This window comes from Eriocheir sinensis, chromosome 27 (assembly GCF_024679095.1).
Source record: "Eriocheir sinensis breed Jianghai 21 chromosome 27, ASM2467909v1, whole genome shotgun sequence".
In the NCBI taxonomy this organism is placed as follows: Eukaryota; Metazoa; Arthropoda; class Malacostraca; order Decapoda; family Varunidae; genus Eriocheir; species Eriocheir sinensis.
Window position 1 is genome coordinate 9,676,048 of NC_066535.1, and position 121,896 is coordinate 9,797,943.

The 121,896-nt window shown below is 38.9% G+C and overlaps 6 protein-coding genes across 12 annotated transcripts; 3 read left to right on the forward strand and 3 right to left on the reverse strand.

Moving 5' to 3' along the window:
* Positions 1–1,228: 1,228 nt before the first annotated feature.
* On the forward strand, positions 1,229–7,043 carry LOC127004098 (uncharacterized). Its single transcript, XM_050871450.1, has 5 exons — positions 1,229–1,546; positions 3,536–3,826; positions 4,582–4,769; positions 5,317–5,367; positions 5,657–7,043. The coding sequence occupies exons 2-5, from the start codon at positions 3,646–3,648 to the stop codon at positions 5,735–5,737; spliced, it is 501 nt and encodes a 166-aa protein (XP_050727407.1). The 5' UTR covers positions 1,229–1,546; positions 3,536–3,645; the 3' UTR covers positions 5,738–7,043.
* Positions 7,044–12,072: 5,029 nt separating this feature from the next.
* Positions 12,073–23,139, reverse strand: LOC127004097 (alpha-taxilin-like). Of its 3 annotated transcripts, none has more exons than XM_050871449.1 (9): positions 22,974–23,139; positions 20,157–20,212; positions 19,636–19,785; positions 19,122–19,268; positions 18,821–19,015; positions 17,392–17,520; positions 16,895–17,053; positions 15,426–15,642; positions 12,073–12,694 (listed from the first exon to the last, which is right to left on the reverse strand). In XM_050871449.1, exons 2-9 carry the CDS (start codon positions 20,178–20,180, stop codon positions 12,192–12,194), a joined length of 1,524 nt encoding a protein of 507 aa, XP_050727406.1. In that variant the 5' UTR covers positions 20,181–20,212; positions 22,974–23,139; the 3' UTR covers positions 12,073–12,191. The 3 variants fall into 3 exon arrangements, with proteins under 3 accessions (XP_050727406.1, XP_050727404.1, XP_050727405.1); XM_050871447.1 differs by having other exon boundaries at positions 20,154–20,212; positions 22,974–23,138; XM_050871448.1 differs by lacking the exon at positions 22,974–23,139 and adding an exon at positions 22,865–22,885 and having other exon boundaries at positions 20,154–20,212.
* Positions 23,140–47,265: 24,126 nt separating this feature from the next.
* On the forward strand, positions 47,266–49,228 carry LOC127004099 (techylectin-5A-like). The gene has a single exon (XM_050871451.1). The coding sequence runs from the start codon at positions 47,528–47,530 to the stop codon at positions 48,731–48,733; it is 1,206 nt and encodes a 401-aa protein (XP_050727408.1). The 5' UTR covers positions 47,266–47,527; the 3' UTR covers positions 48,734–49,228.
* Positions 49,229–55,830: 6,602 nt separating this feature from the next.
* Positions 55,831–71,812, reverse strand: LOC127004100 (histone-lysine N-methyltransferase set-18-like). Its single transcript, XM_050871452.1, has 9 exons — positions 71,544–71,812; positions 67,212–67,386; positions 66,482–66,554; positions 66,011–66,138; positions 63,184–63,360; positions 60,058–60,196; positions 59,006–59,359; positions 58,125–58,284; positions 55,831–56,461 (listed from the first exon to the last, which is right to left on the reverse strand). The coding sequence occupies exons 1-9, from the start codon at positions 71,705–71,707 to the stop codon at positions 56,083–56,085; spliced, it is 1,749 nt and encodes a 582-aa protein (XP_050727409.1). The 5' UTR covers positions 71,708–71,812; the 3' UTR covers positions 55,831–56,082.
* A 3,597-nt stretch (positions 71,813–75,409) lies between these two features.
* Positions 75,410–87,416, reverse strand: LOC127004101 (ADP-ribose glycohydrolase OARD1-like). 3 transcript variants are annotated; one of them, XM_050871453.1, is made up of 6 exons: positions 87,327–87,416; positions 85,069–85,204; positions 82,997–83,076; positions 82,287–82,454; positions 80,414–80,518; positions 75,410–78,649 (listed from the first exon to the last, which is right to left on the reverse strand). In XM_050871453.1, the coding sequence occupies exons 3-6, from the start codon at positions 83,054–83,056 to the stop codon at positions 78,443–78,445; spliced, it is 540 nt and encodes a 179-aa protein (XP_050727410.1). In that variant the 5' UTR covers positions 83,057–83,076; positions 85,069–85,204; positions 87,327–87,416; the 3' UTR covers positions 75,410–78,442. The 3 variants fall into 3 exon arrangements, with proteins under 3 accessions (XP_050727410.1, XP_050727413.1, XP_050727412.1); XM_050871456.1 differs by having other exon boundaries at positions 87,323–87,341; XM_050871455.1 differs by lacking the exon at positions 85,069–85,204 and having other exon boundaries at positions 87,327–87,409.
* A 1,336-nt stretch (positions 87,417–88,752) lies between these two features.
* Positions 88,753–120,286, forward strand: LOC127004102 (BCAS3 microtubule associated cell migration factor-like). 3 transcript variants are annotated; one of them, XM_050871457.1, is made up of 17 exons: positions 88,753–88,913; positions 90,950–91,062; positions 91,219–91,392; positions 91,579–91,794; positions 92,893–93,047; positions 94,352–94,499; positions 96,936–97,061; positions 97,886–98,131; positions 98,852–98,991; positions 100,597–100,811; positions 101,035–101,120; positions 101,646–101,843; positions 102,106–102,279; positions 103,192–103,426; positions 104,985–105,134; positions 109,945–110,028; positions 114,090–120,286. In XM_050871457.1, exons 2-17 carry the CDS (start codon positions 90,952–90,954, stop codon positions 115,895–115,897), a joined length of 4,266 nt encoding a protein of 1,421 aa, XP_050727414.1. In that variant the 5' UTR covers positions 88,753–88,913; positions 90,950–90,951; the 3' UTR covers positions 115,898–120,286. The 3 variants fall into 3 exon arrangements, with proteins under 3 accessions (XP_050727414.1, XP_050727416.1, XP_050727415.1); XM_050871458.1 differs by lacking the exon at positions 88,753–88,913 and adding an exon at positions 89,017–89,059; XM_050871459.1 differs by lacking the exon at positions 109,945–110,028.
* The last annotated feature ends 1,610 nt before the right edge of the window (positions 120,287–121,896 follow it).

Sequence of the window (121,896 nt, forward strand, 5' to 3'; positions counted from 1 at the left end):
CTCTCTCTGAAATATTTAAAATCTTGCGGCATGGAATATTCGCTTTGCGTCTGATCTGATAAATACCTCAAAATAATACAGATCATTCGTTTCCATCTTCTTTCCTCAGCATCTTCCTCTGTCACGCCATCCACCTGCTTGTTCCCCCCGCCCCACCCTCCTCGATCTCCATATCAACAAGCCTCCTTTTTGCCCTTCCTTTATTTTCCTCTCGCCTGAAATCTTCATCTCCAGCATCCTTCTTCTGATAAACCCGACGTCTCTCCTTGGCACATATCGAAACCATCTCAATCTCCATTCCTGCACATAACTATCCCCGGACCGTCTAGCCTGGACAGTCCTTTTAATATAGTCATTCTTTATCCTGCCTGTAGTCATCTAGAATCACATCCAACTCCCCCATTAGTTGACAGTACAGCGTTCTCAAGACTTAGACGCGTTAACGTCACTGATAATCGTTTCGTTGGATTCTAGCTGCTATAGATAGTTTTCCGGTAGATTCACGTGGGGTTGGTTGTTAGTTTAGATATTGGGTGTAGTTCTAGACATTTACCATCCTGTTAGCATCGTCACTCTCAACACAGATCAGTAAGCTATAGAAAAGGGCTTCATATGCAAGATATGAACGAGATAGTTGGTGCTAAAATAAGTCTATGCGAAAATAGAAAACAGACTTTAAGTGTAACACAGGTAAATATTTTTTTTATCAATCATGGCACTATAATTACATAAACTATCATAAACACATGTGTGTTTGACACACCTTAACATGTATTTTGACTATAGCCTACTGTGCGATTTTGTCATGCACTTACCCCATAGCTATTGTTTACTTTACCTTCCATTAAAGCCAACAAAAAAATATTAATCTGTCTATAACTACATATCATAACCTTTCAAATCCACTACCTCACACTCCTCTATCCTCTATCCTTCTTATATTTTCTCCCCTTTCACATCCACTTCACCTCACATTATTATCTGTTCCACTCTCATCCACCCCACCAGTCATACATTTTCTTACTTCTCTCCAAAATATCCCTAGTAGTGAGTGACTTTATCTGACAATCATAATCCGGACGGGGAAAAACTGTAGCCTCCCCTTACCTAACCCAAGCTACGGCACGGAGCAAGGGAAAGTAAAAACAAACTTCCTTCCTTAACTCAAAGGGTGGACGCTGGCGCCACCTACCTGTAGTTATTGAGTTCCACAGGTAAATACAGGTGCACACGAGGAAACACAGACTGGCAACACAACACACGGCTAGGCGACGGGACCCTCAATACTAGTGCTATTTAACCCCTCTTGTACAACTCAAACAACCGTGTGACCAGATCCGAAGACTCAACCACTAATTAAGACAACTCCAAGAAGGAAGAAGCGAGTTTAGCGAGTAGTGTTTTACCGGCAAGTTCACGAGTAAAATATTGAATACCTGGCCACCGGGGTCATCATCAGCGTGGACTGGAGGGAGGTGAGGCGGTACAAACACAACGCCACAACGTTTACAAGCCTTTTCGTCCACATTCCCATCGTTATGTCGAGGTAAGAGGAAGAAGTTAAGTACCAAATGCATAGTCATGAGCTGGAGGAAACACTGTAGTTGGAGATGAGGGAAGAGAAGGAAAGGGAAGGCAGGAAGATATATGAGTCAGGTGGGAGTCAACCTTAGGCGGGGCAGGTAGCTGGGTGGGGTCCTGTCTTGGGTCCCGCAAACACGTCTCAATAAAAACGAACTTGTCCACTTGTCACCTCACTCCTGTACCTTGATAATAAGCTGTAGAAGAGTGAATGTGATCGGCAACCCTCCACACCGAAACTCGTGCTGCTCAAATGTCTCCGTTTTACCTACGTCAACAAAATTAATGGTGATCTCTGCACATTTTAAGCAGCCGAAGACACCCAAGGAAGCAGGGACAATTTACAGTTTCACCCAACCAACGATTTTCTTACGTGGTTCATGTTTTTCTGGTGATAGATATAGAGAATTGCACGATTTTGTACCTCATTTACGTCGCAAATGTCTACTTTTCGAGTTATACCTCTTTTCAAGTTATGCCTATCCCTTGCCCTAAACGATCTTGGGGGACCTGTGGGAACACGGGGTTTTTGGGTGGTGCATGAATGGGAGAAGGTTAGGAATATGTATGGGTAAGATTGTGGGGTGGATGAGAGTGGAAGAGATGAAAATGAGAGGTGGAGTGGATGCGAAAGGGGAGAAATTATAAGGTGGACGAAAGCGAGAGAGGTTGTGATAAATTATGTATAGTATAGATTAAGCTTGGCTAATTAGAAAATATAGTAAATGTGTAGAATTGTACGTACGAGCAGTCTTCTTGTTCATGGTAATGCCTTTAACAACAACGACATCATCATCATAACAGTTACATAATTATCTCTCATTGACAGTGTTTGCCGTCACATGTAAAACTTTCCTTGCCCGTTGAAGTCATTTATTGGGGGGGGAGACTTTGACGACTGGCTGATCACTTTATCTTTCTTTATTTCACTTATGCATTCGAGTGAATGACTGGTAACGTTTTCTTTTCCTTATTTCACAGCTAATTACTAGGGTATCATTCCTTATATCTCTTCACATTTAACTTAACCTATGACCAACACTATAATGACGGTCTTTGCTGCCTATTGAGCTAGGATATCCGTGTACCATGGTGTATTGAAGCAGGCGAAGGACTATGGCGACTTTACACTCGTTATATATTCGCCCCTCGTGGACTCGTTGTCGTGGCCTGACTACCTGAGTGGCTGTGTTGCAGGTGATTTGCTTCCTAATCATGAGAGTAAGGACTAAGGAACCTTGCCAAACACCGCTACGTAACCTTTTGTACCATTTGTCGACGAAGAGACCTAAAAATTACGATACCAGCTAATGATGGTGATAGATTTGCCTTAATATATATGTTATACCCATGAATGCTCTACTCAAGGATACATAAAAATATTAGAAGACTACAATAGATCAGACGGGGGCGAAATGAATGTTATTTTGATCTCTACACTCTTTCCTATTTATTTCCAGATGTGAAGGTTAGTAGAACTAGAATACATATATGACAGCAGAATAGCAGCAGGTGATCAAATAGAAGACGAAATATCAGCGCGTTAATAATAAAACCAATCCTAACCGAACGAATAACTGCAACTTAATTAAATGGGTTGTCTTTCCAGGTGAAGGAGGACGCTCACACCTGTTCCCACGCCCTTTATTACCTGTAGAAGGCGCCCCCCCCCCTCTCCCCCATTAACATTATGAAGGAATAATTCTGCAACTTAATGAAACGGGTTGTCTTTCCAGGCGAAGGAGGACGCTCACACCTGTTACCACGCCCTTTATTACCTGTAGAAGGCGCCCCCCCCCCCCCCTTAACATGATGAAGGAATAATTCTGCAACTTAATGAAACTGGTTGTCTTTCCAGGCGAAGGAAGACGCTCACACCTGTTCCCACGCCTTTTATTACCTGTGATGATGAAGGAATAATTGTGCAACTTAATGAAATGGGTTGTCTTTCCAGGTAAAGGCGCCGATGAGTGAGTTAAGAACACACCAACAGGAGGATTCGCACACTTGTTTCCACGCCCCTCATTACCTGTAGAAGGCGCCGCCCCACGCACCGCCGCCACCATGATGAAGACGTGCTGGTCCCCGTGGTACTATTACGACAACACGGAGGGCGGGAGCAAGGCCTGCGCCGCCACCACGATATTCTTCAGCACCTTCTCAATCATCTACATCTGCCACTGTCTGAGCGGCGGGGACTCCTCGCAGTTCTTCCTCCCGCTCTTCGAGACAGACGTGGACAGCAGTAAGGCGGCTCAAGGGTTATGTTTTATTATCGTTATTTATCTATTTATTTGTTTGTTTATTCACTTATTTTTGTCATATGGTTGAGTCAGGCTCTTGATGTTTCACTTTTTTCCATTTTTCATTGATGTCCTTTCATGGATATAATAATAATAATAATAATGATAATAATAATAATAATAATAATAATAATAATGTTACAATTCTTTAAAATATATGTGCGTTTTTATTTGATTTTATATGGCATATGTTCCTTTTATTGAGTCCTTATTTTGAAAATCTAACTTCCTAATGTATTAGGTGTTGCACTGTTTGAAGTTTTTACAACTAGTAATATAAAGTGTTAGGTTTAGGTCTATTTACTTTCCTTTTATCTAGTTTTATAATAATTTTGAAAAGCTAATTTCCTAATGTATCAGCTGTTCCACATTGTTTTCAATAGAGTTCTTGTAACTAAAAATACCAAAAATCAGGTTTACATCTATTTGCTCCTTTATCAAGCTTTCAAATTCGTTCATTAATATCCCCCTCAGTGTTTTGCTGTCATGGATTCTGATTATTTGTATCATCTTACAATCTTGCACTTTCTCCTACTTTATCTTCTGTTTAACATCCTTATTTTTCCATATGGTGTTGGACAAGGTCGATATATGTATTTTTTTAATTCCTTGCACACTGTAGTACTATTCATTTACACAGGCACATCCTTGACCACCACCATGTCATAGTGTATAATCTCACGCCACTTCCCCACAGCAATGAAAGGCGCCGGGGGGTTCATGATTGTGTTCTACATGTGCTACATCGTATTCTCTGTGCTGATGGTGGAGGGCATCCGGAGGGAGCACCGCGGCCTTATCCTGCCCTGGCTTTCACAGAACTTCCTCTACATCCTCATGATCATTGCCTTCGCCCTATGGTTGCAGGCGTCCTACTACCATTATGTGAGTCTTGCTAATTGATATATTTGATATTTAACTAATGGACAGAGGGGCCATGGTAGGGTCATATTAAGGGAAGCATTTTACCCGTGTAATTACCTCTCGTAAGGATAAGTTCCCTCATATAATTAGGATATAATTTATGGGGTTAAGGTAATGTCAGGCTCAGGGATGCACTTTACCTGTGTATTTACCTGCCGTTAGGAGGAGTTCCCCAGTTTGTATGCACTTTTCTAACCTGTACTAACATCAAGGAGGTAGAAAGGGGGGATTATGGTACTTTTCTCAAACAATTTAGCTTAATTTACCTAATTTTTAAGTTGTATTTATTCAATCTCTTTCTTACACATTTAAAAATATATACATTTTTAACACTTTTGAAGGTAAAGTTTAGGGGATGACTTTTACATGAATACTGTATACTATTGAGGGGGCTTCACCATGTTCCTAAATGAAAAATATATTACATCATTCAGGTGTTGACTTCTACATAAATACATAAAATTATGGTACTTGAATTTCATTTTTCTAAATGCTAATGAACTTTCAGCTACTGTCAGTGTTGTGGACCTGCATCTACCTGCTCTTCGCTGCTGCCCACGTGAGTACTGAAGCTTGGCACAAAACTCAGTGATTAAGAATGCATATATAACACTTTTCATGCAATACAGGCAATATTTAATTAAAATTCTGCTCATTTATTGTCTACAGAAGTAAATTTTCATTCAGTGCCCACAATTTGTATACATATATGCTCAATGTGTCCTTATAATATGTTGAGGAGGTGGAGGCCAAATAATTCCTGTTGGTTTGCTGTATATCCTCTGCAATGCTTTAAAATTAAATACAAGCAAAGAAGCACTTACCTTCATCATATTATTTACCAACAGGTATACATGTACCGGTGTGTCAAGAGTCAGTATGAAGTAATCAAAATAAGCCAAGCTCCAAATATTGTCCAGCTCTACTGAACAGCTCCCCAGCATTACTGCTGCTGTCTCCTTCTCCATGCAGTGCTGGCCCTCACAGCAGCAACAGTTAATCAGGAATCTCACAACAGAATCTCTCAGTTTGAGTAATTTGATGACAACTTCTATTCCTTGAAGGGCATGAAACACATACTGTACAAAGGTGGTTCAGTCACTGGACATCTGATTGTCTTGAACTGACATTATCACCTGCTATAAATTCTTAAGGGCTGAATTTTGTTGCTCATGTATTATATATACAAATTAAGTTGTGAGCAAGTGCATTCAGTTGTCCTTAGGAAGCAAAATCAAGTAGGCATTATTTATATAAGAACGGCAGTGAATATGTCGTGTATGTTGCAACAGAAAGCTTTTTTGATTGTAGCATTTGTCATTGAACCATTTTACATTTTTTGTTAGTTTGTTCAAAACTAATTTTAATAGAAATTTATATGCATTTAATTTAAAATCTGGTGAATTAGTCATTTTACTTTCCCATAACTTGTGGATGTTCAGTGTATTTTAAGTAGATGCTCAGAATCACAAACTACCACTCACTGAGCTGATTTCACATTCCGAACACATTGCAGGATGCATAGAGAAAACATAAAATACCTCTTTGTGCCAACCAAAAATAAGTGGCCATTCTTTGGGGCTGATATTGGCTAGAAAAAGAGTGTTGCCCAACAAAACATTACATGTGCAATAGATTCAAAAGGTTGCAGCATTTCATGTTCAGCAATCCTCAAATGCTTTCTCCACTGCCATAAGTCAGGATTTTATAGTTAATTTTATCCCCAAGAAGTTTGATTGTCTTGAGGGCTGCTTTAAAATATTGGTTCGTGTATGTATATTACAGGCACACAATTGTTGGGTGGAAAGCTTGGAGGCCAAAATTAGGGTAGTATTAGGCGGCTATGCAGTTTCAGATTGTATTATCACATTTGCATCCAGTGTGAGTAATACATTAAGTTGTGTTTGAGATTGTTTTAGATGGTCACAATAATCACTGATCATGCTGTGAAATTTTACTTATTTAAAGTTTTTATTTATTTTACTTATTATTTTTATTTTCATAATCATACCCCAATCTGCATTTTTAGGCAGAGGGATAGATGTAAATGATGTTATTACTATAATGTTCTTGTTATGATTATAATGATTATTCAGTATGAAATGTCAAGGTGTATATTTTTATATCAACAGTGTGATGGGGATATATCAGTGCAAAACATTATTCAATCCGTCCAAACAGATCTGTTTAAGCATGTGCTTAATATTTTCCTTAACAATAAAGATGTAAATGAAATGCAATTTTTAATTTCTATGAGACAAATGCAAAATATTACTGCAGTAACCCAAATGTCACTATGCCCTGTGTTTTGGGGTAATGGGCAGTGGTGGGCACGGTTCCGCTAACCGCTAATCAGCGAAGCTAACTTTTTTGTTAGCTGATTAGCGTTTTCGCTAACTTTAGAAACAGCTAGTGGGCCCATTAGCTTTCATTAAATGTAGTTCCTCCTCCGCTAACTTTTAGTCCACTAAAAAATTCATACAGGTTTGTTTTTGTCCGTTGTGGACAGAGTGCCAGTTAAGCCACATGACTCAATAATTCCAGGGCTTCCACTTTTGGGTAAATCATACCTCAAAGTAGGGTAATTGGACAATTAGTAAGGAAAATCTATGTCTAAGCACAACATATTGAAATTTCAGGTCACTATGTCTGTTTTAAGTTTTAGAGCCAAAATACTAAACAGAAGCTAAATCCATATAAAAAGTTAGCGGTTAGCTTTAGCTTCCACTAATTTATTTAGCAGTTTAGCGTAAGCAAAGCTAATTTTGTAGTTAGTGGATTACCAGTTAGTGAAGCTAACTTTTCGGTTAGCGGTGCCCACCACTGGTAATGGGTTCCTACCCATCACAGGCTCAAATAACAGCAATATTAAAGGTTAAGTGTTCTGCAGCATCCAGCCTGGAGTTGCATGATTCCTGTTGAGAGGGTCGTTTATTGAAAACGTGAAATTAGTTTATTGAAAACGTGAAATTACGCAGACTAGAGTCATCAGCATAGGAATGGATAGAAGCTTGTTTTAGAAAGATCATTGATAATACAATAGTGGTAGACAGAGCAGAGACCTGCAGAACATCACTCTTTATAGGTTTAGGGGTAGACCATCTACCAATCAGATATAGATCAGCCTGAAAGGAAACTGGCGATGAAAGTGCAAAGAAGGATAGACTTTAATCCAACTGAATACCTCTTTTTCCAGACCTCCACACGACAACAGTGTGTCACAAAACACCCAGAAAGGGTTTACGAACCAGCGACCACCTAGATGTGAAAGTCACTCTTTAACTATAGTTGAACAAGAGGTACTCCACTGGCAGAGTGAGTTTGGGAGGCTTTTCATATTAGGCAGGTCAGTCACTACAAGACTTCACAGAAGGGCAGTTATGAGAAAAAAGGTTTGTGCCAGACAGTCAAAAGCTTTTGAGATGTATAAGGAATCGGTAAAAGTTTCATTGAAACGGCTAAGAAAAAATTAATGGTCTTTCCTACCTTTACACACTAAGCACAATACATCCTCTACTTCTTATCATGATTATTTCCTTGGTCTCTTCATTCTTGAAAATAGACAAGTTTCTTTACTCTTTTGAAGGGTTGCTTCAAACAGCTTTCCCAATTTTTTAATTTTTGGTGATGAAGAAAGACTAAAGTAGTGTCTATTTACAATATCAACAGATCAACCAGAAACTTGAAAATACAGTACAAAGATAAAATAAAAAAAGGCAATTTGAAAGTAAACATTTATACCACTTCACAACATGTATTTCAATTCCTTTGCTATTCCACACTCTTGATGAAGTCTTTCCTGTCTACATGTTCCCTACATGTGTAAACAAAATCATTCTCTTTGACTCAGATTAAGCTAATTAACTTCTATTTCCTTCCAATTTGTGCCAATAAACTTAGGCCTTATATTTCTGCCTTAACAGTAATTGTAATTCATAATTGCATGACCACTGCATGTATGCAAATCAGTCCTCCAAATAGATAAAAAAAAGAAGTTTTCCTGTCTTGTTTAGCAACAAATATCCTCAAGGAATCATACTACAATTGTATATAGTCAGATCACTGGTGCTGGGATGTGCTGTGACTGATTAAACTAATAATTTTTTTACAGTACTGGGTCCTGCATCTAGCATAATGCTACAAACAGTTTTCTTATACTAACTGCACAAGACCAACAAGAAATTTTTCAACTACTGCAAGTCATGTACGTATTATGCAGCTGAGCACATGTGGCAAATGATTTGTATGTGTTTGACCAACACGAAGTTTTGATGTTTTCAAGGTATGTTTGCAGATACAATTTTGAAGGCTTTTAAACATAACCTTAAAAATTTCTACATATGTATTACCTAGTAAAAAATTTAAATTCAAACCATCACTTCTACATTCAAGGTCTGATGGTCAGTATCAAAAATAATCATACAGTTACAAAAAATACTTCAGGATCCAGTTTACACTCAAAATTTGACCTAAACAAAGTGCTGGTAGTTTCACATAGGCTAAATGTTTAATCATCATTTCTAGGCATAAAACAGTTGAGGAGGGGCCCAGTCCTTACCCTCAACCTCCTGTATCGTGAGAGCTGCGTCCCTTTTAGTCGCCTCATACGACATGCAGTGGAATACAGAGACACGTATTCTTGACCCCCATGTCTCAGGGAGGATTACTAATGAGATTAAAGGTTAATAACTACACTCTGAGTAGAGGTTCTATTAGTTTTCCTCTAGTGACTAGGAAAGTATATGAGGTTACAAAACGTATGAACCAATTTCTGTTCAATAAACTGCAACAGACTTCAGATATACGGTATGGAATATATCCAAAGTCATGAATCCCATCCATTAGGCACTCATGAAGTGTGTGTGTGTGTGTGTGTGTGTGTGTGTGTGTGTGTGTGTTTACTCAGAGTATACAGGATCTGAGTGACAATCACGATGAACTGTCTCCAATCAGGTTTTGATTCAACTGAGCTTGAAGCTCATGGATGTACTTTATCTTTACAGCTCTGCCTCAAAAACATTCCATATGTCAATAATTCTAATAGATGCTAAATTTCTCTCAGTATCTGGACTGCTCTTATGACCTTTTCTTCCAACATTCCTCACCAGGTCTTTTCTGACACCACACTGCAGTCTTAAAACATTCTCTCTCCTCTCCTGAAAAGGAAAACAACTCTTGTTTTCCTTGTTTTCATTTCTTCATATATTAATTTCATTACTTTAGTATAACATTTCTATCACTCCAAACATTTGCTGACATATATATTACATGTTGTAAGCTAGTGGCATGGTTACCACATTGGAGTGGTGAATGTTGGGTCCTCAGTTAAAGGTGTCCAAAAAGCCAAGTAACAAGTTCTCAACATGGTGTCTGCCACCCATATCTGCAATAGTTAGTTGGCTCACGTGGATCACTGGCAGTAGCATGAACCAAGCAACAAGGAAATCAACATCACAATAAAAAAAATCCACCCATGCCACCACTGATCAGGAACTGAACACCAATGCCCTTCAGGAGCCCATGGTTGCACTGGGCCTGCATACCGTAAAACCTCTTTAAGTAAGTATTCCTTGCCAAAATCACAGAAAAATCAGTAAAAGTATTATATAAATAATAATTTTAAATTTTGAGGAACTACCAGAAAAGTCAGAAAACTACTCGAGCAACAATGTACACACTCATAAAGACACACACACACACACACACACACACACCACTTAACAGTGCAGTAGATAAAGTGCTTGAATGACACCCGTCAGAATGAGATTCGTACCTTGGTCAGGCTAAGAAAAATTTTACCAACAGTATTGGTTACTCTGAGCAATGGGGTTGGGGTGGGGGGGAGGTGAGTGAGATCCCAACTGTAACCACTGATCAGTCCAACGAACTCAAGACAGCTCTTTCTGGGAGCAACATAATGGAGATACAAACGCATAATGAAATACATAAATTAATCGATTACTAAATAAACAACACAATCATGGAAAAATTATTAATTCCCCATGTTCCTCTTCCTTCTCTTTCTCCTCACCTCTCCCTCCTTTCAAAGGAGACCATCCTTCTTTGTTAATGAAGGGACATTCCCTCTTTCTCAATACACATACAGACTTGCATTTTTCATATATACATACCACAGCATGCATGCACACACACACACAAAACAAAAAAACATGCAATATAATGGATGAATGAAGGTATAAATCAATATCATAATTCAAATTGATAAATAAACAATACTAACTTATGGAAAATCATTTCCCTTATCCCTTCTTTCAAATGAGGACAATCTCTCTACCTGCACTATGGGATGTGGCCTCTCTTTTTCTTCTTTTCTCCATACACACTAGGTTTATAATAATCAGCTGACCCACTTCTTGCAGCTGCTTTTGGTTCTAATTACCCATTTGAAATTTTCATATCCAGATTTTTAAAGAAAAATATGCACTGGTATGTCATTCACAGCAGTATGATATATTTGAATGTCCACAGAGTTAACAACAAATGAGTCGGACACTGTTCATGCTCCATATCCTTTGTTTACATGTACCAGCTGACCAACTGCTTTTAGTTATGTTCGTCAACTGTCTTGTATTTTCATCACCAAATTTTTATAGTGGGATGATACACTTAAGCCCCAATTGGATTAAAAACAATACTGAAGGACACTGCTCACTGCCACCCACACTCAGTTATGCTTAGAAGTGATCAAGAGCTCCCTTGGTGCATCTATACTCATCCAACAAACCTTCCCAAGGCTTGGATCATGCCTTGTTCCTGTGCAAACATGGTAATATTTTTTTTAAAGTGAGGCCACTCCCAAAAGTCAGTATCCACTCCAAACACACTGATTTTTTTTTCTTAAAGAGGTTTTACTGTATATATAAAATTAATAATTAAAATATGGCTACATTTACATTACTGATCATGTGAAGGGCACAATAAATTTCTGGTGCATTCTCATTCATGTAGTCCATTGGTAATGTGTGTGAATGTGTGTGTGTGCATGTGTATGTGTGTGTTTGTGCATATTAGTTCCTATGTACATAAATACAAAATCTCAGGGTTAAAAACTTTTAAAATGTTTCAAGGATCTGCAAAATGTACCAAAGAAACCATTAGTGACCTCTTCTTATGCCAGATTTTCACTATCGTCATCATCATCATGCACCCATAATGTCTCTGATGCCCTTTGTAGGTAGAAAGGAGTCAAGAGGAGCTTCAAATAAGAGCAAACATTGAAAGTCATAGGAAGTAAGTCACCCAGTGGAATTGGTCACTATATATTCATCACAATCACACAATATTCAAATACTGTTATGTCAGACACCAACACAAACATACTTGATGTGCTATTCTACTTACAAAACAATTCACAAAACACCTTTAATCTACATCTTCCATGTTACAGACACTACTTTCAACTTTTCTACTCTCACTCTCTTCCTCATGTACCTTCTCCTTAGCAGTTTCCTCTGATGCCTCAACATGATTTTCTGCTACAGCAACAGAACTTGAATTATCAGGCTGTGATTCACTATTAATTTCCTTGACACTGCTTTCTTCCTTAACATGATTCTCCCCCACAGCAGCAGAACTTTCATTCTCTGGCTGTGATTCAGTATTAATTTCCTTGACACTGCTTTCTTCCTTAACATGATTCTCCCCCACAGCAGCAGAACTTTCATTCTCTGGCTGTGATTCATTATTAATTTCCTTGATACTGCTTTCTTCAGACACAGGCATGACCTCTTCCAGATCAGGCAAACTTGCATCGTCCTCTACACCGTTTTCACTCAGCACAGAACCGTTCTCTTTGCTGGGCGTATTCTCTTCTACCAATGCACATTCCTGCTGCTCTGATATTTGGGGATCCTTGGACTCAGATTCTATAAATAAAAAAAGAAAATATTAAAATAGGCTATGCTACATATGAAAGTCAAGACCTGGCACTGAAAGAAATATCAAACTGCTTTAATTATATCATGTAATTAGAAAGATACCTGTTTTTGTTCAGCATGTCAAAATAAGCAAGTACAGTACAGCACTGGACAGTTATATAAAGTATTAGTAGTAGTAGCAGTAGTCATAGACTTCACAACTAGTTGACGGGAAATCTCTTCAGTCTTATTGTTATGGCACTCAAACTCCTAATTTAAGTGGAAACAGGACGAAATCTTCAAGTTTTAGTGCATACAAGCAGGCAGGAGTGTCTCTAGAGTGATTTGGTCGAGGATTCAAGGTAACTTATATAAAATAGCACCATGCGTGCACTTTGAAAACGTTGTGTAAAAAATGGCAAATTTCCGTAACTTTAGGTTGAAATCTTAAATGAATGATAACTGTAGGATAGTGAAGTCCACAGTTTACGAAACAAGAAATGCAACTCAGCTCAGTTCTGGGCACTTCCCTCTGTAAAGGATTATCGCTGTCCTGCCTCTGTTTACTCTCCAAGTAAAGGACCTACAGTTATTCATCGTCTCTGTACCCTTCCCCACAACTGCAAGGATCCAGAGGACGATACAAGAAGACACAGAAGGCAGTGGATCGAGTGGAAGTGACGGAGGAGACACAAGATATACCTGGCCAGGAAGGTCCAGGCCAACTCCTCTGTGGCCGAGTGCTGCAAGCAGGAGCTTGCCCAGCAGGAGGAGATGAAGATTACCGTGGAGCTCAAGAGGCTCTGTGATGTTAGCGGCGTCGCCTGCTGGTCGACAGGGGAGAGCTGGAGCACGGGAGGCGGTCCTGGGCGGCCATCTCTCCCAATGGCCCACATGGCGTCCTTGGGATGTCGCTGTGGGACTCCCTGATGTGCAGGGAGGACAAGAAGGGCGCAGGTTGAGGTTCCTCTCCTTGCCATGCGCCACAGGGACGGGTTCAGGCACCTCCTGGAGTTCCCTCAGACCCGACCTTGCAGGGGTACAGGTGCCAGGAGGCACAACCTGGCCAACACCATCTTGCCGCACATCAGCAGGTCCCTCTTCAACTGTTTAATTTCTCCAAGGACGTGACCTCAGAAGCGAGGAAGAACAAGGCCTTGAAGCAGCTGACCGGCAGGAAGAGGAGCAGTGTCGAGGAGGGCAGGAAGGTCCAGGAAACTGGTCATAGGCCAAAAGGCTAAAGTGATTGTTCAATAGTGACATCGAATTCAACCAAAATAAGTTGTGATTGTATAGAAAAATGAATATTTTGCTTTTGTTGAGTAAAATTAAGATGTTTCTGCATGCTTTCCTCAAGTATTAAGTTTCTAATGTGAAAATTAAGTGATTTATTAGATGTTAAAACTTAAAATTGCACTAAATAAAAAAATAAGTAGCTATTTGGGCAAAAACTTATAAGATAAGCTAAAAATTGCTATTGATTCTGAAAATAAAAGTGATTATCTATGACTATGGTGATGATTGTGCATCTAGCGTAAAATCTGAGGAAATAATAGCCTTTTTAAGTTTAGTTATACTTATATAAAAACAATTAATCGGATTTTATTAGCTTTGAATTTTTGATACCGCTGATCAAGTAGACTCATATATTCCTAAGGGAGTTGACGGTTTTAGTTTAAGGTCGCTAGCTTACTTTCTTTTGAAAATATATAAATTTTAAATTTTGAAAATCGTCAAGAGATTGTGAAGTCTATGCAGTGGTAGTATAAAGTAATGCATTCAGGCTAAAAATCGGGCAAACAGAGTACTAGGTTTCATCTCAAGGAGCGTGAGCAATAGAAGCACTGAAGTCATCCTCAAACTTTACTTAGCACTAGTTAGACTTCATCTCGATTATGCAGTTCAGTTCTGGTCCCCCTACTATAGAATGGATATCAAGATGTTAGAATCTGTACAGAGGAGGATGACAAAAGATGATTCAGGGGGTGAGAAACTTGCCTTATGAAGACAGGCTGAAGCAGTTAAATCTACATTCTCTAAAAAGGCGAAGGTTGCGAGGAGACTTGATCGAAGTCTATAAATGGATGAAGGGATTTAATAAAGGGGATGTCAATAAAATTTTGAGAGTGAGAGCCAGGTAGGACACGTGGCAATGGTTTTAAGTTAGACAAATTCAGATTCAACAAAGACAGGCAAGAATTGGTTCACCAATAGAGTGGTGGACGAATGGAACAGGCTTGGGAGCCATGTTGTGGGTGCCAATACCATAGATACATTCAAGAAGAGGTTAGATAAAGCCATGGATGGTGAGGTAAGGTGGGGTTGAGTGTACAGGAGCTGCCTTGTATAAGCCAACCGGCCTCTTGCAGACCCCTTACGTTCTTATGTTCTTATATATATATATATATATATATATATATATATATATATATATATATATATATATATATAGATATATATATATATATATATATATATATATATATATATATATATATATATATATATTTCTATATATATATATATATATATATATATAGAGATATATATATATATATATCTATATATATATATATATATAGATAGCTAGATAGATACATAGATAGATAGATAGATAGATAGATAGATAGATAGATAGATATAGATATATATATATATATATATATATATATATATATATATATATATATATATATATATATATATATATATATATATATAAAATTATTCAAAAACTTACCAGGTTTGTTTTTATCTTTGTTCCTAATTTCAGTCAGCTGCTGCTGGAGTGCTCTGCAGAGGTTCTGCAGCTGCTTGTTTTGCTTGACCTGAAGATCCAGTTGCTTTTCCAGCAGTGATCGTTCTGTGACCATCTCCAGGAGTGCCTTGTTGGCCCCCTCCCACCGCTCCTTCCAACTCTTAGTATCTTTCTCTGTCTTCTTTATTTTCTTTGCCATCTACGGGAAAGATACAATGCAATCAGCACCATCAAAGCTCAGTCAGTTACATGTAAAACAAAGAAAAGTTAATACAACAAAATTCTTAAAAGAAAAAATATATAAAAACTTCAACCGTAAATATGAACCAAAATCAGAGGTACCGTATTTTGCGGCATATAATGCGCACCTTTTTCACTTAAGAATGCCAGAAAGTTACCCCTTCACGGTATACGCTGAAGGTACAAATGTTTTTTTTTTTTTTTTTTTTCCAGTCTGCCTTTTTCCACTATCATTTTGAAGTTTGCGTTGGGTGTTGGGTCAGCGTGACTCCTAGGCTACCACACAACTTCTCCGTGCCATTCTCAGTGTTTCTGTGACTGTAACAATGGCAGGAGAGTTTTTTGTATCTTCTGCGTCTGATTCCGCGCCCGAGTGTCCACACCCAGTGACCTCGACTCCTCATAAGCCTCCTCTTGCTCCCAAAAGAGTTCTCAGTCTGAGCGCAATTGGGAGAGAGCTGAAACTGACTTTTTCAAACTTCAAAAGTAGTGTTAGTGGTGAAGACATTGACATCAACAACATTGAACTCTAACCCCTCGTCTTATCACAAAAGCTGAGCCCTGTTATTGTGCAACCTCAGTTTGGTGGCCATCCTGTTGATCAATCTCATTACAGTGATGGTGGAAGTGATAATCAGGGCCCTGAGGATGCATCCCACCACCCTTCAGGGTTATTAGGTTACGAACACGAGGGTAATGAAGGGGCTTTGTAACGGGGTCGAGTGTGTGGAGGGGGAGGGTATCTGCCAACCACAACCTACGCATCACTGCGAACACAGGCTTGCTCTGACCTAAAAGTTACTGCGCTTCATCACGTCACCACAGAAACACCACGTGATGTAGAGACTTCGGATTTGAGGCAGACTGAAGATGATGGATGGATTAAGCGAATGCTCATAAATCTAAAGCTACTGGCTTAGGTGGAGCTGTAAAGTTGATAATGGAAAGCGACCAATTTTGGGGAGAGTGTCAGAACATTGTCATGCAGGGAGAACCAATTTCACGGTACACCCCCGCCCTTTAAGGGATAACAGAAATTTCGGGAAATTGTATATCATCAGTCTTGCTTAACCATACGTATTTCTGAACATTTTAAGCACTGAATATTTTTTTCAAAAATTGTTGTCTTCAAGTTTAGGGTGCGCGTTATACGCCGGAGCGGGTTATACACTGCAAAATACGGTAATTCAATATTAATAAATGCCACTTACTTCCTCCATTTCCTTTTTAAAGGTGTGGAATATCTGATTAGATTTTTCTAGGGTGTTCTGGAAGTCTTCATACTTCTCCATATAGGAGTTAAGCTGAGTACGCAAACTTATTTCATTGAGGGACATCTGTTGTGTTTTCTTCTGATATGAAGCCACTTCCTGTAAAATGGTGTACATAATAAACAATAAACTTAAAAAATAAGAAATATATAACAGAACTGATGTGATTGTAAACTTTTTCAATCAAACTTATCTAAGCACCTAAGGAAATGTGCAATGACAATTTATTTATTTTTATTTTTTTTTATTTTTTTTATTTTTAGAGGAATGACCACAGAACTTTTTGATCCCTCTTCATATGCAGAGCAGAGGAACAAAGAGGGATATGCACTGAGGTGGTGCAGGCATGAAAGAAGAGTGAAAAATGATTAATTTGTAAAGATACTAAAAGTGCAAATATAAAACATTCTTAGAACTGGGTTATAAAAATGTTTTACCTCCAACAATGTTTTTTTCTCTAAAAGCATCTTCTCTTTATCTTCTGTCATCTCAATCTGCTGCTTGGCCATTTTTGCTTCACTTAACTGGCACTGCAGCTCCTTCTGCTTGAGCATTTTCTCCACATGCTGCAAGATATGAACAGTTTTTAGTAAATTCAAATCAGCACACAAGATATCATATGTTTATTTCCTTATTTTACACCTGTAACTTTATTTCCCTCAAGAACCACTCCCTCCCACCTCAACTCTTCCCCTACTACTACTGAATCACTAGTTTTACCTACAGTCAACCATCATTTTTATCTTCCATTTTTGTTTTGACATTCATACAGATAATCATTGCTAACAAAACCTTAAGAGTGTGAAGAATGTAATGTCATCATATGGTAGTAAAAACCTAGGCTGTAATAGGAGGAGAATGCTCAATCACGTGTATACAGAGATGAGTGGTTTGATAACTGTGTGGCGCATTTCTGAATGACTGGCATGGAGGAGTCTGAATCTTTAATGAGGATCTAAACAGTAACATAGATTTACATAGAAAATCAGACCACACAGACCCCATGGTCCAGACTTGGTGGTCTGTCCGTCTCAAGTGATTTTTACATTATCAGAAGACCCAAAACGTTTGCATTTTCTTCCTAGTTGATATTAAGATGAAAGTGAACGGTTATGAGCTTTTGAAGGGTCAATGAGCTAATCACTGGACCACACTTGACGGAAGCTTATTCCATTCTCGCACTTCTAACAACGGTGAAGAAAAAAGGTGCAGTCTGAATTTACTACTTGTTCTACATCTGAGTTTACATTGTGTGTTCCCGGTGCAAAGTGTCATCGATCATAAACAATGTTGATCTGTCTACATTCGTGAATGAAGTAATGTTGTGATGATTAGATTAAGGTGCTTTGAGTATGTGGAGAGGATGGATGAGGGGTGTAAGGGAAGGAGGGTAAGTGAGGTTGGTGACAGTTAAGGGTACAGTTGGAAAAGGTAGACTAAAAAGACTCATGAACAGATAGACTGCAAAAGCTTAAGAAGACTGAATAGACTGAGCTGCTTAAGGTATATGGAGAAGATGGATGAGAGCAGTAGTAAGGAAAGAAGGGTAAGAAAGGTAGATAATAGTTAAAGGTGACTCAGTTATAAAACATGTCAGTTTCACATCACTGGACCTCGAGGCTGTGTGAATAACTGGTGTGACATTCTTGAACACCAGGGTCAAGTTTTACAGTCAACATAAGAAAAAATCCAGATTCTTTACCCCAAACTCAACTATTGGTACACAAGATTTCGCTCACATTCTATTCAATTGACGCATTTGTGTCTGATACTTTTTTGGCTGACTATACATAAGAGTAATGACCAATATGAATAGTCTAGAACACTGAACATGCCAGCTAAAGCAAGGTCTTGGGTGACACTTACCGTTTCCCTTGCTTCATACTGCTTGATGAGGTCCTGGAGGCGAGTTGCCATGTCTTGGTTTTCATCCCTCAGCTTTGAGTTCTTGTCAGAATTCTCCTTCATCAAATTAGATATTTCAGACAGGGTAACATTGAATTTTGTCGACACTTCTTTTCTTCTCTCCTCCTCCTCTCTTAGTCTTGCTAGATTTTCTTCCTGCAATACAGTACCCTCAGTAAACAACAAATACTCATGATGAAAATAGCAAGGGAGAAGTCTTGGGAGTATCCAATTCATAAAATCTACTGGTATATTTAGATACCTTAATGAGTTTATTCTGTTTCTGGAGTTCTCGACAGAGTGACTCAAGCTTGGATTTGGCGAGGATGACCTTTGTGTGCTCCGTCTCCATCTGGTCTTTGTCTCTCTGAAGGACCTGAACCTGGCGCTCCACAGTCTTCATGCTCGTCTGGAAGGGAGGAATGAGATCACTTTGGTGCTAGAAATGGCTTAAAATGCAGTGGGTACTTATCAAAGAAACTATGAATAAATGATTGAATGAATGTGGGAACAAAAGGTATCTAGAGTGTAATGGCATGTTGTTGGTTGCTTGGGGATATGATTAGAGAGCAAAAGGACAGATTCAAAAAAGAGGATGAATGCTTAACAAATGAGGAATTGAAAGGAGAGGTGGAAGAGGAAGATCTACTGAGAAGGAATGCAAGGAGGGATCAATGAACTAGGAAAACAGGAGCCTCCTGCTGGTCATCCTTTTAAAGGCTATTTTGAGGAGATGATTTGACAAATGAATGAAAATGACAGCTAAACAATTGTACCTGCAGTTTCTTGTTCTCTTCTGCCATTTCAGCATACTTAGCAAGTAGTGTTGGCATCTGCTCTTCAGCTGGGAGTGCCTTCAAGGCTGTGGTAATGGCTTTCACGCCAGAATCACGTTCCTTCATCTTTTTGTCCTTCTTTTGGGTTTGCTATAAAAAATAGTACAAAATTTAAACCGCTATAAATGCTCCTTGCCACTATACGTGTATACAACTTATACTTCCACTTCAATGCCATTACTTCTGTTGCACTTACGCTGTTGGTCCTAATATCTAGAAGCAACTTTTCCTCAGATGTCATATTTGCCTGACAAAATCCACTGTTCCAGAGGAAAAGTGAAGATACTAAAATGTATGTTTTCAGTTACTATAAAAAAATCAAAACATTTTGGCAAGACAAAAAGTGGTCCACATCTACATTTAAGATATACTTCAAGCTCTGCATTTCATGGACCAAATGGCAACCTTAAAAAGATCCTGTAACTAACGGGTAACAAAAACTATGAAGGGCATCTTACCACCTTGTTAGGTTTTGTTTCTGCCATAACTAGTATTCAGGCCCAGGTACACTTGCTCCCTGTCAAAAGAAGAAAACAGCTGTTATTGATACTAAGGGAGCTCGTACTAAAATGTACGATAATTTCTGAGATTTGACAAAAATTAGTTATGTGTTTCTAAAATATGATTGTGATGATGGCAACAGTCTCTCAAAGTTTCGTGGTAAAACCTGGTTTCTAAAGTGTTTTTTACAAGCAAGATAGATAAAAATAGTACAACCGTAGGCAACACCAATACTTGATTTTAAATGGCGCGCTCAGCTACGCCTCAAACTCAAACACGCCCTATATCTCAAAAATGTTTTTTTGCCAATTAGAAGTACATAACTGTTATGCCTCAACCAATTTGAGTATTTTTTATGTGGAGTGAAATAAATATATTTAGTTTCACTCATTTTTCATTGTTCCTTCCCCCTCAAATTCACAGTTATTTTAGAATACTTGCAAGTAAAATATTACACTTAGAGATGCAGACTGATAAGTAAAAAGGAATCCACAATAAATGTTCTACAATAGTTACTCCTTCAAGAGACAAAGAGCAAACCCTTCTCAAAGGACAGCTCAGTGGTATCCTAAAGTAAAGTGATGTTTTAAGTTTTGGGTACTTTTGCATTATTATTAAAGGGATTTACATGTTTTACTCAGGCAGTACAGGAATGATACTTCATTACAAAAGGATTGTTGCATAAATAAACCAAAGTATGGGTTGAACTTTGATATTCTCAAAACAAGATTAAAGTAGGTGATGCTCCCTTAAAGCTCCAATGATCTATTACACTGTATCAATTGTTCATCTTTTTTTCATTATGGCTCACTAGTACCTTGTCTTTCTACACTGTAAAGTGCATGCGGTAGTTGACAGTGATGGCAAAGACGATATATTATCTACTACTATCTCTAATTTAGTTATGTTTCCTTGTTAAATCAGAGACTGTTTTACATTCAAATAAATGGCAAAAAGTATGAGTGTGACTACATAAAGAGTAGTTCCACAGAATTTCATTGAGCCAATTATTGTTCATCATTTATGCCAACGCAGGGTACTCCTTAATCAAAAGAAAGGACATCTCTAATTTTAGGAAAGTTAATATTAATTAATATGCTATATTCATTACATATATATAGTCTGATCTATAGTTTATATTAAACAATTTTACTTAGTCACATACCCATTCTATCTTTGCAATCATAGCCTGTAAAATACCCCACAGTCCTCAAGTCTATTAGCAATTGAGGAGAAGTTAAGAAGCGGTAGCTGACCAGTTAGTGCGTGGCTGTGGTGATCATGAAGACCCAGGTTCAAGTCCTGCTGAAACCAGCTGACAATTTTCATTCATCGCTGAGTGCTAAAATATCACCCACATGATGTCCAAATCATCAGTCTGACCTAACCTCAGCAACTTCAATCAAGAAAAGCATGGGGGGCAGCATTTGCCAACCAGGGTCATATTTTACACCGGATCATTAAGCATTTTGGTCATACGATGTTTAGGCCATACAGTACGACACTTGGGCCCGAAGAACCCTTCAGCCAGGAGATGTTTCAGATAAAGGGTGATAATCATTATTTAAAAATGAGCCTACAGTACCTATAAGAACCTTCTGCTATTCAACAGGGTTGCATTCCCTAGAAGGTGGTATGGTCAAATAACAAAACTGTTAAATAATATACCAATTTTTCCCACAGGATCATACTGGGAGGTTCCTGGCAGTTATTTTGTCAGGGCTGGGCACTCACCTGAGGGGCATTTGCTGACATCGTTCATCAATCACATTGGCTAACACCGCTAACTTGGCATTACTTTAGTGCAAAATGGCAAAATGAGCCTCATGGGCTCATGCTATTACATTACATGCCATTACATGGACATATCCCCATATATCAACTACTGACTTTACATATGAGAATCTGGCATCTGCACCACTGTTTAGGTTCACTACCATACCTCTGTGCAGGCCACTTGCGCAAGCTATGCAACCCCCCCTTTTTCCTTTCTTTTTACAAAGGAGACAGCTCAAGGGCACAAAAAAAGGAAACAATAATAAAAAAGCCTGCAACTTCAACTTGTGAGGCTAAGTTACTAATTTAGTGGGGCTGTGTTAATGATTTGTTGGGGCTATGTTACAGATTCAGCGATGCTAGGATGAAAATTACATTGAGTTAGGTTACTAACCAGTTCCGGTTACATTATTGACTGGGGCATGGTTATTCAAAAAAACTTCAGTTTATAAACAAATAATTTTCTAAGAAAATTAAGGTAATATTCATTAAAAACACACAAAGCCTAGATATATATCTATCAGTTCACCCATCTCACAATGGCAGATGAATCTTTTCATATCTAGTAAGTTTTTATGCAATTTTTTAATCTACTAAATATTCCCTGCAGAAATCCCATTCCCTGACTTAGCCTACTCACTCCCCCCAACTAAAAACTATTGAATGCCACAAAATGAAGTCAATAGTTCTTGTCAGCAGTCCAACCATCAGACCAAACACTCGAGGGGAACACCGATGAGCAGCATGAAGGGCTTAAGTGAAAGAGTTCAACACCTGCTGTCCCTCGACATCACTAGTCCTGTGATAAGATAAAAAGTCCTAATGTCAACAGTGTAAGAAGTAGACCGAACACTCGAGAGGAACACCAATATGAGCAGCATGGTGGGCTTACGGGAAATCTTGAGACCTGCAGACCGATGGTATTTGCCGTCACGAAGGTTAAGGGAGGCAGGAAACTCATTAACTAGCAGAGCGGAACACTTGAAATAAAAGTTACTTACCAGAGTATTGTGGGGAGACGGCGGACACGTGGGGCAGAGGGTCCAAACTTGGCACACCTTAATTAGCAGACGCCAGCGTGACACACATTCCAGGTAAATATAAGTTTGGGGTGCCACAGAAACCCGTTGGTCTTGGTCTTGGTTGAGGTCAGTTCGGTTCGGCAGTTCACGGTGGGGAGTTTTGTCTTCGCTACGGCACATTAAAAAGCCATTGGAAAGCAGTGTGTGAAAAGTGTAATAGTGAAAACCTAACAAAAGGGCATAGAAAAGCAAAGCCAGGGGAAGAAGAGAGAAGAAAAAAGCAGAAAAACACATCAGCTTAGGGTGAAGTGTATAAGTGTGCACTGTGAATTATAAGTGCATGGTGTGAACTTGAAGTATCAGAAGTATTGAGAAGGAGGACCTAAGAAGCGAAAGCGTTACAGGTCAAAAGAAGAAGAAGAAGAAGAAGAAGAAGAAGCAGAAGAGAGGACCAAGAGGAGGATGACCTACGAAGCGATACAAAGCGATACAGGTCAAAAGAAGACGAAGAAGAAGACTGCCTGATCTAGTTCTTCAATCACTATCTGTGTCTATTATTTTCCTTTTTTCTTTCCTTTCCTTTTTCTCTTTTTACTCAGATATCCGAATTGTTCTTTTTGGTCTTCGTCGTTGGTGACTATGGAATGGCCTTCAACTCGGCACTCTCCCACAACCCTTAAAGAAAAATAAAAGACAAACTTCCCTTGCAATCGAAATTAATTAACTATATTACTACAATAAATATATCTTTCTATACACACCATAAGAGTAAGAAAGAAATTACAGCCAATCTAAACCTGAGGGGCACACAAGTCTCTACGTTCTGATTGGTGCTTCGAGGGTCTGCCTGAGGGGATCCGAGGGAGGTTGACAACTTCCATTTCGCGCCATCTTTGAAAATGTAACCCCGAATACCCTAGCTCCTATAACGATGATCTGTTTATAAAGTTACCATTATCTGACTAGAACTCACTAACACGTACGTGCACCTTCAGATAAAAGTGAGATAAAGGATATTCTCCCAGGCCGAGGAATGACAGCGAGCACAAACACCTGAGAGCATCCAATGGCGCTTAATATTTGGATGACCTGTCAAATTGCAACTTAAATATTTCCCCTGCGTTTGGATCACTCTACTCCTTGGAGAAAGAATGGTCCAAGCTCTACCCCATAACCTTACTCCACGTTCTCCTACACGACACAAGGAGCGAGGCCTGGTGGAAGGTTGGCCGCCCCGTGAATCTGAATATGTTAATGTCCTACTCTTTTTTTGCCGTCCCCCGCCCCACCAAAGGCAGCGTTGATATTTTTTCTGCTCGCCATGATTCAGAGAAGGGCGGGACGGTTGTCTGCATACGTAATGGGCATTTAAATTAACCGCTACCAGTACGGGCCAGCCTATACACGTGCCCACCTCGCCTCCCTCGGCCTGCGGGAAGGAAGGAAGTAACGGCTGCCTGAAGAAGAGGTGAAGCTGGCACGTGCTTTACATGTATTCATTTTTCGTGTGTGTGTGTGTGTGTGTGTGTGTGTGTGTTACTTTAGGCATATTTCTGCAATGCCAATATATTTTATAATAATGCAGTCTAGATCACAATGAAACACCATTAATTAGGGGCATACGCTTTTAATACTTTTCAAAGCAGTCAGGGTAAGTGTGAGATCCGGGTTACCACAGTTTACTTCCTTCAGATTTCACAATTAAGGTATACCCATTTACCGACCAACCTTACAAGGATTCGAATCCAGGCCCGCGGTTCGTAGCTAGGCACCCTAACCACTGCATCACGAAGGTAGCTATAAGGCGATGGAGATGAACACTGAAGCAATGTTCAGCTTTAGCTTATGCCCCCAATTTTACTCTCCAGACCAGAAGATAAAATAAAAATAAAATAGTGGCTTCATGCTAGTTACCGGCGCTGTGTACGTAAGTTTCATGTCTGATGGAGAAAAGGATTCTAGCTAGACTCCTTGGATAGAGGCCTAGCAGCTGTGCACAGGAAGGTGCAAGGAAAAATACAGGTGCAAAACACCTGTATAAAAACAAGCAAATAAACAAACAAACTGGTGCTAATAATGATAATAGTAGTAGTAATAATAATAATAATAATAATAATAATAATAATAATAATAATAATAATAATAATAATAATAATAATAATAATAATAATAATAATAATAATAATAATAATAATAATAATAATAATAATAATAATAATAATAATAATAATAATAATAATAATAATAATAATAATAATAATAATAATAATAATAATAATAATAATAATAATAATAATAATAATAATAATAATAATAATAATAATAATAATAATAATAATAATAATAATAATAATAATAATAATAATAATAATAATAATAATAATAATAATAATAATAATAATAATAATAATAATAATAGTAGCAGTAGTAATGATAATGACAATAATAATAATAATAATAACAATAAAGATAATGATGATAATGAATATATAGCAATAACTCAAATAATGATAGTTATAATAATAGTAATTATAATAATAATAATCATTAATAATGATACTTTAAGCAAATATGTATACATGCAGAGGCCAAATATAATATAATATAAATAATAATGAACATATATATGAATAATTAACAATAGTGTGATAGTACATATTGATATCATTATTCAGCAAGAATTTTCTAAGGTGCTTAAAGGTTACAATGTTGCAATTGTGAGGGACGTGTTCTCATACATAGTTCCATATAATATAACACTTCTCCTTTCTCCCTGTCATGTCTTCCTGTCTTCCCCTTACTCTTGTTGTCTTCTCTTCATCTCTTCACGTCTCTTCCTCCTCCTCCTCCTCCTCCTCTCCTTCTCATCTCATCGATCTCATCTTCATTTCGCTCTCATCCGTTCCTCTTCCTCTTAACCCTTCTCCCCTCACTCACTCTCCTTTCCCTCCTCCTCTCATTTCCCTCACTCCCCATCAACTGTTTTTCTCCCTCTTACTTCCTATTCGCGGGCCGTTGCTTGCTAGACATTCAAGACAAAAGTTCAGCGCTGTAGAACCACAAGCGACAAAGGTTCACAAGCTCCCCGAAGAAACAAATATTTTTAGGTTCATATTCTTAATTAAACATTTCGGCTCCCAAGCTCACATATTTGGTGAGGCTTTCATAGAAGTTTTGGGCATTTCCATGAGTAGTTTTATGACCCTGGTGGTAGTTTGACTCTTCTTCTGTACAATAAATCTAAAAAAACGCTTATTAGAACTCGACTAATCTCCTTAAATCTTTGGCCTTTGAAAGTAGTTGGTGTGAGAGGCGGAAGCGTCTTAGAATACCGCTCTTTGACAGTACTTTAATCTGAGGGCAAATTGAAGGAAAAACGCAAATCTGAAGTGCTGCAAATAAATTCCTGAGAAAATTTGGGACCAGACAAAAAAATCCACGATAATACCCCCACCGTGGCCCATGTCCTTACCCCCTTCTATCCCCTTCCTCCTCTTTCTCTGCCCATGTCCTTACCCTCCTCTTCCATCTTCATCTTCTCTCTCTCCCCCATTTGTAGCCATGTTTGGGATCTGCATGCAACCAAGGGGAGAGATGAACTTATAAGTGTTTTCTGGGGCGAGATGAAATATACAAAAAAAATCAAATACAAGTGAAAAACGTGGGAAAAGCTGATACAGATACATATGTAGATAGATAGATAAATACATGGATAGTTAGATAGATAAACAGATAGATAGATGGATGGATAGATAGATACATACATACATACATACATACATACATACACGCAGACAGATAAACATATATTAGCACGAGGGCCTCAGAGGCATGGTGAAAAGGCAAGATTGAGCTTTATGACATGAATGAAAGAAGATAAGCCTCAAAACATTCGTCTGAACACGCACATCGCAGCAGTAACGTAAACACACACACACACACACACACACACACACACACACTGATTAAATTATATGTAAAAAAGCCGCGTGATGCTATAAAAAAAAGTACGGGAACTCATGCATAATATAGCTACCGAAGTCATTACATTCTAACAGTTACTGACTTCAAATATACGTTAAGTTGTCCCATATATGTAATCCAAGCAATGAACCAAAACGAGGAGGAGGTAGAGGAGGCTGAAATAGAAGATAGAGCCATATATAAGACTTGAACGATGTCTTCTCAGCCTCGGGGAAGGTTTGGCAAAGACTCCCCCCTCCTCCTCTTCCTCCTCCTCCTCCCTCGGTGTATCCTCTTCATAAAAAAAAAAGGAAAAGGAGAGGGGAAAAAATGGAGTGATGAGCGTGCGATACATGTAAATTCACCATGGATTTTAACTGTTGGGATGATTGCCAGACTACTTCACATGTACAAATCAAGGTAGCTATATATAAGTTCATAGAGGTCTACATTACGTACATTAGGTAGACTACAGTAAGGACAAAATATATATAACAAGCTTCACCTTCATATTACCTCTGACGTACGCGTTCTGTCGCATAATTCGTAGGTCTTTCTCTTTAATCTTCGTTCCTTGTATCCTTTACTTATTTATCTGTATGTGTCTCCAGCCTGATTCAACCAATAAAGTTTGCATGTGATGATAATAGGCTTGTACATAAATTCCGCCTCACTAATTTTAAGGTGCCGCGTCCGCCCATGTTGTCAGGTATTTCTAGAGTCTCGAAAGGTTATGCAGAAAAAAAAAAAGTACAGAAAAAAAGGAAAGGAAAAAGGGAAAAAAAGTGGATTGAAAAGCGTGCGATACTTGTAAATTTGTCATTGACTACTGTATAGGCATGATTCGGAAAGGACCTCACAGCCTATAGGTGCCCGATCCTTTACTTCCATGATTTTAGTTTCTTCATACAGAACTGACAGATTTCTTGGTATGTATGTAACAGGTTTATTTTTACCCTAGTCAGCTAAAATATACCGTTTAATAAGAAGGATATACCTATAGTTATATATTCTTCACACCATATGCATACCTACACCCTCTTGAAGAAACATTGCTACAGATTATGATATACAGAAATTGTCTTGAATCTCGAAATATATTAGTGGGGAAACTGCAGATATTAAAGGAGCGGAAGAAGGTGAAAACTATATAATGCTAGATCGAGTGTATTATAGTGAGGAAATACTAAATAGTGTAATGCCATTGATTGAAAAGGAAAGTGTGTGAATAAAGAGAAGAGAGGATCAAAAGAAGGAAGAGGACCAAAAGAAGAAAAAAAAGAAAAAGAAGAAGAAAAAGAACCATAAGGAGAAGAAGAAGAAGAAGAAGAAGAAGAAGCAACAGAAGAACATAAGAACAAGACCAAAAAACAAGAACAAAAAGAAAAAAATCAGAAGACGAAGAAGAAGAAGAACAAGACTAAGAACAAAATGAACAAGAAGCAGAAGCAGAAAAAAAAGAGCAGAAGCAGCAACAGCAGAAGCAACAGAAGAGCATAAGAACAAGACCAAAAACAAGAACAAAAAGAAAAAATCAGAAGACGAAGAAGAAGAAGAACAAGACTAAGAACAATATGAACAAGAAGAAGAACAAAAAGCAGAAGCAGAAGAAGAGGCAGAAGCAACAGAAGAACATAAGAACAAGACCAAAAACAAGAACAAAAAGACGAAGAAGAAGAAGAACAAAACAAGAAGAACAAGAAACAGAAGCAGCAACAGAAGAAGCAACAAAATAACATAAGAACAAGACTAAAAACAAGAACAAAAAGAAAAGAAATCAGAAGAAGAACAACAACAGCATGAATAAGAACAAAATGAACAAGATTAAGAAGAACAAGAACAAGAAGCAGAAGCAAAACAAGCAGAAAAAAGCAGAAGATGGCAACAGAGCACCAGCCCGCGGCAACACTCCTCCTCCTGCTGGTGACCATAACAACGGGACGCCGCGATGGACTCCTCTCCCTCCTTCTATGAATATTCGCCTCTGCTTAAATACCCAGCTCGTCTCGGCCGGCGGGCATAGCATCAGCGCGTGGTACGTTACGTGTTACCCGTTTTGCTCCCAAGGGTCCATTTTTTGCCTTGCGTAGAGCACCGCGAGCAGGGTTTAAAGGCTGCTTGTGTATGCATGCAAATAGGGGGAAGGGTCGGCCCAGGTAACATGTAAAGGATCTCCGCGCATATATTAACCTTTCAATGGCCAGGCGAGGGGAAAAAACGGGCCTCACGGTTCCTTAAGGTTCGTTGTGGGGCTTTAAACGCAGGGGGAGGGCGTTCTGAATATATGCAAATGGGTGTTGGCAAAGGGGTGGTGTGGAGGGGCGGGCCTGGCTGCCGCACGCGTTGGGCTAAGGACGTGCTGGCTCAGTCCGTGGCCTCCCTCAGCTCCCACAGCACCGCCCTCCTGCCCTGGCGAGGCTGGCTTACTGTTGTAACATTAGAGGAAGGATTAAGTGACATTTAAAAGAAACTTGCAGGTAATTACATACTACATTCGATATTTATTTATTGTATTGCCGCTTCCTAGTTTTGTTTTGTTTTTCTTTCATTTGTTAGATTTTTTAATTCTCTTGAGTGTTTTGAGGTTTCATTTGTTGGATATTACTGCAATCTTTCCAGGGCCGTGATTTCTGGGGAGGCTGGGGGGCTGTAGCCCCCTCGATATTTTTTTGTCAGCCTCCAAATGCCCCTAAAAGTGCTACTTTTCAAAATATTTCCCTCACCTGTGTATGCTTGCTTCACTCGCCACCCTCTGCCCCCCAATTCATGAACCTTTAATACCCTCTAGACCCCCCAAAAATCTGTAGAAATTACGGGCCTGCATTCACCACATCACTCAGGTGGTTGACACTTTATATATATATATATATATTCTCTCTCTCTCTCTCTATATATATATATATATATATATATATATATATATATATATATATATATATATATATATATATATATATATATATATATATATATATATATATATATATATCAGCATGCTCTTCAACATTTCTGAGTACTGTTTTTGTCGCAAATTACTCGTTTCTGTGACTTTTTTTCCCTGAAATGTAGAGAGGTTGATGGGAGGCAAAGACCCCTATAACAGAGGGGGGGGAGGTTAGTTTTGACTTAATTTGTTATATGTAATTCATTCTAATACTTAATTGTAACTCATTTTGTGCATAGTGTCAGTTACTGACAAGAACTAAGTGAAGTTGATGAAAGATTGAAAGTTGTGCAAATGAAAAATAACTATATTATATGTTCAATGTGACGAAATGTGAAAACAAAGGGGGTTAAGGGGTTACAGCCCCTCATTAAACTCATATATATGACCCTAAGGGGGTCAAATGGGCAAACCCCCAGTAGGTAAGAGTATGAACATGCCTATTGGATTTTAGCTGTGGTGAGCAGTGGGAATTGACTGGGTAAATTTTTACTAGTCATCATAATGCTCTTTGAAGTAGATAACATACTTTTTCTGTTGATTTTTTACTCATTTCCAATTATAAAAACACAACTTGCAGCTGTGGGTACAAACTAATTATCAGAGGTGGGCGCAGTACTGAAAAATCAGTAGTGTGGTTGCAGTAGTGCGGTACTTTTTCCGGAGTATGTAGTGCAGTTGCGGTAGTGCAGTCCCATTTTTTTCTTTCCCAGTGCGGTACGCTGTGTGCGGTACTGTGGTAGCGGTCCGGGGTTGAAATGGCCGGCACCACATGGGCTAAAGAAGACTCGCAGTGTAGTAGTTTAGTCTGTCTATTTAGTATTTAATTTTAAACAATAATTGAAAAGTCAGAGTGATTGAATCACTGATTCTGATGACTGATACAGATTGACTGATTGAGTCCGATTCACTGTAAAAAAAAAAAAAAAAAAATTCTGTGAGCATGCTGCGCTGCAAATGTCGTCTTCGATAGTTTCCAAAGTACCGCAGGATTTTTTTGTGCGGTCTGTGGTAGTGTGGTATTTTCAGAAATTTTGCGGTAGTGTGGTACTTTTTTTGTGATGCGGTACTACCGCATTAAGTACTGCACTTGCCCACCTCTGCTAATTATCTATATTGAAAAAGAATGGTAGGACTTGCAAGTGTGTGCAAGGAAGATTATTTTAAGTTCAGAGTGATTTGCAAAAACTTGCTCACAAGATGGGTAGTGGATAAAAGGAACAAACTGAGCAGTGATGTGTTGTTGGACCGACCCCTTGTTGCCTCCTTATATGCATTTGTATATTTGTGTAAAACCACTCATTTCCTCAGACCCTAATGTATTGTGACACAACTATGAGAAATAAGCAAACAATAGGGCACTTGATTCTTCTTCTTCTTCTTCTTCTTCTTCTTATTATTATTATTATTATTATTATTATTATTATTATTATTATTATTATTATTATTATTATTATTACTATTGTTATTATTTATATTTATATTTGTTATTGTTTCTTGCAGATGATGACACTGTGACTACACAAAATGTCGCCACTCACAGATGTCACCAACACAGCTGGACATGAGCCTTTACTTGAGACCCAATGTAGAGGCTTCCAGCGAAAAAGAAAAACAAGGATATCCAGGTCTTGCCCAAGGATCCCATGTCCTGAGGGCCAAGGTGACGTGGATGTAGTGGGTTTTTGCAAAACTTTCAAAAGAGAAAGTAAACCAGTGGCAATAAAAATGTGCAATAGTGAAGTTGCTGATAATGACAGTAGTAATATCCACCATCCAGAATATACTGCAAGTTGCCAGTGTTCAGATTCTAGGATTCAGTGTGATGTTCCCTTGCTCCCCCAAGCAACTGATATTTTATTGTCACAGGCAGTGCAAACCCTTAACCTCAGCCAAAGTAGTGTAAAGCCAGGCTTGCAGTCACAGGGCCACTTTGTTCAAAAATTGAAAAAAAATGACAAAAAAACAGAAAATAAACAAAATGCAAAAACTGAAAAAGCAGCAAGTTGCTGTGGTCTTCCAGAAAATCCAGGCACTAGGAAGAGTGCCAGCTCCCCTCAGCAATGTGGAGCGTGCGGCCTGGAGTTCACTTCCCTGCCTGTGCTCACTCAGCATTTGGCACGCCATGTATATGATGGCCTCTACGCTGCCCAGTGGCTTACTCAGGCAATGAACTTATTGGTATCAAGGCAGCCCTCATCTACTCCATTTTCTCATGATGACAGGAACAATACTAGTGATGTCTTACAAAATTCCTCGGGGGATTGAGCACAGCTTAGCTAGTCAGCATGAGGATTTAAAATATCTTTCTTAAATTACATCCTGTCAGTTCATAATGTAAATGTGGATGTAATCACAGTTTTGTTCTCGATTTTACTTTTACCATGAAAAGCATTGTCACATCAATAAGTATTTGGATCTTGCACTAAGGTATGTAAGGGTGAAAAAAGAATCATGCATGCATTCTAATAAAATGCAAATGACAAATTTGATCAATTACATCTCAAAAAACATCTGAAGAGCAGTTTTTCTTGATGATAGGAAGTGCAATAAATGTTTTTTCTTGTTTACTGGAAAATCAGTGAGTAAATATTATTTAGATAGATGTTTTTTACTGTTGATTGATTTTTTTTCTTTTAAGTGATTTTCTCTTATTTTGTTTTGTTGATATTTTTAAGCATGTTTGATGTCTTTTTATGGTACAAATAGGCATATCTCTCTATAAGGTTCTGTTGTCTAGCAAGAACAGCCAGAAAATGTAAGAATGCAAAATGTAACAATATTATACAAATTGCAGCTCATGTATTTAAACTATATTTATTTCATTATTATTTGTGTGCGTGCAACTTATTTTTTAAGTACATTTGGTAACACTTCTAGGATGAACTATACATGAATATTATCCATTTCAACAAACACACTCGGTCTCAAACAAACACACACACTACCCACTCACACACACACAAGCACACTCACACACACACAAGCACACTCACACACACACACATTGCTGGAATCAGTTATTATTTCATTTAACTGATAGGGCATATGAAGAACATCAGTATCAGTAGAATGAATTAGACCATGTTGATGCTGTTTCAATATTGAAGTTCCAGAACAATATTTGGGATGGATGTTCTTTTTTCCTAGTTATCATGTATAAAGATCTTCCCTCAGGTCTCAGGTGTAACATATCAGGAAAGTTCAAAGGTTTTAATTTGAACTCCGCAAGCATTTTTTCCCTTTAAAGTGGTTGCTTACGACTGTTTCAACTTCTGATAAAAAAATATGGCATTCAAGTTTAATGGAAATTAGACAGTAATCACATGTATGATAAACCCATGTACTGTAGGAGTTAGGAGTTTTTCTATTGTTGACTTTTTTATATGAATGTGTACTCTACCATAATTTCTAGACAATACTTTGAATACATCAATAGAATGTAACCATCTTTATTATAATGATCATGTAATGTGCCAGTCTTAATCTTTAAGCTTGAACTTCATTTGGATCTATATACTGAATGAGTCTATACCTTGCATTAGCTGTAAGAGCAGTAGCAGGGCAGCAGGGCCCTTTTTGGGTATCTTTGCTGCTGGCTTTCCTGTAGCATTTTTAAATACGGTAGGAACCTTTGAGTTGGTTTGTCTTTGGGACCAAAGTGTTTGTAGATATAAATCTTGTAATGATTCAAGTGCCTTCTCACATGTACCTATGCCTGCTCTCTTATTCCACCACACTGAAGTAGTTTGTTAAAGCTTAATCTACTAGTCTTTAGTTCAGTTTTGTACTATTTGCTGTCATATTTTTGTATGAATTTAGAATTAGGAAATTAATTTTAACTTACAGTTTTGATATTGATTTCGGTCAGTAGATTGTGAAGTGAGTGTTATGAATTGCCTGAAGTGAACATCTTAGTAGATTAATAAGAGTTTTTTCTGGAAAAGGAGACATTCTAAGGGCTATGAAAAAAATATGAATGAGTGAAGTTTAGCTAACTCTTGCATTAGTAAGGTGCTGGTTTGGATTCAAGTACAGGAAAATGCTGGTTTAACTTCAACTTTATTATTATTATTATTATTATTATTATTATTATTATTATTATTATTATTATTATTAATTTGCCATGAGACCCTGAATCTGGGACATTATCAGTTCTACTACAATATTTTTTATTTAGAAAGAATCAGACTTTGCATATTAATGAATCAGTTAGGCAAGCCAGTCAAACAAAAAACTGAGAAACAAGTGCTAAAAAAAAAAAAAAATTTGCAGCAGAAGACTGGTTCTTGGTCCATAACTGACCAAGGGCAAGAACGCCGTAGCCCCTGATTGGCTGCATCAGCTTCTCAGTGATTAGCTGATTAGCTATGTGTGAAAACACCTTGGCTGTTTATTAACTGTTGCATTGTAGGTGATTAAGTCCCTCTTGGCCCTTGATTTCCTTGTAGGCAAGAATTATGTGATTGCCGATTGGTTGCATCAGTCCCTTGATGACCTGCCCTACTGTCGCTCAAAATATACTCATCAGCAAAACAATTATACATTATTTTATATTTTTGGATTTTCATGCACACTGGTTGTATAGATTTTTGTGTACCAGATGCAACTTTTAACTCAAATTTGTGTGAAACATTGCTTTCGTGAGTATTGGGTGAGGTGCCTCACACCCTTCTGTTCAGCATTATTGTATTCAAGCCCCACTACCTCCTCCAAGCCCCTTCTCCATCCTGCGAGACAGGTCATCTTCGCACTCAATTCCGAAACAAAGAAAGATGAAAGGGATGGAGTGGCAAGCTTTGTAAACAAGGATCAAGCAGTGATAAGATGGCATGCGATATGTGTGTACTAACTTATATGAGAAGCATGTAATGGCAATCATGGGATCTACAGGAGCTCTTGAACCAATAATGGCTGTGCAGAGTCTGCAGTCACTGTACAACCATCAGCTGACCGAATTTGAGAAAATCTTTTCATATTCCATGATTTATCAGCATCAACTTGAATGTTAGTGTCAGCAAAACCATAAAATAATTACCTGTTTATTTCAAATTGGGTTTGTGTCTGTCTTCGTGGTCTGACTGTAGAAGCTGTTAGGGCAGTCATGGCCAGTTGGTAACTCAAGTCTAGCACAGCCCAGTGTAGTCCTCAACCATCAAGTATGTTGTCCATAGAATCCTTGCTTCATCATTTTTCTTTATTTTTAAGAAGTGACTCTTGAACAATTCGCTTTAGGTTTTTGTACCTCAATAATTGTAGATTTGTATTAAGATTTTTTGTTAAGTAGCGAACTAATAAATTCCATTTAAAGACACTTGGATGTAGCACAAAATTGATTTAGTACAAGATTTTTGGTACCATAAATGTCATACTATATAATAATTTATACTTGATCACTAGTACAAACAAATCCAAGTACAAGTGTTACATGTACTCACTTTATTAATTGGACTTGATTATTAGTACTAATGTATTGTGCTTGAGTCCAGGTATAAGTACTTGTTAATCATTTTAAGCAATATAATTTTTTGTGAGTGTAATCCACAGTTGACATTTAGTTAATGTACATGTGATTTATTCTACCAAAATGCCCCAAGTTATAATTATGATGCATTAGGCCACACCACTGTTGCAGCCTCACCCCTCCTTACTTCTGCCTTCGCTGGTCACCACTCACCCCTTGTTCATTGTGCTTGTACTCTAAAATACTTGATAAATTGTTAAATACTGCAACGGCTCCAAGTACAAGTACAAGTACAAGTACACAGCAAATTCTTGATCCTGAGTCCAAGTTTGAGTACAAGTACAGTTAATTGTGTGCTTAAGTATGATTATTTATTTATTTTGTACTAAGACCCAACCCTGTAAAGGTGGTCAGCACAAGAGATGCGGTTGCCTAAAATGTCTTGTAATTTAGAGTTTGACTTTTAGGATTGCATTTTCTTATATTTTTTATGTCTTTGGCTTACATTTAGATTATATTTATTAGAATTTCTGGCATTGATTGAAGTACAGAGGTATTCATCAAACATTCTCCAAAATTTAAGTACAATTTTTATGTTTTTTAAGCAAATGAATCATAGTGGGGGCTACAAAATTTCATCCTCATTTTAAAATGTCTTTTCAAACAAGAATTTGTATATTAAATCAATTTTTAAAGGGTGAATAGCAATGATAATGAGACAACGGGCTGTAAGGCATCATCTGGTGTCAGTGCCAATGTAAATAGTCAATACTCAGTGTGGAAAGCAGGATGTTCAAATATACACTTTGGGCTCATGTCATTTGGTGATCTTTTCTGTATTCTGTTTTCTTTTGTATCCCTTTTTTTTCATATTTTTTCACCATGTCTGTGGAAAATACCTTGCTGTTACTGATATTTAAAAATTGATTCAGGGAAAGATACTCCAGGGTTCTGTACATGTTGACTTGTTTTATGAATTATCAGTAAATCTATCTCTATTTTTTTTTCAGTTTTGCTATTTATAATTTGTGTTGCTGGGAATACACCAATAACTGATATAATGAAAACTGCCACATTTAGACTTGATCTAATAGATTTGTATGCAGACTAAGGTGGACCTACTGTATTTTTATATGTAACATATGTGAATACAACATAGGATTCCTAAAGTTACCATTGTGACTATTTAACTTAATTTCTTATAATATTCTTATAATAGTGTTGTAATTGTAGTGTACATATTGAAGAGCATGAGCATCACATACTGTTAGGTCAGTTTTCAGCTTTATAAAACTTCACAAAGAAAAGTGAACTCATTTGTTTGTTTTAGGAACACTTAGTTCAGAGGCATTTACCTATGTTAAACACTGTATGAAGTGCAAATTGATTTGTGCATTATTATTATTCCAAACTTTATACTTTTATATTGCATCAGCATCAGTCATATTTGCATCTCGGCTGTAATTTTTTATAGTTTCAGTTGTGTTTAGTTTTAGGCTTTAGAGCCCTACCTTGTAGAGAAACCAAAGAACTTCACTACTGTGTTGTCATTTTGTATTATTGTACTTAACAACATTATTTTTTTTTCTTGATTTGTCAACAATTTTCTATGTAGGTCAGTGCAATAATATATTAAAACATATCTATGCATATTTTTAATGCCTATTCCTTGCTAATGGATATCAGTGAAAGTTTCAAGCAATACTCCTCCAAATACCCAAATACTGCCATCAGCAACTTGCCATATCATATTTTCTCAAAATCTTTCATTCTATACACAATATTTCGTCGAAATAAAAGGCAAGACTGGGTGAGTGAAGGTGCGAGTGAGGATCAAAGGAGTGTAGAGCAGGGGTTCTCAATCAGGGGGGAAGTCTTTCCCTGGGGGAGTTTCAGGGGTGGAATTCGGATCACATATTGGCAGACTCAAACATTTATAAGAATATTGATATTTTTATTTCCCGCAAACTCCCTCGGGTGGTACAAAACGCAATATGCATCGGTTAATTACCTGCTGCAAGCAGCCAATCGAACCGTGCACCACAATCATCTTTGAACCGGAAGATTCAAAACAGCTTGCCCATTGACGTTTGCCACAGCTCTCCCTGGGCCTCCCGCAACGAGTAACCCCCCCACCCCCCTCCGGTGAGGTGACGCCGCTGCACCCGCCCCCCTCCCTCAACCCCAGTAGGGGAGGTTTGCACTTTATAAGTCTGGCAATCTTGGAAACATTCTAAATTATGGTGGAAAGGGTGCTTTGGGCAATAAAAAAAAAGTTAAGAATCGACTGCTTTATTAATAAGAAGTGATGCTGACTGCAAAACACTTCGGATGAGGACTCAGCAGGAGCCGCGCCGCCCGCCGCCCCACGCCACGGCACGGCACGGCCACCGGCAGGATCGCTCGAGCACCGTGATCCCACACGTCGTTATATTCTTGCAGTGTCATCGGCAAGAAAACAATCACCAGTCTTGGACATCCCCAGCCTTTCATTCCTGAGAAGTGGCAGACGGTAAGGAAGTACATATATAAGTGAGTTGTATTGTGCTGGTAGGATAGATATATGGTAAGTCAGATTACTGTCTATTTGGAAGTCATGCCGTCAGTCGCCCGTCGGCGCTTTTCTCTCGGTTAAGTAAATGATATACATCGAATGGTCAAAACGTAAAACTGTAGAAAACATGAACACGGGGACACTTTATGTTAGCACTTTCAGTATGATCGTATCCGTCTGTCAATCATACATTAGTCTCCTCCCATCTAGCTCCATGATTCAACTACCAATGCAAAACACATGAATAGCCTATAAACGCCTTATATACACACATACGCCAAATTACTATTTAATGAAAGCTTTGTCTATTGCGGTTTCTCATAAAATAATACAAAGGGAGTGAAAAATTAATCATATGACACCTTCCCCGCAGCTGTGTGTGTGTGTGTGTGACCGACATTCAGATCGAAGGTCACAAGTAGCCTAATCATTAACTCTCACGTTCAATTTTAATTTCCTTTACCTACAGTTACAAACATGCATTTCGTCGTCACCTACTACTAGCGCGCATGGTTATTGGTAAATTGCTAAAGTCGGTTAATGGCACGATGGCCCATCATATGTTTCTATATTTTTTTTCATCCTTTATCTTTTATTCATCTTTTATTAACCACTTTCTTTTATTAGCCAACATTTTAATATCATAATAGCTTCCGCCCGTCGTGTAGCCTAGTCTCCCGCCTCTCCCTCCGCTCAGGCCAACAGCTGGTAGTACACAATTAATGAGGTAGCCTATGCACTAAAATCACAACTGTGCAAATGGAAAACTAAATTCGTCCCCCATCCTCAAGGCACTCATTGCCATAACAAAGCTTTCCTCCCCTACCATCACAATCTCCACTTGACAAGGAGAGAGAGAGAGAGAGAGAGAGAGAGAGAGAGAGAGAGAGAGAGAGAGAGAATATATTTTGTGAAGAAAGTTTTCGAAAATAAACGATGTCTAGACTCTAGAAAAACTCGTTTGCACGATCCTTTTCATCACAGGTTTCCATTTATTTGGGTAACTATAACATATATAAATCATAGCTGAACGTGGAGTGTGTGTGTGTGTGTGTGTGTGTGTGTGTGTGTGTGTGTGTGTCCTCTTCTATCTGTAGACTTTGTTACAAACGAGAGCTAGGAGTCTAGACTTTAGACTCTAGAGAATCGTTGAGTGGGAGTAACAAATATCCTGCAACCGATCAAAACTGTGTGCGGACTCATGAGTGTGTCTGTATGTGTGTGTGTGTGTGTGTACCCAGACGATAGATAATTCCCAGAAACACTGTGTGAGGGTTTTCCACATCATGCGAGAATGGAGGAGTTCCAAATATGCAATCATAATTTACACGAGCTCTGTTTTCCCCTCGTCCCCTCCAGTGTGTTAAACAAGGTGTAGCCTATAAGTGAGGGGTAAAAGGGCTGTAACAAAATTTGGGCTGTAGAGCTGTGTGGGAGGTTAAATAGGTGTGTGTGTGTGTTTGTGTGTGTGTGTACGTCATAATACCATTAGCTACATATTGTAAACGCTTTTGACAGATGAGCACCGGACACGCGCAGCTATACGTATGCCTCAACTTTACCTTAACTTTACCAAAATGGAGGAATATCAAATAAATGGGATGCGCACCGACTTTTTCTTCTTCTTCTTCTTCTTCTTCCTTATTATTATTATTATTATCATCATTATTATTATCATTATCATTATTGTTATCACTATTATCAGTTATTATTATTATTATTATTATTATTATTATTATTATTATTATTATTATTATTATTATTATTATTATTATTATTATTATTATTATTATTATTATTATTATTATTATTATTATTATTATTATTATTATTATTATTATTATTATTATTATTATTATTATTATTATTATTATTATTATTATTATTATTATTATTATTATCATTACCATCACCATTATTATTATTATAATTAATATCATCATTACTATGTTCCATCGTCCCCTTGATCATCTTTTCCTTTCCATTCTTCAAAACAATTCCACCAGAAGTGTTTTTTCTTTTTTTCCCAAGAGTTCTTAATTCGCGCCTTTATTTGCACCGCAGAGAATGATAATAGTCAAGACGAAATTAGTAATTCCTCTCTGGCCACAGCGACACCATTATCAAATGTAATCAACGGTCATTGGTGTGGGTGCTGCTTAAGCTAGAGATCGTTAAAACTGTACTTTACTAATAGGGCAAAATATTTCAGTAATATTCACTAAAAACGGTACATTTCAAATGCATAACTCCAATCTTGTGAATCTTTTAATACATTTCATTACTAAAGGTTGAGGGATATTGTTCGTACACACAAAACAAAAGCCACGATCACTAACAATTCTTAGGTACTAATTATTGTAAGGTTTTGAGTCTCTAATTCCTTAAAAAAAAGTATATATGTTATTATTTATCATTTATTAGTAATAGTTAAGCAATGTTTACATTCTGGAGGGGGGCCACCCTCTCCTCTTTTTATTCCTTTTTGGAGGGAGATCTCCCCCTTCTCTTTTTCTTTCCTTTTTGGAGGGAGATCTCCCCCTTCTCTTTTTATTCTTTTTTGGAGGGAGATCTCCCCCTTCTCTTTTTATTCCTTTTTGGAGGGAGATCTCCCCTTTCTCTTTTTATTCCTTTTTGGAGGGAGATCTCCCCCTTCTCTTTTTATTCCTTTTTGGAGGGAGATCTCTCCTTTCTCTTTTATTCCTTTTTGGAGGGAGATCTCCCCCTTCTCTTTTTCTTTCCTTTTTGGAGGGAGATCTCCCCCTTCTCTTTTTATTCCTTTTTGGAGGGAGATCTCCCCCTTCTCTTTTTATTCCTTTTTGGAGGGAGATCTCCCCCTTCTCTTTTTATTCCTTTTTGGAGGGAGAGCTCCCCCTTCTTTTTTTCTTTCCTTTTTGGAGGGAGATCTCCTCCTCTTCTTCTTTCTTTTTGGAAGGATCTCCCTTCTTTTTATTCCTTTTGGAGGAGATCTCCTTCTCTTTTATTCCTTTTGGAGGAGATCTCCCCTTTCTCTTTTCTTTCCTTTTGGAGGAGATCTCCTTTCTTTTATTCCTTTTGGAGGAGATCTCCTTCTCTTTTTCTTCCTTTTTGGAGGGAGATCTCCCCTTTCTCTTTTATTCCTTTTTGGAGGGAGATCTCCCCTTCTCTTTTATTCCTTTTGGAGGAGATCTCCTTCTCTTTATTCCTTTTGGAGGGAGATCTCCCCCTTCTCTTTTTATTCCTTTTGGAGGAGATCTCCCTTCTTCTTCCTTTTGGAGGAGATCTCCCCTTCTCTTTTATTCCTTTTTGGAGGAGATCTCCCCTTCTCTTTATTCCTTTTTTAGGAGATCTCCCCTTCTCTTTTTCTTCCCTTTTTGGAGGGAGATCTCCCCCTTCTCTTTTTATTCCTTTTTTGGAGGGAGATCTCCCCTTTCTCTTTTTATTCCTTTTTGGAGGGAGATCTCCCCCTTCTCTTTTTATTCCTTTTTGGAGGGAGATCTCCCCCTTCTCTTTTTCTTTCCTTTTTGGAGGGAGATCTCCCCCTTCTCTTTTTATTCCTTTTTGGAGGGAGATCTCCCCTTTCTCTTTTTATTCCTTTTTGGAGGGAGATCTCCCCTTCTCTTTCTTCCTTTTGGAGGAGATCTCCCCTTCTCTTTTCTTTCCTTTTGGAGGAGATCTCCCTTCTCTTTATTCCTTTTTGGAGGGAGATCTCCCCTTTCTCTTTTTATTCCTTTTTGGAGGGGGATCTCCCCTTCTCTTTTTCTTTCCTTTTGAGGAGATCTCCCCTTCTCTTTTATTCCTTTTGGAGGAGATCTCCCTTTCTTTTTATTCCTTTTTGGAGGGAGATCTCCCCCTTCTCTTTTTATTCCTTTTTGGAGGGAGATCTCCCCCTTCTCTTTTTCTTTCCTTTTTGGAGGGAGATCTCCCCCTTCTCTTTTTCTTTCCTTTTTGGAGGGAGATCTCCCTCTCCTCTTCTTCTTTCTTATTTGGAAGGAGATCTCCCCCTTCTCTTTTTATTCCTTTTTGGAGGGAGATCTCCCCCTTCTCTTTTTATTCCTTTTTGGAGGGAGATCTCCCCCTTCTCTTTTTCTTTCCTTTTTGGAGGGAGATCTCCCCTTTCTCTTTATTCCTTTTGGAGGAGATCTCCTTTCTCTTTTTCTTTCCTTTTGGAGGAGATCTCCCTTCTCTTTATTCTTTTTGGAGGAGATCTCCTTCTCTTTTATTCCTTTTGGAGGAGATCTCCCTTTCTCTTATTCCTTTTTGGAGGGAGATCTCCCCCTTCTCTTTTTATTCCTTTTTGGAGGGAGATCTCTCCTTTCTCTTTTTATTCCTTTTGGAGGAGATCTCCCTTCTCTTTTATTCCTTTTTGGAGGAGATCTCCCTTTCTCTTTTATTCCTTTTGGAGGAGATCTCCCTTTCTCTTTTCTTTCCTTTTGGAGGAGATCTCCCCTTATCTTTTATTCTTTTTGGAGGAGATCTCCTTCTCTTTTATTCCTTTTGGAGGAGATCTCCCTTTCTCTTTTTATTCCTTTTTGGAGGGAGATCTCTCCTTTCTCTTTTATTCCTTTTTGGAGGGAGATCTCCCCCTTCTCTTTTTCTATCCTTTTTGGAGTGAGATCTCCCCTTCTCTTTTTATTACATTTTGGAGTGAGATCTCCCCCTTCTCTTTTTATTGCTTTTGGAGGAGATCTCCCTTTCTCTTTTATTCCTTTTGGAGGGATCTCCCCCTTCTCTTTTTATTCCTTTTTGGAGGGAGATCTCCCCTTTCTCTTTTTATTCCTTTTTGGAGGGAGATCTCCCCTTCTCTTTTTATTCCTTTTTGGAGGGAGATCTCCCCTTTCTCTTTTTCTTTCCTTTTTGGAGGGAGATCTCCCCTTCTCTTTTTCTTTCCTTTTTGGAGGGAGATCTCCCCCTTCTCTTTTTATTCCTTTTTGGAGGGAGATCTCCCCCTTCTCTTTTTATTCCTTTTTGGAGGGAGATCTCCCCCTTCTCTTTTTCTTTCATTTTTGGAGGGAGATCTCCCCTTCTCTTTTTCTTTCCTTTTTGGAGGGAGATCTCCCCCTTCTCTTTTTATTCCTTTTTGGAGGGAGATCTCCCCTTTCTCTTTTTATTCCTTTTTGGAGGGAGATCTCCCCCTTGTCTTTTTATTCCTTTTTGGAGGGAGATCTCCCCCTTCTCTTTTTATTCCTTTTTGGAGGGAGATCTCCCCCTTCTCTTTTTCTTTCCTTTTTGGAGGGAGATCTCCCCCTTCTCTTTTTATTCCTTTTTGGAGGGAGATCTCCCCTTTCTCTTTTTATTCCTTTTTGGAGGGAGATCTCCCCGGGGTCTTTTTATTCCTTTTTGGTGGGAGATCTCACCTTCTCTTTTATTCCTTTTGGAGGAGATCTCCCCTTCTCTTTTATTCCTTTTTGGAGGAGATCTCCCCTTCTCTTTTATTCCTTTTGGAGGAGTTCTACCCCTTCTCTTTTTCTTTCTTTTTTGGAGGGAGATCTCCCCTTTCTCTTTTTATTCCTTTTTGGAGGGAGATCTCCCCCTTCTCTTTTTATTCCTTTTTGGAGGGAGATCTCCCCTTTCTCTTTTTATTCCTTTTTGGAGGGAGATCTCCCCCTTCTCTTTTTATTCCTTTTTGGAGGGAGATCTCCCCTTTCTCTTTTTATTCCTTTTTGGAGGGAGATCTCCCCCTTCTCTTTTTATTCCTTTTTGGAGGGAGATCTCCCCCTTCTCTTTTTCTTTCCTTTTTGGAGGGAGATCTCCCTCTCCTCTTCTTCTTTCTTATTTGGAAGGAGATCTCCTCTTCTCTTTTTATTCCTTTTTGGAAGAAGGCCTCCCTCTCCTCATGTTATATCATTTTTGAAGGATGGCCTCCCGCTCACCTTATTTTGTCCTTTTGGAAGAAGGCCTCCTCTCCTCTTCTTTCCTTTCTCTTTTATATCGAGGTGCTTTCATCTGCTCCTCAAGCCCCAAGTGGCTGTCGAGCAGATTAAATCACCAAAGCGGGGGACCCCGTAATGAGCCAATAGGCTTTATGTTGCCTGCATTCCCATGTTTCCATGTTTCTCCGAAGGAGGTCTCTCGTTTCAATGCAGAAAAGCCTCTTACTGAAACATCCCCCTGTATTGCAGAGTCCATCCTCTGGGAGGGGGCATCCCTTCCTCGGGAGCCCCCGGCTCCAGGGTGCCTCGGCCATGGCGTTCGTCGCCACCACGGGAGGCGTACTCTTCCAGTGTTGGGACGTTGGCGGCCTCCTGCTCCTCCACCCGCCGCCGCACACGTCGCCCCTGCCCTAAATATGCCCCAGAAGGCGTACCAGTGGGTGAACCCCGTTCCTGTCGGGCCTCCGTGGCGCGGCTCCGGCAGCCCGCAGTGCTTGTTCTCGGGGTGGACGTGACCGATGTACAGAATGTTGCCGACCATCCTGCGGTTTATATATACTAAAAAAAAAAAAAGCTATTTTGAGAGACTGAATGCGTTAACACGTCTTATTGATATATGGGATGGTGTCACCGACCCCAACACACACACACACACACACACACACTACCACTCCGATAGCTCAATCGGTTAAAACGCTGCGCTGCCAGGCTTCGCGGCTTGACAGGCAGAGGTTCGAGCCCAACTCAGACCGGTTTTTTTTTTCGATGACTAGGAGTGGGTGCTATCCCCCCTTGAGCAAGGGGGATGGGGTGTGTGGTGTGTGTGAGGCCTTGGCAGTACTGAGAGATGAACAAATGAGCCTAATGAGCTCTAATCGGGAGGGTACTTGCTGGCGATTGCGAGTCCAACGCGTGATCAGGCCGTGGTGAAATACACACACACGGCCATGGGCCAGCAGGGTCCCCAGTGCACCACCCCCACGGTAGTCTGAAACTACTTTTTTTTTTCAGATCCCCAAGTATTTAGAGCACTGATTATTAACTTAGGTGCATGGTGCACCCCAGGGTGCATGATTTTTTTTTTCAAAGGGTACATGGAAATCATTTGGACAGAAGTCATCATGCCATGAATTCTCTTATGGAGCTTTCTGATGCTTACTTTTAGGAATTTCAGACCACCAAAAACTTACACGAATGGCCATGACTTATCTAGCAACATATCTGGCAGAAATAGGCTTTTCTATCTGGTGGATATTAAAGAAAAAAAGCGAAACCAGTTACAAGATGTGGGTTCTTTGATGACTGGGGCAGTGGAAAGGGAAATTAAACCTCGCTTTGAAAATATTGTTAGAATAATGCAGCAGCAACCCAGCCACTGAATATAAAACCTTAATTTGCTATTTTATAACTTGTATATACAAAGTGATATACACAGGGTTACGTAAATGAGGTCTTCTCCATATTCGACTTGACTTGGTAGTTCACCCGTCGAACGTGCTGTTCTATAAAGGCTCTTACGACAAGGAGGTAACGTACTCATGTAGATATTTTTCATTGGGTTGAGCTGCTGATCGTTTGAGCCAACTTCTTTCAGTTTGAGGTAACGGAGCTCGTCTACTTGTCTAATATCAATACATGTGTTGTCAGGCCCGTAATTTGGGCAGAATTTTTGGGGGGGCGGACCTAGAGACCATCATGGGTTCATGAGTTAGTGGGGAAGGGTGGAGCGCGAAGCGAGCATGCTCAGTTGGGTGATTTTATTTAATTTTTTTTTTTTAAATAAGCACTTTTAGGGGAATTTTGAGGTCGACATAGAAAACATTGGGGGGCTATAGCCCTTCTAGCACCCTACCCACCCCACGCCCCCAAAAATACGGCTCGCATTACCAGCTCAATGTCTTAAGAAAATGAAGATGAGAATCCCACCACGTCACGTATGCGGCAATGGCACCCTAATAAATGGTTGAGCTAGGGCAGAAAACAAGCGGAAAAGAGACAAATAATGCTGCCTTCCCCCAACCTCATTCAAGTTACATATAAACACAACGCCTTCCCTGGGATGATGAGAGTATAAATTATTTGTGTTAATTTTATTTATTTATTGTGACTTTTTTTTTTTTGGGGGGGGGGGCAAGTAACAGATTATATAAAAAAACGTAAATTGAAATATTCATTAAAAAATCAGAATGAATATGTGAAATTTAAACTACCGGCATATATTTAATTTTACATTATATACCTATTATTTTGTAACATTATTTCATGTATTACTTATTTGTAAATGTTGGCTTATTCGTGTGTGTGTGTGTGTGTGTGTGTGTGTGTGTGTGTGTGTGTGTGTGTGTGTGTGTGTGTGTGTGTGTGTGTGTGTGTGTGTGTGTGTGTGTATACGTGTACGTGTGTGTGTGTGTGTGTGTGTGTGTGTGTGTGTGTGTGTGTGTGTGTGTGTGTGTGTGTGTGTGTGTGTGTGTGTGTGTGTGTGTAAAAGTGAAATTTTCAATATTAAAAAAATATATATATAATGTAAAGATAATGTAACAACGAAAAAGTACCCTCTCTCGTCTGTAGCAGTTCCCCTACATTAATTTACTCGAAACTGCAATATGACGGTCGACCCCCCTCTGGACGCTGCTCATCATATTAGTCAAAAGCCACGTACGCGCTGCTATACCGTATGCCCACAACTTTAAACCGAATCAGGCGTAATAACTTCTCACCCTTTCATTTCTTTCCATCCCTTCTCTCTATCCCTTCTTCCTCTCTCCATACTCACTCCATGCTTCCCCTCTTTTCCTTCCCCTTTCCTCCTCTCTCTTTCTGTTATTTTTCTTCCCTCAAGGATTTCTTTTTTCTTGTCATTTTTCAAAGTTTTTTTTTCCTGCTTTTTCTATTTCCTATGTAATCAATCAAATTCGGATCTGAATAGGAAGGAAGTGAGCCCGGAGTGAAATGATATTATGCCAGGCTTCTTGTTAGGCGACGCGGAGTGAGGAGGACCAGGGCGCACGAGGAGGATGCTGAGGGTACTTGGCGTCCTTGTGTAATCGAGCCACCGGAAGCCAGACACACCCCTAGTCCACCCAGTCACTGATTAGCAAACAGCCTAGGCGCCCCCCCTCATCATAGTGCTACCTCTCCCTCCCCTGGGGTTCTCTGTCTGTTTGTATTCTATTGTTTATTCTCTCTCTCTCTCTCTCTCCGTTTTTTTTTATGTCCTTCGTTACTGCACGCTCCGTATAATCTTTCGTTTGTTTTTTGTTTGTCTGTGATTGATTTCTTTAGTGGCCATGCAGTCTGTATATTTTTGCAGCTCGTGTTTGCCCTGTCTTTCATTTCATTTTTCTTCTTTCATTTGGTCTCATATGTACTACACCACTCATTTTGCTCTTTATCTCCATTACTCCCTTATGTTTTTAATTGGACTGATCGAATGAAAAGGCAAAGTAGCAAAGTCCCCCTTTTCGGAGCACTAATTAAGTAAATTATATTCATTCTTTGTAATTTGATTCTAATGTTAATGCTGACACTGCGTCTGATAACACTGTCCCTTTCCTCTGCTGCTCGATCGAGTTGTAGAGCGGACGTGGCGAAGTGGGGCAGCCTCATGGGCAGTATGAGGCCACGCCCATGCCAGGCCAGTCTTCTGCGCCTCGCGAGCCTGTCACCACGGTGGCACGACCAGGCGCCACAGTCCTTACTTGAGCACGTGCCGGAAAGGTATTTTTGGAATCTCTCGTCACTCACACAACCAGTACTATGTTTTGGAAAGCTCTGGTGGTGTCGCTCCTGACGGTGAGCTGTGAATGTCGAACTCTGGACGGTGGGAGGGGACCCACATCAAGTTTTAAACCTCAGCATCCAATGGCAGGCATGGCTGAGAAGGGCACTCAGAATGGCGTCGCTGTGCACGGCCTGAATGACATTCATGCTATTGGGGTGGTAAAAGAAGGCGACGAGGAGCACTCCTCGGCAGGAGCTGAATCTTCTGCTTCCTCCACAAGCGACACTGCTGATGGAGTGACGGAACGTACCGACGCCGACTCGCCGGGAGATGACGAGAGCGATGAAGAAGAGCAGCAGGAGGAGGCGGTAACTTACGAACGCGTGGAGCCAGAACCAGAGGAAGAGGATAACACCTTCGACGAAGACATCTTTCACGGGGAGAACGATCTGGTGGTGATCATGAGGCGCATGTACGAATCACTCACCAAGAGACTCAACTTGCTCAAGTCTCGAGTGACGAGTGTGGAGCAGACCACCAGGGACGTGCTCGCCCGGCTGACGGTGATGGACTGTTCAGACCTGAAGCAAGGGACAAGTACGTCAGGCATCTACACTTTCCACATGGACCACATTGGAAAGAGACCAGTCACCGTATATTGTGACATGGAGACAGACGGCGGAGGCTGGACGGTGGTGCAGCGTCGACGACCTCACTCCACTGTAGTAGACTTCGATCGCGAATGGCATGACTACAAAATGGGCTTCGGCAACGCCAGCATAGATTATTGGGTTGGGCTGGAGAATCTGTACATCTGGACGAACACGAAACACTATGAAATCCGCATCGACTTGTCGGACTTCGAGGGCGAGACAGCATACGCCAAGTACAACCGTTTCTACGTGGAGGACGAGGATAACGGATACCGATTACACATCTCGGGCTACAGCGGCACGGCAGGCGACTCCTTAACGAATGAAGGCAAACGGGACAACTTCACAGCCGACGGTATGATGTTCACCACCCACGACGAGGATCACGACACGTCACACGAGATCAACTGCGCCAAGTACTGGAAGATCGGCGGCTGGTGGTTCAACAGGTGCTCTTGGGCCAACCTGAATGGCCCTTACAATGAGCCTGGAGAGGGGGACGGCATCGGCATCAACTGGCACATGTGGCGCAACAAGGAGTACCTGCGCTCGTCCACCATGATGATCAGGCCGTCCAGGAACCCTTGACTTCCGTCTTCATCCCAGTGCTGGCGTAAAATTAACAGCTAAAGTGACTAATTGTTGTGCTAGACGCTTCTAAGTCAGATGTTCTTTATTTTTAATACTGAGAGTGGTCGTGTGTATAAGCTCCGGAATTGTGATTTGGTCTATTCCCGGAGTGGTTGAAACTGCAACCATGGGGTGAAGTGGAGAAAAAAAGTGAGATGTGTGGGCCAGTGGGAGGTGCTCAGGAGGTACGTCACTGCCAAACGAAAATAAATGGATTAAAGAAACTGTAACCAGCTTAGCCGATATATTTGAGGGCTAATTATATACGAACTATATAGCACTACATATTTTTATAACTCCTTTCACGAAAGTCATGGAAAGTAAGAAATGAAGATTATAAAGCTCGTCATGGTTCTCCTTTTTTTCTTTTATGGACATAGAGTAGAATTGAACAGGTATGAAAGATGTGCAACTTTAATGTCGTAAAATCCTGAAGTACATTTTAGAATTAAACCAACAGTGTTTTCTTGCGTGCATCCCTTTCACACACACACACACACACACACAGATGAAGCCAGCTGCAGTACTCTGCTGAAATGAAACCCAGTTCCCTTTTGAAATTAAACTCATTAGCCTGTTGATTCGAAACCCAGTACCCTGTGTTTGCGTGATTCTAGGTGGATAAAAAAGCACATGCTTAAACTGGATAAGAAAATAATACTAGCTTAATATGGGCCACCAAAAAGTGCGTCGGGGGAAAGTGTGAAACAGTACCTGGAGAAAGCATGGATGAGTAGAATGGGAGAGAGAGAGAGAGAGAGAGAGAGAGAGAGAGAGAGAGAGAGAGAGAGAGAGAGAGAGAGAGAGAGAGAGAGAGAGAGAGAGAGAGAGAGAAAATTTACATATTTACAAAGATTTACATAGATACCCAGACCACACACATACACAAAGAGAGAGAGAGAGAGAGAGTGTACCCTACAGTGAATGTTGAGAAGGGTGATGGGCATAATAAAAAAAAGTTATTATACTCAAATATTATACCATGGGTGAGGGGCAGTGCCTGTTTGCCCATCCTCAGCTGATTTGGAGGAGCGCGCCGTGCCGCTTCTGTAGACAACGACGCGGACTGGGCCTTGCAGATTTTGCATGAAATGGAAAAATGGCACCTCTGTGGGCAAGTGCATTTTTGCCTCGATAAAAAAAAAAGGACTCTTGGTCATGTCTTGACACCTCTTTTAGAAGGTGACTGATATTACAGATTTTCTATTATGCAAGTATATCACATTTGTAATTAGTTTTTGTTCCAAGTTGTTTCTGCATGGGATCTGTCTATATAACAGTACAGTAAAAGACATGTTTTGGAACTATTCTGTATATTTGTTACATTTAAGCTTTTTGCTCAAAAGTGCCTTGTACTCCACATCAGCGCCATAGGCTCTCTTCTGGGCCACCAAACGCTCCACGTCTGCCTCGTGGACCCGCTTCTGGGCCCTCACACGCTCCACGTCTGCCTCGTGGACCCGCTTCTGGGCCCTCACACACTCCACGTCTGCCTCGTGGACCCCCTTCTGGGCCCTCACAACAGAAGCTAGCTTTTGGTGAGCCATACCTGTTTTGGTAAAACTCTAGAATCACACCCAACTCACTCTAAAAGTTAACACATTATTTGTTTAGATTGCATTTGCCAATCATCACTCTGGTAACCGTTTCCATTATTATTACTCGTTTCTGAGATTTTAAAATGCGGAGAAATAGTACTATTTCAGCGGTGATAGGTTAGATTACTATTTGTTCATGTGAAGGGTCTTCAGCTAGAAACTCCTCTAGGTTGGGTTATAAGTCCATCTTTATTTAATAGCCTAGTCTATAAGGTTGCACAGTCTTCATTTTCATGGGTACCAATGCCATTATAATATGTTGAAGACTCTAAACCTAGCTATTTTGACCCTCAAGCAAAAATGAAACACGTTTAGCCTACATGGCCTTAGTATTTTACTGTATTATTTTTTTGATCAACAATAGGTATTTAAATTAAATTAAATGTTATTGAACTATAATCATTGATGACTTATCTTCACAATACCTTGGAATCGCACAGAACATTTATTGCAGCAACTTACATCTTAAAGTGTGTGTGTGTGTGTGTGTGTGTGTGTGTGTGTTAACACACTAAAGAGAGCAGCACGGAGAGTAATGGAATCAGTGCCCCCTTCACCCCAAGATAATTAGTTTACACTAATTTTCTCTCCATATATGCTAAAGTTTACTAGATCGAAGCAGGTAACGGAAAGGAAGCAAATTGCCTTTGCATTGATGGAGCTTGGGTAGTGTCGAAGCACCCAGCTGCAGCAGACTTGTTTGAAGTCTCTCACTGAGCGATGCCTCCTCTCGACGTCGTCAGCAGCCCGCCGTGACACGCCTATATCACAGGCCACGTGATTATTGAGTGCCTATACTGAGACAGTGGCTGATCGTAAGGCTAATAATAATCTCCTGTCACCTTCTTACGGCACATTCCAACGGCTGGTGACCAAATTATGGTAAAGTATATGGGCGTAATGGTGGGTTGGCGACACCTGTTGTTGTAGACACAAATTGTCTTATTTATTTTCCCAGAGCTCGTTGGCTGCTGGCTCCCAGCCTGCTGTTAGGGGAAGGTGTGCAGGTCTGACACAAGTGTACTCAGTTTCAGTGGACGACTCGTGTGGCTGTTAAACAGAAATACAAAAAGAGAGCGTGTGCTAGCGTTTGAAAAGCGCGGCGAAAACAGGGCCAATAATGGCGTCCAAATCTTAGGTTGTCGGGACTCTCTCTATCAAGGGACTCTAACTACTACTACTACTACTATTTTTTTTTTTTTAAGACGGGCCTCCATCTATTAGAGTTGCGTTGTGAGCGGTATATTTTCTCATATCCTTTCACAAAGCAATTCATTGGCCCCACCCCGCCAATGACTGTGGCCGACAACCATCTTTATTTAATATTACAAACTTTACTAAACATTTTATTTTTAAGCTAACAGAGCTTGTGGTTGATACGACTATCAACCACCGTCGCCTCAAAGTCCAGCAGGTCAGCAATGCTACTACTACTACTAGTATTATGAACCCTCCAACGGCGCTGACTCTGTGAGCTTTCTTGAAGTTTCTTCGTGGGGACAGGAGGCCTAGACTGGATGACAGCAGTGTAGCTTCGCTACTCGAAAGGTAGTGTCCATTATCATGAATGAGACCATTCGGGAAACAGAGAATTACTTTATTTTGGTTTACACTGCCTGTCATTGGCTGAGGTGGGCGCCGTCCACTGGTTCCAGCAGGTCTCTCATCGGGTGATCTCAAGGAGGGTATTGTGATGAGAGGTGGGTATGCTGGCATAGGTGGTTCCTCGGGTAATTTACTCTGCCTTCTCAGGTCTCAGCAACTTCAGCATTTTGCTGTAAATCCGCATAAGCAATAAATGGGTAAGCATCCTGCTTGGCACGCTGAGTGGTGTATTATTGCGGCAGGTAACGTAGCGCTAACCTGAGAGGGAGGCTTAATTAAAAAAAATTCAGGACTCAATAGGTTGGTTAGAGGTAGCTAATTTTCATTGAAATATCCCTTGCTGATGTTAGTGCAACTCCTGAAATGCCTCTTTGTGTGGCTCTTCAGGAGAACTAGCCCTGCATGACAGAGCCTTACATTGGTCCTGATTCCCAGCAAGCCTGGCTGATTCGACTTCTCACTGTGCTTCTCACCGAGGCAATACCATTCCTTAACCTTGGGTGTTCTTTAATGCACGCCTTTACAGAACTGCTTTGAGACTAATGCATACCCATGGGCACACTCCAAGAGGAAACATAGGAAGGTTTCACCTTGGGATTCTTCTTAACCTGACAATGACATAAAACTTGAGTGTTCCAACAACATATGATTAGTTGTAAAGAACTTTGCACTCCAAAAAACCCTGCCATTGTAAGGGATTCCACTTTGGGGTAAATTATGCCTTAAAGTATGGTAGTTGGACAATTATTAAGGAAACTTTTTTGGTATTTTAGGGTAATGCACCTTCCATTTCCAACTCTTTGAACTCGGAATTTCATAACAAGAATTCGATATTTTCCACCTGACAAAAAGTAAACTTAAAATAATAAAGAAAAGTGTCAGTTATGAAAAAAAAAAAAAAAAAATTGCGTAAAGTTGCGGGAAATCTTGGGTAAAATATACGGATTTAGGATATCCTGGAGGCTTCTTTCTCTTCTCTTCATATTGTTGCTTGTTGGGTTCTTTGTTCAGTTCAGCTGCGACGTTGTCACCGTGTAGTTGCGTTCATTATTGTCGCCTTTTTCATCATTATCGATGTCATGGAAGGTGACCCAAGTCAAGACGTTTTTGTTCCGCCTGAGGATGGTGACCCTGTTAAGGAGCCGGCAGCAGCTGTGGGTGAGGCGGAGGACACTCAAGCTGATAAATCAAGAGATATAATGAACGCCAATGTCTTGCTCTTCCAGTGCATCATGTGCCACCCCTAGGAGACCATCATTAATGGACAGACAGCAAGCCTTTACAACTTGAAGTCACATGTCAAAAGGAAACACCCAGCGCATGCCATCCAGTTTGAGGACACATTTATCACAATCTAATTTTGGCATGCTATACCTTTCTGGAAAGCTTTATGTCTAAGCTACAACATATTGAAGTTTCAGGTCACTAGGTCTGTTTTTAATTGTTTTAGATCCAAAATACTAAACCGAAGTTAAATCCGTATTAAAAAGTTAGTGGTTAGCGGTTAGTGTTAGCTTCCACTAATTTATTTATCAGTTTGACGGTTTAGCGTAAGCGGAACCAACTTTTTAGTTAGTGATTTACCAGTTAGCGAAGCTAACTTTTCGGATAGCAGTGCCCACCACTGTCCAAATATACAACTCCATATATTAAAGACCTTGTTTAACTAGCATATAGGATGATGCAAATGAAAAGAAAACATCTCGACTGAATTTTGCAGAATTCTTTCAGACCATGGACATGGCTGATTCAGGATTACAAATTGACATATATTTCTGTCAGTGATTTCTGTAATTGAAAACTTCTTAAACGGGGTTTTGTAATAATTAGGCTTTTCAATAAAGTAACTTGCTTGTGCATCATTTATATCAAATCAAAAGTTCCTTATTCGACTGAGTGAATGACTAGGGGTACACAAATCCCTTCCTCAACCATTTCTGCTTCTCTGTCCCTCAGATGGCTGCAAGCTCTGATGAGAAGCACCACAGTCCCCCTTACAAGCAAAAAAGTTTTACCTGGGGTTATGGGACAAATACATATTGGAAAACAGTTAAAGTCCACCCAGAGTCTGGCTGCTTAATGACTACCACAGACATCACACATCCAGATAACAATCCATGTGCAGCTGAGCGCCAACTCTCCTTGACCTGCCTAGAGAAGGGTCGAGACAGAGATGGGTGTCAACCTTACTTTGAGAACTATCGTACTTGTGTCAAATTCTGGCGCCAGATGGTGAACCAGAGAAGGGCCCGAGGGGAGGAGCCAGCTCTTCCTCCCCCAGCCCTCAGGGAGCAGATGAAGAAAGAATTCCTGAGTAAGGAATCCCACTCTTTTCAGGGTCAGTAAGACATTGGAAGATTTTTGCACAACTACTTCTCTGGAAGTAGCAGATCTACCCTCCTTTCACTTTTCCTTCATTTTTCTTTTTAAATGCTTTCTAAGGCTCCATTTTGCTGCTTATCTCATTGGCTTGGTGTTAGTTCTACTTTTCCCAGTTCCAGGTCCAGTCAAGGTAATAAAATTTGGGTATTGTTTGTATAACACCTGTCAACAGATAGGAGAAATAATACATATTATCATATCTATTGTTATTTATTTATTGATCATGCCACAATATGGTAAAGTTGATAATTTTTTAAAGAATCATGCAACTTTTATTTACACCATTTATTTGAATAAAGTGTTACAAAAATGAGTCAGTTGCATTATTTTCATTATTTGTCATTATCCATTATACCCTTTACTCTATGCAAGGAAAATGTCAGCAAAGTGTCAACCATTTCAAGGTATTAATGTCAGAATCAGCTCAGTAATAAGCATTGGTATTGGCCTCTAAAATGGTGTCAGAGAATATCTATTCAAACTTTTCTGGTCACTGTTCTTTGCAGCACCTTTGGTCTGTTTGAAAATGGGACCCTCCTTATACAGTCAGCCAACATATTGTTACTGTAATATATTTTTCCCTTGAACTGTAATTTACGACCTCATTAACTACTGTTGACTTTTAAAATGGCTGCCACAAGCCTTATACTGTTATAACATTCAATTCATGATTCAATAAATCATTAATCAGTGGTTGGCAGTCACAACAACATCCCTCTAAGAAGTTGGAAACCTTGCAAGTGAGTTCTTTTCATATATTATCAACTGAGACTTATATTTCCGGGAAATTTTTATATAAATTAAAAAACTAATCTGCCCTTTCTTGTAGATGAATATATGAAATGCTCTCTTGGATTCCCCAAGATAGATCTTACTCCTAGAGAAGCTGTGCACCGAATATTGAAACAATACCTTCAATAGCATCAATGGGCAGATCTGTACAGACCCATGCTGAAGTGATAGTGATCTAAGGTCCAGTACTAGGCCTCTTTGGAATGTCTGTTTGTCCTCCTAAAAGTATCTGCCTCCTATCCAAGGTTACCTTACTCTTGTCAGGGCATGTACAGTGATCCCCAGATGTCCAAAAGTGCTGTAGTAGAAATAATTTAAACATTTAACAACTACTACAGATGAACTGTCACAAAGAGTGTCCAGCTGTCTAAGTAGCAGATTCAGTACCATAGGCTTGGCAGAGCAGTGACAAAGATTATTAAGCTTCATAATATAAATTGGGCATACCACTGCACACAAAGCACTCACCAATCTTCAATGCAGATAAACTATCACAAAAAGTTTCCAGCTGTCTTAGTAGCATATTCATTATTACCACCTAGACAGAAAGTGACAAGAATCATTGTCTCACTATAATAAGATGTGCATACCACTGCATACAGAGAATTCATATATTATGTAATGTATGTGGCTGAAGACCCTGCCTGAATTGGGTGTTGGAAAAAATAAACAAATATAGTTGGATGCTAGAGATTTGTGTTGATTTTTACTATTTGATAAAATATCATCCATTTGTAGCACAAATGCATTCAAAAGGTACATTGTACTGACACTGAATCACAGCTACTCAAAGTATATTTTGAATTATTATGTAAAGCAGTACAGAAAAGTAAATAAGAGAAAATTAAGGGCTGTAATTTGGCCATTGACACATTTTTGTTGGATTATACAAAAAAAAATCATTCAGCAGTATAACGAAGAAAGAAGTAACTACATACCATCCAGTTTATTTGGTTGTGAGCAATACATTTGGTTGAGTGAATCAAAAATTCTAGACAAACTTTCATTTTGAGAGGTAAAGAATGGTAGCTGTTGTAGTTCTTCATTATTGACCTTCAGTTTCTCCATGGGTTTCTTGGAGTCCTGATGCCATCTTTCAAGGTATATCTCACGGTCTTCATTAGCCAGTAAGATGAGCTGGTACAGCTCTTCAACAATTGGATGTGAGTCACCCAAGCTTGTGATAAGCCACGATTCTGCTTCTTCCAGAATGCGAAGGCCTTTTCGTAACTCCTTTAAATAAATGTTTGTTTTTCCCAGCTTGAAGAGAAAGATATAGTATATGGGGTTCTTGACACCATAATAGAACCTGTGGAAAGATAGTCTTGTATGCTTAATGGCTTTGGTAACACTCCTTGCTATTCTCTGGAAGGCTAATTGATGTATTCAAGGTTAGTAGTGTAGTTTTTTTTTTTTTTATGAATCTTTTTATATCAGTCTTCTCCAAGGAATGCATAATAGTACTGTCTAAGGTCTGCCCGACTGCCAAGTGTTTAGTTAATGTAGTCGGTAGTTTGCTACACAATGCACATCGGATGAAAAAGCTCAGTCTTACATATACTGTACTATAAACACGTTCATTTATTGATAAGTCTGGATTCCAGTTGGAAGACATGTATATAAAGGCTAATATAATTTGCATTAAATGTAAGCATTGGACCATATGTGTGTATTGATAATGCAACATGTATCATCATCCCCGCATATTTAAGTTATTTTCAAAATATGTGGAAATACATCAGTCACCACTTTGATCAGGAAACTGCACAGAAACTAGAAAATGTTTGTTTGTTGCATGCACCCAGATTCAATATGTTACAGCGTTACTGTGAAACCTAGCTGAAAGCAATATCTCAAACACTGTAGCCTTCATCATGGAAGGCTATGATAGCTCTGCTGGTTTCCTGTAAGTTTTACATCATGATGCAGAATTATGATATTGGTGACTGACCAGTTGTGATTATACACAAATTTAAAGTTGGTCTGTTGCATATTCACTGAATGGCATCATTAAACATTTACTGAGTGGCTGAAACATTAGGAAGAAACCAGAGCCACTCAGCTTAGTGTTCAAAGTAGGTAATGGACCCCTTGTGCAGTGAAACATTTTTACTGTGTATAGAAGCTATACATTTCATATGATTTAATTGAAACAAAAAACAATGACTGCTTTTCCTATACAGCATTACAGAGGAGGCAGGTGGTTTGCTAAAGGTATTGTAGTGCCAGTCCACTAACTTTTATTTGCTGTTATGTTACCAGTGAAATGTAGTAGTTATTTACGTAGATCTAATCTCAAATCTATTAATAGTAGTTGTAAAACTTGTACTTTGCATGAGGTAAGCTGGGTGATTTGTCAGTGATATGCTTGATTAGAAAATATAATATATATATATATATATATATATATATATATATATATATATATATATATATATATATATATATATATATATATATATATATAGATATATATATATATATATATATATATATACACACACACACACACACACACACACACACACACACACACACACACACACTTGTGCTAGTATAAGAAAAATATATTTTTAAAATAACCATTTAAGCTCTTTAAATGATTTTATAACTGTCCTGTATTACATAGTTATTAGTATTTACACAAAGGTAAATGAACATGAAACTAAATGAAACTATAATTGTGAACATGAAACATGACCACAGAGTGAAGGCAAATTAATCAAGACATTATATCATGGCAAACTGAGAAATCTTTAATAGTTGGATGTTTATAACCTACCTACTTGTTTTTTTGTCAGAGCTAGAATGAGTTAAGTTATCTGATGATAAGCAAATCAAATGTTAATCTCAACACCAGTATGCTTTCTATGCCTTGATTCTACTAAAAGGTTGGATCATTTGATCTGGGAGACTTTTATCATGCAGCAAAAGAAATGTTGCAGCATTACAACCTCCTCACACCTCCTTACCTCATCCCATCTTGGTTCTCCTCCCCATACTTCAGCGCAAAACTCCAGCAGCCGTTTAGGATGGCAGCATTGAAAGTTAAATCATTTGCTTTAACTCGCCAGGCATTCCTGGAAGAAAATTCTTTTTGCCTTTCTAATATCTGCAAGCAGACTTCAATGTCTGTTTATAGAAGGTCAAGGAACTTTCAGTGTCACTTTCACATGAAACTCTACTCTTAGAAATATGGATAATAGAAAGAAAGTGATGTTTCCTATATGATGATGCTGAACCTGCATAATTTCTCCAAATAATAATAAAAAAATGCATATAACAAAATGATCCCCAAAGAAATAAAGAATGCAGTAGCCCAGTTGGCCTACATAAAGCACCTGTGTGCACAGACTGCCCAGACTGGGATCGAACCAAGTCCTGCAGATTCATGGTTAGCTGTGTTAACCATGTTACCATGGAGGTGCACAAAAGGAGGTGCCTCAATATCTTAAACTTGCAATAGTTAGTTGTAGGAAGGAACAAAACTTGTCAATAGGAGAGGGAGTGAAAAGGATAAAAGGGTGAAGATACTGCTTAATTCTTACTTTAGTAAGATGACCAACATAGGGATAAGGTTTACTATACTACCTGACAGCATTCTTACAGCTTAGCCAGACCTTAATCCAGGTCCAGACTTTATGGCTTTGTATATTTCACAGGTCTTATGTTTGCTCAAAAATATCTGATTTTGTACTCTGTCAATTTATTCACTGCAGCCAATTGCATTCAGTAATCATGATTTTTTTAGGTAATGCTGAATTTAAAGGTCCTTTGAGCTTAACATCTACAAGTTTATGAAGCATATTGCAGTAATTTTGCTATAGTACCATCATTAGATATAAAAGGATACCCAGGTTGTCATTGTCCATGGTCTTCATCCTCTCCTTGGTGAAGGCCACAGCACCCCAGTACTGGCGAACAGTCTCGCTGCATGCCGTCCATCCACACTCTGAACACCTTGGTTCAGAAATTTCTTTTTTCTCTCCTTCCCTCCCCTTTTCTTCTTCTTTTTTCTTTATTTCTTCCTTTTTCTCATGTTTTCTCTCCATTTTCTTTTCTTCATGTCGTCTCCGTCTGTGCTTTTCCTCTCTCTCTTTTTTTTCCCTTTTCTCTTTCTCTCTTGCTGCTTCAATTTTTCTTTCAATCAACCCAGCAGCATCAGACGCCTCAGGGATACTTACAATACCATTGCAGTTTGGTGTTTCTGTCAGATGGAATACACCTCTATGAACAAATATGATAAAATATTTGCCCACTAGCACATGCATAAAATCATCAGACATATCTACACTCGAGTAGGTTATTACTTTTCCTCACTTATAATATTGTGAATGTGGTTATTGTTATACTGTGCAACCTGAGTAACTAAATGATCATGAACTATGTCACCTTTCCCATATATGATTTTTTAGGAGAGCTAATGAATTTTCTGGATTGCTTTGTAGTTTTATCTGGCTAGTAATGTTTTTACTCTTCATATTCACAATATTTTTCAGGAGTGAAATGGTTGTCTCTGATCTACTGGCTCTGGTAATGCAAATAATATCATTCACTATATTTTCCTTGCCTTTCAACTTGAATTCTTAACCTGCAACTACACCACCAGTTTTATATCACCACAGTAACAATACCCCATATTTTGCAGACATTTCATAGGCAATATTGTGTCATTGCTTTCCTCCCCTTCTAATCTCTATATTCACAGTTTCTGAGAAATGTTGAGCGATTTACATGGCTCATTACAACCTGAGGCATTACCGACAGTCAACCATTGATGAAAGTAATCAGCTGCATACTTTAATCACGTGTTCATAAGTCACCAAGGTTATCACAATGTGTTTTCAACTCCATGAGAGCAAAAAGATTGGTGAAGAAACAGTGTAAGAATACAAGGAGACTCACTGCACTTGATGGAGTTTTCATAGAAGGCCTTCTCCTTGTCGTCACAGGTTTGGCACTTGCAGAGGAAGAACCACCCCTTGTAGAGGTCCTGCTGACGGGCAGCGGCAGTACTTACAGGATCAACGTAATTGATATGGCACTGAAAAGGTTAATCATTGGTTTTAACAATTTGTATACGAAAAACGTGTCATATGTCTGAAAAACTAAATTCCATATATATATATATATATATATATATATATATATATATATATATATATATATATATATATATATATATATATATATATATATATATATATAGTGATAGTCCCCACATTAAATTTTTACAATTCTTTTTTTCTTTATTTTTTCTTTTTTTTTAACATGAATTTTTCAGGGGGGGTGGCATTCCTATGAGTCAACAATTCGGTTAAATCAGCATTTCAGCTGTCATGAATACCTCCGTGGTCTATGATTAGCACTCTTAATTATGAGTACGCAAACCCGGCTTCGAATCACGCCCCGAGTGGTCGGTGCGCAGTCCAGCCAGCTGTTCATTCACCCTTTCTGTTTGGTCGATAAATGGGTACTTTAGTAGGAAAGGTTGATAATCTACACGTTACACCTGCCTTGTGTCCCGAGGTATTTGGTTCTTATCTTTTGCTTTTGTCTCTTGCGCTTATGGCCCTCCACTTGGCCGAAGACACAATCGGAGAGGGTATCTTAGGTCAGTGGAGGTCTGAAATAAATATCAATAAGCTGTGATTGACTATGAAGTCTCCTGCATGGACGTTGACCATTCGGGCTTCGGCCCCCTCCAGCAAACAGCTGATTGTGCACAATTAAGATAATAAGAGCAGTTTTCAACTTCTGGTATCTTTCTCTGCTATACGAGCATCTGAACTCCTATAGTCGGTTCACCCAAGTCTGAACTCTGAAGTGAGCATTATCACGCAACGGCAACCTGCAACCACACGGCGTGTCCGATTTCGTGGATAGCCTACGCATAGTAAACAGTCGTCAGTGTCAATAGCTGTTTTGTTTATATAAAGCCAGCTAATTTATCGGTGGTGGACAGCTTCAAGGCTATTTAATATAATCATGATCAGCGATCTTGTAAATTAACAAAACAGCTATTTGCGAAATTACTAATATTTTTCAACTCATAATCGACTATAATTGACAGTATTTGTTATTGCTACCTGCACATTATTGACACTGACGACTGTTTACTATGCGTAGGCTATAGTCTATCGATTTTAACTTGAGCCTTTGGGCGTGACTGGAGGATTCCCCACGAGACCGCGCCATGGTGCCACATCACTCCGCGCATTACTCTCCTCAGAGACTGAGAGGGTCGCGGCCCTCCCCCCCCCCCCCCCCTCTCTCTCTCTCTCTCTCTCTCTCTCTCTCTCTGTTTTTTGCATTGCTGTGCAGAGCGCGAGAATGAGATCTACTTGAGTTGTCCATTGTGGCGGATCGCTGAATGGTGCGGCTTGGCGCCTGTTGCCAAGGTCCGTCAGGCGCCAAGGCGTGAGCCACGTTGCCAAGTGATATGGAAGGATTACTGAGTCGTTGTCTTTCCCTCTAATCCCAAGCCATTCATAACATCATGCAGTCGTATTACGAATATATAAAAATATTCCATAAATAGATAACGTACAGAATAACAGTGAGACAGATCGCCATGCGCAGGTCATCGCTAGATCTGTAAACAATGGGGGTTTCCCTGGGCCAAGCCACAGGGCTCAAGTAGAGTCGATGGACTATAGCATACAATATCCACGAAATCGGACACACCGTGTGGCTGCAGGTTGCCATTGCGCAATAATGCACACCTCAGACTCGGGGGAGCCGACTATATTGTGTCCTACGGACCAAGCCATCTCGCTACTTCGATAGGAGGATGGATGAAGACTTCTGAAGGCGGTTGGCTCTTCTGAGATTAATCTTGTTATTTTTCTTTTTTAGGTGCTGCCTATAGCGCTGGCAGGCTCTCTTGAGACCTAGGTCTCTTGGACGACCCCAGCCCATTAGTGCATGATTGATTGATAGTTTATTGTTGCAAGTAAACAACAAAGGAGAAGGGAGGAACATGCCATTCCAACCCTCAGGCAGTACATAGTGTGGAGCAGGCGAATTTTATTTATAGTGGCTGCCGTGCTGTATGACTTGCTCGGACCAACGCTGTCCACTGGTGCTCCACTCGAACGAAGTCGCTGAAGTTTTTGGGTTGATTGAAGATCTGGGTAGCATATGGGTAATCTTCCGCCACTCGATGATGGAACTCGAACTTAGGTCCACGGGCTTACCACGCCCACACGCTAACCACTCGGCCACCGCCTCTCAATAGATAAGAAAAGATTCGAAGCGTATATGACCCTGTCAGTAGCTATACCAGGGCCATACCCAGAGCTGTAAAGATGGGGGAGAATTTTCCACTATAATTTTTATGAGGACCGCTGTAGCCATTTGAGGGGCGCGTGGCGAGCAAAGTACGTGAGCCAAATCATCTTGGGGTTCGGGTTTTTGAAAAATTGAGATTTCTGGGTGCACTTCCTTGCTCTCTAAACGAAAAACTGGGACTTTTTTGTCACAGTTTTTCGTTTTGATTTTCACAAACTTTTTAGCAGATCGTGTGTGTGTGTGTGGGGGGGGGGGTACTGCCGTGTAGGCTATACGCTCACAGAATGTCATGATAGTTTCTCTGGATCAGTTTGCCTTTGTGGTGGCACTAGGCATTTTCAGCACTAAATTAAGTAATTAGAATCAACAGTGGCGTTCGTTTGCTCTCCAGTCTAAACAAAGATGCCAGAAGTTATCTATAGAATCAAATCGCTAATACGGGTATCTAGATGCCCTAAGATGCTTGTACTTTAAACAAAAAATGCCAGAAAGTAGGCTCGTGTGATACCGCGTTTAGAATACAGAAATGTTTGGAAGCCTTGCCTTGCCCACCCTGACAGTTTTTTTTCTAACACCAGTGTTTTTCAACATACTCTTTGAATACAATTTATTTCCTTATTCCCATTGAACTTTAAGCAAGCCACACACCCAAAGTCTTCAAAATCTAGTTAATTCAAAGCTGGTTTGTGCTTTATAGCCTCTCCAGTAGTACACACACTTTACTATTTTCAACCTTACCTTACCGAAGTCAAGGTCTGGCATATCAATTAGACTTCTAATCTCAACTTTAAGGCCAGTGAAGGTGGCGAAGCAGTTAGGTGAACAGTTGTGGTCAAAGATGGACGCAGCGAGGTACACGGCGCACCCAATATGCAGCATCGTTTGGTCCGTGAAGGAGAAGCAGTTGACCATGGCCTGCGGGGGAAGGAGTGGCGAGGATAGAAATGGAGGGGAAAAAATACTAAACTTTTATTACCATAGAAACAGACGATGGTTGCCTTCGTCCTGAAATGCTGAAGTCCGGGAAAAAAAGTTGGAAAGTTTCGTTTAGCCGGCGCAACATCTGTGGCCATATGCCGGAGAGAGACAGAAGGGGAAGGAATTATAGGAGAAGGGAACAGATCCCAGGAGACAGGACTCAACCCCCGATTAATACCTGGTACCCATTCACTGCTGGGTGGACAGGGGCGTAGGGTATAGGAACTGAAGTCCGGGACACAGCTTATACCTACATCTAACAATGCCTCTCCAGCAAGTCACGGACAAAAAGACTGTCCTATAAACAGGATAGGAGAGCGTGTGGTACATCCTCAGGAAAAAAAATAACAGTGGGAAGGTCACATGAAAAAGCAATAAAAATAAACTCATAGGAAAAAAAAAGTACAAATAGTCACAGTCTGTCAGGAAAGAATCGCTGACTTTTTTTTTTTTTTCATAACTAAAATGTGACATTCCCCGACATTACTTCTGCCCACCGATCATATAACCAACCTGACCTCCAGTAATAAGTTCTACCGCCACAGTCACGACCTTGACTCCCGACGTCGGGCCACAGGCTGACAGTTTTGGAAATTTCAAAACAATCGGAACCCTCCCCGACATCTGTCACTTATCGGCCATAAGCTACGACCGTCGGATGTCCATCTCAACAACGTCGTTTCGACGTCGGCAATGGTCGGCATTCAAGGCGATCTACTTACGTCTGGCCAAGTCACTTACAACAAGTCAAGTCACTCTGCCTTCAAAAGTGCGACCAGTACGCGCAGGGGTGGTTTGAGGCGGAGCAGCGGGATGACGTCACTCGATTCCAAATACCCGCCAGTTCACGGATGATTAAAGTTGCGGCCGGGTGTGCACTTTGGATGTGCATGCTCGCCTTCTTTCACCGCGCGTTCAGGCAAGCCACTGACGAAAAAAATATGCCTTTTTATTGTGCTATGCGTGACTAATTCCAACGCCTACACAGCGGTGTGGGGTGTGAGGGGGGGTGCATGTTGAAGTGATTGATTTAAATTAGTCCGCCTTTCCTCGTTTTCTCTAAACCTCAGTTTCTACATTTCTACACCAAGCAGCGTCACGCATAAGCCACGCCTCTGCCGTGTCTCCTCCCACAAAGCTGCGTATGACGTGACTTGATATAAGTGACATTGCGGCCCCCCCCCCCCCTGGCAGCGCGACATTTCCAACGCCGGGAGTCAAGATCTTGACTGTGTGACCCCGGCCTAATCCCCCAAGCTCTTAGGCCCCTTCACACTGTGCCGATTCTGAGCCACGACAACCCAGCGACTTTTGGGTTTGGCAAGTCGGCTCCCACGCTCCAAAAATTGGGGGATGCTGGGGGGAGGTTTTTTTTTTTTTTTCGGTAGTGTGTGTGTGTGTGTGTGTGTGTGTGTGTGTGTGTGTGTGTGTAATTCACCACGGCCTGATCAGGAGTTGGACTCGCTTTCGCCAGCAGGTATACCTCCCGACGAGAGCAAGTGCTCATTATCGTCGATCTCTGGGTACTGCCAGGACCTCACACATTAGTGACACCACACATCCCATCCCCCTTGCTCAAGAGGGGACAGTAACCACTCCGGGTCCCAAAAGAATCCGGCCTGAGCGGGGCTCGAACCGCCGCAAGTTTGGCCGTTAAGCCTCGCAGCCGATTGAGCCACAGTGTATGTGTGTGTGTGTGTGTGTGTGTGTGTGTCGGCTATAGTCTGTTCAGAGCATGAAGGCGGTTCAAGGTGTGGCAGATTCCGGAATCCCCATGAGTGCGGCCCTGTCAGGTCGACCGCCAATTACCAGATTTGCACTCTCTCCCGACCTACCCACCCACAACCCACCTGTTTATCTCTCTCTCTCTCTCTCTCTCTCTCTCTCTCTCTCTCTCTCTCTCTCTCTCTCTCTCTCTCTCGACCCGGGGGAGGGACCTAGAGGGACACGCCGACCACCACCACCATCCACCACCACTATCACCACCACCACCACCACAACGTGGCAGCATGGGAAAAAATCTCTGCCACATGTCATAGAATTTATACAAATCCTTGTTATAATCCCGCAACATCGACAAGGATTTGTATGTAGCTTCGTTTACCATATACAGAATATATAAAATATCACTCAAATAGCACATGGATGGGAAATGAGAGAGAGAGAGAGAGAGAGAGAGAGAGAGAGAGAGAGAGAGAGAGAGAGATGCACGTACGAAGGTTGATTTGGCAGCATGGCTAGAGGTAAACGACGATACCGGCTCCACCCTGAACCGCCTTCATGCTCTGAACAGACTATAGTATGATTGCCGACTGTCGTCGCCTGTCTGCAGACATTCGGCAAACTTGTTGCCAGCAAGTGATCGGCGACATGTTGTGAGAGCCTTTTAATATAGATGGACTAGGCCTTCCAAGAATTTGATAATATGGACCTGTGCTTCCATCCCAGAGACAATCACCTCTATAATGCACTGGGCACACACAAAGGGACATCTGACCTGGAAGTAGTAATCATTCCACGGGAAATTTGACAAGTACATCCTTAACTGAGAGCTATTACATGTTATCTTAGCTTCATGATGACCTACCCTTCCGTAGATGCCGAGGAGATCACTCTCGTTAGGAAGGAGCCGCTCGCCGATATAATTTCGAAGATCCTCAAGATTTCTGTCAATATCTGCTTTCATCTCCTCAGTATTCTTCAAGTCGACATAGTCTGGAAAGAGATAGGGAATATCGTTAGATGAATGTTAGATAACCAGAATATCATAGAAAAAAATCGGTTATCAGTGAAAGAGATAGTATTCAATGTATCAAACTAGAGCGTTAGATGAACGTAGGATGACCAGGATATCATAGAAAAACGGTTATCAGTGAAAGAGGAAGAAATCAATAGAAATAGAAAGGATCGCATATATCTAGAAGGCATATCGAAGACCTTTCCTGAAGTAGGTAGTCTACGGAAAAAAGGTTTCTATTATCATAAAGTGGTATTATAATAGTATTTGGGATACGATTGACTATGAGGTGTTTAATTCCGACCTCTCTCCGCCACTCACGGTTCATTAGATCCCGGAAGCGACGTACCACACCCTTCTCGCAACACCTCTCCTCGTACTTATCTCCTCCGTCCTGCAAAACAAATGCTACAAGGGTTATCAAACTGAATGAATAATGTGCCCCTATCCCAAAATACAAATACTATCTAGGTTTTATAGTAACAAAAGGTACATACAAGACACTCCAATAAAATGATCCGTCCGCATCACTAGCGGGTTGTTTCCTCTCCTCCAAGAAAGCAAACCGGTGCTATGGCCTGGCATATAAAAAATATTAAAGTAAAATAAATTATATTAACTTTGTATAGTCAGACTGCCATCTAGTGCAGCCCGAGACTCGGATGACAAGCCCTTTTCTCATTTTACCGAGGCGTGTCAGAAGTAGACTACAGGATCAGCAGATGTATTGAGACATTGCGTACCCTCTGAATTTCTGTTGCGTATCTTGCGGGTACGCGTATATAACCCAATTTTAGAAATAGATTAGATCATTGTGGGCGTCAAACGATGTGTTTCTCTGAACACATTTCATGCAGTACTTGGTCCGAAAAAAAAAAAGTTAATAGTTTGAGAACTACTGCTATATTGTTTCACCATTTCTTCCTCGCCACCAGTCCTTCATCACAGAACATTTGGTCCCCAGACCTTTGTCTCCTCAGAGAGCAGGACATCCCGTTCCTTCTCCCCATCCCATCCCCTACGTGCAGTCCACCATCATCCATCTCTTTACCCGTAGCCTGAAGATTATTCTTGCAAGCAACCTGACAAAGCTGCACGGGGGGTTGTGCTTCCTTCTCTTGAGGGCGAAACACTCCAGGCGGTGCCAGACCAGCGCAGCGCGGCGGCACTCCTCGCTGCAGTACCACACCACGCGGCACCCTCCACAGGGCTGCAGCAGCCGCTCCCTGCGGGAATACATCAGCCCACAGTCAGGTTATTGGCCAAAACGAAAAGGTGACGTAAAGAGCCCGGTACATGTAACGGGCGATTTTCTGAAAGGATACTTTCTGTGATCATATTTTGCAGTTATAAATTATTATAATTACAACTGAGCCATCTTCATACAGCTCAAAGAATAAAAAAAGCCTTCCCCGCCTTAGAAAATAATTGATAAAATATGATAATGATATTATTACCATTGTATTCTACACACTTACGTTTTTTGCGTAAAGCTACGTAAAAAAGCACGTGGAAAGTGCGTGAGTACTTTTTACGCACTTTGTTAAGTACTTTTTTACTGATATATTATTATTATTATTATTATTATTGTTATTATTATTATTATTATTATTATTATTATTATTATTATTATTATTATTATTATTATTATTATTATTATTAGTGCTATTGCTTTTCTTTGTTGTTGTTATTTGTTATTGTTGTTGTTAGCGCTCCGCGTGACAGGTCCAGTCAGGGTCAAGGCCCGGCAGCGCTCACTTGGCAGGAGCTCAGCAACAGGTGACGACGGTCAGGTGGTGCGGCATTACGCCAGAGATCTATTGGTTCGGCATCCGCTTCAGCGACTAGGCAGGCGTCCAGAAGTGACCCATCAAGACATCAATTAATTAAGGCCAAATAATAATTTTAACGAGATTCTTTTTAATTGAAAGAGTAACTAAAAATAAACAAAATATTCTCGGAACAAAACGTCAGCCAGTGCCAACCCGTCCTGTCGATGCAATCATCCCGCTGGCGCGCTTAATTATGATACACGGAGCGCGAGACGGGAAAAATAGGTCTCCTGCTGTTTACTATTGCACCGAAGCCAATATTCTCAGACATCCACATTAGGTAAAGCTTTCATAGAGGTTGCATTTCCGTGGGTAGTTTTATGATCCTAGTGACACACATGAGAACCCGACTAATATCCTTTTGCGGCCTTTGGAGATATTTGTAGTGAGAGCCGAGAGTATCTGTTTCCTTTTGTGCTGCCTCAGACGACTTTGTGTTGTGTTATTTCATGTCGGACAGAAGGACAGCAGGTGTTGCATGGCTGCCGCAAGCGAGAATAGTGCGACAAGCTGAGTCAAGGAGTGAAAATAAACTCTAGCTAACAGGTAGCGAAGCGGGTGACTTCTTGTTGTATAATTAACGTTGCTCTCTCTCTCTCTCTCTCTCTCTCTCTCTCTCTCTCTCTCTCTCTCTCTCTCTCTCTCTCCTTATATATCTCTGTTTTTGTTTGTTTGTTTGTTGTTTTCTCTTTCCCCATTCTTTTCTTACGCTCAGTGCATTAATTTCACTCCACCTGTCTTTCCTGTTTCCTGCATTTTTCCTTATTCTTTTCTTTCCTTACTCACCCTTATTAATGTGTCGTTTTTCACCAAAGTGGACGAATTAGGTAAATATTTGATTTTTTTTGTTTGTGTGTGTGTGTTGTTTTACTACGCTTCATCTACATAAGAATTTCATGTATGTCAAGTCTTGTCTTTTTTTTCTTTTCTTTGCGAAATTTACCAGTTTTACCAAATTGTGATCGCAAGAACAAAGGTGTTTTTTTCTTCTTTTTTCTACCGTAATATTACTGAATAGATTGTCCTGAGTCACTACGACAAGATCCACTGTATTATTATTTTGCCGAGTTGGTTCCGTAAATATTTGACCTCGATAGTTATCTCCTAAAAATTCGAGCATTTTACATGAAAAAAAGAGAAAGAGAAAATGGAAAAGTGAGAAAGAGAAGATAGAAAGAGACGGACACAACGAGAAAAAGAATAGAGGAAGAGAAAAGCATATCAAAATTAAGACAGCGAAAAAAATGAATATTTGACCTCGATAATTATCTTCCGAAAATTCGAGCATTATAGCAGGTTCCTCCCTTCTCCTTTGTTGTATACCTGCAAGAATAAACTATCAATCAATATGTAAAAAAGAGAAAAAAGAAGGGAAAAGTGACAGAGAAGAGAGAATGATAAAAAACCAAAGAAAGGAAGAGAAAAGGATTACTAAATTAAGAAATAGAAAAAAATAGAGAACGAAATTTACAAAGAAATAGGAAAAGAAAAGAAAAAATGAGGTGGTACAAGAAGCCTGGGATTATAATTATCAGCGGCCCCCATGTCGCAAGCTTGCTCGCGAACCTTCCACCTCTCCTGTGCTAGGGGGGCTGGGGGGATAGACTGCAGGACCTTAGACGCAAATATTTACAAAGACCACAAAGAGTATTCGGGTTCTCATAAATTGTTTTTTTTTTTTTTTTTTCATGGTGGCGAAGCCTTGACAAACTATCACTGGGCTCCTCAAACTGCCCATGGAAACACCCACAACAACCTCTACGAAAGCTTTATCAAATGTAGGTGTGTAAGTCCGAAATATTTGAGAATATGATCCCAGCCCCTTGCGGACTCTGAACCGTTTAATTAAGTAAAGTTTTGGGTGTTCCGTTCACGATTCAGAAGCCTTTCAGCAGAGGGATCCGAACCAAGATCTTGATCCGGACATCATCGCAAGTTAGTGAAGGCCGTTCAAAAATATACCAAGATAATGCCTCGCAATTTAGAAAGTATCCTTTTTCGAGGCTCTCCATCTCATGATTATTTATTTCTTTAATCAAGAGCAGCATGCAATGGTTTTTTTTGTGGGGGGGGGAGGGGTTATTCCTTTTATGAAAAATAATGAGTGGTAGTCATTAGTGGAAACCAACGTACGTTGAAGCTTTGTATTACACTAATCGTTGAAATGAACATGTAGTGGCGAAGTTAAAAGTTGGCGGGGCGCGAAGCCTATAAGTCTCTTTCCGTGTCTAGATTCTATTTCAGGAGGCCGCTAGTTGACTTTGTTTACAAACATCTGAGTCGTGCTATTTGTGGGTTTCCTAAAAGTTACCGCGGTTAATACTCTCAAACACGGGCCTAAACTGTTTTATTTATTTATTTGTTTATTTATTTACATATTTACATATACACTTACTTGTTTATCTGCTTATTTTATTTATTATCCATTTATTTCTCTCTCTCTCTCTCTCTCTCTCTCTCTCTCTCTCTCTCTCTCTCTCTCTCTCTCTCTCTCTCTCTCTCTCTCTCTCTCTCTCTCTCTCTCTCTATATATATATATATATATATATATATATATATATATATATATATATATATATATATATATATATATATTCTTACTAATATAAATTGCATATTGATAATCTCAGGTACATTATACACAAATTTGAGGTTGAAGACATGATGATGGCCATTAAAAGAATGAGGAGTGACCTTGGGAGGGTCATAGCGGTCGTAGAACTGATAACAGATTGACAACCGATTTTAAAGTAACAGATTTGCCGGAGCAGCATCGATGAATTCACTAATATCAGAGAGAGGTGAAGAACTAGTAATGACTGATGATGATGATGATGATGATGAAGATGATGAAGTTTCAGTAAGCATTGTTTTTATTATTTTCCTTTATGCTTCACAATATTCTTTTGCATAAGACATCGCCCCTAATCCAAGAAAATTAGCCCGGTGTGGCGTCAAATCTCAGCCCTCCGTCATAGTCCATCCCATCCTGAACATCGCATCGCGGAACCCAATCTTTACTATCACAGAGTAACTAAGTGAAGCATCTAAGTGTATAAAAGCACCAAGGAGGACCTAAACAGCGATGCAAAGCGAAACAGGTCACATCACTGTGTATGCAATCAGGATGGGATGGACTATGACGGAAGGATGAGATTTGACGCTACACCGGTAAAGTTTATTGGCCATTTCACTCACACGTAGAAAAAGTCATCAAATTGAATTCAAGTAGCCTACTAGTCATGTTTTGATTGAGTCAGAGAGAGAGAGAGAGAGAGAGAGAGAGAGAGAGAGAGAGAGAGTGGATATTGCCCTTTAATTCCTAAAAGTTTGCTCTCTCTCTCTCTCTCTCTCTCTCTCTCTCTCTCTCTCTCTCTCTCTCTCTCTCTCTCTCTCTCTCTCTCTCTCTCTCTCGTGATGCATTCAGGAGAGGAAATTTGTAACGTTGGAAGCAGAGGCATAGAGGCGTAAGGCGTACAGAGGGCAAGACAAAAGCAACAACACTCCTATCACCACCCACGTAAAGAGCTCCTGAAACGCTCGTGACCTACCTCAAGGGTGCCGCACACGTGTCGCAGTACATGGACAGGTAGTTGTAGTTGATAACGTGAGCGAAGGGCATGGAGCTAAGGATAACATCGCCCTTCTTCACCGGCCTCAGAGTCTTCGGCCTCAGAAGCACTCTACTTCCAATTACTCGGGTGTAGTCCCGCATCTGGCACACCTGAGTCTGCTTGCGCGCGTGTATGTAAACTAGTGAGTCGCGGACGTGTCAGTATACACGCCCACCGCCTCCTCGCCTAGTACGGGTTACTCACGATGGCACGCCTCCTCGCAGCGCCTTGCCAAGTGACGGTGCCAAACTTGTGGTCTGACGCACATCATCATAGCCACCACCTGCAGGCCTGCCATAAGAGTATGTTTATGTGTAGAAATATATGTGTGTGTGTGTGTGTGTGTGTGTGTGTGTGTGTGTGTGTGTGTGTGTGTGTAGCTACACTCCTAACGTTTCGTATTCCAACTTTTCTCTTGCTATACAAATCCGTATGTATTCTGTTTTGCTTTCCTCATATAATTTTGTTAAGTACAATTCCAACAGTCAGTTACTTTGTTGGATATAATTTTTTTTTTTTTATCACCTCTGTATAGTTTCCTATTGTGCCCTTTAGATGTCAGCTTCCCAAGACTATAACCATTCCTATTTTTTTTTCTTCGCAGTCACATGTGGAGAACTTAATCGTATCACCTTTTCCTTCTTACTTCCATTGTTTATATTGGGTGTCTGGAGTGGCAGGGAACCGGCTGTCATACAGCGGCCCTTCATCTTCAGGGCCGTAATTTCTGGTGGGGCTAGATGGGCAATAGCTCTCACAATGTTTTCCATATCGGCCTCAAAATGCTCGTAAAGGTGCTTATTTTTTCAAAAAAATAAAAAAAATTATCACACCTTTGCATGCTCGCTTCCCTCATCCTCCCCGCCCACCCCACCCCACCCCACACACACAACTCATGAACCTATGATGCCCTCTAGCGCCCCCAAAAAAAAAAAATTACGGGTCTGAAGAGAGAGAGAGAGAGAGAGAGAGAGAGAGAGAGAGAGAGAGTGTAGCGTGATTTCTGGGAGGGATACAGTCCCCCCCCTCCTGTATTTTCTATATCGGCCTCAAAATGACCATAAAAGTGCATATTTAAAAAAAAAAATATCATGTGCATGCTCGCTTCGCTCGCCCCCCCCCCCCCCCTTCACGAACCCTCTACCCTCTAGCCCCCCCAAAAAATCTGCCGAAACTACTGGCCTGCAAGGTGTACCGAAGCTTCATAATACGCACACAAACCATGGAAACCCCTTTTACTACTGTTATAGCTAGTTTATGGTCTCCCCTCGAAAAGAAATAGAGACATTGAAATTCCCTACAAATCTAGCCTCTCAGAAGCTTTTCTAACCCCGGCTGAACGTCTCCTCAGGGCTGGGAGGACTGTCATCGGATAGGCAGTTTTCGTTCGGTGCGGGTGTCTTCAGGGTATTGGAAGTAGAGGAACGAAGTGGTTCACTCCAGGGATTGGTGTCTTTGAAGCGAGAGTAGTGAGAATCTCCTCCAGAATAGGTGCGATATCTGCTGGTTTTATGTGGAGTTATCCGTACTAGTCGCATGGGAAAAGCAAGCTTTTTCAAAAGTTTGATTCATGAAATACAGATATCGGATATATGTAGTGATGGGCCTGTCTAAAACTTGTTCCCATTGAGAATCGGCAGTTTGATAGATCTGAGAGCTGAGTCCTACCCAGCTTTCCAAATGTTACCAGTCTCTCGCTTTGTCCATTGCCTTGATGTGATAGGAGTCTCGAGCGTCATAACACCCAAGGTCTAAACACCATGGCTCGTTTAAAAGAAAAAAGACCACAAGACAACCATCCCCAAAAAGGGGGGAGGGGGGGGTACTAGTCGAAGGAAACAAAATGGTTGAAGCAGACATGTCAGAACATGGAATAGCGAATGAAACCTTGAATATTCGTCAATCATTACAAGGAGGTACTTGGAGCCGGTTGCGAGATCAATTCCAGCTCATAGCGCTCTCTTATAGCCCTAGGAGAGCTGTGTGATGATCTTAGCTACATAGCTCGGGGAGATTCTCTAACTTTCCTTTTATAAGCAGGTATATAGGCAAAGGTGGCTTTCAAAGTATTGTCAGCTATGATCAAGGAGACGGCGGCTCAATCGTTAAGTGGTATATATACTGTGGCTGATATCTTGAAATTCGCTGTCTATTGCTCTTCAGCAAATGGAACAAAATAAAGTCATGGGATAGTGATAGAGCAGTATATGTTCTTGTTTATTGGTTCACTGTAAATCAGGAAAATCAAAGCTGAACACAGATTCTTCATTAAATGAACCCTGGATGGCTTATCAAATCCTATATTAAGAACAGCAAGATTTTTTCAATAACAGCATTTCATGGTATTATTAGACCAATGGGGTCCTGCTGTCCACTATAACCAGGTTAACACACATAGGCTTGTTCCAAAAGTTAAAATGCAGTAGATAATGTGGTGATTATAAATTACTAAGAATAATCATATATTATGTAATATGTTTGTTACTTAAAATAATTGAGCAAAGGAATGCACTAAATAATATTTTCCATTCTTCTGAAAGTAATTTTTGTTTCATGCACATGATGCAGCAACAAATGGTACGTCCGTTACATAATTTTTCACAAGAATTCTTAGAATGAGGGTACACAAAAATACTCCAAAGTCCATCTATGTTTTGCTACACAAAGCTCCTGAGTGATGAGTTGTCTTCCTACACAAGTGAGTGAGGTAATGAAAGAATAAAATTGTCCATTTCCTTCTTTCTTTATATGTATTTATTATAGTTGATTATCAGAGCTCACAAAACTAACAAATTCTTAATGCAAATGGTAAATATTCACCTGTGGTATGCATACTTTAGACATGGAATTAGCATTATGAAAGCTATATGACCATCAGTTGTACATTCAGTGATAATAACACTTATTGGTTTAGTTATGAATAGAAAAAAATTTCAATACTCATTCAAGAATTCAGTTCTTGCTTCTTAATTAATTGAATATTTTAGTCATATATATATATATATATATATCTCTATATATATAGAGAGAGAGAGAGAGAGAGAGAGAGAGAGAGAGAGAGAGAGAGAGAGAGAGAGAGAGAGAGAGAGAGAGAGAGAGAGAGAGAGAGATATATATATATATATATATATATATATATATATATATATATATATATATATATATATATATATATATATATATATATGTTTTTTTGCCTCATACATAGCATTTCCAGTCTTGCACATATAGGAAAAAGCCAAGTGGTGATTTGAAGATGATAAGTTTATAGTGTAATATGAAACTCAACAAAATGGAATATAAATCCTGAGTATGAGACTCGAAGTGAAAACATAATTAAAATATTGACAAAATCGGTGAAAACAAATTATATAAAGTGTGGTGTTTAATTGTAGTGACAACATTTATTTGGCAACCATTGCCACTCCAGTGCAAGAAAATAGTTTTTCTAACTATAATAGTCTTTACTAATATTTGTTTGCTATTTGTTTATTTCAACTCAGCTAATATTAATTCATCTCGGTCTTGTTTTTGTCAGCCACAGGTCCACATTTAATCCAGGCTTGTTCATGCTATATTAGTTCAATAGATAATGCAATGCCAAGGTCAGTATATAATTTCTGATTAACAAGTTCCTTAATTCAACATGTTTGTATTCCTCTGCATTAGGCAGACATTATTTTGATTGTTAGTTCTTGAGCATTTTACTTTTTTTCTAATTTCATCAATACATATTTGTTTTTGTTTTTTTTCTATAAATATGACTGGGAGGGAACATGCTGACTGAAGTGCCCTTCTCTTAAAAAAAAAAAAGTCCACTATCTTTCATGTTCTTGCATTCATGTCATGTTGGCCACAAGTGAATGAGTCCCAAAGAAAAAAATAAAGTGAAATGTATAATCATTCACTGCCTGAGCCACCATGAGGAAGGACAGTATATTGTTTGCTCCCAGCTTGTCTCTTGGACTCATATCAGCTGTTATTTTTATCTTTCATGCTATTTATATTATTATCCAAATAACTCAAATGTTTGCATTCCATTATTAATTTGCTTCCATTAATATTTATTATATCTGGAATTATTATGCTAAATACATTGGACATTTATGAGGAATGCCAGTAAAGCCTACAAAAGAAAGCAATCTACACTGAAAAAAAGTCACCCTGATGGTGATGAACAAACATTTTCCTCACTTGAGTGAATCCTTTTCTTTCTCATTTTCTGAATTAAATCACTCACTTCTTTCAAATAATATTCAATTTCTCACATTCTAATTTAGAAATGTTGCATTTCCTTAAACAACAAAATATGCAACAAATTCATCATACACCAACATTAAAATTGGAAAACCGCAAATATGAATGGGATAAATAATTATCAAATAAAAACCGGACACTAAGGAACTCAGTTATAAAAGATGTACTTAAATAAATGTTTTACGGCACCACTTTGGCTTGATTGGTCTTGTCCTTGGAAATCATACTGTAATATATTTTCAAAAACTTAATTTTCTTTGACTAGTGTGTCATTTCATGTGACATCTTCATGTATTACATTTCTTTAATGAGTTTATTTTTGAGCCCTCATTCAGTGACATAAAAAAGATTACTCTAATTACTCCTCACTAGACACAACTGTCTCATTCATCAGCAACATCAGCTTACCTGTAATAACACACTTGTTCCCTAAGCTTACTTTTAGGTCCATCCTTATACTATCGTTATAAACTAGGATATGGTTTCTATATACAGAATTTCAAATTTTACAAGATATTTATTTCAATCTTGATCAACATAACTGTGGAAGTTCTTTAAAAAAAGTTTCACCATTAAAATATGGTGTCACAAGCATTCTACGGTATATCCCACCATATAAAAATTATAGCCATTACTATTTAATCATTCACAGGATATCAAATTCATCAGACTAATCCATAAGTGTGACGTGTGTGTGTGTGTGTGTGTGTGTGTGTGTGTGTGTTTGTTTGTTTTACCTTGATTACCTAGTTGTGATACACAGGAAATGAGCTACACTTGTGGGGTTCTGTCACTTTGTCTCAAATGATCAGCTTCAGATTCATTTAATGTTTTGGACAGGACATCCTCCCTGTCCAGTTTCCCTGGCAATGAGAAAGCTAACAAGGAAGATGCAGGCCACAGGTTCTCATTCTTCCTGACTTTGTACCCTCCCCTACAGGGACCTGTGTCCCACTGTGCAGTCCACCTTACAGAGCATGTGGCAAAATAGGTGGGAGGCCCTGCCTGCACAACAAGATGACCAAGGCTGTGTGTCCCTGGTCATACCCCCACATCAGGGGTCGCAGGAAGGAAACACCTCTGGTCCGCCTTAGGAAGGGTCACACTCACTGCACACATGGTTTCTTCATGTCTTGGGGAACTCAGTCATACTGTGATGACTATTTGTTCCCAGTGACTGTTCAGCATAAAAAGTCATCCAGTACCATATGACCAAAGATGTTTCACCACCATGCAAGAATCAATCAATCAATCAATCTCCCTGTCCAGGCCATTCCATTGCTAGCACTGAGCCCTGAAGGACTACTCCCTCCTCTTGACATCCTCTCTTTTATTACTACCCTCAACTGTTGGTTACCAGAAGACCCCCATTCAATTCCCCTGTATGCTGTAACTTCCACAATACATAGTTTCTTTCTTCCTCTGCAGACTCTAAAACTGTTCTGCTTTAGTACTTTAACCATTTCCTTTTCCATCTCTAAGTGGGTTTCTTTCCTCTTGTTGTTCTAAAATCTCCCTTAAGGCTGCCCACCACCTGAATTTTTTTTTCCAATTCTTGTGGTTTGATCTTGCAGATGTTTTCTTCATGTTTCTTTTCTTTCATGTCATTCTCAGGTTGCCTCTTCATCTTGTCTCATTCCTCCTCCCACAACTTATTTTGTCTCATGATCAGCTCAGCTCTATTTCACTTTTGTCTGTTTCAGTATATATTTTTAGGCCTGTTACTCCCTTTCTTGTTCAGAAGAAACGGAGGATACAGTTTTTCGTTGGAATCTCAAGTCATATCATTTTCTTGCCTGCTCCTTAGACAGTCTGTAACTCTCACAGGAGTCCATACCTTCTGCATTTCCTAGTTTTTACCCTCTGCCATTTTTCAACACATGCTACTTTAAATAAACTCAATCCCATTTAATGATTGCTAGATGTAAAACCTTCAAAATCATGTTGGTTTGTTGTGGTAACCACTGCCTCTGCCATTGCCTGGCCATTGAAGCCACAACAACAACTACAGTATTTTTCTGCACAACAAAGTTTTCTCTGGTTTGTTTTCACTATTTAAATAAAGGGCCTCATATATGCACTCTTTTTCCCTTTTATCACAATAGGTTGGTCCTCTCTCCACCTCCATTTGATGATGTTTCCAACAACTGGTGTGTGTGTGTGTGTGTGTGTGTGTGTGTTACTATACATGTACAAGTAAGGAAGCCACATACTTTTAGTTTTGTGCATTTGGCATCTGAACAAATTTATGGTTCCACACAGTTTTATTTATCAACACAGCTGCCATAGAAGTGGAAACCCTTACAGATGCTAGTTATTGGTTCCCTATCTCATGTATCTTACCGAGAAAGAATTACGACAACTAATGACACTTTCAACCTAGCTCTGAAGTAATAAGTATAAAGAAAAAGGTTTGGCTACTTACAAAATATTTGAATGTTCATTAATATTTAAAATATACTTAAGAAATACAGCTGAATATACAAACTTAACACATACATTAATTACAAAACCATACATGCACAAATCCTTTTGGGAGGTACCTAGAAAACTGAGAAAATAATAAGTAGGTAAAGATTTCAAATGGAATAAATAGTAATCTTTATATCCGTATCTTTAAATATATCAGTCAGGATATCTCGAACACGATCCCAAACCAAGCCGTCAAGGCCACACCCGATGCGAGGCATGGCAATGGCACCAATGTTGTGCTCCATGGCATGCTTTTTCATGGCTTCTAAGGATGACCGTAGACTTAAATAGGTAGGTTTATGCCAGTACCTCTCCTGAAAAAATTATATCTTTAATGAATCTTTTTTGATACCTTAGAACACCTGCTCAGTAACTTACAAATCACATGAATCATTGATAAGTTCTCTTGTCACTATGTACACTAAGTAGAGCTAATCCTTATAATGAATACCATTAAGCACAGGGATCAGCTCTTAGTCCACCACTCTTTATCACAGTAATGGAAGAGGCTACTAAATTGGCAAGAGGAGACTGTCCATGGGAGCTACTGTATGCTGATGATCTGGTGTTGACAGCAGAATCAAAGGAAGAAGTGACTGACATGTTTAACAGATGGAAGGAAGAAAAGGAGCAGAGGGGATTAAAAATAAGCATGGAAAAGACAAAATTGATGGTGACTGGAAATAAGGCAAGATAAAGGATTCAGTCAGGAAAATGGCCATGTGGATGCTGTGAAAGAGGAGTGGGAGCAAATTCTGTGTTGTGTACTGAGTGTAATAAATGGTGTCATCAACGATGCTCAGGTCTGAGAAATCTGCGAGGCGTACAGAACTTTGTATGTCCAAGATGTGTGAGGGAGGGGGATGATGGTGATGGTAGTGATGATGATGAGGATGCCGGGCTGGTGGTGGATGGAGGTGTGTTGAAGTACAGCAGTTCTGCTACCTGGGAGATGTGTTGGACTGTGAACCAGGAGTGGAAAGAGCAGTGAGAGCGAGGGTAGCAGCTGCATGGGATAGATGGCGAGAAATACCCAGTCTATTAGTGAACCGCAACATAGGATTGAGGAGCAGAGGAAGGGTTTACAAGGCCTGTGTGAGAAGTGTTCTTTTGTATGGAGCAGAAACATGGGTACTGACAAACAGACTGATGGATGTTCTGTGCAGTTGTGATCGCAGGATACTGAGATACATGGCAGGAGTGAGGTGGCAGGATGGAAGGTCAAGCAGTGAAGTGGAGAAGATGTGTGGGGTTGAGGACCTTTCTGTTAAATTGAGGCAGAGAAGATTGAGATGGTTTGGACATGTGAAAAGGGCAGAGGGGGGCGTGTTAAATGAGGTGGAGGAGTTGAAAGTTGAGGGACGACGGCCAGTGGGAAGGCCTAAGAAAAAGTGGAGCAGATGTGTGATGGAGGATATGAATATATTGGGAATAGAGGAATATATGGCACAAGATCGACAGATGTAGAGGAGAGTCATCGCCCGTCCAACCCCACCTTGAATAGAAAAATATGGACGTTAAACGACGATGATGATGATGATGATGATGATGATGATGATTAAGCACACCATTTTTTTTCTTTTTCTTTTTTTTTCTTTTTTTTTGGAGGCACTGCCTGTTTTGGTCTGCAATAACAACTTACCAATCTTGGCAAAATTTATAAATCATCTGATAATGTTCACTGCAGCATCCATATAAATTATATTTACAATGCATAGAAATGATCTGAGAATAGAATTAGAGATTGTAGCAATGAAACAGTACAAGCAAAAATTTGTTTTAAAAGGAGCCCAAACAATTCTACATAATTATCTGTGAACAGAAACTTAAAGATGAAAGACACCAAAATGAGATCACAGGAAAGAAGACATCTGGACTAGATGAAGCAGCTTAACAAAGATTTAACATTTAACTAAACGGATGACCTGCTACAAAACATGATCTTTCTCACTGAAGATGTGTCAAGTGCTATGAAAGGGAGAAAATATAATTATTCTGATCAGCAAATAGACAGAGAAGGCTGTTAAGCTGGAAGCATGCATTTACTTTTCCATAAGTTAAAAAATCAGAGAACTTACCTTAGTGACTAAATAATAGATATGTCTCTGGCCTCTTTTTAGGATGGCAACATCACCCGGCTTCTTGCCCTGCTCTGCCAGCTCTTGAACACCGCCAAACTTTGCCTGATAACATAAACATTTCATTATCATCTAGGCAATACTTTATGGTCAGAGAAAATTAAAACATTTCATTTTTATACAAGTAAAGAGCTCCATAAAAAGATGATGTAAGTATAGGAATCTGTCACTCAATACTTTGTTCCATTAACACCATCCTCCACAAAAACCTGTGCTAGAGACTGCCTGACCAGCTTCTTAGCTCAAGTTTTTGCAGCACTCTTAAATGCAGTATCATAGCTGTTTTCTCTGCTCTTTATTGTTTCAGCTAGCATTGAGGACAACATGTCATCAATTTCAATGTGCTTTGATGATGAAACAAAAATATATTAAGAAAAATGCAAGAGGAGACACAGCTCCCAGCACATCCGTGTGTGGAGACCATGCAGAACACTCCCGGCATACATGGTCAGTTTTGGTCACACACCTGTAACTATGCCCTTTATATGGACAAATCCGTAAGTAACAAAGACTGTTCACAATATCTTATCCTTGGAAAAAATGGGTCTGGAATTAGGATGGTCTACTGTACTAATGACCACATAATGAGTTTCTGATGTAAGATTGGAGGGTTTACATAACTTTCTATAAAATATTTCATATCTCCTTTCTATATCTGCACCATGATGCCATTATTCACAAAGGTCCTATTCAATTTTTACTCTTTTTTGTACTATGGAAATTTAACTACACATGCGCTATCTATAACCTAAATTTTCCAACATCAGTAATGCAACACCTCTTAAGTGTGTACAGTATTGTTATAATGCAACAAGTCATGTTGTACTGATGTAGCTGCTACAGCATCCCCAGTCTTGAGGTTTGCCGCAGTATGGTGTCGCCCGCGTTTCCTCTGCCTGCTTAAAAACATAATTTCAAATTATGTGAAATTCTCATCATGCTACCTTTCCTTAAGCTTAAGTTCAATACTTGTTGAAATAGTTCTGAATTGTTAAATTACTGGCTCTACTTAATCCACTATACCCCAGTGACGCACATGATGTGTCAATAAAAAAAGTAATCGAGGGACCAGCAACGCACATGATGTGTCAGCTACTATCAAGTGTTGTGGTATCGTAATGGAGTGGCCTAGGAGGCTGGTTTTGGAGTGGACACGTAGGCAGTATGTAAGAACAATATCCCAAGCAGGTAACTCGCTTGACCCACGTTGCACCTGCGCACAAGCACCCCACACCTCACAGGTCATTGCCCTCAATTATCATGTTCCTGTGAACCCGTAAATATGTCCGGCTGTCGTTTGCCATCTCATTACATCTTCGACCAGACATGCCACCACAATGACATGGCAATGGCTGACAGCCCACCAAAGAGAGCCCAGGCACACTAAGTTTGAAACACCAGTCCTAGCAGGGGACATTCAAATGCTGTTGGGGTATTTTCTGACAATTTTAACAATGACAGCAAGGGTTTTTATACTGTTATTCATGTTTTTTAGGGCATTTCTGATCATTTGAAAAGAAAAAAAAATGGTAAAAATGCCTGGGATTTGGGTGTAGCAATGTACACTTATAGCCTGGGGTTCAATGGGTTAAGAAACTAAACACTCATACAGCAAATGCTGGTTCTCAGATGTCTCTGATGTCATAAGGAATGAGTCCCAAACAACTTAAGAGAAGATTCCCTGAATAATGCTAAGTACAGAAATGTCTACAACATATTTCTCATAAACAAATCTCTTCATCTCAAAAATCCTACCACAGTGATGATATTTCTTCCTCTAAAGTAAAATATAAGTATGCTCATCTCAACCTACCTTGAAATGGGTTGCAATACCTTTGCCCATCCGTATATCTTGTGATATACAGTGAGCTAAAGAGGTACTGTCTGAGCATGTGAAGAGGTCTCCTCGTACTTCAGTAATGGCAAACCCTTCACTGCGGACATGATTTCCCTTGGATTTCTTAACAACTCCATTCACATCCTGGGGTAAAAAATATATTTCCCTGTTCATTAAATACAGAATGTCAATTTCTGAAGCAGAGGTTGAACCAATGTGTATATCTTACAATCCCATATAGATGAATTTTCATTATCATTTTTAAACATTATTGAAATTTTCCACCTATTCCATACTATGGAATAATAGAGCCTGCCTATCTAGCTGTTATTATTATTATTATTACTATTATTGTTATGATTATTATTATTACTATTATTACTATTATTATTATTATCATTACTATTATCATTATTTTTACTATTATTATTATCATTATCATTCCTATCTCACAACTTGAATATGTCACAAAAGTCTGAAATGCTTGTACAAAAGTCTTAAACATGGAGCTCTTAATCCCCTTTAAGCCATATGTTTGATTTGCTTGGAGAGAAATGCATTACCTATATCAAGTTCTTATTTTCAAATAAGCTTAACTACAACTCACTGATGGAATATTCAACAGATTGTGTCTACAGTAAGCTTTACATAGAAATTCATTAAGTTGATCCCATGTTAATACTTACAAAGTTTTCTGTTACTTCTTCACCCATTTTTCTTTTTGGAGCAATCAGAGTTTTCTCCATATCCACATCCACAAATATTCCTGAAATTCAAATAAATGAAATTAAGTACAAGAAAAACAACATATGAAAGTTAGTGTGTCCATCCCTCCAGTGGGAGGCCATCAAATAAACATCATCTGTACTTCTCCATGCATACAACCTTTACCCACATAATATTTCCTCGCCAACTCATTTCCAGAAGCCTCTCTTAATCCAGCTTCCATAAATGCACCCTACCCATTCTTTCCAACTTTTGACGGAATCAAGAGAATTTAGCCCATTGAAAATTTTGCTTAACAGTTCTAAACTGATGAAAAATATATTCATACAGCCTAAGACTGAACTCACAGATAATGTACACTTAGCACATGCATATTCAGTTAAGTGTCAAACCTATTTCTAGCAAAATTTATGTATATGTGACAATCCATTGTGGTAAACAGTGTTCTGGCTGAAGAAGGTGATCAGGATGCATCTGAAAGCAGTGTAATTGATGGCAGAAGAATCACATGGCTGGGAAAGCGAGTGGGCAAAATGCATGTGTTTCTACATGCTTGTTGTTGGATTCCTCCTATGTCTTCCTCATCTCTTATGATTGAACTCATGAATTTTCTTTGGTGTGAACAGTAATTTCCCTCCAACTTGGCAAAAGGGAAAGAAAAGGAGTGGGAGGGGCAATATGGGGCAGTCAACAGCCTCACTATCATAGAGATATGAGTGGCACGTTGTCTTATAAAGTTCTGCTTAAGATAAGAATAAGTTACAAAGCAGCCAGCAATGAAAGGTATTTATTTAAAAGTATCAAGGGGGAGTGGTGGAACGGAAGGGAAGACGGGGCGAGGTCAGCTCTCAAATGAGAAAAAGGAGAAGTTCAGCATACAAAATGCAAGATTTCATCACCATCTCAACCAGCTGAATGAGAATGTAAAAACATTTTCCTTGTGGAAGCTCTTTCTGTCTTTTTTACCCTCTGAGCGATATGTTTTTGGCTAATAACTTTCTCACTCCATCCCTCCCTTGGCTAGTGCATATACTTGTATTTTACATAATCTGAGCACAGCAGTATGACTGTATTGTATCATAAAGTTTTCTATGAAAAGACCTTGTTTAGTGACAGGGGTGGAAGTGCTCTATGTGCACAAATGGTGGTGAGGATTGCATCAACAGCTTTACATGTATGTTTCCTTTTACATGGCTCAGCTCTCACCTACCACATTTCTTCTTCCCTACACCTCCCTCTCTCCTACCCCACTCATATTTAGCTAAAATTTATACCTTTGTAAGGATAGCATAATGGTCAATGTAACAGTGCCCTTGCAACTTTTTGTATTATTTATATCCTTTATCTCTTCAACTTTTATTCTTTTGTTACATATAATCTATTATACTCATCTGCTTTTCCCCCCTAGCCCTCTTCCATGTATATCAGTGGATCCTTCTGTGGTGAAAAAGTGTTTGCCAAATTCAAACTCGCAGTCCCTACACTGAACTCCTCTATCACTACCCCCTTCAAGTGATCCCCAACACATTTAACCTTCATATCACCAAGAGTCAGTCATATCCCTTCTCTTCCATTCTTCAAACATTCCACACTACAGTTTCCCCTTGATTTCGTGAACCTCGGTTTTCTGAAATTTAAATTTCTCCGACAAAATTCTGGATGATCAAAATTCAAGTTAATTGGTTTTCCAGATATCTACCATAATTCATGCTGTAGTAGCCAGCTAGGGTGCTCTGCAAAGAGGCACTATTGTTTTTGTTGTGCCTGCCCATGAGCATGAAAATAGTGCATTTTGCATCAATATTTATCAATAATTAATATTTCAAATCCTTCTTGTGATCACCAATGGCTTCAAAACAAAGAAGTGCTAAAAAATATGTACATTTGAGTGTCTGTCAAAAGTTGGAGCTGATTAAAAGGCTTTAGTTATTTAGTTTGATTATTATAGTTTTATATCCATTCATAAAATTGGGGCTTCTTTTCTGCTATTAGTCCATGAAATCAAGGATCAATTGTATTCTGAGCATCTTGCCTCTTCCTTCCCCACCCCCAGCATATATGGGACAATCCTCTCCACAGTCTTGTCCTCTCCCCTTACAGGGGACCAAGGGGAGCTTGCAAGGATGATGTACTTCCTTTTCCCAGAGGGAACTGGGCCATCAGGTTGTCTGGCAAACATGGAAAATACAAAAAATAGAAGAAATACAACAAATAAGCTATGAAGTAACAACTAAAAATTCAGGGGGAAAATAAAAATTAACAATAGTATCAAAGAACATTAAACGATCACACAGCTTGTAATATTCAAAACACATTTTGAAAATGAAAAACTTTCCTTTTATTAAATTAAAGTCAGTATGTCAAATTCAGTTTGTGACGTGCCTTGATGATACTACTCCCTTGAAAAGGTTTATCTTAGGAAGGAGTAAATACAGGTGAAGAATGACTGATCCAAAGTTTTCCACCAGTACAAGAGATGAAAGAATGAAGATGCTGGTTAACTCTTGCATGAGGGATTTGGACAGCAAAGAGATGAATTAGAGTAGAAAGTCATGTGCAGTAGGGCCACTGGAGTGGTGAAGGCATGCAGTTAGCAAGTTCAGAAAAGCAGCTAGCATGAAAATATCAACAGGAAATAGAAAGGGAGGTAACCCTGGATGTGCTTTCTTGACCTTGAATCTATTAATAAACTAACAGGACTCTGCCTTAAACCTAGCAGTATTGACCTATTGCCCCTAAAATGTAAACTTATTGTAAAATTCACTGTAGTGCTTTTGTAGCTGTTTCAAGTGACAACAATTATCTATTTGAACAAGCATCATACTTTCACCATAAATGAATAGTCTTTATCACTGAAATAGATCACTTAAACTTGCTAAATAATATCCAAAAGTAAATTCAGGTAAATATAAAATACTGCGATTATCTCTGATTAAGTCTCCAGCCACTTTGGGCGACTTCCTGCCTGAGTCTGATTTCTCAGTCCTACTTTAAGTCAATAAGTTACTATCATTTTAGTGGCAATAGGTGACTATTTAAGTGGCAATAGGTTACTATTACAGCAGTGGCAGGTTACTATCCATTTGATTTATGTATGATTAGATTATTTTAAGAAAACACTGAGAAGCAGTGTGTGGGTTGGTGGCCTTGCTACGCGACTGTGAACAAAGTGTAATTCTTGCTCTTTGTATCAATCTAAAAAGTAATGTGTTGCCATGGGGTTAGGTTGTGTGCTGATTCAAGATTGTCTCAAATTTGCATTAAACTACCTTCCATTGAAAACCTAGGATCCTAAATTGGATCTTTATCTGAGGTTTCTAATTTTGTAGCAACAGGTTTTTATTTTGCAGCTATAGGTTACTATCAGTTAGGTTAAGGTGGAGTTTTGCTAGTTTATGTATCCTGAGGTTGAGATAGCCCATCCAGGAGCCAAGACAGCTTATTGATCATCACAAGTGTTTGCTTTCATCCTCTAACAACACAGAGTAGTTTCTGTGGTAATTTACTGCTGTTTTGCAGTGAACAGAACTATGTCCAATTAGAAAAGCATCATACTTTACCCTGGAAATAATAGTAAGTCTCTGAAATAAACCATTTAGGTCTGCTATAAGAGTGCCTTACTTTCTATGTTTACCTCAAAATAATATTTGACCACTAAATTTTTTTATATGTGATGATTTGATTTAAATTCTAAAAATTATAGAAAATTACCTTCCATCAAAAACTAAGAGGGACCAAAGACAAATCCTGACTTAATCTCACCAAGTTTGCTTCAATACTCTTGTAGCTGTTTTTCAGTGATAACTATCTCCATGTAATAAAAAAAATAAAAAATAAAATAAATAAAGTGTGTGGCTGAAATTGACTTCTCAGTCTGGTAAATAATATCTCAAATTATACTTAACACAGTTACCACAATGACATCAATACTTCACACGAGTCTCTCAACAACTGCCCTAGCTAGGCATACATCTCTGGAGCGTTACTATTACCGATATTGAACTATTGGCAAACAACTAACAATGCAAATTCGCAAGCTCACTACATGGCTTCCTTCAGCTTGCATTTGATTTCCGAAGGTTAACAGTTCATCATATATCAAATGAACCGCCAACTATAAAGATGTTACAAAAAATTACGATAAAATACCCGTATAAATATGGGGTGTGCAAACTCATGCGCATCATATACTATAGAGAAGCGTAGATATTTGTAATCGCTAGCCTTAAACCTACCCATGTGCACTCTGTTAACTGAGTCTCCGAGTAAAAATATGAGAATAATACCTACAGCGGGAAATAAAGGAGATTTTGTTCAGCACGCCGAGGCTGTTTGTTTACATCCTCCAGCGGCTGAAGGAGCGTTCGAGCGGGAGGAAAAACTTGAGGAACCCGATAAATAGGTAGATAAATGAGTTAGTAAGTAGATAGATAGGTATAGTAATATATACAGTTAGATAGATAGGTTACTAGATAGATGTAGTAGATAAATAGATAGATAGATAATTAATAGATATTCGTAGAGAGATTGTTAGATAAATTAATAGGTAGAGGCAATATATGGATAGATCGATAGATATATGAATGAATAGATTAATAGATAGATAGAGATAAATATAGATGGATATATAGATAGGTAAGTAATAAATGTAGATCGACGTAGATATATATAGACAGACAAATAAATAAAGTATTGTAGACAGATTGATTGATTGATAGTTTATTGTTGTAGATAAATAGATATATGAATAGATAAATACCTATAGATAGATATGTATATGCATGTATACCGTAACTCCTCCCTTTAATTGGTACTATATCCCCAACGAAATACCAAAAAAATATATATAAATAGATAAATATAGAGAGAGATAGACAAATAGATAGTCTATAATCTAATTAGGTACGACGCTTAAATTTGACGAACTGTTCGATTGGGAAAATAAATGAGAAAATATAAGAAACGGACGATTTGCAGATAACAATACTGATATAATAAATGAGTAAGGAAAGTCTACGGTACAGGAATATGACGTACGCACCCAGAAATAGGAGTTAAAACCACTGATCTTATATAACTGCTAGAACGAGTACAGAGAAAGCCGAAAATCAAGTTATATTAAAGATCAGAGGATAAAGCCCTATATATACTGTCTGCCCATGTGCATAACATTTTGATGAGGGGAAGCTCAAGGAAAAATAGAGTTCCACTATAATCGCGTACCTCACTAATTGATCCAAGGCCAAATTATTAAGGGTGCGCGGTGGCCGGGAATGGTCGTAATAAGTGGGTAAAGCTTTATTTCCATTAGCGATGCAATTAATGGTCTGAATTGATATAAAGCGATGTAGCGACGGGTCAAGAGAAAAAGAATTAAAGGAGTGGCCGGAGAAGATCGAGAGAACAGAGAAGAATCGAGAGAGGGGGTACGTTGTGCTTTACTTGCAATAGTCTCCTGAATCAATTAATATAAAGCGATACAGGTCAAAAGGAGAAGGAGAAGGAGAGAAGATGGAGATCGAGCGAGAAGAGACAATTATGAGAGGAGGCGAGCGACACACGTACTAGGTCAAAAAAAGGAGAGGAGAAGAGAGAAGAGGACTAAGGAAGTGATACAAAAGAATAATGAGAAGAAGAAGAAGAAGAGAGAGAGAGAGAGAGAGAGAGAGAGAGAGAGAGAGAGAGAGAGAGAGAGGAGGGAAGAGATACAAAGCGATACACAGGTCAAAAGAAGAAGAAGAAGAGTGAGGAGCCACAGCAGCGCCACAACAAAACAAAGATCAGCTGACGCGGCGCGACGCAGTAAATAGACTGGGGCTGATTTATGGTGCTCCATCGCCTCCAGCATGATGAAAACGGTCGTGTAGGAGAGTTGAAGTGAGTGGTTTTGTTTTTTTGGCTTTATGGTGTGTAGAAAATAAGGGATGTTCGGAGAAAGTCCGCAGTACAAGGAAGGTTGGGGGGTTCTTTGTGTGTGACGCAAATTGCTGCAGCTGCCAGCTCCATGTATGAAGACATATAAGGTGAAGGAGGCTCTGCTTGCTCCCTGAAGGGCATTGTTCGCCCGATGCTGGTCATCTAATCTGTGGATTATGTTGTTTAGGGCTCTGTGGGCGTCTCCACTTCCGTTCACCTGGGTTGTGTCTACTTCACCTTGAAGGGCTTGCCAAAGGATTTCCCTGTGACCTTTGCTCACTTATTTCATCCAAACTCTACAAGTCCATCTCATAACACTACTATTTGGATGTAGTTTAACAGACCTGAGGGCTCTATTGTAGAGGCTCACAATATTCACTTCTAGTTAAAGTTTAACTTTTTTCACATAAATATTTTCCACCATAAAACAGCTTTGAAATAACAAGTGAATATATTGCAGCATTTTCTGTGGAGGCCTGTGCTGTGTTCTGCTGAACAAGCAGTTATGTCAAGGTCTTTTGGCCATCTTTGGCCCGGGCTTGGCCGCCTCGACCCCCAGATCTTTTCATGTATTAACAGAGCACTGCCTTAACTGAAGAGATGGTATCTTATTGCCACTGAAGTAGTAACTTACAGCCACCAAGGTTTACCTCACCTGGCAAGGCAACAACCCCAACAGTGCTACACCTCTAGGAGGGACCGCAGCCCAGCACACACAAAGCCACCACGGAGCCTGTCAGACAAGCAGTATATTAGCCATATTAATTTGTAAAGTGATTGATCATGTAGCAGCAGAAAATATCCAAGATAACAATAAGATACAATAAAGCCACTGTTATTTGACTACCGTATATATTCATTATTCAATATTATGCTGTTCCAACATTTCTGAATATGTACCCTTTCACATTGTTGTGACATAGTCCTAACCTTTGTTCCTTCAGCAAATTCTGTTGAACTATATCATCCATTGTGCTCCTCTGAACACAAACCTTATTCAGTATTCTGTCCTATAGCTCCAATGCAGCCTCTTGACTCACCAAGGAAAAGGTTCTTCATGTATCATGCTTCAGCTCATTGGAATGACCTGAGGATGTACTTTTAAGATTTCCCATGGAATAATTATCAGTTTCAGGTCAGAGACCCCTCTGTGTGTGCCCAGCACATTCCATATACTTTCTCTTTTAACCCCTTCACTACGGCCGGGCCAAAAAAGCGCACCGCACCGTATCCGAGATTGCTGCACGCGCCAAATTTCAAATGTCGCTATTGAATATAAAATGTTTTCAGCCATAAATTCAACATAATCATCATGTATTTTATATGAAAACATACAGAATTAAATGGTGCACATAAAGAAACATAAATTAATTGATAATTTTGAGATGTAAGCATAAATATAGAGATGAAATAACTCGTATATTGGCTAAAGCGAGCCAGGATGCAGTATGCACGTCCTCGGATATGGTACGGGGCATGCAAGGACGCACTATATGCGTCCTCATGTTGATGGGGTTAATGCCAAACAGCCCTTGTTCAGTCACATTTGTTCTCAAGTTATCAAAGATAGAGAGGTATCTCACAAAAGGTACTTAAGCCTCACTCTTTATTTTCCTGGCTAGAATCATACTAAATGTATTTTTGGAGTTAACAGAAACTTTTCTGAATCCTCATCATCTTTAGTCATAACTACCTGGTCTGAATCACCCTGGTTGAAGCTAACCTATCAGCTCTTAGTCAGTAGCCTATCGCTTTTTGGTCTGCTCGATAACTCCATAATCACTGAGCTGCACCTCGGTAAATAGCCACCATATTATCTATGACAGCAATGGCTTATCTTTCAAGCAGTAGCTATGCTGCTTTTGCTGATAAGGTACTTATTGGAAGTTGGATTTCAAATAGTTAGAGTATTGTTGAATTTTATGTATATTGATAATTATTTTAGTTTCTTTTAATTGATTATGGTAAAATTAATTATATTAAATTTCCTTGACTAGCAATGTCTGGAGAAAGTGGACGTCACTCACGGCCAGCAGTAGGCCAGCAGGTTCGTCCAGAGCCTGTAGTTGAGAAGACGTTCGTGGAGAATGTTGCAGGATTCATCAATGAAGTGAGTTGTGCAACCTTATCACATCATTCAAAGAATTAGTGTGACCTTGATCGAAAGAACGAAATTGTACAAATAAAACTCCTGTTTCATATGGATCAATTTTAATGATCCTAAAATAACTTGTTTCTGGTTATGACATGAATCTTCTTCTGGCAGGTTACTCCACAGACATACAGCAATCCCTCACACTATGAAGGAAAGGAAACTATACTGTGGGTTCGTTTTGACTACTGTGATATAAATGACTTGGCTCGATTCAGAGATAAAATCGAGGTAAATGGTAACTCTCCTCCACTCCTTCTGATAGTTGGATATTCCTGTGGTGTTCAGGTGAGTGCTAGTACTTTATAAGTCTCATGCCATAGTGTACAATAATCTTTGTAAATAATAAATGTGACAGGTTTATGATGTAGAAAATATTTTAGTTATGAAGCAATGTCATGGAAGTTTCTAAGGAACACATGAACCCTACACTTGGCAGTAGCTGCAATTGCTTTCATGATTATTGGCTTTCAGGCATGGGTGATACCTGTCAACGGGGAGGCAGTGGAGGTGTTGTCATGGCGGCAGGGGGCTGTTCGTGTCCTAAAGGTGCTGCCAACACCCCTGACGTCTGCTAGCAGGGTTGACCACTACTCCCTCAAGCGACCCATAATTGCCCTCTGTGACACAGCCGGACCAGGACCTCATTTCTGCTCAGTTTCCTTCATCTCTTTAAAGACAGGAGAACAGGTAATAAAATACCAATATATTTAATTTTCAGGTCTGTCTTACATATCTACCTTCATTTTTGACATCTCAGTGTCCCTCATTTGAGTAGTCACAAAAGGAAAAGTCTTGAAATTCACTCTTCCAGTTATTGTTTCCTTACACTCTTCTCTCACCTTTGGTTCTTGTTTGTTTCTGTACTGTCAACTAGGGTGAATTTGGGCTCAGGGTTATATAATTCAAACATATTCTTAGTTAGATTATTAATAATAAAAATTCCAACAAATCATTGGTCTCTGTGTTTATGTTAAGAATGGGGGCACCCAAACTTGAATTCTGTTTGGTGATTTTTTTTCTTTTAACTGTAATTATTACTACAAGTCTGGATACTACATCCTACTTAAAGAGGGTACCCATGCTGAAAAAAAAGGAGGAATAACAGTTGCCAAATGCAAAAAAATGACAGCTGATAAAACCAGCATTGCCCCAACAATTAGTTCATCAATCTACCCAAAATTCTTGTCATGTTTTTTTTCTCCAGAAACATTATGTGATGGGAAAGTCCTCACAAGGAAAATTTCTATCATTCACATGCAGTGGTTAGCGTGCCTAACTACGCATCTTCAGGCCCGGGTTCGAATCCTGGCCCAGGCAGTCGGCGTGCAGCTCACCCGGCTGTTCATCCTCCATTATATGTTGGTCATTTAATGGGTACCTGAGGAAACCTGGGGAAGATAAACTGTAGGAACTCAGAATTTCACACTGGCCCTTGGCCCGGGGTAATTGGTTCTTCCCACCACAGACTCAAGGGCCAGTATGACAGAGATAAGCACAGAGGCCATACACAGTTATAGCATATGCCTCCAACTTTACCTTTTTTTGTTCTGTTTTGTATTTTCTACGTATTTGACGTCATCACATCTCTCACACTTCTCTTCTGTATAGTTTTGTGGCACATGGGGTCCCTTCCATTTTCACTCTTAGTTTAACTTCAGATTTTTAGCTCAAACAATTTGAAAGAGCCTTGCTTCTTTAGTTTACACAACCAAACTGTGTCTTTGGTGAATATTGTCTCAGAACACATTGTATAGCAGTATGTTCTATATGGTATTTCTTTTTCAGGTAAAAATAATAAAATTCAAGCATCCAGTTCATGACATACAAGCCAACAAGAATATTGTTGTAATAACCTTTCTGGAAAAGCTGGCAGTGTTTGATGCATCAACGTTGGATGACACCTTTACTGTCACTACCTGTTACCCTAGTCCAGGACCAAGGTAAATAGCTCTCTTATTTCTTACAAAGTAGTTCAGAAGTAAGAAAGATTACAATAACAAAATGAATAAATTGAAAAGTTTCAGCAGCTGTACCAAGGGTGAATAACCACATACTTCTAGTTTAATGCTGATTCATTCACTAAGGGTTGGTTATTCCCCGCCAATGTTTTGTCCTCTAATGACAGTGCTGGTAGAAGTAGACAGGGATGAAAATTATGACAGCTTTTATCTTGATTTTAGTGTGGTAGAGTACCTCACCAAAACCTGTGGAAGAAGGTAAAACTAAAGATCATGGAATAGAAGGGAAGAAATGGTTCAAGATATATAGTTAATGTACGTTATATAGTATTGTAGTGTATAGTATATATACTTAGCATATGGGAGAGGAAAAATAACTTGTTGAGATGATAGAGAATGCCTAACTTCCAGGAAGCTGATTTTGCAAGAGATGAGCTGTAAAGTATCCAGTTGAGATTTTTATTTAAGGATGAACCAAGAATGTCTAGTGTAGAAGAAGGGGACAGCTGTGTGTTATCAAAAACTAGGAGATAGATGTCTTGAAGGCTGTGTAAAGTTGTCAGGTGGAGGAATTAAGTTTTGAAGCTTTGAAGGACAATGGGTTCCTTATGCCCCATTCAGATATCATATTGAGGTCAGACAGAGCTCAAGTGTTCTGTAGCATCCAGCCTTGAGTTACATAAATCCTGCTGAGATGGTGTTTTGTTGAAAAGTGTTGAGGAATGCAGAGTAGTCAAAACTGTAAGAGGGGAGAGAAAAGTTTGTTTTGAAAAATATCATCAGTGAAGAATAGAGTGGGAGATAGAAATGAACCCTGCTGAACACCACTGTTAATAGGTTCAGGGGGAGAACAGTGACTGTCTACCACAGAAGAAATAGATCAGCCAAAAAGGGAACTGGAGATGAAACTACAGAGAGGGATTGAAGCCATTGGAGGCTAGTTTAGAAAGCAAAGATTTGTGCCTAACTGTCAAAAGCTTTCATGCTTTTGCAACAGCAACTGAAAACAAATATAATATGATTTATTTTTTTATGTATTATTTTTTTAGATACTAATTTAGTGTTAGCTTGACAGTTTTCTGGCTATATATTTTTTTCTTTTCATTTTGTCATGCTACTGCCTCTTTTCTTTTTCAGTTCTGTTCTCTATAACTGTCATGTATTTGTCATATTTTTAAGGTCTAAATTCTCTCAACTTTTCAGCATTGCCTCTAAGTTATACTCTAATTTATGTTTTTCCTCATGGTAACATTTCACAGTTGCTGTTAATTCTTAATATTTTACAGTGTCAATCCTATAGCATTGGGTGACCGCTGGTTGGCATACGCTGATCGTCGGCTCATTCCCTTGCACCAGTCCTTCGGTGGGATGGTTTCTGAGGGAACCACGTCTTACAAAGCCACAGTAATACATGCTGCTAAATCTCTCACAAAGGTGTGTACCAGTTGTCGTGTTTGCTAAGGTCACTATAGAGATTTACCATTTTCATCTTATTTATGGTTTAGCTCACAATTGAGACACTTTATTGCCATTCACTGTATGAAATGATGAATAGAAGAGGAAGTGTTTCACATCACCCAAGCTATTGTATATAGAAATGGGTAGATAACTTGGAAATCTTGTCCAAGATGATGCCTAGAATGGCTTCACTACATATTACTAGTATACTAGTAATGTATTAAAGTTAGTAAGCTTGTAGAGTAGGTCTAGTCAGACAGTATTATTTGCACATAAACGGTGATATTACTGTAAAGCTTACCTTGTGCATTAAGGTATTGTACACTTCCCTTTCATGCTGTCAAGTCTCTTACCAAGGTTTGTAACTCACAGAGACTTTTCACTTCCCTTCATTTTGCTTCACTGATTGTCATAATCTTACAACCATACCTTTAATGGTTATAAGAAGAGTTGTTTTGTAATTGAAAGAAATACATGCAGGGGGCCCTTAATATATGCAAGAGATTGTGACATAAATACCCACCTGAACTAAAATTCCATGTCTTTATGAAACCATTCTTAAAAATGCCCAAGGATACCCACTTATGATCATTTATGAACGTACAGAGAATGAGTTTAGTTGACATAACAGTTGTTTAAAAAGAATTTGTCATATTGCTTGTAAAACTTCAAACAATGACATGATGGACTGAAACACTTGTGCACTGTAGAAATTTTGCACATGAAAATCATAAAAAAAATTGCTGACTGACTGAGGCGACGCGCCCCCCGGCGTATGCCCCTATTGATTGATTTATATTGTTATGATTGCTGACCATGTTAGTACAGTAACATGATGTACAGGTTTGTAACCTTGGAGCAATAAGATATGATATTATGGTAGCCTTGATGTACAAGAGCTGCTTGACAACCTTAGTGAGCCCTTGCCTAGTGGCCAGTTGCATGTAGTTGCAAATTAAGGGTTAGGGAATCATAAAATACACAAATATTGTTTCAGACTGAATATAAAAGGGTTTAATGTGGAGGAGGGGGGTATAAGTTGGGGTTCATCATCGTCATCATCATCATCATCATCTTCAGTCATTACTAGTTCACCGCAGGACAACAGCCTCTCCCAACATTCTCCACCTTTCTCAATTTGATGTTAGTGCACTCCACTCTGCTCCTGCAAATGCTATAATTTCATCTCTTCATCTCTCCACCTGGTCCTCTGTCTGCCCTGACTTCTACAGTTTTTGAGTGTCCACTCTATTACTTTAATTGTACATCGGTTATCAATTCTGTGCATGATATGACCTGTCCAAGTCTATTTCATATTCTGGATAGTCATCAAAGCATCTTCAACCTTTGTTTGTTCTCTTATCCATGGTGCTTGCTTTGTTTCTCTCCATGTTATATCCAACCAAACTCCGTTTAACCCATGTTTACATAATATGGGTTTCCACATTGAAATTTTGCTTATCAAATTGATTTCAGGAACATAACCCATTTAGAAAGTGGGTATCACCTGTATATGTTCAAAGATATTTCAAGTGAGTAATTATCAATGGAACTAGTTATCAGAGGGATGAGTAGTACATTAAAATCTATTGGAAGAGAGTAGTTCCAAACACTGGAGTGATATGGGTATAATTCTGGAACAATATCACCAACTTTAGCTTTACACAAGTTGTGCCAAAAATACAAGTGTGATGTATGGCATTGCACTCACTTCAGTGCACCATTATGTATCCTGCTTACATATTTCAAATTTTGTCAAGCACATTTTGAATACTTGGTAGAAACAGTTTCCTTGCATATACAAAAATTTGTGTATACTGAGCAGGCATGTATTGATAACATGATGTATGGTCTCTTGGGCTGAACACAGCAGCACATATTGTCCACCTGAGTGGAAGTTTGAAAGGTTGGAACCATTTAAAATATAAAGATTATAGTATGATGATAGTAGGATGATCAAGGATAGGCCTTGAGATGTCATGGTGAGTCTGTATGGGCTGCTCTGTCTACATCACCCACTTTTCTGTAGGACAGATGTTGATAATGACACAAATCATATTTGATACAATGAAACAGGTTGAAGTTGAAGCTCAGAATTCTGTATTCTTATATCCACCCGTCAGATTTCAAAGCTGATTGTTGTATTATAGTTGATGAAATCAAGTCTTTAGCTTATAAAGGTAATTTGCTTGTAAACTATATGTTTGCCTTCACTAACCATCTGATTTGTTTTGTGTTTGAAATAAAGGGTACATCAATCTTTTCAAAAGTCTCATATAAATCAGATCTCGGTATTGTTAACATATATATTTAAGAATATTCGGTAGCATTTGGCAAGAAACTTTTATAAAAGATTGTTACTGTCTATACCTTCATGCCTGCATATTGGTAAACAATACCCACTTGTAACAGGGTCTGAAGGAACTGAGTGAGAGTGTTGCCTCCAACCTGATGGGCCAGCGGGGAGGCTCACCAGCACAACAGGCAACTTCCAGCAGCCTCCCAACACCAGGCATTGTCACTGTCATTGACACGCAGGTACTGTTGCTTGATTTTCACAACTAATAAGAAGCTTGTTTTAGAATATTGACTGAGTTGATAGGTTCCCAGGTTGTAAAAAGACTGAAAGCAGTGTTCTTTGGCCTTTGAGATACCTGGAGGGATATGTTTAGCCAAGTGGCAAGGAAATGTGTACCTATTCTTTTACATCACTCTTTAGCCATAGTTACTTTTTTTAGTTTTGCTGGTGCTTTTCATGTCACAGCTATTACTATCGTACCACCCCTAAATTAGTTGTAATGAGAAAATCAATCAGAAAATTTAGATTCCCAGGGTCTTTGGGTAAGCATTCTCTTCTTTAATCCATGATCTTGAGAGCTGTCTTTTTAAGAACATTGATTTCCACCAATGCACAGTTGTGATGTTGATAATTTATCTGCCTTTTTTATGTGAGGAGAATATAAGGGAACTTTCTGACCCTGTAACCAAGCCCCAGCCAAGCAAAGGTTAAAGAGTAATGAAGGGTGGGTGTAGTTTCCTGCCCCAAAAGCTAAACTATGACTTAGCAAAAGAAGTAGCCTGGCAGTGTCTAGGAATGGTGTTTATTTGATGATGCAGAGCAATGATCTTCAACCTTATCAGTGCAACTTGGTTGTGTCAGTACAATACCCTTGTAGCAGAGTTACAGAGCTTTGTATGACATTGCATATAATGAGTGGCTTCCCATTATTTATTAACTTCTTGGTTTGGGTGGCACCCCAGTAAGCAGTCTTCCAATCTAGTACTGGGTGAGATTTACTTTTTTTTTTTTTTATAATCTCTTGGTGCACAATTCACCCATTTTAAAGATAATTTTTCCACAGATGGTTGGATGTGGAGAGCTGAGCCTGACAACCAGCAACATTAGTGGCATCATAGCTCACTTTGCTGCCCATCATGCTGCTCCTGTTGTGGCTCTCAGCTTTGACCCTACAGGCATGCTTCTTCTTACAGCAGACAAGCAAGGCCACAGCTTCCATTTGTTTCGCTTGCAACCTCATCCTCTGTCTTCTGCACAATCTGCAGTTCATCACCTGTACACACTTCACCGAGGTGACACAACTGCTAAGGTGAGCTAAATTTTTGTTCTTGTGATAAATTCTGTATGTAAAGTAAGAATGGAATATGCATGCAACACATACTTCTTTTAAATAAAGCAAAATAAGACTTTTTGCCTCATCATCATCTCCCTCTTACTGACTTTCCCCTACCTCCTAAATTCTGTTGTACTGTTCCCTCTCTTGCTGCCTTTTGTTTCTCTTCAGGTTACCTACTCTTTTTAACCTACTAACTGCATTCCTCCACCCCTCCCATGTCCTCATTGCACATGACTCCAGCTCATCCTTGAGCTTTGCACCTTCCTAATGTGAACAGTATCTTAATTTTTTTTTTTTTTCGCTACTCTTTATATGGATATACTCATTAAATTTTGAATTGAATAATAATTTTCTTTAACCTGTAGACTATGACAAATATTTTGTCAAGTATTCTTCATTAGTGTGACTGCCAACTACCCACTGGAGGGGGAAGGACAGAGTAGAGCTGAAGGGGGAAATCAGTGGCCTCGTTGTCATAGACGTGTGAGTGACAGTAAGAGAGGAGAGGGGAAAAAGGAAGGACAGGGTGAGGTCAGGATCCAGCTGAGTGAGATGGTGATAAAAATTTGTACATTCCACATTTCACATGTTTGAAGTTGGTCTGTATGAGAGATTTTGAGTTGCAGCCATGCTGAGTGTCCATGAGGTTTAAAGTTGCTTCGTTGTGTTTAACCCTCAAAATATTTTTTCCAGGTAACGGACATATCTTTCTCCTTGGACTCACGCTGGGTGGCCGTCTCAACGCACCGAGGGACAACACATGTTTTCCCAATAACACCTTATGGAGGTGTTATTGGAGTCCGTACACACACATCAAGTTGTGTAGTTAATCGGTAAGAAGTGAACTGATATTTCAAGTAATATAATTATCGTATTTGATGGCTTATAAGACGCACCTCCCCAATTTCTGCATGCATTTGAAAAAAATATAATAACGGGTTTGAACCACGAGTGTCAAGTGAAGCTTTTTCGCCGAACATTCGTAGCCCTCCCTGCTATCAGGTCATTATTAAAGTTTCACATGTATCCAGATCCTTATCAAATCCCAATACTTTACATTTAAAATCCTTAATATATTCTGGGGCCTACCAGAATTGATCCTTCTTATAGACTCAAGGGTACTGCTTTGAGATGTAAGCAAACATGGCGGGGACAGCAACATTCAGAGGGGTAACGGGTATAAAGTTTGTGCATCATATTTCTTTATTATTATTCTACATCATAAGTCTAGTTGTTTTAATATTCTAGTACATTTTTAAAACATAAAGAAGTGTGAAATTTCAAACATGAATGTGCTTCAATGTTTGTTGACCACGTATGTAAAGTAAGAATGTTAAAAGATAAGCACAAAATGGAGAAACAGGCACTTGTAAATATCGAATAATAACCTATCTTCTCAATATCTCGTCAATATTATCCATATATTGTTTGTGTTTATCAATCAAACAAAGTTGAACAGTTTTATGAAGGTCTGTCTCACCTCAATGATCCCTGTTTACTAAGGAAACATAACGTGTCTTGTGCTATTGTCAGGTTTGGTATACAACCGTCCACTAGTTTGTTTAGGTACAAGCATTAAGACATTTAATTTTCTTCCTGACTGGTGTCATTTTATATGAAGTAGTGGTAAGTACTGCTGTTATACATTGTTACTTTAGAAAAGAGTTGCCGTTATTGCTGTAAATACGATCACCACCTTGTTTACGTTTGCGTAGAGGTTTTCAGTTTAATTTAAGTGCCATTGCTGCACTAAAACTTCACTAACCAGTGACCCAAAGATGAACCTTGACCTGATAAGATGCAGGTTGATTTTCAGGGACATTTAAAAAAAAAAAAGTGCATCTTATAAGCCATCAAATACAGTAGCTATTTGCACATGATAAGATTTTTTTGTTTTCGACTAGCATGCTTTTTGTTCTCTGAGAAAACAGTTTGTTTCCACAACCCAGTCAGACTACAAATAATTGTATTCTCTGAGTCACAAATTAGGGCATTCAATGACTCCTTGACATAGTCTTGGAACCATGTACAGAAATTTGCCGCAGGGTGAGGTAAAGCGCTGTGAAGCTATCTATTCTCCATACTTGTTGATTAATATCATACTAAGGAGACATCCTACAGATGCTGCTCAAGCAAATCTGCAGTCAACTGCTGAAATTGCAGAGTGAATCCTGTGGGCACCACCTTCTTGGTCTTACTTTCAGATCATAATTTTCTGCTTTTAAAAATTCTGACTCAGTTTTTTTGTATTACAATTTCTTGGCTTCAAAATTCAGACTGTTAGGATTTTTGGACAAGTGTAATTCAGATTAATGGATTTTTTGTATTTTATATTTTCTGACATTATGATCATAACAATGCAATGAAAATAACTTTACACCTATCCTTTGGGCTTCAATTAGAATGTATAGCATAACAGAGGCAATTTCTTTTTACAGGTTAAGTCGCTTTCATCGCAGTGCTGGGCTAGATGACACACCCTCTTCAGGCCGAAATTCCCCTGTGCTGTCTGCATCTCCAAGTTCCTCAAAATTTGCATTTGAAGTGAGCCCAAACATGGCCTATCCCAATCCGCGGTACCCACCATACCCAACACCAACAGTTGTCAAACCCCTGGTCCAACTGAGACAGCCTTTGCTGCAGAATTTGATTGGTAAGGTTTTTTTCTATATGTGTGTGTATAAGCTTACACTGCTTTTGAACTCCTTAATAATCATTATATCTCAGGGATTGTCTCTTGATAATGAAGTGATTAGGCTTTTTTTTTATATAATTTTATTTTATTTTTCATTTTTCTTTATTTACCACTTCTTTCCATTAATTGGCAGATGCTCCTCTACTTAAAAACATGCACATGCTTATTGACTCTCTCACAGGCACCATGAGCACAGGGCCGTCCCCCAGCAGAAGTCCACCAACTACTAAATCCCCAAGGTCCCCAAGTGGGGATGACATCATCAAGGTGAGCCTCATTACTAGCTAGAGTTTTTTCATTCCCTGATAATCTGAAATTGAGTGTGGAAATTATATAAAAGTTTTAAGAAATTACATACCTTTAATATTTTAAGTCAGCCCTGGGAAGTGAATTATCATAAGCTCTTGATATTGATTTTTATAGTGCAATCACAACCCTGCCAAGACAAATTTCTTGACCAGAGATGTTTTGCTCTTCCATGAAAACTCTTGTTAACAGCATTAGCTGTTAGTCACTGTTAGTCATTGTTCTCTTATGTTGCAAATATGTCGTTGATTCCACAATGCTGAAATCTGTGAGGAGAGTGACAGAGTTGCTCATAGGACAATGTTGTCACATGAAGACTTTAACTAACAGGTGACATGACTTAACATTAGTACTTGGAATATTTCTGTCACTTCATTGATTTCAACATTGTTAAACCCACCTTCCTGGGGTTGTGATATTCATCGGAGGACTATGATCCACTGTGGCCATACAAGTCTAGGGAAGTAACAATCATAATTACTCTAGGTGGCATCTGTGTTTGGAAGTCCCCGGGGCTGGCTGGCTGGCTCCCCCACAGTGCCCAGGGAGAAGCAGCGTCGCACGATGGACTCTTTGTTTGTGATGGCTTGTCATGGGAACCTTTTAGAATATCAACTGGAACCTCAGCCTGCATCAGGAATACCACAAGACAAAGTCACTGAAGACTCTCCCATTGAACTTTATGTAAGTGTCTCATAAAAACATAACAAATGAGCTTAAAAGTTAAAGCTTTGTTATAAGAATAAATTACCTGAATTTCATAAACCCATTCATGCTACAGACCTTAGAATCAAAAGCCTAAATAGCTACAGGAGTTGTTTTAAACCTCTCATGAAAGATCCCTCAACTCCTACATTCATTTTATTACTCACTTGCCTCTTGATATATTTACATAGAAATCTGCTGTGGCAAAAAGTCTTTGATATACGTGAAATATGTCTTCAAGGTTCATGCAAGTGCTCAGTGGGCATTGGGACGAGAGTCAACTAGCGGAGAGTTGCGTCCACCTCTAGATCTGACGTCTCCATTATTGGCGCCTCTGTCTCCTACTCGACCTCGTTCCCTCTCACCCACCCACTCCCTAGACCACGATGACCCTGAGGAACGGTGGATGGCACAGGTGGGTCTAGAAAAACCTGCTTGATACCTTCACAAATCATAAGTATCATCAACAAAAATAATTTTCAGATTTATTTTTTGCTCTGATTTAGATTTTAGATTTATGTGTTGCCTCCTTTACATCATTATATTTATATCATTTTTATCATTCTTTCCTTATCAGAGCTCCACCTCTTTTTCAGCCGCCTCAGTTATCTAGATTTAAGTTAAATATAAGTATTCTGGCATTCTCTGCTCTTGACTGCAGGGCTAGGGCACAGTACCTACATTTACATTTTAAGCTGACCCAACCCAGACTCTGATGACATTTTTAAGTCCAGCAAACACACCAACACTTCCACCTGAAGGGGAATCTGACCGACCTCATGATAGCATAGTCACCCACCAGCACAGAGGTCAAAAGAAAGTAGAAGTTACTCCTCTTTCACCACCCTTAGTATGTCCTTAAAATATCATCAGGGCCTGGGATAGCATAGATTAAAATGTATCCAGTTACCCTGTGGGCCTGTGTCAGGATAGATTGAAGTGTTACCCTTTCACCCTTCCTGCCAATATGAGGTAATGAACAAAGCTACATGCAGTTTGGCAGCTAGTAAGTATAAGCAAAGGAGGGTGTGGGTGGTGGTGAGTAGCATCAGACTCTTTTGTTTTCAGTGCTCCAGGTGCTTGTGTATCATGCCGCTGTGAATGACTTATTAATGCATATTTCTTTTTATAATAATATGGTAATGAAAACCCTTTTTATATGATGTGCTGCTCAGTCAATACCTGTGTGAAAATACATAGTACTCCATGAGTTGTTTCTTTCTTTCTTTCTTATTTTGTCAGTGGGTTTTGTCCTTTAATTTTGTCCTTGTGTAGAAGTTGCAGTAACTCAGTTGTTGATAAAAGTACCATATGTTATATATTTCAGGTGGAAATTCACACCCATGCTGGCCCCCACCGCCGCCTGTGGATGGGGCCACAGTTCACTTTCAAGTCAATCCCTGGGACAGGAGCCGGGTTTGGGGGAGTTGGGGTTCAAGGAGGCTATGAGGGCACCCCTGTTCCAGTTTGCCCTTCAGGTCTTCCTCCTCGCTCCTCTCCTGTAAACATGCCTGGAACAGGAGGAGCCAATGTTCCTGTTCTCATTGAAGCTGGATCACTAAGTAAGTTATTTCTCAGCTGATGATTTGAAAGTAAAAGGGATTCTTATAAACAGGATCAAAATTTACTAGTTACTTTGACAATTAAGTTTTTTTTCTTGATTTGATGCCCTTTCCCTTCCATATCTCTACTATCATTCAACTATTTGACAATAAGGAATCATCACTTTTAAGGTCTTCATCACATATGTAGGAAGATGGGATAGTATTTTTCAGAAAGAACTAACTTTGAAAAGAGCACAATTTCATTGTAATACAGATATCTGGTTTTCAACTCAAAATTTATATTTCTAATAACATACAGTAAAACCTCTGTTTACGAGTGCCTTAGTTAATGAGTGTTTTGATTTACGAGCAAAAAAAAAAAATCACAAAACATGTCTTGGTTTACGAGCGGTGACTTAGTATACAAGCATCCTGTTTGTACAAGTCATTTCCCCCACCCCCACCCCCCCACTTCAAGGGTGGGGACATGGGCTATATGGAGGGTCAAACGCGTACGTCCCTCCGAGGAAGGACCACAGACCCTTGCTGGGTGACGGCTCATGAAAGGAAGGGAAGGAGAGGATGCCGATAGACCGACTCTATCAGCTGACATCAGTCTAGCCGACCAAGTCGGTCTTTCGACGAGGACTGGCGTGTTTTTTTGTTCAAGTTGAAGACGTGAGTGTGGGTTCCCTTTGTTCGCCCCAAGACGAGGGTGCTCAAAGAAGAAAACAATGGGAATAGTCTCACTTAGGGCTGCCACCTTGAGCTAAAAAAATAAGGAACGTAACATCCCATTCTCTAATACAGAACGAATCCATATTTTTAAGGGATGGGTGGCAACCCTAAAATTTCTCTAGCATGACAGTCGCTGCTGGTGAAGGCAGAAGGAAGAGGGGAGGGATGTTATGTCGCGTATTTTACACGTATTTTAGGACAACACTTGACAAAGTTAATTTTATGAACTGGTTTTGTGGTTCACCGAAAAATGCTCTCACTACAGTTTTAAAATACTGAATTTTATCAGCTTAACCATTCAGGCAGCCAAATACCGAACTAATAGGAATGGCGGCGCAACAGGAACAGGGTGCGAGCCTCGGCGGCTTGTATGACCTGGACGTGACTGTGACTCCCGTTCACCCTCCATCTCAGACGATACGTTGGGTTAGCTTCATGTTGGTGGTCGAATGTAGTTCTAGTGCCTCGACAATAGGGGAACTGCGACTTTTTAACCTTGGTGCGAAGCCTACACATCGGGCATAATAAGCGGTTACGGGAGTCTCCATAACAACCGTAACAAGTTGATTTGTGTATTATATTATTTATTATAGCTATTAATTAGTAAAATCACTTTAATTTTGGATAAAATCACATTTAAAATGATTTTTATATAAATATTTTTTTTGAGATATGGGACGCATTAATGGGATTTACATTAATTTCAGTGGGGAAATTCGTTTTGGTTTACGAGTGTTTTGGTGTGCAAGCAAAATTCCAGAACGAATTAAACTCATAAACCGAGGTATGACTGTATATTTATCATCTCTTTTCTCTATCAGCTTTTTATCATTCTCAGCCGGCAGCCATGACCAGTCTCCACGCCTGATGGAACGATACAGCGGAGACTCTGACAGTTTTGATCCTGAGACAATTATGACTCAGCTGCGACATGACTTGGCTGATGCCATGATGGACACCCACCACTCCAACCGTGGTCGGGATACTGGTGAGTGTGACTTTAATCATCTTTGCATGAGCTCTCAGAAACCTATGATGTAGATACTAATAATAAATTGTTTCTTAGGGTTTTCATTTAGTTTATGTTGTAGACAGTTTTGTTTAAAAAGATATTGCCAGAAAAAACATCTTGAGATAGGATTTGGCAAGTGGAGTGAGGCTTGTGTTCATATGTCATTCATTGTCTTCAGTTTAATTCTTCAATATAAGGATGATACATGGGAGTGGTGACTATGAAAGTTTGGAGATTTTACTTACTCTGCAATGTGCTGAGTTTCTTTATGAATGAATATGCAGTTAGTTAGACCTTGTCCAGCAGGGTGCCACAAGGCTTTAGGAGCATCAGCGGGGTGTTGCAGGCACTGGGGCATCAGTCATGTGCAGGCAGTAATGTGTTAAACACATCTAAACCAGCCAACACTTTGCGTCCCCACCTATAGGTTTACATGCATTTTTGGTGGCATTTATGTACTAATGCAGCAGTGCCAGAGAACAAATGCAGGTAGACATTTGCATCTTTTTTCATGGGTACATGAGCAGCTTAACTGAGGTAGTTGTGGTGCAACCATTATGAAAATCCTACAGCCTCAAAGTTCAACTTTTTGACCCTCTTGTGCCCATGATGCCTTTTTTTCCGAAATTGTCATCAAGTGAAAGTTTGCCTGACACACAAAGAGTAAAACAGTTCCTGAATCAAGTTCATTAAATTTTGCAGCATCATAGTGAGACATGAGTTCTCCAAAACAAATGAAAGAAATATATTCAATTGTTTGTCACTGCAGGCTGACCAATCTCATGGTGTTGCCAAAGCCCTTCTGGGAGGCAGATTTGTAAGGCAATTTTTCAAGGTAATTTGTTACCAACTTGTGTCTCGTTGATTTTCTCTAAAACTGATTTACACAGGAAATATTAATACCACCAATGGAAAGCTCATGAAAAGACAATTTTAAGTGTAGCATATAAAATGCTTAAAGAAAGTATTGAATCTTTGTCATTCTGTTTGTTTCCAGGAACAAACAAATTGACATTATTCCCACAATATATTATTTCAATAATTACCTTATAACCATTTATTTTGTGAATCTAGTGATATAGGAGAATCTACGGGAAGTTAATTTTTTGCATAAGAAGTAAAATTTTATATATGGGGAATACAATGGCTTTTGAGGCTGGCTAAGCTTGAAGTTTTGAAATGACATTATCATGTTATGTTCTTGTCACTATTTTTAATATGCGACCGACTGCTCTGATGACGCTCACCCTTACCACCGTTTATCTTTGTCCACCAGCCTTTGCTGTTCCATCAAGCATTCTGTATCAACCATGTTATCATATCTGGAGGTCATTGCTTCTGCATATGAGATAGAAAAAGCGCAGGCATGAATGATACCTGATGAAGAGCAAAATAAGGACATGTCAATAGGTGACCTCCCCCAAATCTTGGCAGGTCCTGACAATTTTAAAGAGGAGATTCAGCAAGTTGAGTCAGATACATTTTAAGGAGAAGAAACTTGCCATGCCATAACAAGACTAAGATTTTACACTAAAAACACGGAGATGAAACAAACTGAAGGACACAGACACTCAACTTTCATTCCCTGAGGGACCCAGTGCTGGCTAATAACTTTGAGGGGTTCATGATGGCTACTGTGGGAGTTTGTGTTGAGTCGGAAAATCACCGTGAAAATGATGAAAGTGATGACAATGATGATGGTGATAAGGCTCAGCTGCATGACTGGGCCAGTGACATATTCCAGACATGTATACAGGTTTGGCTCATGGGGAGGTACCAAACCATTATTACTTTTATATAGTTAAAGGTAAAGTTAGGGGCATTCACTGTAGCTGCACATGACCTCTGTGCTCATCTCTGTCCCATCTCTTTCCCTTGAGCCTGTGGTGAGTGAGATCCTATTACCCCAGGACACAGGGCAAGTTCAACATCTGGCTTACCACAGTTTACCTTCCCCATGTTTTGCTAGATATCCAAAAGAGAAGATAACCAGCTGGTGTGCTGGGTGCTGTCTGCACAGGTTGGGGTTTGAAACCCAGACCCACTGACTCGTAGCTAGGCATGCTAACTACTAGATCACGGAGGTGGATGGGATTACATGGAAATAGAAGGGAATCAGGCTCCTGACTACTTTTTTGACCTAAGAAAAAGAAGAGAAATACATTTTCTTAAATGCTTCTGGGAAGGCTTCACCTGGGGTGGTTTGCCAAACAGCTTGGCTAATGCCACCATTTTGGCACACCTTGAAATGCAAGATGGCAGTGTGAGGTTCACAGGCCAGGAAAGTAAAGCATATACAGTAATCCCTCGTTTATCGTGGGGGTTAGGTTCCAGAACCCCCTGCGATAGGCAAAAATCCGCGAAGTAGCGACCTGATATTTATTTTATTATTTATATAATTTATATATTATATTTTATATATATTATTTATATAAGCACGCATATCTCTGTGAATCTCGCCTCAGCCCGTGTGAACAAGGTCACCCAACCACTAGTTTCTCGAGAGATTCAAAGTCGGCTACATTTCACAGGAAACTCATCGAAATTCTAGTCAGAAACTCAGTCACCAACTTGTCGGTTACTCGTGTGGTCGGTAAGTTGTGGTCACAAGAAGAAGAGCGTTTCGGCTGTTCGGTTCAGTAGCTCTCCACGTGTTTATTCCAGTACCGCAAAGAGCTCCACGAAACTAGATAAGCTTGGAGTAATCATTTTGAGCAAGTTTGGGTCTTTAGTCTTATTCAAGTGTAGTCATTGCCTCATCCTGTCTGGGTCGTCACTGCCAACTTCTCGAGCATTTAACGGTAGCAAGCTGTAACACACTCTCCATTTGTCTTCGAGCTAACCACTGATGAACCAACAAATGCTACGGTCGCTGAGCCTATCAGCACCCAGGATATGGAACACAGTGCTCTGGTTGGTCGCCTTCCATCCATCAGCCAATAGTGTGCCGTGTACGATCACACTTGGGCAAACTAGCTCAAACGGAAGTGTCCGTAGCTGCATTTTACATACGTGCGAGTCTTTGTCTACTCATCTGCAGTGCGCTACATATTTTATTTCAATTTAATATTATTGTAATATGTTCTTATTAATGCTTTCTTAATTTTTTTATATTGTTTACAATTTTTTTAGGCTAGAAAATGCTTCTTTTACTGCAAAATAAGTAAAATAATAAATATATTAAAATACCTCTATACCGCAAAATTCTGCGATATAGCGAAAAATCCGCGATACGAAACTAAATATTTACAATTTTAAAATCCGCGATACAGCGAGGCCGCGATAAGTGAACCGCGATATGGCAAGGGATTACTGTGTGTGTGTGTGTGTGTGTGTGTGTGTGTGTATATATATATATATATATATATATATAAATATATATATATATATATATATATATATATATATATATATATATATATATATATATATATATATATATATATATATATATATATATATATATATATATATATATATATATATATATATATATATATATATATATATATATATATATATATATATATATATATATATATATATATATATATATATATATATATATATATATATATATATATATATATATATATATATATATATATATATATATATATAGTTATATATATATATATATATATATATATATATATATATTGTGTGTGTGTGTGTAATGAAAAAGGACACTGTTGCTTAGAAATATGAACAGCATTAATTATGAAAAAATCAGTTATAAAGAATACGGAGGAGCATAACTCAAAGCCTTGAAACTACAAGATAAATATAACTAGATAAATACACACACACACACAGGACATAGTAAAAAGTTGAGGAAGGGAAGATGCTCAAGAGACATAGAAATATAGCTTCCCACAAAGAAACATAGAGGTTTGGAACAGACTAAGTGAAGAAATAGTATCGGCGAAGAGTGTGCAGAGCTTCAAGGAAAAGTTGGATAATTATAGATACGGAGACGGGACCACATGAGCGTAAGCCCAGGCCCTGTAAAATTACAACTTTTTTTTTTTTTTTTTTTTTTACAGCAAAGGAGACAGCTCAAGGGCATAAAAAAGTAAACATTAATAAAAAAAAATAAAAAAAACTAGGTAAATACACACACACACACACACACACACACACAGGTTAATTCATGATTTTAAGGAAAAGTTGGATAAGAGTGGATACGGAGACGGGACAGTGCAAGCATAGCTCTCTTCCCGTATGTCACAACTAGGTAAATATACGCACACACACACACATGCACACACACACTAAGCTCACAACTGTGAGATCACAGATTTGACTCCCGGGCAGAGTGGAAATGGATGGGGAGCCTCTTTTAATATGTGCCTCCTGTCCACCCAGCAGTGAATCGGTGCTAAGTGTCTGTCAGTGATTGTGTCCCGCCTCCCGGATGTAGTGTGTGGTGATGTGGGTGTGATCTGAGGCTCCAGCCATACCCAAAGATCCATCACTTGAGCTCCAAGCTATTTCAGGAAGGGTGCTGGGTGGCAGTCACTAACCCATGTGTGATCAGACCATGGTGAATGACACACACACACAAAAAAAGCATTTCCTACTTTTATTTGAAGATATACATTCTATGCTAGATTTTCAATTCATAGAAATTAAGTGACACAACTGCAACAGCATGTTTTTAATGATATTCTACCGTGTTTTTTCACTAATAACAGATTATGTAATTAGTCAGTATCATCTCAGCACAAAAAGACATACACAATTAAGTTAGACCAAACACAAATTTATATATTTTTTTAATTAGGGTGCAAGAACACTGCTCGATTGTACCATCGACTGTGCTCCCTTCAGAGTCTTGGTCCACAACTGTTAGGTACCATTATGCTTGGTAGGTGCTGAGTGTGGCTTTGTAACTGAACTCAACATGGTTGAAGTTTTCTGGTTGGCTGAAGAGTGTTGTGGCTGTGGTGAATAGTAGAATAACAGGATACTTTGTAGTAGTTTATCACTGAAAAGTTAAATAACACTTTTAACTGTTAAGTGCATGTGAAGGTGCTTTTTAACTAAACAAGTGCTTAAAACCATGAGTAGGGAGGACCGCAGCTCACAGACAAAGGAGAGATGGCAGAGCATGCCACACAAACACACAATTCCATGGCCTCACAAATCTTTTCACAAAAAATTCTTTACCTAATACTGTACTTTGCATAAAATTTGAATTTACCATGCTCATCAAGATAACTTTTAATCTGAGAATCTTTACTTTATTCATGAATTTATTTGATAGTTGCTGAAAATGAATTATAATTAAATGTGATATAAGCATTTTCAACCATTCTTTTTATTATTCTTACTCTTATTTTATGATAGTAACTTCTCTTCAATTTTGGAATTGTTTCCATAAATAAAACATTCTTGAGTTTGGAGGTATAAGGGGAAATTATAAAGTACAAAAATAACTGGTGATGAACTAATATTAGAGTGCTCTTACATCACACAATGAATGTTATTACTAGATCTTATAATCAGCTCCTTGGGAAGGTGTTGAGTACTACATCTGAGACTGCGTACGATAACTTATACACAATCTACAATGCTGAAGAAGGGGGCGTGGCTTATTTAGATTTGTATAGAGATTGAATGAACCTGTTTGTGGGTAACACGTGTTATCCTAGAAAAAATAGGTGAAGGTTCATTTTCTGTCAGGTTATTTTGAGGGTATGGTTTGGCATGGAAGTAATCTGGAGGTAACTCGTGTTGTTATACATACCCTCATATGATAACACTGGGTTACAATAAAAAAAAAAAAGTAAGTTGTCTAAGTTTTTTCAACTGATTTAGGACAAATTTGCACCGCTGAATCCGAAAATGACACCCTTTTCTCGATCAGGTCAGGTTTTTGTGCTAAGTCGATTTTTAAAAAAATCCAATCTTCTAACTAAATCGATTACATTGTTGTGACATTTTCGGTTGATTTTTGTTAATATTTCTCACCTGAAATAGGTTTTTAAGATTAAAAAATAATTTTCTAAAACAATTAATTAATTAAATGTTACAAAAATTGATAAGTGTACATTGAATAGTAGACATTGATAAAGGTAAGTACATGTAAATTGGATATTAGGTCATCATTGTTTAAAATTCAGGGCATGAACTTCTGTTTCTTCGAACTCCTAGAATGCTCAGCGGTAGGGATGTCTCTCTTCAGAGTCCAACAGTAATCAGCATAATGACTGCATCCCAGCATCCCTGATACCTGGTCTCCATCTCTTTCATGTCCTGATGGAATCTCTCCCCCTGCTCATCGCTCATTGATCCCAGATTCTCAGGAAACCGATCCACATGTGAGAATAAGTACATAATGCCTTTTGATGCTCATGTTGCATCCGAGGTTTCTGAAATCAGTCAGCATATTGGTAACAAGTTCTGCATAGTTCTTGGCCTTCTTTTTGCCAATAAAGTTCTTCACGACAAGAACAAAAGCCTTCCACACTTCCAGTTCCACTTCATTCACAGAGTTTTCAAACTCTGGATCTCTGATGAGCTGACAGAGTGGAGGACCATCAAAGATGTCAGCTTTCAACTTCTCCATGGTCAATCCTGGAAAAGCGTGGCAAGAGTAAGTGAAGCAGCCACCATCCTTGTCCAGAGCTTTGGTGAACTGTTTGATCAAGCAAAGCTTGATGTGCAGCAGTGGAAAGAGTATCCTGTCTCTGTCCACCAGAAGGTTGTTTATGACGTTCCTTGCTCTGCAAATCACCAGTTCTTCTCATACTGGCCAGTCCTTCTTCGTGTAATGCTGAGCTTTGTCCCTACTATCCCACATGCACAGAAAGCCTGGGTACTTGGTGAACCCGGACTGTTGTCCCAAGAAAATACAAAAAATACCAGTTAGTTAAAAATTGACGCAGGTAAACTTTTCAGAATTCGTTTATTTAAAGAAATAAGAAAGAATTTTGCCTCATATATAGAAAATACCCGTACATGTAAAAAAAAAAAAAAAAATCATGTGACGATAGATAAAAAAGTTGACCTGATTGAGCAAAACCAATGTGATTTTTGCATTCAGCACATCAAAATTGTCCTAAATCAGCTAAATAAAACTTAAACGATAAATTTGTTGTTGGCCAGTGTATAATCATTAGGGTTCAGTAAGAGGCAGGTGGTGTTTAAGTGAGTAAGTGAGGTGCACCTAGAAGGCCAGCAGCAGCAGCAGTGTTTGGGGCAAATCGAGGAGGAATGTAAGTAGACAAACACTGTCTTGAGAAAATACCTTTTTGGATTTTAGTTTTAGGGAAGAAGTAGTTTTCCACTCATTATGTGATACTTCTTCAAGTGGTGAGAGTTTTTCTCTGTATAACCCTCTGAAAAAGTCTTTTTCCATTCTTCATTCTCAAAGAATGAAAACACTTGCACAGGAAAAAAAATTGAAAAATGCATCAAATATTGAGAACAAAATTTTTAACTTGTTCTGAAAACTAACTCCAGTCACAAAATGTATATTTACCCAGCAGGGTACCTTTGCTACTTTATACCCAAGATTCCAAGATCTGTGGGTAAAAGCCAAGGAGTGGCAATACTCAACTTATGCTTAGTTGCACCCAAAGAGTTAAGTCTACAAGAACTGTCTGTGCAACTCTGTTCAGCCACATCAATCCTTAACATAACCTGTACATTATGCAGATTTTGTGATGGTTTTGCACATTCTAGTCATAATATGGATAATCTACCCCACAACTGCACTTCATGAGGATAGAGTTATAGTTTTGCAGATTCAAGTCCCTATGCAGATAATGCAGATTAGGATAACTTGCAGTTTACTGTATTTTGGTCAGACACTGCTTTGAATTTAGTACCATAGGAAGCCTACTCTTACACAACTCTGTATCAGAAAAACAAAAGTGAAGTTGAATTACCTGGTTTTATCTATTCTGGCTTCATTTGCAAGAAATGAAACAACAGAAGTGTTGAATGCTTTTCTTTATCTTCATTTGGCATTGTTCAGATATATATTATATTATGATAATCTGCAACACAGCTTTTCAAAAGAGTAAAGGAGAGATATTGTGCCCTTCTTGCTCCAGTCAGAGGGATTGGTAATAGTGCTGCACTCTGCCTTTAAAGTCACTTTGAAAATCCCCTGTTGGAAACTTTGTTTATGTGACAAGTAACCAAACCACTTATACTTTGTAACAAACAACATTATCATCACCATCTTCAAGCATTACTAGTCCACTGCAGGACTAAGGCCTTTTCCAACATCCTTCAACTCTGTCTATCTGATGTTAGTGTACACCTTCCTTCTCTGCCAAATGTTTTGATTTTGTCTCTCCACTGGGTCCTCTGTCTGAATTGATTTCTGGGTTGTCACTTTGCTACTCCTGTTACAACACCATTGGGACTCATGTATTGTGTTTGTCTTGAAAAAGGCCATCCATTCACTGAATTATTTTTCATATATCTAGAATATTATAGATTTAGTTATTTTTAACACTGACCCTTTTCCATACATGCCCAGAAATATCAGTGATTCCGTTTGTTTGGTTTTGATTAACGGCTAACCTGTTTTTGTATGAAAATTTTGAACTTGTAATAAATCTTGACAATTATGATACATTTGTAGTTTTGATGAATCTATATGTTATCAGGAAATTCACTTTGTAATGGTCAAATTTCTTCAGCAACTTAAAATCAAATTGAAGCTCTTCTGTTATCATAAATTGTTAAGTAGTTTTTTTCCATTATGAATTCTAAATACAAAGGCTTATAATTGCTTCACTTCGTGAATAATGAATAAAGTAAAAAACTAAGGATACAAGAACTCTTTAAGAGGCTAATATCCATACGGTACTATTAGTTGTATTGTGAACTTGATATAAATAAAGGCATGTAGATCTAAGTCTCCCAAGGCACAAAGAATGGTGGTGAGCGGTCTTGTTTCGCCCGCAGGTGGAGCTTCCATGGCCTCGTATGAAGCAGCCAGCCATGAGTCTACCTTGGATATGACTGATGTGATGGACATAAGCTGTGATCCCCCAGGGCCCTCCCCGGGGAGATCTGCCTCCTCGACAGCCTCCTCCCGCCCAGCCTCACATGTTGGGGAAGAGATTCAGGCTGTTTCAGCACGCCTTTATCAGGTGCCTGTGACACCCTCCAGTTCAGCCAGAGCTTCCCCTCACATTCAGAGAAGTCCAAGTTTGGAGGACAATAGAGCTCTTACATCCTCTGCTGAGGAATTGTCCACCACCCTTGGCTCTTGCATAAGGGCAGCAGAAATACCAGATTCAGTCTGGGTTCCCATTGAAAAACCTGAAATGAAATATAGTAAATACAATTCAGATTTTGTTGAGATCGATGTGCCGGCTCCAGTACCTGCTAGAAGTTACAGAGGAGGGGAGTCACCTAGAGATAAAAAGTTACATGCTGTAGATCATGGAACTTGCAGTGCTTCTCAGCAGAGAGTATCATGCCAGGAGGAAGTACCTCCATTAAAAGGACCAAGAGTGCCAGATAGTGACAATCATAAATCTACAGAATGTTCTGAAGGTAAAGACTTGGTAGATCAGAGTTGTAATGTTAAGCCATCTGTAACATCATCATCAAGAGAATATTGTGTAGATTCTTCAAGGTCTGCACCTTTCAATGAACAGAAAAGCAGCTCATTTGTATTAGAAAAAGAAAATGAATATAAGAAAGAAAAGGATCAAACTGTAAATGAAGAAAAATCATCCTATGTATGGAGGAGGTACACTGCAGAAAGCAATTTACCAGAGACATCTCAGAGTATGTCTCAAGAGGAATCCTATCCACCTTTAGAGAAACCATCTTTAGGTAAAGATTTCACAGAAATCACCCCCACATCCAGAACTAGAGCTTTGAAAGGATCACCCTCAACAACCACTTCTGAGGATGATCTTTGGTTGGCAACAGAAAAGAAAGATCAAAAGAAGAAGAAAAAGAAAAGAAGCAAAATTTTATCACAGGAGGAAGAGAGCCATTCAATTCAAGTTATGAAATGTAGTACTCAAGAAACCCAGAAGTCAAAAGAAAAGAATGAGACTGGCCTTATAGACCAAGACACTAAATCGATGAGTAACAAAGGCTCAAACATTGTTGATGCTCCTCTGGATATTGACATTGATACAGACTACTTTCATGCAGCTCAGGAGTATCATGAGGCATCAAGTAATACAAAGAAATCTGAACTACTTGTGAAAGAGCATATAGAACACCAATTAGATGAATTCCAGGAAGCTCGTGAATCAGTTGTACAAAATTTAGAAGATTTTGAGCTGCATGGAGATGATGAAGACAAGGAGATGCCTGTTAAGCATGCAGATGATGTCATGCTTAAGTCTCTGCATGATGAAAATGACTTAGCTAGAGCCTTAGAAGAAGCCTATTCCTCAGATGACAACGTCCCAACTCAAAGAACTCAGATACGAACACGTTCTAGATCCCGACCTGCCCGAACCTCAGAAATGTTCCCTTTCAAAGATGAGACTTCTGATGAGGAAGAAGAAAATCGACTGAGACGCCGCCTCGTGGTATCTGCCACCATTACTGTGTCAGGCAGTCGATCAGCAAATGAAGAGACCAGCACCGATGACCGAGGAGAGACGAGTGGAGATGATCGTGCAGAGTCAAGCACTGAGGATAGGCGGACAGGGACTAGTGAAAGTGATGTGGCAGCTAGCCCTAATCCACGTGCAAACTCATCCTCTAAAAATAAAAAGAAAAAGAAGAAGAAACGATAACAGTGAATATATTATATATATATATATATATATATATATATATATATATATATATATATATATATATATATATATATATATATATATATATATATATATATATATATATCACTTGAAATACAATATCTTATTGACAGTTACAGTATGTGCATAGAAACAGTGTTATCATGAATAAATATTTTCAAAAATATAAGCAATACCCAACGATTTACAGTAACAACATTGAATGTAAAGCTGTCATGTAAATTTTTAAGTAACATGTTGCAGGGGAGTTGCATGCATTAGCAAGATTTAACTTTTAAATAATATTTATAGTCTGGATGATTAGGCTAGTGATATTAATACCCATATGAAATTGAAATAAATTTAAAATAGTCACAAAAAAAATATGTATTCTTTTTTTGTGTGTTAAACTGAATGAAAGCATTGCTGCTTGGGTGAGATATTGCCAAACTCAAAACAGTTTAGAAAATATTGTTTAATAGTAGCAACTCAATTATCCAGCATAAATTATTTTTAGCCCAAACTTTTTTGCAACTTAATTAATATGAAATAATAGACTTACTACCCTAAAGTAATACATTATTTCAAAATGCTAGGCTAACATTTTACCTTGTGTCTAAGATCCATATGACAACTGTATTGACTGCTGTGAGCAAACCAAGTTAAACAGCATGCTCAACTTTCTGTTTGTGAGATGCCCTCAGAGCTTTCCTTGAGGCATCTTAGTTAAAGAAAGAAAAAAAACTTAAACCCATAAACACTTTATTCATAAGGCAGTTTTAGCTTCAATATTATTCATTGTCTTGGCAAATGCCATAAAACTCAGTTACTGTTGAATGCAGACAGCTATTCTCCATCTTTTTTTTATTACTATAGGGCTCTTGCTTCGTGAATCAAATTCTTTGTGATGCTGGGCAAGCAATTGTGTTACACGCACAATTAGAAAGGTAGAAATAATTTGCAAACAATATAGTAAGAAATTTCCCGTAATGTCAGCACCACCCACACCAAGAATGTTGTGTTGCAGGGTTCCCATGTTTCATGTGTGCCTTGGATTTGTCTTGATTTTTTTTTTTCTCTCTCTCTCTCTCTCTCTCTCTCTCTCTCTCTCTCTCTCTCTCTCTCTCTCTCTCTCTCTCTCTCTCTCTCTCTCTCTCTCTTTTTTTTTTTTTAAGAATGGTGCTGTGCTTACAAAAAAAATATAAGAACAAAAGAATGCTACAGAGAATTGTGAAATATTTTGTAATTTGATGCTGGCCATTGTTAAGATTATGCTAAAAATACTGATGAGATTGTCCTGAACTTTATTTTATTTATTTATTTATTTATTTATTCACTTACACAATGCTGCAATGGTGAGCAAGCTATCTATCTATATTTCTATCTCCTCTGATTCCTGTCTCATGGAATTCACTCTGGAGGGTGGCTGTTGCCAAAACATCTCCATTTGCTCCTATCCAAACACTCCATCCTTATATACTCCAATCCTCTCATTTTTCATCCCCTTTTTGTCAAGAATTCTACCATCCTTTCCTCTTATTTTACTTGGGGTCGTCTCTTGCACTGACAGCATCAACCTTACTCATGTCTACTTTCTTTGTCAGCACATTCCTTCTCAGTCTCTTCATGTGGCCTGAGGGTTCTGCACTTAACTAGTTCCTCTACTCCACAATTTATTTGCTCTCCATCACTAGACAAGCCAAATCTTCCATAAACACTTCCATTGTTCTCATCATACAGTAATCCTGAAATCACCCCAAAATATGCCAACACTTGTCATCGTCATTGATGGTGAGAGGCATTGCAGCCCAGAATTCAAATGTTTCACATAGAGCTTGGTTATATTTTATTTTCATATTTTAACATTTGCCAGTTTTTATTAATACCTGTAAAGTGTAGAGGAGAGGTCAGAGAGGAAATGGCTAATCGAGTTGCTACTGTATTATAATCAATTGGCACTCACATACATGAGCATGTAGTGAGTAGAATATGAATTGGTTATTTTAACTTTAAATATCATTTATCACGTCCAGAAATGGACTGATATGATCTGTGCTGAGTTTGTGTCACCGAGTCTCAAAAAGAAAGCTTTGCTAATAATGGTCAGCTAATTAACAATCATATAACCTTTTAGATAATTATTTTATTTTTTTAATGAAAAGGCATGTGTATTGGTACACCATTATTATATATTTTTTTTTTTAATGAAAAACAACTTTTTTAAACAGTGGCCTTTCTTTTATGAAAAGTTAGCTGTGTATTGTATTTTCCATGCATTTTTTTATCGTAATTAACACTTCTTTTTACTAATACTATAAAGTTTCAGTGCAGTCAGTTGTTGCACTAGTAAACTTGGTTTATTTATTTTTTGGTGTGGTTTGAATTAAGTAGTGATATGACAAGGACATAGCAATACTGGGTCAGTAGTAACAGCAGCATTTTATCATCCTCAAATTTCAAATATTATCAAACCTGAGCATTGGTTTCTTAATTTCCATTCAAATGAGAAGTATAGTGGTTATTAAAATAACTAACGATGAGGTACATAATTTGCCATACCAGGAAATGTATTCACCCATTTTAAAGAATTCTAATTAGTATAATATAAACCTTAAGGTTGTTAAAGTATTGGTTGATGATGATATTTTAGATAATTCGAGACTTACAGGAAGTAATGTCACCAAACAAATAAATGAATGGTCTTCAAGCAGCATATAAATCAATATAGTGATTGAACCCAACATTTGCTAAATCTGTGCCATTAGGCAAATACCGAGTGACGGTTTTGAAGGTCAGCGTACTTGAAAAATTATCCTTAGTTATTAATTATGAAATTGTTAGTTTAATCTTTTTTTTATAGAAAATAGAGGCATATGACTGCTGCTACTGCATGAAGTTAATATTATGACAAAAGTTCCAAGGTAATTTGTTCTAATTTATATTATGCCTTGATGTTCCACTTCAGAGCATCTGAACCAGAGGGCAGTAGATTCCTGAATAAGGAAACACTGTCTAAAAACTATTTTGAATAAATATTTCTTTCAAATTTGTATATCAATGTCACAATATATATATATATATATATATATATATATATATATATATATATATATATATATATATATATATATATATATATATATATATATATATATATATATATATATATATATAATACACACACACGACAATTTCTCTAAAACGCCTATGTCAAATCCATTGTATAAATCAGTCTTACATGACACCCATTACTAAATAATCACAAATCAGTACATTTCACTGCTCTGCAGGTCAAAAAGTGCTCAGCCTCAACTACAGCTATTTGAGTGAGACCTCCAAATATCCTGAAATCAAGTTACTCAAACTATATTTTATATATATATATATATATATATATATATATATATATATATATATATATATATATATATATATATATACATATATATATATATATATAGGATACTTGCATAACTCAATTATATTTACAAATGTATTACATGGGCTTTCAAATCTATTGTTGTGATAGTAGAAGCTTTAGTTATCTACATATCTAAAGCTTAGGTACTCATTTACTTCTCTATATAGTTCATCAAATACTGAACCATTTCACAACTGGAATTGTACAAAAACTACTTTCCTATTACATAAACCTCACATGGGATGTTATGATCTTTATGCTTTGATCTTTGTGAGTACTCTAATGTTATAAAGTATCAGAGCTCTACCTTTGAAAGTAGTAGATGAGGAGGTTCATTATGTTCTTCCTCTGAAAGGTCTGAATATTGAACTAGCTCTTTAATGCAGATAACTGAATGAAAGTGCAGAAAAATGCAATGCCTAAATTGATGTTAAATGATTTCCAGAAAGGAGCTGCCTATTGAAGGCATACATATAATAATCACAATAACTTCAGTTGTATTTATTTCATGTGATAGCATTTGTTCACCAAGAAAAGAGTTATTATGGAGGGAGTTGTGATTGCTTTCCAGCACAATTAGGTAATGATGACAATGGAACGAGCATGTTTGTCATGATGTAATGAGCCTGGCCTGCAGGTTCAGATTAAAAACAATAAATGGAGCACTACAAGTATGCAGGCTTCATTTTTTCTCTTCCCAAATCTTCACCTGTGAGCAATCTTTTTAAAGAAGACAATGGACATTAAACTCAATGAAAATTACAGTTATGTACCTTTTTTTCAAGGAAAACAGTAAAGGTATGCTGTGTAGGAATCACAAACTGCACCGCATCTTGCATTAGTATTGTGCTTGCCATTCATTGATTTGACTGGTTTCCATATTCAAGTATTGATTGTAATAAAATTCATTTATGCAAATGCTGGATTGATAAATTCTCAAATGGAAAATAAATGTCCAAGATATTTATTTTGATTTTTCCCCTTTATAATTATTTAATTTAATTAAAACACTGAATATAGTGATGAAAAGAACAATATGTCGATCCTGATGGATGGCATTTGCTGATTCTGTGATAGTATCTTGTAAATAGCAGGTATATATTGGCTTTACATGCAAGCATGCATATGTGCCTACACACACACACACATACAAAAAAAAAAGTTAAAGAAATAAATTGAATGTTTAATATGAAAACTATTTTTTTGTGACAAGGCAGTGGAGCACATGCAAGACTGAGGTCTGCTTACACACACAAAATGATGGAGCTGCAGGAATACACTCCACAAAGCTTTGTGTCTTATGGTGTGTTGGAATGGCAGACTTAAACGTATAGTGTTAATAATCTTCTGGCTCTTCTGACTGCTCTTTTAATTATTATACCAAAGGAAATAAGTGTCGCATATTTCTGCAGCTTCAGCTTTCAAATTATGTGCTTTGCAGGGTCACAGACTTGCATGCTCATGATAGGATAAAACAAAGGTCTTCAGAAAATTATAAATTAAGCAACAGGTGTAGCAGTAGGTGGTGCATGATTGCAGCGGCAATATTGGTTCACGAGAAGTATAGAGCTGTGAGCCACTTCTGAGATGCCTGAATAATAGCTTGAGGTTTCAGCAATCAGTTTTTATAACTGCAGTGGGATCGCTGTTGATCTGAAGAATGAGAACTGAGATGGAATGACTTTATCCAAAGTTACACATTCATTTCTGGATGTGAAATACATAATATTACTTGGGACCCTAACTCTGATTATGTCTGGTCAATAAGCAATGCAGAAAACTATTAAACTTGCTTTTTTGTTAAATAAAGAATGCTTGAGTAAAACTTTGTTTATAATATGTAATTTTTCTTTATGGTTTATGGAGTGATTTGGGTGAGTGTTGCAGAGCTGCACTTATGAAAACTGAAAGTAGACAAGCAAGTCACTTAGGAGAATAATGAGGGATGCTAATTTCTGCCATCAAAATTCAAATATCACATTCTGCTCCACCTAAGTACAAATGGGGAGGAATTGGTAATAAAAAATAAGAAAATGAAAATGAAATCCCATGCTTACAACAGCTTTTGAGAGGTAGCCAGTATTAACTTGCATCGGGATCCCTCATTTCCTGCTCTACTCTTAGGAAGCAGTCATTGCAGTGTAGACATGAGCCTCACTTCCACTCGGCACAATAGCTAGGACAGTCTTCATCAACCCTGAGCTTAATTTTCCTTCTGATCTTCCCCATTTGCTTAAGAATATTGACTCCCATAGTAATAAATAATTCTGAATTATTTGCTAGGCATTATCATTCTGTCAATATAATATGGAAAATGCCTGAAAAGTTCTTTTCAACCTATTAGATTTATAACAGCTCAACAATATTTGCCTCTCAGGATTTGATAGTGTGGAGGACTTGAGCATGAGCAGCTGTGCCTCGTCCCATCACAGTGGAGACCCAGCCCTCCTGTGAAGTGCTGCAGCTCTAGTGTGTGCCATATGTAAGATAAAGGAAATTGGTCATCGTCTGAGGCCTGAAAGTGGTTAAGGGTATTTTCAGAAAGACAGTATTTTTTTTAAATGCAGTATATTTG

Bases quoted from the DNA above. Each gene is read 5' to 3' on its own strand.
- LOC127004099 (XM_050871451.1), top strand. From the start codon at position 47,528: ATGTTTTGGAAAGCTCTGGTGGTGTCGCTCCTGACGGTGAGCTGTGAA.
- LOC127004102 (XM_050871457.1), top strand. From the start codon at position 90,952: ATGTCTGGAGAAAGTGGACGTCACTCACGGCCAGCAGTAGGCCAGCAG. The intron at 93,048-94,351 runs GTAAATAGCTCT...AATATTTTACAG, and splicing joins TACCCTAGTCCAGGACCAAG to TGTCAATCCTATAGCATTGG. The intron at 101,121-101,645 runs GTGAGCCTCATT...TAATTACTCTAG, and splicing joins GTGGGGATGACATCATCAAG to GTGGCATCTGTGTTTGGAAG.
- LOC127004101 (XM_050871453.1), bottom strand. From the start codon at position 83,056: ATGGAGAAAACTCTGATTGCTCCAAAAAGAAAAATGGGTGAAGAAGTA. The intron at 80,519-82,286 runs GTAGGTTGAGAT...TTATGTTATCAG, and splicing joins GTATTGCAACCCATTTCAAG to GCAAAGTTTGGCGGTGTTCA. The intron at 78,650-80,413 runs GTAAGTTCTCTG...TAATTTTTTCAG, and splicing joins TCTATTATTTAGTCACTAAG to GAGAGGTACTGGCATAAACC.
- LOC127004100 (XM_050871452.1), bottom strand. From the start codon at position 71,707: ATGCGGGACTACACCCGAGTAATTGGAAGTAGAGTGCTTCTGAGGCCG. The intron at 67,387-71,543 runs GTAGGTCACGAG...GTATTCCCGCAG, and splicing joins ACGTGTGCGGCACCCTTGAG to GGAGCGGCTGCTGCAGCCCT. The intron at 63,361-66,010 runs GTAGGTCATCAT...CTTCCCCCGCAG, and splicing joins TCCTCGGCATCTACGGAAGG to GCCATGGTCAACTGCTTCTC.
- LOC127004097 (XM_050871447.1), bottom strand. From the start codon at position 20,180: ATGGCAGAAACAAAACCTAACAAGGTG. The intron at 19,269-19,635 runs GTACAATTGTTT...CCTCCCTTCCAG, and splicing joins AAGAGAACAAGAAACTGCAG to ACGAGCATGAAGACTGTGGA. The intron at 19,016-19,121 runs GTATCTAAATAT...ACTGTATTGCAG, and splicing joins AACAGAATAAACTCATTAAG to GAAGAAAATCTAGCAAGACT.
- LOC127004098 (XM_050871450.1), top strand. From the start codon at position 3,646: ATGATGAAGACGTGCTGGTCCCCGTGGTACTATTACGACAACACGGAG. The intron at 3,827-4,581 runs GTAAGGCGGCTC...ACTTCCCCACAG, and splicing joins CGAGACAGACGTGGACAGCA to CAATGAAAGGCGCCGGGGGG. The intron at 4,770-5,316 runs GTGAGTCTTGCT...ATGAACTTTCAG, and splicing joins AGGCGTCCTACTACCATTAT to CTACTGTCAGTGTTGTGGAC.